General features: G+C 47.2%; 1 protein-coding gene across 2 annotated transcripts; it reads left to right on the top strand.

The window, feature by feature from the left end:
- Positions 1–402: 402 nt before the first annotated feature.
- On the top strand, positions 403–100,185 carry LOC143809692 (uncharacterized). Of its 2 annotated transcripts, none has more exons than XM_077292732.1 (2): positions 403–610; positions 96,992–100,185. In XM_077292732.1, exon 2 carries the CDS (start codon positions 97,206–97,208, stop codon positions 99,114–99,116), a length of 1,911 nt encoding a protein of 636 aa, XP_077148847.1. In that variant the 5' UTR covers positions 403–610; positions 96,992–97,205; the 3' UTR covers positions 99,117–100,185. The 2 variants fall into 2 exon arrangements, with proteins under 2 accessions (XP_077148847.1, XP_077148846.1); XM_077292731.1 differs by lacking the exon at positions 403–610 and adding an exon at positions 49,757–49,790.
- Positions 100,186–121,896: the final 21,711 nt, after the last annotated feature.

The following is a 121,896-nucleotide window of genomic DNA, read 5'->3' as shown; positions in this document are numbered from 1 at the left end:
GTGTTAGTGCGAGGGTCTGTGCACAGTGCACACAGAGGTTTTTGAGCAGCAACTTTCCAAAACCACTGAAACCAGAGGCGTAGCTAGGGTTTTGGTTCAGGGGGGCGAGTGGGCCCCTAACCAGGAAACCTTGATTACAGCTCGGTGACGCACCCTAATAGTCGAGGAGAACCTCAGCAGATGACCGCGCTATTACTGAAGATAATCTCTATATAAAGACCAATATGGATATTACCGCCATATGGTTAGTGGTAGATACCAGTCCTACAGAACATATGAGATCAGTGCACAGTTACAGATAATGTCTTACCGCTGACGTCCTTTCTGATGGAGTCGTTCACTTTCCCGTTTTTTTCCATCTGGCCCAGACCGACATGACAACTTCTTCCAGCCAGGACTTGTCTGCAGAGAATACAACAAAGACACATTTCACTTCTCATCAGGTACGGACTGGGGCTGAAATTCAGTCCTGGCATTTGAAATCACACAGGCCCATGTTGTCCCTGTCCCCATGAACCAGATGGGACATATTACTAATATTACCCTGGATGGAGGAAAGCAAGATTTACCACAAGACCAATATTTCTGATGACACCCGTGGCCTGCTGGGGTAAGTGACAGAGTCAGCGACTTTGTGCTCCGTCACACCTCTTAACAGTATGGGTGTCCTGTGAACACAGATTCTGCTAACACTGTAGCAGACAAGGCAGCCCATGACCAGACAGGCCCTTCTGGCATTTGCCAGATGGCCAGTCCAGCCCTGCTTCTCATATGTTCAGCACGTCACCATCTACTCCCAACCTGCACAAACTCCTCATCTTGCTTATACCCCAATACTGAGCCTCTGCTGCCGTATGTGTCCCTATTACTGCACCTGATACCCCAATACTGAGCCGCTGCTGCCGTATGTGTCTCTATTACTGCACCTGATACCCCAATACTGAGCCGCTGCTGCCATATGTGTCCCTATTACTGCCCCTGATACCCCAATACTGAGCTGCTGCTGCCGTATGTGTCTCTATTACTGCACCTGATACCCCAATACTGAGCCGCTGCTGCCTTATGTGTCTCTATTACTCCACCTGATACCCCAATACTGAGCCGCTGCTGCCTTATGTGTCCCTATTACTGCACCTGATACCCCAATACTGAGCCGCTGCTGCCGTATGTGTCCCTATTACAGCACCTGATACCCCAATACTGAGCCGCTGCTGCCTTATGTGTCCCTATTACTGCACCTGATACCCCAATACTGAGCCGCTGCTGCCGTATGTGTCCCTATTACAGCACCTGATACCCCAGTACTGAGCCTCTGCTGCCATGTGTCCCTATTACTGCCCCTGATACCCCAATACTGAGCCGCTGCTGCCGTATGTGTCTCTATTACTGCACCTGATACCCCAATACTGAGCCGCTGCTGCCTTATGTGTCCCTATTACTCCACCTGATACCCCAATACTGAGCCGCTGCTGCCGTATGTGTCCCTAAATACTGCCCTGATACCCCAATACTGAGCCGCTGCTGCCGTATGTGTCCCTATTACTGCCCCTGATACCCCAATACTGAGCAGCTGCTGCCGTATGTGTCCCTATTACTGCACCTGATACCCCAATACTGAGCCGCTGCTGCCGTATGTGTCCCTATTACTGCCCCTGATACCCTAATACTGAGCCGCTGCTGCCGTATGTGTCCCTATTACTGCACCTGATACCCCAATACTGAGCCGCTGCTGCCCTATGTGTCCCTATTTCTGCACCTGATACCCCAATACTGAGCCACTGCTGCCGTATGTGTCCCTATTACTGCACCTGATATCCCAATACTGAGCCGCAGCTGCTGCCGTATGTGTCCCTATTACTGCACCTGATACCCCAATACTGAGCCGCTGCTGCCGTATGTGACCCTAAATACTTCCCTGATACCCCAATACTGAGCCGCTGCTGCCCTATGTGTCCCTATTACTGCACCTGATATCCCAATACTGAGCCGCTGCTGCCGAATGTGACCCTAAATACTTCCCTGATACCCCAATACTGAGCCGCTGCTGCCGTATGTGTCCCTATTACTGCACCTGATATCCCAATACTGAGCCGCTGCTGCCGTATGTGTCCCTAAATACTGCCCTGATACCCCAATACTGAGCCGCTGCTGCCGTATGTGTCCCTATTACTGCCCCTGATACCCCAATACTGAGCAGCTGCTGCCCTATGTGTCCCTATTACTGCCCCTGATACCCCAATACTGAGCCGCTGCTGCCCTATGTGTCCCTATTACTGCACCTGATATCCCAATACTGAGCCGCTGCTGCCGAATGTGACCCTAAATACTTCCCTGATACCCCAATACTGAGCCGCTGCTGCCGTATGTGTCCCTATTACTGCCCCTGATACCCCAATACTGAGCCGCTGCTGCCGTATGTGTCCCTATTACTGCCCCTGATACCCCAATACTGAGCAGCTGCTGCCCTATGTGTCCCTATTACTGCCCCTGATACCCCAATACTGAGCCGCTGCTGCCGTATGTGTCCCTATTACTGCACCTGATACCCCAATACTGAGCCGCTGCTGCCGTATGTGTCCCTATTACTGCCCCTGATACCCTAATACTGAGCCGCTGCTGCCGTATGTGTCCCTATTACTGCACCTGATACCCCAATACTGAGCCGCTGCTGCCCTATGTGTCCCTATTTCTGCACCTGATACCCCAATACTGAGCCACTGCTGCCGTATGTGTCCCTATTACTGCACCTGATATCCCAATACTGAGCCGCAGCTGCTGCCGTATGTGTCCCTATTACTGCACCTGATACCCCAATACTGAGCCGCTGCTGCCGTATGTGACCCTAAATACTTCCCTGATACCCCAATACTGAGCCGCTGCTGCCCTATGTGTCCCTATTACTGCACCTGATATCCCAATACTGAGCCGCTGCTGCCGAATGTGACCCTAAATACTTCCCTGATACCCCAATACTGAGCCGCTGCTGCCGTATGTGTCCCTATTACTGCACCTGATATCCCAATACTGAGCCGCAGCTGCTGCCGTATGTGTCCCTATTACTGCACCTGATATCCCAATACTGAGCCGCAGCTGCTGCCGTATGTGTCCCTATTACTGCACCTGATACCCCAATACTGAACCGCAGCTGCTGCCGTATATGTCCCTATTACTGCACCTGATACCCCAATACTGAGCAGCTGCTGCCTTATATGTCCCTATTACTGCACCGGATACCCCAATACTGAGCCGCTGCTGCCGTATGTGTCCCTATTACTGCACCTGATACCCCAATACTGAGCCGCTGCTGCCGTATGTGTCCCTATTACTGCACCTGATACCCCAATACTGAGCCGCTGCTGCCGTATGTGTCCCTATTACTGCACCTGATACCCCAATACTGAGCCACTGCTGCCATATGTGTCCCTATTACTGCACCTGATACCCCAATACTGAGCCGCTGCTGCCGTATGTATCCTTATTACTGCACCTGATACCCCAATACTGAGCCGCTGCTGCCGTATGTATCCTTATTACTGCACCTGATATCCCAGTACTGAGCCACAGCTGCTGCCGTATGTGTCCCTATTACTGCACCTGATACCCCAATACTGAGCAGCTGCTGCCTTATATGTCCCTATTACTGCACCTGATACCCCAATACTGAGCCGCTGCTTCCATATGTGACTATTGCTGCACCTGATACCCCAATACTGAGCCGCTGCTTCCATATGTGACTGCTGTGTGGTTCTCTGTGCCTTCTAAATTCTAAAGCAACCCTCTAGAATACAGTAATGCTGTGGGCACAAGTGCCCTAGAAAACAGTGCCCGCATTTTGCCACCTAGAAAGTAATAATGTCCTGTGTGTGCCCCTTTGATAGTCACAGTAACTCAGGTTCCCCTATAACAATAAGTGCCCACTTTATAGCTCCCCTATACACAGTATGATGTTCTCTTATACTTAACCTGACGCCTCCTCACTGTAATGTACCCCTAGACAGTATACAGACCCCTTAGAAGCCCCCAACACTGTGATGGTCCCTTCACTGTAATCCCCACACTGTATTATGGCCCCTTAGATAGCCTCCATATAGTATAATGTGCCAGATAGTCCTCAATATAGTACAAGTATAATACATTCCCCATAGGCCTCCATATAGTATAACGTACTCCCCATAGGCCTTCATATAGTATAATGCACTCCCCAGAGGTCTCCATATAGTATAATGCACTCCCCATAGGCAGCCTGAATAGTATAATGCACCCCCGTAGGCAGTCAGTAGAGCATAATGCACTCCCCATAGGCAGCCTGTATAGTATAATGCACCCCCGTAGGCAGTCAGTATAGTATAATGCACCCCCATAGGCAGCCAGTATAGTATAATGCACCCCCATAGGCAGCCTGTATAGTATAATATATATACTCAAAGCCAAAACAAATAAATTGATGGCACAAGGAGTGTGCAGTTTAGTATAAATTAGCCAATGATCTAAACAGTACAAACATCTAATAAGATATCGTAAAGACAAAAATTGCCACTATTTCAATCTTCGCAACAACAACTATAGTGCATAGAATGCTCATCATAACCATCTGCTAAGCCATAAGAAATAGGGAAACCATGAAAAAAGTGCATATAGTTAGTGTAATACATGTAGGGTGCCCTTTTTTCATGGTTTCCCTAGTGCTTATGGCTTAGCAGATGGTCATGATGAGCATTCTATGCACTATAGTTGTTGTTGCTATTTTCTTACACTCCTTGTGCCAGCAATTTATTGGTTTTGGCTTTGAGTATATACAGTTCTATACGGGGTGAGCCCTATGTTGTTTAGGTTATAAGGACTAATATGTATGCATCTGTATAGTAAAATGCACCCCCATAGGCAGTCTGTATAGTATAATGCACCCCCATTAGGCAGCCAGTACTGTATAGTGCATCCCCATAGGCAGCCAGTACAGTATAGTGCACCCCCATAGGCAGCCAGTACAGTATAGTGCACCCCCATAGGCAGCCAGTATAGTATAATGCACCCCAATAGGCAGTCTTCATAGTATATTGCACCCCCATTAGGCAGCCAGTACAGTATAGTGCACCCCCATAGGCAGCCAGTACAGTACAACACACCCCCATAGGTAGCCAGTATAGTATAATGCACCCCCATTAGGCAGCAAGTACAGCATATTGACCCCATAGGCAACCAGTACAGTATACTGCAGCCCCATAGGCAGCCAGTATAGTATACTGCACCCCAATAGGCAGTCTGCATAGTATATTGCACCCCCATTAGGCAGCCAGTACAGTATAGTGCACCCCCATAGGCAGCCAGTACAGTACAACACACCCCCATAGGCAGCCAATATAATATAATGCACCCCCATAGACAGTCTGTATAGTATAATGCACCCCCATTAGGCAGCCAGTACAGTATAGGGCACCCCCATAGGCAGCCAGTACAGTATAGTGCACCCCCATAGGCAGCCAGTATAGAATAATGCACCCCCATTAGGCAGCCAGTACAGTATACTGCACCCCCATTAGGCAGCCAGTACAGTATACTGCACCCCCGACAGCCAGTACAGTATAATGCACCTCCATATGTAGCCTGCATAGTATAATGCACCCCATAGGCAGCCAGTACAGTATAATGCACCCACATAGGCAGCCAGTATAGTATAAGGCACTCCCCATAGGCAGCCAGTACAGTATAATGCTCCCCCATAGTCAGACTGCATAACATAATGCACCCCCATTAGGCAGCCAGTATAGTATATTGCACCCCCTTAAGCAGCCAGTATAGTATAATGCACCCCCATAGGCAGACAGCACAGTACAATGTACCCCCATAGGCAGCCAGTATAGTATAATGCATCCCCATAGGCAGTCTCTATAGTATAATGCACCCCCATTAGGCAGCCAGTACAGCATAGTGCACCCCCATAGGCAGCCAGTACAGTATAGTGCACCCCCATGGGTAGCCAGTATAGTATAATGCACCCCCATAGGCAGTCTGTACAGTATAATGCACCCCATTAGGCAGCAAGTATAGTATAATGCACCCCCATAGGCAGCCAGTACAGTATAATGCACCCCCATAGGCAGCCAGTACAGTATAATGCACCCCCGGCAGCCAGTACAGTATAATGTGAGTTGCCCGCCAGGGCCGTGGGGTACTCGGTACCGGGTCCTGCGTTCACAGGGGGATGTCATGGTGGCGACCAGGTCCGTGGCCCTGAGCACCCATGTAAAAGGGAAAGGTCTTTAAAGGGAATAAAGTTTATGTACGTGATTCCACCTGTGGTATTCGCTCTGTGGGGATCGACGCTGCTTAAAGGGGTCCTCTGGGGTGATGTTATGGCAGCTAGATGGTATAACTTCCCACAGGTGAAGTATATCCCCAGGACTCCCGGTGTGTAGATGGAAGATGGTGAATGGCACAGTAAAGAACGAGGACACAGGTTTGCAGTCTCTTTACCTGGTTTACTGAAAACTTCAGGCAGCCACAGTCCAGGGTACCAGATCACAGGGCACGCAGGATCCGTCCGGCTTGGAGGCAAGTTAGGAGTCCCCTTATCCAGGTGGAAATCAAAGTCTTCCTCTAGCACTGTGGTGTTGTAGTTCCTTACTGCCTATGGCTTCATGTAAGGTCCTCACAGATGTTCTCTCTGTCCCCCATAAAGGATAGGACATAACCCATATGACTGGTGACTTGAGCCTTTTTACAGGGACTTTAGTACGCCCTGGGCTCTACAGGTGTCACGGTGCCTCCTGGGTATTAAGGCGGACAGGTAACTTGCAGTTCAGCTGTCCTGCCGGTCTCTGATGTAAGTCGTGGAGTCTCTTACATTCCTCGGTGTTCCGGCTACCGGTGCCTGCGCCTCAGAAGGAAGCAGCCTGCTCATGGCTGGTCTCCCACTGGTATTCCTCTCCTGTGCTTCGCTCTCCGACATGTTCACTGCAATATATTCGGCTTTCATATAATCTCTTCCCAGGAGCTGCAGCACTGTGGCTACACAGCTCCGTACACCTTCTTCTGCCTCAGACTGCTCCAGTCTGTTTCCTGGCACAAACTGTCTAACTTTTCTACAAACTACCATACAGTATATATGGGAAGTCACCTAGTAAATAAGAGCAAAAGCTCCCCTGTTGGCCTGGAGTTTGAACATGTTGCATGCTTGTGTTTACCTGGTGACAGTTATGCTTCCTTGCCTTCAAGCGTAACATCACCTCCCCGGTGAGGGAAGCAAGGCTACTGTGACGACCAGGACCCTGAGGCACCACAAATGCACCTCCATAGGCAGCTTGCATAGTATAATGCACCCCCATAGGCAGCCAGTACAGTATAATGCACCCCCATAGGCAGCCAGTATAGTATAATGCACTCCCCATAGGCAGCCAGTACAGTATAATGCACCCCCATAGGCAGCCAGCAGGGCCGGACTGGCCATCGGGCAGTTCTGGCAAATGCCAGAAGGGCCGGTGGTAGTAGTGGGCCGCTTGAGTGTGCCGCTGTCGGCACACTCCCCCCCGCTGTAGGCACACTCCCCCCGCTTTCGGCACACTCCTCCCGTTGTCGGCACACTCCCCGCTCCGCATTCAACTATACCGGCATCATAGACGCCGGTACAGTTGAATGCAATGATGGAGGACAGAGCGTCTGCTGTCGCTCCTTCTCCCATCATTCCCCGCTCTGCCTCTGACACTGCGGATGCGCGATGACATCATATCATCACGCACCTGCTGTGTGACGGGCGGGCAGACTGCAGCTGCTGAGACCAGAGCCAGGAGCAGCGTGGGGCAAGAGGAGAGGTGAGTAGAGTGTTTTTTTTCATTATATATATTTCAATGAGTGATAACTGGATTGTGGGGCTATTTGGGGGGGCTGCATTACATTCTATGGGTGCTATGCTGCATTACATTCTATGGGGGCTGTGCTGCATTACATTCTATGGGGGGCTGGCTGTATTACATTCTATGGGGGCTGTGCTGTATTACATTCTATGGGGGCTGTGCTGTATTACATTCTATGGGGTTGTGCTGTATTACATTCTATGGGGGCTGGCTGTATTACATTCTATGGGGGCTGTGCTGTATTATATTCTATGGGGGCTGTGCTGTATTACATTCTATGGGGACTGAGCTGTAATGCTGGATACAGCTGTGATTATATGTTATATAGTCGTGTTACACTCCCCTCACTTCTTGTAACCTACAAGTGTACAAAGATATTATACAGTCACCATGTGACATGTGGGCCTGTGTAACTTCAAATGCCAGGGCTGAATTTTAGTCCCAGTCTGGCCCTGGCAGCCAGTACAGTATAATGCACCCACATAGGCAGCCTGCATGGTATAATGCACCCCCATTAGGCAGCCAGTACAGAAAACATAAATCCAATACTCACCTCTCCTCCTTGTTCTTACGGTTCTCTGAGCACCCGCTCATCTCCGGACTGCAGGTGCCGAGTACTGACGTCATCACGACCCCCTGTCAGTGTCGATGTCAGTGTCGTCAGACGCTGACGGGGATGATGGGAGAGGGAGCGTAGCGTTCCTTCTCTCATCAATGTGGTCAGCAGTTGACCCTGCGATGACGAGCGGGGGGGCCCACTGCTGGCACTGGACCCCCCACCACCTTCTCAGGGGTCCCATAGTGGCCGGGCGGCACTGCAGGGAGATCGATTCTCCCTGCTCTGCCGCAGAATGTAACTGTATTGGTGCAATGTGCTCACCGATACAGTTACGTAGTGTAGCTCTGGGTGGGACCCCTCAAAGTGCGGGGCCCGGGGCCACTGCCCCCGGTAGCTACGCTACTGACTCAAACACTTGGCATATGTGCACACTATCAGGATTTGACACAGGTGAAATCTGCACCTGAGGTCACTAGCAGATCACCTGCATTTTTTATGCGTTTTCTACATGCATTTTTTATGCTGTTTTTCCACATGCGTTATTTTGTCACTTGAAATAAAGCTTAGGCTACGTTCACATTTGCGTTGTGCGCCGCAGCGTCGGCGCCGCAACGCACAACGCAAACAAAAATGCAGCAAAACGCATGCACAACGCTGCGTTTTGCGCCGCATGCGTCCTTTTTTTAATTGATTTTGGACGCAGCAAAAATGCAACTTGCTGCGTCCTCTGCGCCCGGACGCGGGTGCCGCAGGGACGCATGTGGCGCTAAATGCAAGTGCGACGCATGTCCATGCGCCCCCATGTTAAATATAGGGGCGCATGACGCATGCGGCGACGCTGGGGCGCATGACGCATGCGGCGACGCTGCGGCGCCCGACGCTGCGGCACAGACCGCAAATGTGAACGTAGCCTAATTGAAAGTTAGCTTCTGGGAAAAAAAGAATGATTTCCTGTTTGCAGATATATTGGGGTATGTTCCCACGGTCAGTAAGGCTACGTTCACATTTGCGGCCAGCGCCGCAGCGTCGGGCGCCGCAGCGGCGCCGCATGCGTCATGCGCCCCTATATTTAACATGGGGGCGCATGGACATGCGGCGCACTTGCGTTTTGCGCCGCATGCGTCGCTGCGGCGCCCGCGTCGGTGCGCAGAGGACGCAGCAAGTTGCATTTTTGCTGCGTCCAAATTCAATGAAAAAAACGACGCATGCGGCGCAAAACGCAGCGTTGTGCATGCGTTTTGCTGCGTTTTTATTTGCGTTGTGCGTTGCGGCGCCGACGCTGCGGCGCACAACGCAAATGTGAACGTAGCCTAAACGATGTGGGTTGGATGCTACGTACCACCGCAGCGTCCATATGTTACAGCATAGTGGATAGGAACAACAACAAAGTGTGGGCAGGCACAACCGCCAGGGATCACCTCTAGCATACTACAAAGCAGCACAATAAAATAAACAAAAGAAAAGAGTAGCATGCAAACAAAAGGGATCACCAAAAGCATTTACCAAAATATAACAATTTTATTAGACCACACTCATAGAACACTACACACAACAGTTAAAAGCACTTAAAATTTGCAAAAGCATACCAAACAAGTAGTGAAGACCAGACCTGTAATAATACAAAAATACACTAACCCCGATCGCTATAATCCCAGAAATCCAGCCCGCAATAGTACAAAAAGCCTCCCCACCATGAAAATGTAAACAGACGGCGTCTGTTTACATTTTCATGGTGGGGAGGCTTTTTGTACTATTGCGGGCTGGATTTCTGGGATTATAGCGATCGGGGTTAGTGTATTTTTGTTAGATTACACACCGTCATTGTTAATGTACACTGTGTCCCAAATTATTATGCACAAAGAGTTTAGGAGTGATAAGGTTAGAATTTTTTTGTTTGTCATTTAAACGCATTGATGGCGATGTGTGTCAGGGCTCTTAAAATCACTGAAAGCAATTGCAGATACCTGTGCAAATTAGTTTGGCAGGTGTGTCCAAATAAAGGCAAGACTACTTAAGAAGGCTGTTCCACATTATTAAGCAGCCTACATTTTTGGCCAAAGTGGGAAAGAAAAAGGATGTGTCGGCTGCTGAGAAGCAACAAATTGTGGAGTATTTAGGTCAAGGCATGACTACAATCAACATTGCCAAGACACTTCATCATGATCATCACACAATCAAGAAGTATGTAGCTGATTCCCAGCACACACGTGTGCGTGCTGATAAGGAAAAAGTGAGGACCCTTTCCAACAGGCAATTGCGTCAGGTTAAAAGAGCAGCTGCAAAAATGCCTGGTCATAGCAGCAGACAAGTTTTTGAAGCTGCTGGTGCCTCCAACGTCCCCAGAACAACAAGATGCAGGGTCCTTCAGAGGTGCGTAAGCCATTCTGTCGACCACCTCTATCCACTGCACACAAGCAGAAACAGCTCCAGTGGGCCAAATGATACATGAAGACTGACTTCCAAACTGTTTTGTTCACCGATGAGTGCCGTGCAATGCTCGATGGTCCAGATGGATGGAGTGGAGGATGGCTGGTTGATGGACACCCCATGAAAACACGGCTAAGGTGCCAACAAGGAGGAGGTGGAGTAATGTTTTGGGCTGGAATCATGGGGAGAGAGATTGTTGGCCCCTTTATGATCCCTGAAGGGGTAAAGATGAACTCCATAATCTATGTGGAGTTTCTAAAAACACTTCCTGCCATGGTTCAAGAGGAAGAACCGTGCTTTCCGCAGCAAGATCATTTTCATGCATGATAATGCACCGTCTCATGCTGCAAAAAACACATCTGCATCTCTGGCTGCTATGGGCATAAAAGAGGACAAACTTATGGTGTGGCCACCATCTTCCCCTGGCCTCAACCCCATTGAGAACCTCTGGAGCATCATCAAAAGGAGTGTCTATGATGGCGGGAGGCAGTTCACATCTAAGCAACAGCTCTGGGAGGGTAATGTACCAGGCCTCGAAGGTAGCATCCCCATGTGATGGATCAGGGCAATGAAAGATGGTAAAATGAGAAGGTGGCACCGGGCACAGGTGCCCAACGCGTATCGCCAGTGAACTGGCTTCCTCAGGGGCAATGTCAGTAGTGTCCATATCTAATGGTTAAATACCTTTCAAGTAATTGACAAAGTGGAGTCAGCTGGAGACAAGAGGTGTCCGGATTTAGACTGGATAATGAGCGTACATCCGAAGGCCGGAAGTGGCCCACAACGCCCGCGGCTGCGCAATGGAGGAAAAGAGTCCGAGGTTCACACTTCGGACCGCCCGCCACGATGCAAGTGCGCACGCGCCAAAACGGCGCATGCGCAATGCATACAACGCGGACACGTCATGATGGGAAGCACCCGGGCCAGTGCCGACATGCCAGCGCTTGCACAGTAGAGCACATGAGGTAACGGTCCCCTGTCCCAAGATGTCCGTCCCGGGCCCAGCGCGCACGCGCAGTGGGCCGAGGACGGGTGCCAAAGAGACAGAAAACCGGAAAAAATATCAAAGTCAACCATCACGGCTAAAGAGCCGGTATGTAATACATTTAAGGAACAAACAAATTGAAAGATGCCCGAATCAGGTCCAAAAACACAGACTCTTGCGCATTATACCCAGGTCCCCCGTCCCAAGATGGCCGCCCCGGGCCCAGAGCGCATGCGAAAACAGCGCACGCAAAATGGGCCGAGGACGGACACCGAGAAGACAGAGGAACCAATAATAGGAGATATCCATCACAATGGGCCAGATACAAATACAATAAAATGGAGGAACAAATGGAGAGGGACATCTCCTGGACAACGAAAAAAAAAATATATATATATATATGCAGATGAATATACAAATAGACAAAACTCAGATCCCTACATGAGTGATAACATCCCAAAGTACCCTAAATGCATTCAAAAACGAAATAATGCATACAAATACATATACATAGTGCCATAGATGGAATCATACTTGGGCTGCAAAAGCAGAAATAGCTACCCAAACCTGGCATAGTAAAAATGATAGTATAGCACAAAAAAAATGAAACCCATATTGGAAAATAATTAAAGAAAACCATGGTTTTCAACGGATAGAAACTAGTTCATCCGTAAAAAAAAAAAAAAATTATATACATATAGGTACTATAATACTCAGGACCTGAAGGAGGGAAAAGTTAAATAGGCATCATACACATCCATATTTAATCATTGTTTTCCCAACACTACATATTTTATAGTTGTTTATAATAACCAATAAAAAGCAATTCCTCATTTAGTCCATGTGGAGCAAGAGTATTCAGATTATGGATCCATTTTGATTCGCATCTTAGCAGTTTCCGGACGTCATCACCACCTCGAATGTTTCGTGGGATGGCCTCAAGTCCCATGACCTTAAGTCCCCTGATCCGTCCATTATGAGAGTCCAAGAAGTGTGCAGCAACAGATGAAATACCCCTGCCCCTTTCACGGTCTCTGAATGCCGTGGAGATGTTAGACAGGTGTTGCTGTGTTCTTCTTCGCAATTCCTGCGTGGTCTGTCCCACGTAGACTTTCGGGCAGTCGCAAATCAAGGCATAAACAAGCAAACGTGTCTTGCAGTTAAAGAAGGCTTTCTTTGGTATAATCTGAAAGGGAAAGATAGTGAGCGAAAGACCATCCTGCGCCACCATGTACTGGCAAACATTGCAGCCACCACATGGAAAAGTTCCAAAAGTCCTAAACCCCCTATTTAATCTAGATGTAGGGCGTGTAAAATAACTATGGCAAAGCATATCCTTCAAATTCTTTGCCCGTCGAGCTATCAACTTAGGGGTAGGTGAGATATGCGGTGTCAGCCTGGGTTCACTCAATAGAGTGCCCCAACTACGATCAAGGATCTTATAGATGTCCTGCCACTGGTTGTTAAAGGTAGTCACAATACGGAGTGGTGTGTCCAACTCACGTGTTTGTCTCTGAAGTAGGTCTGAGCGTGAGCTATTCCGAGCTCTCTGATATGCAGAAGAGACGATCTTCTTAGGGTATCCCCGGTGTCTGAAGTGATCTGTAAGTGACCTTGCTTCATGTTGGAAATCCAAAGTCAAACTGCAGTTTCTCTTCAAGCGCAGGAACTGGCCAGTTGGAATACCATTCTTGAGGTGCCTAGGGTGAAAGCTTGAGTAGTGTAACAAACTATTCGTTGCTGTTGGCTTGCGATAAAGAGTAGTGACAACATTTGAATCCACCAAGCTTACTTTAAGATCCAAGAATTCCACCAAGGTAGATGAAATATGTGATGTAAGCCTGATGTTGAAGGGATTTTCATTCAGATCAGCAATGAACCGGTTGCAATCATCTTCAGTGCCTATCCAAAACATCAAAATGTCGTCAATATAATGAAGCCATTTAGGACACCATTCCCTAAATGCTTCGTGTTTGTACACTACTAGCTCCTCCCACCATCCTAAGAATAAATTCGCATAGGAAGGTGCACACCGTGCCCCCATAGCGGTCCCCTTTACTTGCCTGTAGAAGCTTCTATCAAAAACAAAATAGTTTTTGTCGAGGATGAAGAACAAAAGATCAAGTAGAAATTGATCGTGCTCCCTGTCTCCCGTGGTGTTCAAATCTAGGAAAAACGAGGCCGCTTTTAAACCAACATCATGATTAATGTTGGTTTATAGGGACTCAACATCTATAGTATTCAAAATCGTACCTGGTGGTAAACAAAGATTTTGAAGAAGTTGGATGAGATGTGTCGAGTCCCTAAGAAATGATGTAAGTTTCATGGCCAGTGGTTGTAAAAAGAAGTCTACATATGTACATGGCTTCTCAAATAGGCCATTAATGCCGGACACTATTGGCCTACCTGGGGGGTTTACCAATGATTTGTGCACCTTCGGCAGAAGGTAGAAGGTCGGCACGACAGGGAAATCAGTTGTAAGGAAGTCCACCTCTTTTTTACTCAAGATGCCACGACCTGCTGCTTGTCCAATGAGTTGATCCAACTTTCCTTTGAAAAAACCCGAAGGGTCCGCTGGGAGACGTGAATAACAAGTAGAGTCCCCAAGTTGTCGTCCAACCTCCTGTAAGTAGGGGGAATAAGTCCACAGAACAATATTGCCCCCCCTTGTCTGCCTCACGAACAAGGAACTCTCTATTGCTCTGCAAATCCCTAAGTGCCCTACGTTCAGACAAATTTAAATTATTATTCCTGTTACCATCAATGTGTAGGGCCTGGATCTCTCTACACGTTTGGTTGAAAAAAATCTGGACCGCCGGGAAGAGGAAGAAGGAAGGAGTAGCCTGCGAAGGTAGTCTTCCACCAAAACGTTTCCTCGTGGGTGCCATTTCGTTTTCATGAAGTAGGTCCATGAGGTCTCTGAGAACCTGCCGCTCGTCGTTCAGGAGCTGATCTAATGAGGAAGGATGATGGTACAAAAGGTTAAATGTTAATTGGCGGCAGAATAAATAGACATCCTTAACCAGGGTAAACTTATCCAGGACATTCATTGGAGCAAATGAGAGACCCTTCTCCAAGACATGTTTTTCAACTGGAGTCAGTACATGTGTGGACAAGTTGATGATTTGTACATTACCTGAATCATCATGTAGATTTAATTGCTCCAGAGTGGGCCGAGGAGTTGGGTCTACCGTTTCCTGTAGTTGTATCTCGTTTCCCGTTTGTATGCCGGGGACGAGTTCTTGAACCCCCTGGTATGTTTTTTTGTTGTTCCTTCTGGCCTTACGTCTGCCCCGCCTGCAGCCCCTTCTAGATCGCTTGGATCCGACGATAAAAAATCGCTAGAAGAAACTTCCAATCTAGTATGAGTGCTAGTATGGATATTTGTCTCAGAAGGTGTAACTCTTCTATTGCCCCGATGGCCCCATTTGTAGGCCCGACCACACGTATAGTCAGTCTTATCCCTATAGAATTTACGTCGTTTGCCCTCAATAATTTCTTTTTCAAACTTATCAATGCTGTTTTTTAAGTTGTTGTTTAAACGTAGTGACTAAAGATGCTTCAAAAGTTGCAAGTAGAGCCTCCCTATCCTTAATATCCTCCTTAAGTTTGATCAAGAGGGCCTGATCATGAGCTATTAACATACCCATTAATATGGATGAGCACTACATTAAACCAGCCTCCCAGGAATTCTGAAATGATGAATCCACCTCCCATGCAGGGAAGATCTGCACCCTAAAGCCCCCGTCTCACTAAGCGAGATCGCTAGCGAGATCGCTGCTGAGTCACAAGTTTTGTGATGCAACAGCGACCTCAGTAGCGATCTCGCTATGTGTGACACGTAGCAGCGACCAGGCCCCTGCTGTGAGATCGCTGGTCATGACGGAATGGCCTGGACCTTTTTTTGATCGTTGAGGTCCCGCTGGGTAGCACACATCGCTGTGTTTGACACCTTACCAACGACCTCGTTGACGACTCAGACACTGAATCGTCATAATAGCTCCCATGTGACATCGTTGTACAGGTCGCTACAGGTCGCTGGTGAGATGTCAAACAGTGAGATCGCAGCAGCGATCGTTGGGAAGATCTCACTGTTTGACATCTCACCAGCGACCACATAGCGACGCAGCAACGATCCCTGACAGGTCGTATCGTTGTCGGGATCGCTTTAGCGTCGTTAAGTGAGACGGGGCCTTAAGACCACGGGGGACAAAGCCTGTAACCTTATACTCTTCTAGGCTTCTTATATTCCACCACACCTTTGTTAGGGTACTGTCACACAGTGCAATTTTGATCGCTACGACGGCACGATTCGTGACGTCGCAGCGTCGTATGATTATCGCTCCAGCGTCGTAGACTGCGGTCACACGTTGCAATCACGGCGCTGGAGCGATGCCGAAGTCCCCGGGTAACCAGGGTAAACATCGGGTTACTAAGCGCAGGGCCGCGCTTAGTAACCCGATGTTTACCGTGGTTACCAGCGTAAAAGTAAAAAAAAACAAACCGTACATGCTCACCATCTGATGTCCGTCAGGTCCCTTGCCGTCCGCTTCCTGCTCTGACTGAGATCCGGCCGTACAGTGAGAGCAGAGCGCAGCGGTGACGTCACCGCTGTGATCTGCTCTCACTTTCCGGCCGGCAGACAGTCAGAGCGGGAAGCGGACGGCAAGGGACCTGACGGACATCAGATGGTGAGCATGTACGGTTTGGGTTTTTTTATGTTTACGATGGTAACCAGGGTAAACATTGGGTTACTAAGCGCGGCCCTGCGCTTAGTTACCCAATGTTTACCCTGGTTACCAGCGAACGCATCGCTGGATCGCTGTCACACACAACGATCCAGCGATGACAGCTGGAGATCCAGCGACGAAAGAAAGTTTCAAACGATCTGCTACGACGTACGATTCTCAGCAGGGTCCCTGATCGCAGTAGCGTGTCAGACACTGCGAGATCGTAACGATATCGCTAGAACGTCACGAATCGTGCCGTCGTAGCGATCAAAATTGCACTGTGTGACAGTACCCTAAGAGTTTTATGCAAATTGGTCAATTCATTTGAGACTTTAGAAAAGCCACCATCAATGTTTGCTGATTCAATGACACAGTTGCCACCGGTGTCAAAGAGCCCTTGAGTCCTCTGGCTCCAAGCAGACTCCCTAGTCTGTAGATCCATGTAGATATACGGATCCAACAAAATAGCAATACACACCAAGAAACGAGGGACCCCAAGGCCCTCAAAGCAAACCTATATAAACAACAACAAAGTGTGGGCAGGCACAACCGCCAGGGATCACCTCTAGCATACTACAAAGCAGCACAATAAAATAAACAAAAGAAAAGAGTAGCATGCAAACAAAAGGGATCACCAAAAGCATTTACCAAAATATAACAATTTTATTAGACCACACTCATAGAACACCACACACAACAGTTAAAAGCACTTAAAATTTGCAAAAGCATAGCAAAACACGTAGTGAAGACCAGACCTGTAATAAGGTCAAACTGCAGTGCCACCCTAAAGGCTACCTAAGGGATCATAATGAGAATTCCCCCGTGGCTTAAGAATAGCCAAACCATAGGGCGTCCTATACTACCTGACAAAATGTACCAGGCCTCGAAGGTAGCATCCCCATGTGATGGATCAGGGCAATGAAAGATGGTAAAATAAGAAGGTGGCACCGGGCACAGGTGCCCAACGCGTATCGCCAGTGAACTGGCTTCCTCAGGGGCAATGTCAGTAGTGTCCATATCTAGTGGTTAAATACCTTTCAAGTAATTGACAAAGTGGAGTCAGCTGGAGACAAGAGGTGTCCGGATTTAGACTGGATAATGAGCGTACATCCGAAGGCCGGAAGTGGCCCACAACGCCCGTGGCTCCGCAATGGAGGAAAAGAGTCCGGGGTTCACACTTCGGACTGCCCGCCACGATGCAAGTGCGCACGCGCCAAAACGGCGCACGCGCAATGCATACAACGCGGGCACGTCACGATGGGAAGCACCCGGGCCAGTGCTGGCATGCCAGCGCTTGCGCAGTATGGCACATGAGGTAACGGTCCCCTGTCCCAAGATGTCCATCCCGGGCCCAGCGCGCACGCACAGACAGGCGCACGCGCAGTGGGCCGAGGACGGGCGCCGAAGAGACAGAAAACCGGAAAAAATATCAAAGTCAACCATCACGGCTAAAGAGCCGGTATGTAATACATTTAAGGAACAAACAAATGGAAACATGCCCGAATCAGGTCCAAATACACAGACTCTTGCGCATTATACCCAGGTCTCCCGTCCCAAGATGGCCGCCCGGACCCAGAGCGCATGCGAAAACAGCGCACGCGAAATGGGCCGAGGACGGACACCGAGAAGACAGAGGAACCGATAATAGGAGATATCCATCACAATGGGCCAGATACAAATACAATAAAATGGAGGAACAAATGGAGAGGGACATCTCCTGGACAATGAAAAAATATATATATATGCAGATGAATATACGAATAGACAAACTCAGATCCCTACATGAGTGATAACATCCCAAAGTACCCTAAATGCATTCAAAAATGAAATAATGCATACAAATACATATACATAGTGCCATAGATGGAATCATACTAGGGCTGCAAAAGCAGAAATAGCTACCCAAACCTGGCATAGTAAAAATGATAGTATAGCACAAAAAAAATGAAACCCATATTGGAAAATAATTAAAGAAAACCATGGTTTTCAACGGATAGAAACTAGTTCATCCGTAAAAAAAAATTTAAAAAAATTATATACATATAGGTACTTGTTATGACCCCAATGGCAGAGGGTCTCAGGAATAAATACCAAGTCTGCAAACACAAAAAAACAGCTCATAGGGCAGTGGTAACTGGGCTGACCATATATCTAATCCTAGCACCACAAATAGAAGTAGCCGGGGAACGTGCCTACGTTGGTTCTAGACGTCTCGCGCCAGCCGGAGAACTAACTAACCCTAGAAGGGAAAAGAAAGACCTTTCTTGCCTCCAGAGAAAAGACCCCAAAAGTTGGATACAAGCCCCCAACAAATAATAACAGTGAGGTAAGAGGAAAAGACAAACATAAGAATGAGCTAGGTATTTAGCAAAGAGAGGCCCACTAGCTAATAGCAGAATATAGTAAGATGACTTATATGGTCAGCAAAAACCCTATTAAAATATCCACGCTGGATATTCAAGAACCCCCGAACCGTCTAACGGCCGGGGGGAGAGCACCAGCCCCCCAGAGCTTCCAGCAAGGTCAGAAATCACATTTAGTACAAGCTGGACAAAAATAGTAGCAAAGCAAGTAACTCAAAAAACAAAGAAGCAAGACTTAGCTTAATTTTGCAAGAGCCAGGACCAGCAGACAGGAGCAACAGAAGGATCTGATTACAACGATGCCAGGCACTGGACTAAGGATCCAGGAAGTTAATATAGCGACACCCCTGGACTAACGACCCAGGTGAGTGCCAAACAGAAAAAAGACAATCCCAGAGTCATACCACTAGTGACCACAAGAGGGAGCCAAAAAGTCTAATTCACAACAGTACCCCCCCCTTAAGGAGGGGTCACCGAACCCTCACCAAGACCACCAGGGCGATCAGGATGAGCAGCGTGAAAGGCACAAACTAAATCGGCCGCATGCACATCAGAGGCAACCACCCAGGAATTATCCTCCTGACCATAGCCCTTCCACTTGACCAGATACTGAAGCCTCCGCCTGGAGAGACGAGAATCCAAGATCTTCTCCACCACGTACTCCAACTCGCCCTCAACCAACACCGGAGCAGGGGGCTCAACAGAAGGAACCACAGGTACAACGTACCGCCGCAACAAAGACCTATGGAACACGTTGTGAATGGCAAACGACACAGGAAGATCCAAGCGAAAGGACACAGGATTAAGGATTTCCAATATCTTGTAAGGACCGATGAAGCGAGGCCTAAATTTAGGAGAGGAGACCTTCATAGGAACAAATCGAGAAGACAGCCATACCAAATCCCCAACACGAAGTCGGGGACCCACACCGCGGCGGCGGTTGGCAAAACGCTGAGCCTTCTCTTGTGACAACTGTTGTGAAATTGGATTTTGGGCTCCCCCGGTGGCCACTGGTGGAATTGAACTGGTGTGCATCATCCCCTCTGTTCACCTGTTTCCATCAGGATGTGGGAGTCGCTATTTAGCCTTGCTCCTCTGTCACTTCCATGCCGGTCAACATTGTAATCAGAAGCCTTTCTGTGCATGTTCCTGCTGCTAGACAACTTCCAGCTAAGTTGGACTTTTGTCCTCGTTTGTTTTTGCATTTTGTTCCAGTTCACAGCTGTAGTTTCGTTTCTGTGTCTGGAAAGCTCTTGCGATCTGAAATTGCCACTCTGATGTTATGAGTTAATACTAGAGTCTTAAAGTAATTTCAGGATGGTGTTTTGATAGGGTTTTCAGCTGACCATGAAAGTGCCCTTTCTGTCTTTCTGCTATCTAGTAAGCGGACCTCAATTTTGCTAAACCTATTTTCATACTACGTTTGTCATTTCATCTAAAATCACCGCCATTATATGTGGGGGCCTCTGTCTGCCTTTCGGGGAAATTTCTCTAGAGGTGAGCCAGGACTATATTTTCCTCTGCCAGGATTAGTTAGTCCTCCGGCCGGCGCTGGGCGTCTAGGGATAAAACGCAGGCAACGCTACCTGGCTACTGTTAGTTGTGCGGCAGGTTTAGTTCATGGTCAGTTTAGTTTCCATCCTTCCAAGAGCTAGTTCCTATGTTTGCTGGGCTATGTTCTCTTGCCATTGAGAACCATAACAGACAACTTTAAGTTGTCCACCACATGATTCCAGATCTGCTGCAACCTATCCACCACAGAATCTACCCCAGGACAGTCAGAAGGCTCCACATGTCCCGAGGAAAAACGAGGATGGAAACCAGAGTTGCAGAAAAATGGCGAAACCAATGTAGCGGAACTAGCCCGATTATTAAGGGCAAACTCAGCCAACGGCAAGAAGGTCACCCAATCATCCTGATCCGCAGAAACAAAACACCTCAAATAAGCCTCCAGAGTCTGATTAGTTCGCTCCGTTTGTCCATTAGTCTGAGGATGAAAGGCAGACGAAAACGACAACTCAATGCCCATCCTAGCACAAAAGGATCGCCAGAACCTGGAAACAAACTGGGATCCTCTGTCAGACACAATATTCTCAGGAATGCCGTGTAAACGAACCACATTCTGAAAGAACACAGGAACCAGATCGGAAGAGGAAGGCAGCTTAGGCAAAGGTACCAAATGGACCATCTTAGAAAAGCGATCACATACCACCCAGATGACAGACATGCCCTGAGACACCGGGAGATCTGAAATGAAATCCATGGAAATGTGTGTCCAAGGCCTCTTCGGGACAGGCAAGGGCAAGAGCAACCCGCTGGCACGCGAACAGCAAGGCTTAGCTCGAGCACAAGTCCCACAGGACTGCACAAACGACCGCACATCCCGTGACAAGGAAGGCCACCAAAAGGACCTAGCCACCAGATCTCTGGTGCCAAAAATTCCCGGATGCCCTGCCAACACCGAGGAATGAACCTCGGAAATGACTCTGCTGGTCCATTTATCAGGAACAAACAGTCTGTCAGGTGGACAAGAGTCAGGTCTACCAGCCTGAAATCTCTGCAACACACGTCGCAAATCCGGAGAAATGGCTGACAAGATAACTCCCCCTTTAAGAATACCAACTGGTTCTGCGACTCCCGGAGAGTCAGGCACAAAGCTCCTTGAAAGAGCATCAGCCTTCACATTCTTTGAACCTGGTAAATATGAGACCACAAAGTCAAAACGGGAGAAAAACAATGACCAGCGGGCCTGTCTAGGATTCAGGCGTTTAGCAGACTCGAGATACATCAAATTTTTGTGATCAGTCAAGACCACCACACGATGCTTAGCACCCTCGAGCCAATGACGCCACTCCTCAAATGCCCACTTCATGGCCAACAACTCCCGATTGCCAACATCATAATTCCGCTCAGCAGGCGAAAACTTCCTCGAGAAAAAGGCACAAGGTCTCATCACAGAGCAACCAGGGCCTCTCTGCGACAAAACGGCCCCTGCCCCAATCTCAGAAGCATCCACTTCAACCTGAAAGGGAAGTGAGACATCAGGCTGGCACAAAACAGGCGCCGAAGTAAACCGGCGCTTCAACTCCTGGAAAGCCTCCACGGCTGCAGGAGCCCAGTTAGCAACATCAGAACCTTTCTTGGTCATATCCGTCAAAGGTTTAGCAATGCTAGAAAAATTAGCAATAAAACGACGGTAGAAGTTAGCAAAACCCAAGAACTTCTGAATACTCTTAACTAATGTGGGTTGAGTCCAATCATGAATAGCACGGACCTTGACTGGGTCCATCTCCACCGCAGAAGGGGAAAAAATAAACCCCAAAAAGGGAACCTTCTGTACTCCAAAGAGACACTTTGAGCCCTTAACAAATAAAGCATTCTCACGCAAAACCTGAAACACCATCCTGACCTGCTCTACATGCGAGTCCCAGTCATCAGAAAAAAACAGAATATCATCCAGATAAACGATCATAAATTTATCCAGATACTTCCGGAAAATATCATGTATAAAGGACTGAAACACTGAAGGAGCATTAGAGAGCCCAAAAGGCATCACCAAGTACTCAAAATGACCTTCGGGCGTATTAAACGCGGTTTTCCATTCATCTCCTCGCTTAATGCGCACAAGGTTGTACGCACCACGAAGATCTATCTTGGTGAACCACTTGGCACCTTTAATTCGGGCAAACAAGTCTGACAACAGAGGCAAAGGATACTGAAATTTAACAGTGATTTTATTCAAAAGCCGATAGTCAATACAAGGTCTCAAAGATCCGTCCTTCTTGGCCACAAAAAAGAATCCCGCACCAAGAGGGGAAGAGGAAGGACGGATATGCCCCTTCTCCAGAGATTCCTTGATATACGAACGCATTGCTGTATGCTCAGGTACAGACAGATTAAATAGTCTTCCCTTAGGAAATTTGCTACCTGGAATCAAATCTATGGCACAGTCACAGTCCCTATGAGGAGGCAGAACACTGGACCTGGACTCGCTGAACATATCCTGATAATCAGACAAATACTCAGGAACTTCCGAAGGAGTAGAGGAAGCAATAGACACCGGCGGGGAATCACCATGAATACCCTGACAGCCCCAACTTGACACAGACATTGCCTTCCAATCCAAGACTGGATTATGAGTCTGTAACCATGGCAACCCCAAAACGACCAAATCATGCATTTTATGCAGAACAAGAAAACGAATCACCTCCCGATGTTCAGGAGTCATGCACATGGTTACCTGTGTCCAAAACTGCGGTTTATTTTCCGCCAATGGCGTAGCATCAATACCCCTCAGAGGGATAGGATTAACCAACGGCTCAAGAACAAAACCACAGCGCTTGGCAAATGACAGATCCATAAGACTCAGGGCAGCACCTGAATCCACAAACGCCATAACAGGGTAGGAGGACAATGAGCAAATTAAAGTCACAGACAAAATAAATTTAGGTTGCAAATTACCAATGGCGACAGGACTAACATCCCTTGTTAGGCGTTTAGAGCATGCTGATATAACATGTGTAGAATCACCACAGTAAAAACACAACCCATTCTGACGTCTATGATTTTTCCGCTCATTTCTGGTCTGAATTCTATCACATTGCATCAAATCAGGTGTTTGTTTAGACAACACCACCAGAGGATTAGCGGTTTTGCGCTCCCGCACACGCCGGTCAATTTGAATAGCCAGCGCCATGGAATCATTCAGACTTGTAGGAATGGAGAAACCCACCATCACATTCTTAATGGCTTCAGAAAGGCCATTTCTGAAGTTTGCGGCCAGAGCACACTCATTCCACTGAGTAAGCACGGACCATTTCCGAAATTTTTGGCAATACACTTCAGCTTCATCCTGGCCCTGAGAAATAGCCAGCAAGGCTTTTTCTGCCTGAACCTCAAGATTGGGTTCCTCGTAAAGCAATCCGAGCGCCAGAAAAAACGCATCAATATTTGCCAATGCCGGATCTCCTGGCGCTAGCGAGAAGGCCCAATCCTGAGGGTCGCCCCGAAAAAAAGAGATAACAATTTTAACTTGCTGAACTGAGTCTCCAGATGAACGGGGTCTCAGGGATAGAAACAATTTACAATTATCCCTGAAATTCCTAAACTTAAATCGGTCTCCAGAAAACAGTTCAGGAATAGGTATTTTAGGTTCAGACATAGGACTACTGGTAACAAAATCTTGTATGCTTTGCACACGAGCAGCAAGCTGGTCCACACTTGTAATCAAGGTCTGGACATTCATGTCTGCAGCAAGCTCAAGCCACTCAGAGGTAAAGGGGAGGAAGAGAGGAAAAAAAAAAATCTGAATTTCCTTTCTTATATCCCACTTCTGCAATGCACCAAGTCTGCAAACACAAAAAAACAGCTCATAGGGCAGTGGTAACTGGGCTGACCATATATCTAATCCTAGCACCACAAATAGAAGTAGCCAGGGAACGTGCCTACGTTGGTTCTAGACGTCTCGCGCCAGCCGGAGAACTAACTAACCCTAGAAGGGAAAAGAAAGACCTTTCTTGCCTCCAGAGAAAAGACCCCAAAAGTTGGATACAAGCCCCCAACAAATAATAACAGTGAGGTAAGAGGAAAAGACAAACATAAGAATGAGCTAGGTATTTAGCAAAGAGAGGCCCACTAGCTAATAGCAGAATATAGTAAGATGACTTATATGGTCAGCAAAAACCCTATTAAAATATCCACGCTGGATATTCAAGAACCCCCGAACCGTCTAACGGCCGGGGGGAGAACACCAGCCCCCCAGAGCTTCCAGCAAGGTCAGAAATCACATTTAGTACAAGCTGGACAAAAATAGTAGCAAAGCAAGTAACTCAAAAAACAAAGAAGCAAGACTTAGCTTAATTTTGCAAGAGCCAGGACCAGCAGACAGGAGCAACAGAAGGATCTGATTACAACGATGTCAGGCACTGGACTAAGGATCCAGGAAGTTAATATAGCGACACCCCTGGACTAACGACCCAGGTGAGTGCCAAACAGAAAAAAGACAATCCCAGAGTCATACCACTAGTGACCACAAGAGGGAGCCAAAAAGTCTAATTCACAACAGGTACTATAATACTCAGGACCTGAAGGAGGGAAGAGTTAAATAGGCATCATACACATCCATATTTAATCATTGTTTTCCCAACACTACATGTTTTATAGTTGTTTATAATAACCAGTAAAAAGCAATTCCTCATTTAGTCCATGTGGAGCAAGAGTATTCAGATTATGGATCCATTTTGATTCGCATCTTAGCAGTTTCCGGACGTCATCACCACCTCGAATGTTTCGTGGGATGGCCTCAAGTCCCATGACCTTAAGTCCCCTGATCCGTCCATTATGAGAGTCCAAGAAGTGTGCAGCAACAGATGAAATACCCCTGCCCCTTTCACGGTCTCTGAATGCCGTGGAGATGTTAGACAGGTGTTGCTGTGTTCTTCTTCGCAATTCCTGCATGGTCTGTCCCACGTAGACTTTCGGGCAGTCGCAAATCAAGGCATAAACAAGCAAACGTGTCTTGCAGTTAAAGAAGGCTTTCTTTGGTATAATCTGAAAGGGAAAGATAGTGAGCGAAAGACCATCCTGCGCCACCATGTACTGGCAAACATTGCAGCCACCACATGGAAAAGTTCCAAAAGTCCTAAACCCCCTATTTAATCTAGATGTAGGACGTGTAAAATGACTATGGCAAAGGATAACCTTCAAATTCTTTGCCCGTCGAGCTATCAACTTAGGGGTAGGTGAGATATGCGGTGTCAGCCTGGGTTCACTCAATAGAGTGCCCCAACTACGATCAAGGATCTTATAGATGTCCTGCCACTGGTTGTTAAAGGTAGTCACAATACCGAGTGGTGTGTCCAACTCACGTGTTTGTCTCTGAAGTAGGTCTGAGCTTGAGCTATTCCGAGCTCTCTGATATGTGTTGTGAATTCCGCTCTTGGGCTCCCTCCGGTGGTTGTAAGTGGCACTTTTGTGAGTTCTGCTCTTGGGCTCCCTCCGGTGGTTTTGAGTGGAACTGCTGCTCCTTGGATTTAGCAGTCGCAGCTGCTTCCACTGATCATCTTTCTGGCTCGGCTATTTATCCTGGCTCTATCCTTCAGCCTGGGCCAGTTGTCAATGGTTCCTGGTTGGATTCACATCTCTGCTTGGATTTCCCTGATATTCTGACCAGTTCAGCAAAGATAAGTCCTTGCTTGTTCTTTTGCTGTCCACATATTGTGGACTTTGTCGTTCAGCTCTTTCTATGTTTTTTCTTGTCCAGCTTGTCAATATGGATTTATTCAGTTAAGCTGGAAGCTCTGGGAAGCAGATTTACCCTCCACACCTTTAGTCAGGTGTGGAGATTTTTGTAAACTCTGTGGTGGATTTTTCTAGTTTTTTTATACTGACCGCACAGTATTCTGTCCTGTTCTATCTATATAGCTCGACTGGCCTCCTTTGCTACATTCTGATTTCATTCTGCGTATGTCATTTCCCTCTCCACTCACAGTCAATATTTGTGGGGGGCTGCCTTTCCTTTGGGGATTTTCTCTGAGGCAAGATAGCTTTCCTGTTTCCATCTTTAGGGGTAGTTAGTCCTCCGGTTGTGACTAGGTGTCTAGGGAGTGACAGAAACATCCCACGGCTACTTTTAGTGTTGTGATAAGCTCAGGAACTGCGGTTAGTACAGGTACCACCTCCTCCAGAGCTCGTCCCATGTTGCTCCTAAACCACCAGTTCATAACAGATATGCAGAAGAGACGATCTTCTTAGGGTATCCCCGGTGTCTGAAGCGATCTGTGAGTGACCTTGCTTCATGTTGGAAATCCAAAGTCAAACTGCAGTTTCTCTTCAAGCGCAGGAACTGGCCGGTTAGAATACCATTCTTGAGGTGCCTAGGGTGAAAGCTTGAGTAGTGTAACAAACTATTCGTCGCTGTCGGCTTGCGATAAAGAGCAGTGACAACATTTGAATCCACCAAGCTTACTTTAAGATCCAAGAATTCCACCAAGGTAGATGAAATATGTGATGTAAGCCTGATGTTGACGGGATTTTCATTCAGATCAGCAATGAACCAGTTGCAATCATCTTCAGTGCCTATCCAAAACATCAAAATGTCGTCAATATAACGAAGCCATTTAGGACACCATTCCCTAAATGCTTCGTGTTTGTACACTACTAGCTCCTCCCACCATCCTAAGAATAAATTCGCATAGGAAGGTGCACACCGTGCCCCCATAGCGGTCCCCTTTACTTGCCTGTAGAAGCTCCTATCAAAAACAAAATAGTTTTTGTCGAGGATGAAGAACAAAAGATCAAGTAGAAATTGATCGTGCTCCCTGTCTCCCGTGGTGTTCAAATCTAGGAAAAACGAGGCCGCTTTTAAACCAACATCATGATTAATGTTGGTGTATAGGGAAATCCTATGCCCACTATGTGTGCACCAATGCCTGCAGCTCACCTGCAGAGACGGACATGCGACATGTGTTTCCAGACCGTAGCATTTATGCAGTAGAGACGCTCAGTCTCCGCTGCGTAAATTATCCATACACTTTCATTACATGTGGTAAAACCACATTGTCTTCCTAGTCACATGCATATTAAAGGGAATCTCACCTCATTTTTCACATATAAGCTGTGGCCACCGCCATTAGGGGCTTATCTACAGCATTCTGTAATGCTATAAATAAGCCCCCATTGTAACCTGAAAGATAAGAAAAACAAGTTAGATTATACTCACCCAGGGACGGTCCGGTGTGGTCCAGGTCCTATGGGCATCGCCGGTCCTGTCATGATTCCCCAATGGCATGGGAACATCAGAAACACAAAATAACAGACTAGCCCTCGGGTGATGGAAACTCAAGCTGACCGTGACCTAAATCTACCACACAACTAACAGTAGCCAGGAAGCATTCCTACGGCTGCCTAGATGCCATGCGCCAGCCAGAGAACTAACTACGCCTGGAAGAGGAAGGAACAGACCTGGCTTACCTCTAGTGAAATTCCCCAAAGATGATAGTAGCCCCCACATATATTAACGGTGAGTTCAGAGGAAAAGACATACACAGGATGAAGGTAGATTTAGCAAAGCGAGGTCCACTTACTAGATAGAGGAAGGATACAAAAGAGGACTTCACGGTCAGCTGAAAAACCCTTTCAAAAACCCATCCTGAAATTACTTTAAGACTCCTGTGTCAACTCATGACACAGGAGTGGCAATTTCAGTCCACAAGAGCTTCCAGTAACAGGAAATGACAAACTGTAAACTGGACAAAAAATACAAAACAAAAAGGACAAGAGTCCACTTAGCTGATCAGCAGACTGGTAGCAGGAACTTGCAACTGAAAGACTCAGGTTACAATGATGACCGGCAAGGAAGTGACTGGAGGGCAAGGCTAAATAGGAAACTCCCAAAACTGATGGAAGCAGGTGAGCTGAGGCAGAAAAGAACACACAAGTCTCCAGTACCACCAGCCACCACTAGGGGAGCCCAAAAAGCGGATCACAACAGTACCCCCCCCTTAAGGAGGGGGCACCGAACCCTCACAAGAACCGCCAGGGCGACCTGGATGAGCCCTATGAAAGGCACGAACCAAATCCGAGGCATGAACATCAGAGGCAGTTACCCAAGAATTATCTTCCTGACCATAGCCCTTCCATTTAACCAGATACTGGAGTCTCCGCCTGGAAATACGGGAGTCCAAGATCTTCTCTATAACGTACTCCAATTCACCCTCAACCAGCACAGGAGCAGGAGGCTCAGCAGAAGGAACCACCGGCACCTCGTATCTCCGCAACAACGACCGATGGAACACATTATGGATAGCGAAAGATGCCGGGAGGTCCAAACGAAAGGAAACAGGGTTAATAATCTCCAAAATCCTATAGGGACCGATGAACCGAGGCTTAAATTTAGGAGAAGAAACCCTCATTGGGACAAAACGGGAAGACAACCACACCAAGTCCCCAACACGAAGGCGAGGACCAACCCGACGCTGGCGGTTAGCAAACCGCTGAGTCCTCTCCTGGGACAAATTCAAATTGTCCACCACTTGTTCCCAAATCCGATACAACCGATCCACCACAGCATCTACTCCAGGACAATCCGAAGACTCCGCCTGACCAGAAGAAAAACGGGGATGAAACCCCGAATTGCAAAAGAAAGGGGAAACCAAAGTGGCCGAACTAGCCCGATTATTAAGAGCAAACTCCGCCAACGGCAAAAAGGCAACCCAATCATCCTGATCCGCAGACACAAAACACCTCAAATACGTCTCCAAAGTCTGATTAGTTCGCTCCGTCTGGCCATTAGTCTGAGGATGGAAGGCAGACGAAAAAGACAAATTAATGCCCAACCTGGCACAGAATGCCCGCCAAAATCTAGAAACGAACTGGGTACCCCTATCAGAAACGATATTTTCAGGAATACCATGCAAGCGAACCACATTTTGAAAAAACAAAGGAACCAACTCAGACGAGGAAGGCAACTTCGGCAATGGCACCAAATGAACCATCTTAGAAAAACGGTCACACAACCACCCAGATAACAGACATCCTCTGAGAGACAGGAAGATCAGAAATAAAGTCCATCGAGATGTGCGTCCAAGGCCTCTTCGGAATAGGCAAGGGCAACAACAACCCGCTAGCCCTAGAACAACAAGGCTTGGCCCGAGCACACACATCACAAGACTGCACAAAAACACGCACATCTCGAGACAGAGATGGCCACCAGAAGGATCTAGCCACCAAATCCCTGGTACCAAAAATTCCAGGATGACCCGCCAGCGTAGAAGAATGAACCTCCGAGATGACTCTACTGGTCCAATCATCAGGAACAAACAGTCTACCAGGTGGACAGCGATCAGGTCTATCCGCCTGAAACTCTTGCAAAGCACGTCGCAGATCTGGGGAAATAGCGGATAATATCACCCCATCCTTAAGGATACCTGTAGGTTCCGAATCACCAGGGGAATCAGGCTCAAAACTCCTAGAAAGGGCATCTGCCTTCACATTCTTAGAACCTGTTAGATATGAGACCACAAAATTAAACCGAGAGAAAAACAACGACCAGCGCGCCTGTCTAGGATTCAGGTGCCTGGCAGACTCAAGATAAATCAGATTCTTGTGATCAGTCAAAACCATCACCTGATGTCTAGCACCCTCAAGCCAATGACGCCACTCCTCAAATGCCCACTTCATGGCCAAAAGCTCCCGATTACCGACATCATAATTTCTTTCGGCGGCAGAAAATTTTCGAGAAAAGAACGCACAAGGTCTCATCACTGATCAATCGGAACTTTTCTGCGACAAAACCGCCCCCGCTCCGATCTCGGAAGCATCGACCTCAACCTGAAAGGGGAGAGAGACATCAGGCTGGCGCAACACAGGGGCAGACGAAAAGCGGCGCTTAAGTTCCCGAAAGGCCTCCACAGCGGCAGAGGACCAATTGGCAACATCAGCACCCTTCTTAGTCAAATCCGTAAGAGGCTTAGCAACACCAGAAAAACCAGTTATAAATCGACGATAAAAATTAGCAAAGCCCAAGAACTTCTGAAGACCCTTTAGAGAAGTAGGCTGCGTCCAGTCACAAATAGCCCGAACCTTGACAGGGTCCATCTCAACAGAAGAAGGGGAAAAAATGTACCCCAAAAAGGAAATCTTTTGAACCCCAAAAACACACTTAGAACCCTTTACACACAGAGAATTCTCCCGCAAGACCTGAAAAACCCTCCTGACCTGCTGAACATGAGACTCCCAGTCCTCAGAAAAAATCAAAATATCGTCCAAATACACAATCATAAATTTATCCAGATATTCACGGAAAATATCATGCATAAAGGACTGAAAAACTGAAGGTGCATTAGAAAGGCCGAAAGGCATTACCAAATACTCAAAGTGGCCCTCAGGCGTATTAAATGCGGTTTTCCACTCATCCCCTTGCTTAATTCGCACCAAATTATACGCCCCACGGAGATCAATCTTGGAGAACCACTTAGCCCCCCTTATGCGAGCAAACAAATCAGTAAGCAGCGGCAACGGATACTGATATTTGACAGTAATTTTATTCAGGAGTCGATAATCAATACAAGGCCTCAGCGAGCCATCCTTTGGTGACAAAGAAAAACCCAGCTCCTAAAGGTGATGAAGAAGGACGAATATGTCCCTTTTCCAGGGACTCCTTAACATACTCTCGCATGGCAGCATGCTCAGGTACAGATAGATTAAACAAACGACCCTTTGGAAATTTACTGCCTGGAATCAGATCTATGGCGCAATCACACTCTCTGTGGGGAGGGGGAGAACCAATTTTAGGCTCTTCAAAAATATCCCCAAAATCCAACAAAAATGCCGGAACCTCAGAGGGAATAGATGACGAGATAGAAACCAAAGGTATGTCCCCATGAGCCCCCCGACATCCCCAGCTTAACACAGACATAGTTTTCCAGTCCAGTACTGGGTTATGAGATTGCAACCATGGTAATCCAAGCACTAACACATCATGTAAATTATGCAACACGAGGAAGTGAATCATCTCCTGATGGTCTGGAGTCATACGCATAGTCACTTGCGTCCAGAACTGTGGTCTATTACAAGCCAGAGGTGTAGAATCAATACCCTTCAGAGGTATAGGAACTTCCAGAGGCTCCAAATCAAACCCACAGCGCCTGGCGAAGGACCAATCCATGAGACTCAGAGCAGCGCCAGAGTCCACATAGGCATCCACGGTAATAACTGATAATGAACAAATCAGAGTTACAGACAGAAGAAATTTAGACTGTAAAGTGCCAATAGAAACAGACTTGTCAACCTTCCTAGTACGTTTAGAGCATGCTGATATAACATGCGCGGAATCACCACAGTAGAAGCACAAGCCATTTTTGCGCCTATAATTCTGCCGCTCGCTTCTTGACAGAATTCTGTCACATTGCATTTTCTCTGGCGTCCCTTCAGAAGATACCGCCAAATGGTGCACGGGTTTGCGCTCCCGCAAACGCCGATCAATCTGAATCGCCATTGTGATGGACTCATTCAGACCTGTGGGCGTAAGAAACCCCACCATGACATCCTTAACGGCATCAGAAAGGCCTTCTCTGAAAATTGCCGCTAGGGCACACTCATTCCACTGAGTAAGCACAGACCATTTACGAAATTTTTGGCAGTATATCTCAGCTTCATCTTGCCCTTGAGACAGGGCTATTAGAGCTTTTTCAGCTTGAATCTCCAAATTAGGTTCCTCATACAGCAACCCTAAAGCCAGAAAAAACGCATCCACATTGAGCAACGCAGGATCCCCTGGTGTCAATGAAAATGCCCAATTTTGAGGGTCACCTCGCAGCAAAGAAATCACAATCTTAACCTGCTGAACAGGATCTCCAGAGGAGTGAGGTCTGAGAGAAAGGAATAATTTACAATTATATTTGAAATTCTGAAACCGAGATCTATCTCCGGAAAATACCTCTGGTGTAGGAATCTTAGGTTCAGAAATAGGAGTACGTATAACATAATCTTGTAAATTCTGAACCTTCGTAGCAAGATTATTTAAACCTGCAGCCAAACTCTTGAGAGTCCATCCTTAAACCGGAGAGATCAGAGCCATTCAAGGATTAGAAGGAGAGAAAGGCAAGGCTGTAAATAGAGCAGAAATACAACTGAGCCAACTAAGTAGCAAACGTGAGGAAAAAAAAAAAAAAAAATCTACAGACTTCTTTTACTCTCCTTTCTTCTGCCAATTACTTTAACAGTGGCCGGTCATACTGTCATGATTCCCCAATGGCATGGGAACATCAGAAACACAAAATAACAGACTAGCCCTCGGGTGATGGAAACTCAAGCTGACCATGACCTAAATCTACCACACAACTAACAGTAGCCAGGAAGCATTCCTACGGCTGCCTAGATGCCATGCGCCAGCCGGAGAACTAACTACGCCTGGAAGAGGAAGGAACAGACCTGGCTTACCTCTAGTGAAATTCCCCAAAGATGATAGTAGCCCCCACATATATTAACGGTGAGTTCAGAGGAAAAGACATACACAGGATGAAGGTAGATTTAGCAAAGCGAGGTCCACTTACTAGATAGAGGAAGGATACAAAAGAGGACTTCACGGTCAGCTGAAAAACCCTTTCAAAAACCCATCCTGAAATTACTTTAAGACTCCTGTGTCAACTCATGACACAGGAGTGGCAATTTCAGTCCACAAGAGCTTCCAGTAACAGGAAATGACAAACTGTAAACTGGACAAAAAATACAAAACAAAAAGGACAAGAGTCCACTTAGCTGATCAGCAGACTGGTAGCAGGAACATGCAACTGAAAGACTCAGGTTACAATGATGACCGGCAAGGAAGTGACTGGAGGGCAAGGCTAAATAGGAAACTCCCAAAACTGATGGAAGCAGGTGAGCTGAGGCAGAAAAGAACACACAAGTCTCCAGTACCACCAGCCACCACTAGGGGAGCCCAAAAAGCGGATCACAACACGGTCCATTTCCCGCGCCACCCATCTTCATGCGATGACGTCCTTTTCCTTGCTTCTGTTGTGGCTCATGTGCAGGCATAATTCTCTGCCCTATTGAGGGCAGATCGAATTACTCAGAGAGGCCCAGCGCCTGCGCACTGCAGTACTTTTCTCTGCCCTCAACAGGGCAAATCAGTACGCCTACACAGGAGCCGCAACACGAAGCAAGAACATCATATGAAGATGGGTGGCGCCTGACCCGGACCGCATCAGACCGCCCCTGGGTGAGCATAATCTATCTTGTTTTTCTTATCTTTCAGGTTACATCAGGGGCTTATCTGCAGCATTACAAAATGTTGTAGATAAGCCCCTTATGGCGGTGGCCTTAGCTTATAGGCGAAAAATGGGGTGACCGATTCCCTTTAAAGCAGCATTTTTGCTGCAGAAAAGTCAAGGACAGCAGGATGTGATCTCAGACATGCGAGACACCAAGCAGCAGTAGCAGACGCAGCTTATTACGCATGTGTACTAATGTAAATAATGGTGAATCTTGTGACACAGCCAGAAGTACACGACACAGGAAGTGGAGGAAAGCACAGAGAGAGGTCCCCTCCTTTTTAATAAATAAATAATCATTTAAAAAAGCATGAGTTCCCCCTATTTTTGTTAACCAGCCAGAGTAAAGCAGACTACTGAGACTGGTATTTCAGGCTGGTAAGGATCCAATATTCATGAACCTTACCACCTGATAATACTAGGCCGCAGCAGTCTGCTTACCTTGGATGTTAAACAAAAATAGTGGGATACCCTCCCAAAAAAATAATGTGGGGTCCCCCTATTTTTGTTAACCAGCCAAGGAAAAAGCAGACAGCTGCGGCCTGGTATTCTCAGGCTGGCGAGACCCATGGATTTTGGCCCTTACCAGCCTAAAAATAGCAGCCTGCAGCTGCCCCACAATTGGCACATCCAAAGATGCACCAATTGTGGCACTTTACCTGGCTCTTCCTACTTGCCCTGTAGCGGTGGCAAGTGGGGTTCATATTTGTGGGTATAACAGACTGAGCAGGAGAACAAGAGTGGACCCTCTGGACCGTGGAAAGACCTACCCCTGGGCGAGCGGACCTAGTGTAGAACCGACCCCTATACAGGGACCGTCAGGGGCAGGCCCAGAGATCACTTACCCACGGTGGAAGTACCAAGAGGGACGGCTCCAAGAAGGAAAGGAGAGACAGCAGGCTGAGGGAGTGAGTAGTAACGGAAGACCCGGGAAGACTGTGGACTGACTGGAGGGCTGGAAGCCGGAACGGAGTGAGGCTGTAGAAAACAAAAGGTGAAGTTAGCAACAAGAAAACGGAACAACCGAAACCTGGAGAGGGACAACAAGAGACAGAAGGAACAGAAAACAGACGAAGCCAAGCTCAGAACCAGACGGAACAGTGAACAAGGCACAAGCTCAGGAAGGAAGGGCCAGACGCAATAGCAAGGCTATGACAATCAGGCACCAGGATGCAGGAAAGACTGCCTCTTATAGCAGAGGCAGGAGCGGGATTGGCTGCTGGCATTACTAACCTTGGTGACCCCAGGAAGAAGAAATGGAGAAGATGCGCCTGCGCCCTCTGGAGAATCCGCCGGGAACGCGCCGCTACAGGAAAGGAAAGACCAGCGTGCCCCGGCCCAGGAACAGAGCAGATGGGGTGCGCAGCGACGGCAGCAGACATCACAGCAGGAGAGAAGGAGTGGACGCGCCCGGAGCCAGCAGCAGGGAAGCGGCGGCGGTAACATTGGGGTTGATGTCAACTGTGTATTGTCAGGTGACATCAAGCCCATGGTTTAGTAATGGAGAAGCATCCATAAGACACCCATCCTTTTCTAATCCTATAATTACATGGTAAATAAAGACAGCAAGAATAAAGTCTTTCAATTGAAATAATGACTCAGACACCTTTAATAGATCTTAATTAAACTTACTTACTGTATTGCCTAATTCCACCGAAGCCCTCCATCTCTTGTAAGAGAATTAAAATAAAAAAGCAACAATATCCTTACCTGTCTGCTGAGAAGATTTACAGTGCATTGCGAAAGTGTTGGAGTCTGCAAAAGACCTGAGACTGGGACGGAGATTTGTCTTCCAACAAGACAATGATCCCAAACATAAAGCAAAATCTACAATGGAATGGTTCACAAATAAACGTATCCAGGTGTTAGAATGGCCAAGTCAAAGTCCAGACCTCAATCCAATCGAGATTTGGGGAAAGAGCTGAAAACTGCTGTTCACAAACGATCTCCATCAAACCTCACTGAGCTCGAGCTGTTTGCCAAGGAAGAATGGGCAAGAATTTCAGTCTCTCGATGTACAAAACTGATAGAAACATACCCCAAGCGACTTGCAGCTGTAAAAGGTGGCGCAACAAAGTATTAAGTTAAAGGGGCCAAATAATATTGCACGCCCCACTTTTCAGTTTTTGAATTTCCACAAAAATTTAAAATAACCAATACATTTCGTTCAACTTCACAACTGTGTTCCACTTGTTGTTGATTCTTCACCAAAAATTTACATTTGGTATCTTTATGTTTGAAGCATGATATGTGGGAAAAGGTTGAAACGTTCAAGAGGGCCGAATACTTTCGCAAGGCACTGTACATACTGTCCCACAACGAGTCCAGCTCTGCTACATCTGGATGCCTTTGCTAAACGGTGGCATTATACCACCATTCAGCCTGACATCCAGAACATAGCGGAGCTTAAAGATGATCACCGGAGATAACTTGGTCCCCAGCTGTCACGCAAGAACTGCAGTGTAGATGAACTTCCGGCAGAAACAAGGTACACCTTAATTTAAATTAGCACACGTGTAGTAAGGCTAGGTTCACATTGCGTTAACAGCAGCCCGTTCAACACATGCGTTAACGGGCTGCTGTTAACGCAAGTGCCAATTTGTCATCTCGCTAGCGCAGATAGAGCATCTGCTAGCTCTATCTGCGCTAGCAGTGACGGACCCGAAAACGCTGCAGCCCGCGTCTCAGGTTCCGTCACTCAATGACGGCACATGGCACACTAGCGATGCGTCCGACATTGCATTCAATGGCGGCGTTTACGGACTACGTTACACCGCGTTATGCCGCGGCGTAACGTAGTCCGTCTAACGGACGCCAGGAACGCAATGTGAACCCAGCCTTAGCTGCGTTTCCGCACTTAATACGCATGTGACTAGAAAGATAATGTGGTTTTACCTCATCTAATGATAGTGAATGGGTAATTTACGCAGCTAAGACTGAGCGTCTCCGCTAAATAAATAGACATGCTGCGGTCAGGAAAGATGCACCCCATGTCTGCCTCCACAGGGAAGCCGGAGGCGTCCGTGCACACATAGTGGACATGAGATTTCTTGAAATCCCATCCACTATGCTGTAACATCTGAACGCTGCGGGTTGGATGCTGCAGATGTACACAGCGTCCAACCCGCAGCGTTTATTGACCGTAGGAACATACCCTTGGGGGTACTGCTCAGGGTCTGAGCCTTAAGGTACCGTTACACTAAACGACTTACCAACGATCACGACCAGCGATACGACCTGGCCGTGATCGTTGGTAAGTCGTTGTGTGGTCGCTGGGGAGCTGTCACACAGACAGCTCTCCAGCGACCAACGATCAGGCGAACGACTTCGGCATCGTTGAAACTGTCTTCAACGATGCCGAAGTCCCCCTGCAGCACCTGGGTAACCAGGGTAAACATCGGGTTACTAAGTGCAGGGCCGCGCTTAGTAACCCGATATTTACCCTGGTTACCATTGTAAAAGTAAAAAAAAAAACAAAAACAGTACATACTCACATTCTGATGTCTGTCACGTCCCCCGGCGTCCACAGGGTTACAAGCTGCTGCTCAGAGCTTCCTGCACTGAATGTGTCAGCGCCGGCAGTAAAGCAGAGCACAGCGGTGACGTCACCGCTGTGCTCTGCTTTACGGCCGGCGCTGACACAGTCAGTGCAGGAAGCTCTGAGCAGCAGCGCGTAACCCTGTGGACGCCGGGTGACGTGACAGACATCAGAATGTGAGTATGTACTGGGTTTTTTTTAACTTTTACAATGGTTACCAAGGTAAATATCGGGTTACTAAGCGCGGCCCTGCGCTTAGTAACCCGATATTTACCCTGGTTACAAGTGAACACATCGCTGGATCGGCGTCAAACACGCCGATCCAGCGATGACAGCGGGTGATCAGCGACGAAATAAAGTTCTGGACTTCTAGCTCCGACCAGCAATATCACAGCGGGATCCAGATCGCTGCTGCTTGTCAAACACAACGAGATCGCTATCCAGGACGCTGCAACGTCACGGATCGTCGTCGTTCTCGCTGCAAAGTCGCTTAGTGTGAAGGTACCTTTAGTCGAGGACGCCAGTGTGTGCCTAAAGCCACTTGCTGTTCAGTTTTTTTCTTCAGGTTTGAAAAAATGCCTGGTGGGAGAAACACAAGTGACTATTACTCCTCCCAAACTTTCCTTAGGCCATGATCAAACGTGCAGTATTTGGACAGTATTTTACCTCAGTGTTTGAGGTAAATTGAAATGTGATTTCATTTCTCAAATCTCATAGACTTTAGATAGAGATCTGCCCACTGTGGTTCTTTATTACTCGGTGTAAGCTGACCTGCTTTGCGGGTTTCATATCTGCAGCATGTGAATTTCTATTATGGGTACACTGTGCTGATTTTCCTGTAGACTTGCATGTCCCCATAAAACCCATTCCCAAATAAATACACACAAACACGATAGTAATGGAATAAAATGGCCGTGAGGTTTTATTTTGGGTTACATAAATAATTAATAAATAACCAATAAATAATGTTCCATTTATTAAAATTCCAATAAATTCCAAATTTCCAGTAAAACCAAATCCACCAATAACTGAGTGATTTTACCCACAAGGCCAAGACTAACAGAGTCAAGGCCCCCCCAAACCACACAGCCATTTTTCTATAATAAGTTCCAAGTCAAGATTAAAGATATCTAGACCGATATCTGACAGATGGACAGAGTCCCGCCTGAACATGCCCGGTAAAAAACCTTCCAGATCAGTGTGCCGAAAAGAAAACCCATCTACCAGAGGTAAAAATTTTGCCATGGAAAAATTGACCCTTTTCCGAATTCCATCCTAAAAACGGAATTGACTATGTTGCCACAATAACCTGGGAACAATTTCAGAAAAAAACGAAGCTAGTGAACGGAAACATCTGTTTCAAAAATAACATATCAGAGCGCATAGAAGCTAAGAGATTTAATGTATTCACTTTACCCAAATCATTTCCAGATATGTGTAAAATGATCAACTGCGGATAAGGGAATCTTTCCATGCCATTTTTTAGTTCATAAACCAAAGACGACCATCTCATTCCTCTAATACTGTGCCAAAAAACCTGGGCAACGCTAGGATTAAAAGATAAGTTCTCAGAATACGGCCGTTGACTGGCCCTCTTCTGGGCCCAGAATACAAATGAGTGCCCAACGATCCAAATAATTGTTGGACCTACAAGAAAATGAAGAATTAGTCATCATAGAGATCATGCCTGACATAAAGTTTGAACCGCTTAGACTCCCATCTGCCCAATTTTTTTATCTTGGAGTCAGATAACCCAGCCCTGGAAGCTTCTGTGGCCGCAACAATCCTAAAGGAGTGGGAGGAAATTTTAAGATGTCCTTTACCAAGAAAATTCAGACATTTCTTTAAAGGTACCTTCACACTGAGCGACTTAACAACGATAACGATAGCGATCCGTGACGTTGCAGCGTCCTGGATAGCAATATCGTTGTGTTTGACACGCAGCAGCGATCTGGATCCTGCTGTGATATCGTTGGTCGTTGCTGAAAGTCCAGAACTTTATTTGGTCGTCAGATCGGCGTGTATCGTCGTGTTTGACAGCAAAAACAACGATGCCAGCAATGTTTTACAATGGTAACCAGGGTAAATATCGGGTTACTAAGCGCAGGACCCTGGTTACCATTGTAAAAGTAAAAAAAAAACAGTACATACTCACCCTCTGATGTCTGTCACGTCCCCCGGCGTCCGCGCTGCTGCTCAGAGCTTCCTGCACTGAATGTGTCAGTGCCGGCCGTAAAGCAAAGCACAGCGGTGACGTAACCGCTGTGCTTTAGGGCCGGCGCTTACACAGTGCAGGGAAGCTGAAGGCGAGGGACGCGACAGACACGGCAATGTAAGTACGGTATGTAGTGTTTGTTTTTTTTACATTTACACTGGTAACCAGGGTAAACATCGGGTTACTAAGCGCGGCCCTGCGCTTAGTAACCCGATGTTTACCCTGGTTACCTGAGGACTTCGGCATCGTTGGTCGCTGGAGAGCTGTCTGTGTGACAGCTCTCCAGCGACCACACAGCGACGCTGCAGCGATCGGCATCGTTGTCGATATCGCTACAGCGTCGCTTAATGTGACGGTACCTTTAGATAAAACCAAACTGAAAAGAAGTAACTGGAGACCCGTCCCTATGTATAAATAAAGGGCCCTGAACAGCAGGCCTTATACCAATCCATTTAGATAAATTAAACACCGGGCAGATGCTTGAATCAGAAAACGAATTCAGGCAAAGCTCCGAACCTCTACCAAACTGGTCGGTTTTGGATTTCCTTATAAACAAAATAATAAACAAATCATACATTCTAACATCAGAAATACCCGAGCCCTGAGGGCTCGGATTTCTTCAAGGAAACCCTAAGAGCCCCGAAAAAGGAAAGACAAAATATCGATCTAAATAAAACGGCTTCATCCGAATTGAGGCAGACATGCACCAGGGCAGAAGAAATGCTCTTTATTAACGAAAGTGAGATAGGGCGTCTGGTATCCGGTAAAAACTTATTCCGTTTAAGCCCTTTAAGAAATTCCTTAACTGGAAAAAAATTCGGTTAAAGCAATTCCTCCATGCAATTTTAGAAAGAAAGAAACTCCTGCAAAGCATTTTGCTATCGCAGAGTAAGACAGGTTCTTTCCCACCAAGGAATCCGCAAATTTCAGAGCCGAAAAAGGATCAGGAACCATCGCATCGAACCCGTGAAGTACAGAAAAATCAGTCCATTTCTTCCATGCTGCTGAGTAGTCAGCCCATGATCTTTTAGACAGAGAATTCTGTATAAAATAGGGGATTAGTCTGGAATTAGATCCCAAACCGAAGGAGGGCAAGGGGTTGCATCCTTGTCGGCCAATGGCACCTGTTGATAAAAAGCGAGCCACTGACGATTCAAAATAAGGTCCGATAAAAATTGAAACTCACTGACACTTGATTTCGCTTTCAGCCATATGGTATGTTTCAAGCACTCCAAAACTAGCATTCTCAAAATCCTAGCTGCGTATCTGTTTTTTGAAGACAAAGTGTTGAGAGAAAAAAACACCCCAGGATTAACAGAGGAAAGCAAAATTCTAGAATTTCTGATTTTGTGACCCCACAAGTAAATGCCCCCAAAAATTGAAAAAAGATCACTGACTAGCGAGTTTGTATTAATATTCTCAGAAACCCACCTATCGTGCCACTGAATGGAAACCCAATGTGATGAAAATAAAATGCTAACCCCAGAGGAGAGATCCGTCGAAAAAACAAAAGGGAAGGAATCTGCTGATACAAAAGGAGATTGGATTATTGATCTGCCATTAAAATCTGACAGAAAGGAGAGCCAAACTTTGGCATCCTCCTTTAAGTCAGAGCGGATTCTAATATGAGAATTGGGAGAGGAAAAACCTTTAGTAGCTTCATACAAGCTCCTAGAAAAAACACGGCCGATAGGAATAACCCGCAGGGCAAAATTCAACAGACCCAGCAAGGCTTGCAGCTCTCTGAGTGTAGTTTTGGACTGGGACAGAAAATTGGAGAGTGAACTGCACAGCTTAGCGATTTTATCCTCAGGAAGGATAGACTCCATCTTTAACGAATCAATGGTAATACCCAAAAATTCGATTCGTTGAGATGGACCAACCGTCTTTTCATGCGCAATCGGGACACCAAAGTGAGCGCATAAGCGTAAAAAAGTAGATAAAGTGTCTTCACAGGCTGTCGAATGAGAGGGGCCGACAAACAGGAAGTCATCTTGATAATGGAGAATCCCGACGTCCCTGGAACTGGATTCCAAAACCCAATGTAAAAAACAGGAAAAAGTCTAAAAATAAAAACACGATAAAGAAAAGCCCATAGGCAAACATTTGTCAAAGAAAAAACACCCATCAAAATAAAAACCAAGTGAATTAAAACCCTCTGGATGGACAGGTAACAATCTAAAAGCAGACTTGATGTCAGACTTAGCCATCAAGGCTTTAGGGCCAAATTTCCGTAACATCTCTAAGGCACCATCAAAGGAAGAATAGGTGACAGAGCATAATGTCTTGTCCACCTCATCATTCAATGATTGGCCCTGAGGGTATGACAGGTGGTGAATCAGGCAAAACGAACCAGATTCCTTTTTGGGCACAATACTCAGGGGAGAAATGCGAAAATTGATAAACGGAGGAGAAGAAAATGGGCCAGCAACCCTGCCTAGCTCTATTTCGCTGAAGATTTTTTGTCTAGCAATTTCGGGAAAATCGGATAAGGAAGGTAGATTTTTAACAATAAGACAACCAATCCCCTTAAATTGAAGAACACGAAAACCAAAAGAAAAACCCTCAAATAGAAGCTTACTGCTCTCCATGTCTGGGTACCTGTTTAACCAGAATACCATGTTTTGCAGGCTCACTGGAGTCCGAGCTTTTTCCATTAGGATCTTTAATGGCAGATTGATAAGCTGCCTGCTTCTTGAAGCATTTGGCCATAGGGTGAGGGTTCCCACAGAAGAAACACTCATGCCTGAACCTACATCTGTCATTCCATTTGCAAAAGGACTAATTAAAGGCAAAACATACACCTTTTTTGGGAAGGGTATTAGTCTGCTGTCTAGAGGTGGAATGCCTCATAGGAAGCATGAGGTTGATCCAAAGACCAACGTCTTTGGAACCCCAGTGGACATCAGGGTGGACTGACAATTTATGTCTAAATGCCTCATCATAATTAATCCATGCAGACCCACCAAAGTTCCTATATGCCTCTAGAATAATATCCACGTGCTGGAAAAGGCTACTGCAGAGGTTAGGCAATTTTTCGCCCAACACAGCTGCATATATAGCGAAGGCCTGAAGCCAATTATTAAAGGATTTAATATTCCTTTTCATATCCTCTGATTCACACCTGTCATCTTTCTTATCTGATTTAAGCGTCTGGTCCCTACGTGGGAGTAATGAAAAGAGGTCGACATACTGGTGATTCCAAATGAGCTCCTTAACAGAGGAGCTCAAATGAAAGCCCAGGGGGGACAGCTCACAAGTCAGAGCTTCCTTAAATGGGTTAACAGGAGTCGAACTAAGTAAAGGACTCTCAGGCATAAGGGAGGCTACAGCTGGGGAGGGGTTAACAACTCCACCCAAGGCCTCAGCTACAATATGCTTAACTAAGTCTTTGAGATGCTCATGTGGGACAGACATTGGAACATGAAATCTCTCACCATGTCGCTCGTCGTGTGGTCCGGTTCCTGCAGCACCTGCGCTCAAGCCCTCAGGAGTGGGCGAACGCAAATGCGCAGCTGGTCTTGGCTGCAAGTCTTCATCTTCATCTGAGGATTGGTGGGGAAGCAGTGGGACCGATCTGGCGCTTCCAGCTGTTGCTGCCAAAGCCGCCTGGGAGCCAGAAGATGAGGGCACCGCGGTGCTTTTATGGCCGCGACCCTCACCGGCATTCCTGGCAGCTCTTGATGACGTCGCGGCCGCCTCTTGATGACGGCGGCCGAAGTCTCGCGCTGGACTGCGGGATTTAGCCGCTGAGTGGCATCGGGGGTTTGCGGCCGCGTCACCAGCGCCACGCCTGTACCCGGAAGGGGAAGCAGAGGGAGAGAAGCGTTTCTTCTGTCTTCTAAGCCTGGTCCCGGAGACGGCTTCCTGCGGAACCTGCGGCTCATCAGACGGAGGAGGGGTAAGGACTTCTGCTGCTTGTCGAGGAGGGACGGCTTCGGGAGCTGCTGTAATAGGTTTCATAGCTAAGCCGCTCCTCAGCCAGTCCACTCCATCCTCGCCGCCGGCCCTGGCCAATAGTTCTTGGAATAGTTTCTCCATCCCACGTAGGTTCTCTTCTTTCTTCTTGCGCCCGCAAACTGAGGTGACTGGGGCTTGACACGGGGTTATATCTCGGAAAAATACAGCCAAAACCGATATCAGCCAATCAAAATTTGTCAATAAAAGGGCGCACAACCATTGGTCAAAGCCGGTTAGTCTATTAATAGCTCACCGGTTACCATTACCTCAAGATTTTCTCCCCAGTAACATAGGAAAAATAAAATGGGGGTAAGGGTATATGTGGACATGAGACCCCTGCCATATTTCTGTGTGTTTCTGCAGGGGGCTCACATTAGATGCAGGTAGAAAACGCAAATGAGCCTCTAGTGCAGAGGTCCCCAACGTTTCTGACCTTGAGAGCTACATTTCGCTCTGAGAGAGGGTCATGAGCCACATCCAGCCTTGAGAGAGGGTCGTGAGCCACATTCAGCTTCCGCCCCCCCCCCCCCCCCCCACAATAGTGGCAACCAAAAGCCCCCATTACAGGCATTATGGTAAAGCTTTTCCACAAAAATCAGTCACCCCAAAGCAGTATACAAAGATCCCCCCATTCATTAGTCTCCTATAAAGCACTGACAAGACACTGTCACATCCGGCTTCAAACATCTCCTCTAACAGGTCCTGTCTCTAGTGTACCATACTTCAATTATATCAAAACCCCTAAGACCAGTAAATGTGCATCCAGATCTGCTCTTCTGTGCAGGGCTGCTCACAAAATTCACCATTTCCAGATGTGCTCTTCATACCTGTTTGTTAGACCTGGAGCTAATGCACCAAGCTGAGAGACAGCCGCGAGCCACAATTCATGGGACCACGAGCCACATGTGGCTCCCAAGCTACAGGTTGGGGACCCCTGCTCTAGTGTGTTTCTGTTGAGGAAACCTATTAAAAATCCATGTCATCTGCACAGGACTGTATCAATAAAGTTTTGTCAAAGCCAAGTACCAGGAAGTTTAAAAAACAAAGCAGCTTTATTAAAAACGTGACAAACCAACAAGAGACAAAAATTGCAGCAATAAAAATGCATGTAAAAAATGCACTAAAAATCTACAGTAAAAAAATTAACTGAAATGGGGCAGAAAAAATCTGCAGCTTCAAAAGCTCATTGTGGGAATGTAGCCTGAAGGTTTGTACACCAAAAGTCTTTTTTTTTTGCCCGTCTGCTCCATAACCAGCTCCAAAATAAGCGGAAACAATGACTGTGAGCAATTCCTTGTAAAATGACTTGCTTTGTACATGTTCAGTCTTTTGAGCCTCTTTTAGCCAGATGTGAAACAAACCGGTCCATTCTTGAGGAGACTTTCTTCCTGAAAAATGTGAGTTCATACATGTGTTCACATACCCTTAGGATTTGCCAACACTGAGTTTGTGAGAAGTTTTGGGAGAATTCTCCAAATCCTCAAAGACTTCGAACGTCACCTCAGTTTCCGCTCTAAAATGTCAGCTAACAGGCTCAGGGTATACATATCCTCAACCCCTTAGTGACCACAGATATACTTTATAACAGTGCTCATTAAGAAGCCTTATTCCTCGGCGCCGCTTTTTTATGGCACTAAGGAATAAGTGAATAGCCTACAGCAAAACTACTAACCTTCCTGGATTCAGCAGGACTGTCCCGCTTTGAGAACTCCATCCCGCATCCTTTCACGTGACATCTTTTTTCCCGACTTCTATACTCACCTCTCCAAGGTCTTTATCACTCTGTAGCTCGTCCTCCTCTGGGGTGGGGTGACATCTCTTTGTTCAGTGCATAAATTAAATTAGCTGTACCAATGAGCCACAGCTTATAATGATGTAGTTAGGAGAATTTGGTAATCTTGACCCCTATTGCATAACCTAGAAGCAGGTTATACATGTCCACAGAGATACATTGTAGATATAACAATGTATTTCTATGGTCCCTGTATACAGTTGTGAAGAAAAAGTTTTTCTTATTCCTATAAAAGTAGTAAAAAGAGTAAGCAATTACAAAATGTCATTTTTTTTCCAGTGAGTCTCCCAAGGTCTCAAACCCACAACCTTAACATTACAGGCAGATACTTAAGCTACTAAGCCACAATCTCTGATGTCATGGAGATACTTTTCTGTACTCTATCTGTATTGCAGGCTCTGACTCCATAGGCAGATTATACTGACAGAAATACACTGCTATGTACAATATATGAACAAAACAAAGAAAAAATGGAGTAGCCATTAACCACCAATGAAATTTAAAAAAAACATTTACCGGTATTTAAACACTCACTTAGAAATAGTTACTATTAATTACAAATATGTAAAATAAGGAGGAGTAATAATGGAGGGAAGCAAATAGATCCAGCATATCAAACAGCTCTCATTGTGCAAAACACCTACAGTTGTGCTCAAAAGTTTACATACCCCGGCAGAATTTTTGCTTTCTTGGCTTTTTTTCAGAGAGTATGAATAATAACACCAAAACTTTTTCTCCACTCATGGTTAGTGGTTGGGTCAATCCATTTATTGTCAAACTACTGTGTTTTCACTGTGACGTCATATACACGCATCCGCATTGCCCCATAGATGATCGGATGGACCTATAAGGCTGTGTGCACACGTTCAGGATTTTTCACATTTTTTTCACTGTTTTTCGCTATAAAAACACGATAAAACTGCGAAAAAACGCATACATTAAGCATCCTATTGTTAGAATGCAATCCGCAATTTTTGTGCACATGTTGCGTTTTTTTCCGCGGCAGAATCGCATTCCGGAAAAACGCAGCATGTTCATTCTTTGTGCGGAATCGCGGTGATTCCGCACACATAGGAATGCATTGGTCCGCTTACTTTCCGCATGGGGCTATGCCCTCCATGCAGAAAGTAAGCGGATCATGTGCAGTTGGTACCCAGGGTGGAGGAGAGGAGACTCTCCTCCAGGCCCTGGGAACCATATAATTGTTTAAAAAAAAGAATAAAAATAAAAAAATCATATTATTCTCACCTTCCGGCGTCCCCGACCGTCTTCCCGCACCTCGCGATGCTTCCGTTCCCAATCATGCATTGCGAAAATGCAAAGGCAGCATCAATAGTAAAAAGTTGGTCACACTTGTCAAACACTATGTTTGACAAGTGTGACCAACCTGTCAATCAGTTTTCCAAGCGATGCTACAGATCGCTTGGAAAATGATAGCATTCTGCAAGCTAAAAACGCTTGCAAAACGCTAGTGTTTAGTGGGAATATGCATGCGATATACCCGCGGCAGGAGTTGCGGAATTGCCACGGAAATTGCCGCAGAAATTCTGCAATGTGTGCACTTAGCCTTAGGTGACAGAGCACATTGATGACCATGTTTAAGAAATCCGCAGTGAGGCTGTGTGCACACGTTGCAGATTTTTCAAGTTTTTTTCAAGTTTTTTCACTAAAAAAAACCCCCTATAAAAACGCATAAAAGACGCATATATATGCATCCCATCATTTAGAATGCATTCCGCAATTTTTGTGCATATGTTGTGTTTTTTCTGCAAAAAAAACGCATTGCGGAAAAAAATGCAGCATGTTCATTAATTTTGCGGATTTTTTGCGGATTTACCACTATTATTATTGCATCCCAGAACCTCCGGAAAAATCCGCAAAAAATCCGCAAAAAAAAAGCGAGACAAACGCGAAAAATCCGCATGCGGATTTCTTGCAGAAAATGTCCGGTTTTGTTCAGGAAATTTCTGCAAGAAATCTTGACCTGTGCACATTGCCTAAGCAGCCATTTGTGCGGCCGTCAGCAGGCCTCAACAGGGAGAATCATATTAAGGAGCAGGAGTTAACATTGATAGAGCATTGTTAGGGGGAAAAAAGGGACAAGAAATCTGGAACATGCCAGAGAAATTCAATCCCTAATAGGTGTAAGTGAAACAGTAAAGAGAAAGTAACAAATGCAGATGTATACTTCATGGAGACAATAGCATGAAGGAGAAAAGAATAAAGAAGGAAAAACATAATAATATATTAAGTCTGACTGTTTATTGGAAACCATCCATAGCAGAAGAAATAATCAATACACATTGAGAGTTGCATAAATCTAAAAGTTATATTTAACAACCTTAGAATGTGCAAAGAACACACATTGTGGGAGCAATGGAAGTAGTGCAATACACCCATAATGTCACACAGCATATTATAGAAAAATATCAAATACGAGGGGAGTTCGTTAAAGATTTCCCCTGACACACTTCTATTTTTCACAGGACCCTGAAACTGCACGTGCAATTATATAAATCTCTAAAAGTTACGTGCCAATTTCTACTCAGAACTGATTTTACAGGTGTTGAAGTGGTGTGAGGTTTGATAATTGACCCAGTGGAATACAGAGCAGTCATCAAGTTCCTTTACTTGAAAGGCCGCACACCAAAGGACTCGTTCGATGAGATGAAAGAGGTTTATGGTGATGATTCCCCATCATATGATGTAGTCAAGAACTGGCATCGTCAATTCAAATGTGGTCAGACTTCGGTGCCAACAGCTCCAATTCCAGGGCGACCCCACTCTGTTACTGATGAACACACCATCGAGCAAGTGGAGGTCACCATTTTTGAAAATCTCAGCGAAACCATTTGCCACCTAGCCCAAAATGTCAAGATTAGTGTGGGGTCCATGGAAACAATCATCCAAGACAATCTTCACAAGCATAAGGTATACACTCCCTGGATTCCCCGTCTGCGCATACCTTTCCAGAAGCAGGAACAAGTTGAATGCTCTCAGACTCTATTGATGATGTGCCATGGAAACCAGGAGGACTTTTTCAACAGACTGATAAGAGAGGATGAAAGCTGGGTCCATCACTATGATCCCGAGATTAAAGTCCAGTCGTGCAATGGAAGCATCATGACTCACCACCTCCAAAGAAGGCACATGCCCAACCCTCGTCAGGCAAGGTCATGCTCACAGTATTTTGGGACCAGCACGGAGTAGTATTGATGGATTTAATAGCAAAGGGTACCATGATCCCTGGGGCATACTATGCTTCACTGCTGCGGAAACTGCGGAAGGCCATCAAAACCAAGAGACGAGGCATGCTCAGCAAAGGTGTCCGCCTTCTGCAAGACAATGCACCAGCTCACAACTCACATGTTGCCCAAATGGAAGCATAGTCCTGTGGCTTTGAAATTCTTCTGCATTCCCATTATTCACCCGACATTGCATCATCAGACTTCCACCTCTTTCCAACAATGAAGTTATTTTTGAAGGGCAAGCTTTTTCCAGATGATGAGACTCCTGTCGACTTCTACAAGCGAGGCGTTTACAGTTGCTTAAAGAGATGGGAGAAGTGTGTGTCCCTAGTGGCAACTAACTAGAGCAGGACTAATAACTGTGTTGAGTTTCATTGCTCTCAGTCCACAGGAAGTGGTTCAGGGGAAATCTTTAATGAACACCCCTTGTAAAGATACACTCCATCCCCCTTTTATCTCCCGGCGCACAAACACCCACACAAGATCTTGTCACAAAATTAGAATATCATCAAAAAGTTAATTTATTTCAGTTCTTCAATACAAAAAGTGAAACTCATATATAGAGTCATTACACACAGAGTGATCTATTTCAAGTGTTTATTGATGATTATGGCTTTCAGCCAATGAAAATCCAAAAGTCATTTTCTCAGTAAATTAGAATACTTTATAACACAAGCTTGAAAAATGATTTTAAAATCTGAAATGTTGGCCTACTGAAATGTATGTTCAGTAATAGCACTCAATACTTGGTTGGGGCTCCTTTTACATCAATTACTGCATCAATGCAGTGTGGCATGGAAGCGTTCAACCTGTGGCACTGATGATCTGTTATGGAAGCCCAGGTTGCTTTGATAGCAGCCTTCAGCTCGTCTGCCTTGTTGGGTCTGATGTCTCTCATCTTCCTCTTGACAATACCCCATAGATTCTCTATGGGGTTAAGGTCAGGTGTGTTTGCTGGCCAATCAAGCACGTTGATACTGTTAAACCAGGTATTGGTACTTTGGGCAGTGTGGACAGGTGCCAAATCCTGCTGGAGAATGACATTTCCATCTCCAAAAAGCTTGTCGGCAGAGGGAAGCATCAAGTGCTCTAAAATTTACTGGTAGACGGCTGCGCTGGCTTTGGTCTTGATGAAACACAGTGGACCTACACCAGTAGATGACATGGCTCCCCAAACCATCACTGATTGTGGAAACTTCACACTAGACCTCAAGCAGCTTGGATTGTGTGCCTCTCCACTCTTCCTGCAGACTCTGGGACCTTGATTTTCAAATGAAATGCAGAATTTACTTTCATCTGAAACCAACACCTTGGACCACTGAGCAACAGTCCAGTTCTTTTTCTCCTTGGCCCAGGTAAGACACTTCTGGCGTTGTGTATTGGTCATGAGTGGCTTGACACAAGGAATGCAACACTTGTAGCCCATGTCCTGGATAGGTCTGTGTGTGGTGGCTCTTGAATAAATGACTCCAGCAACAGACTGCTCCTTGTAAATCTCCCCCAAATTTTTGAATTACCTTTTCTTAACCCCTTAAGCCTCGAGGGTGGTTTGCACGTTAATGACCGGGCCAATTTTTACAATTCTGACCACTGTCCCTTTATGAGGTTATAACTCTGGAACGCTTCAACGGATCTTGGTGATTCTGACTTTGTTTTCTCGAGACATATTGTACTTCATGTTAGTGGTAAAATTTATTTGATATAACTTGCGTTTATTTGTGAAAAAAACGGAAATTTGGCGAAAATTTAGAACATTTCGCAATTTTCCAAATTTGAATTTTTATGCCCTTAAATCACAGAGATATGTCATGCAAAATACTTAATAAGTAACATTTCCCACATGTCTACTTTACATCAGCACAATTTCGGAACCAAAATCTTTTTTTGTTAGGGAGTTATAAGGGTTAAAAGTTGACCAGCAATTTCTCATTTTTACAACACCATTTTTTTTTAGGGACCACATCTCATTTAAAGTCATTTTGAGGGGTCTATATGATAGAAAATAACCAAGTGTGACACCATTCTAAAAACTGCACCCCTCAAGGTGCTCAAAACCACATTCAAGAAGTTTATTAACCCTTCAGGTGTTTCACAGGAATTTTTGGAATGTTTAAATAAAAATGAACATTTAACTTTTTTTCACCAAAAATTTATTTCAGCTCCAATTTGTTTTATTTTACCAAGGATAACAGGAGAAAATGGACCCCAAAAGTTGTTGTACAATCTGTCCTGAGTATGCTTATACCCCATATGTGGGGGTAAACCACTGTTTGGGCGCATGGCAGAGCTCGGAAGGAAAGGAGCGCCATTTTACTTTTCAATTCAAAATTGACTGGAATTGAGATGGGACGCCATGTTGCGTTTGGAGAGCCCCTGATGTGCCTAAACATGGAAACCCCCCACAAGTGACACCATTTTGGAAAGTAGACCCCCTAAGGAACTTATCTAGATGTGTGGTGAGCACTTTGACCCACCAAGTGCTTCACAGCAGTTTATAATGCAGAGCCGTAAAAATAAAAAATCATATTTTTTCACAAAAATGATATTTTCTCCCCCAATTTTTTATTTTCCCAAGGATAAGAGAAGAAATTGGACCACAAAAATTGTTGTACAATTTGTCCTGAGTGCGCTGATACCTGATATGTGGGTGTAAACCATTGTTTGGGCGCATGGCAGAGCTCGGAAGGGAAGGAGCGCCATTTGACTTTTCAATGCAAAATTGACTGGAATTGAGATGGGACGCTATGTTGCGTTTGGAGAGCCTCTCATATGCCTAAACATTGAAACCCCCCACAAGTGACACCATTTTGGAAAGTAGACCCCTTAAGAAACTTATCTAGATGTGTGGTGAGCACTTTGACCCAACAAGTGCTTCACAGAAGTTTATAATGCAGAGCCGTAAAAATAAAAAATCATATTTTTTCACAAAAATGATATTTTCTCCCCCAATTTTTTATTTTGCCAAGGGTAAGAGAAGAAATTGGACCCTAAAAGTTGTTGTGCAATTTGTTCTGAATACGCTGATACCTCATATGTGGGGGTAAAGCACTGTTTGGGCGCATGGGAGAGCTCGGAAGGGAAGGAGCGCCGTTTGACTTTTCAATGCAAAATTGACTGGAATTGAGATGGGACACCATGTCACGTTTGGAGAGCCCCTGATGTGCCTAAACATTAAAACCCCCCACAAGTGACACCATTTTGGAAAGTAGACCCCCTAAGGAACTTATCTAGATGTGTTTTGAAAGCTTTGAACCCCCAAGTGTTTCACTACAGTTTATAACGCAGAGCCGTGAAAATAAAAATTATTTTTTTTTTTCAGAAAAATGATTTTTTAGCCCCCAGTTTTGTATTTTCACAAGGGTAACAGGATAATTTTGACCCTAAAAGTTGTTGTCCAATTTGTCCTGAGTATGCTGATACCCCATATGTGGGAGGAACCACTGTTTGGGCGCATGGCAGAGCTCGGAAGGGAAGGAGCGCCATTTGGAATGCAGACTTAGATGGATTGGTCTGCAGGCGTCACGTTGCATTTGCAGAGCCCCTGATGTACCCAAACAGTACAACCCCCCCACAAGTGACCCCATATTGGAAACTAGACCTCCCAAGGAACTTATCTAGATGTGTTGTGAGAACTTTGAACCCCCAAGTGTTTCACTACAGTTTACAACGCAGAGCCGTGAAAATAAAAAATCCTTTTTTTTCCCACAAAAATGATTTTTAGCCCCCCAAATTTTTATTTTCCCAAGGATAACAAGGGAACTTCGACCCTAAAAGTTGTTGTCCAATTTGTCCCGAGTACGCTGATACCCCATATGTTGGGGTAAACCCCTGTTTGGGCGCACGGGAGAGCGCGGAAGGGAAGGAGAACTGTTTTACTTTTTCAACGCAGAATTGGCTGGAATTGAGATCGGACGCCATGTCGCATTTGGAGAGCCCCTGATGTGCCTAAACAGTGGAAACTCTCCAATTCTACCTGGAAACCCTAATCCAAACACACCCCTAACCCTAATCCCAACGGTAACCCTAACCACACCCCTAACCCTGACACACCCCTAACTCTAATCCCAACCTTAATCCCAACCGTAAATGTAATCCAAACCCTAACCCTAACTTTAGCCCCAACCCTAACCCTAACTTTAGCCCCAACCCTAACTTTAGCTCCAACCCTAGCCCCAACGCTAGCCCTAACCCTAGCTCTAACCCTAACCCTAGCCCTAACCCTAGCCCTAACCCTAACCCTAGCCCTAACCCTAGCCCTAACCCTAACCCTAATGGGAAAATGGAAATAAATACATTTTTTAATTTTTTTTATTTTTCGCTAACTAAGGGGTTGATGAAGGGGGGTTTGATTTACTTTTATAGCGGGTTTTTTAGCCTATTTTTATGATTGGCAGCCGTCACACACTGAATGAACCACATTTTGAGAGCTATAATTTTTTCATATTTTGGTCCACAGAGTCATGTGAGGTCTTGTTTTTTGCGGGACGAGTTGACGTTTTTATTGGTAACATTTTCGGACACGTGACAGTTTTTGATCACTTTTTATTCCGATTTTTGTGAGGCAGAATGACCAAAAACCAGCTATTCATGAATTTCTTTTGGGGGAGGCATTTATACCGTTCCATGTTTGGTAAAATTGATAAAGCAGTTTTATTCTTCGGGTCAGTATGATTACAGCGATACCTCATTTATATCATTTTTTTTATGTTTTGGCGCTTTTATACGATAAAAACTATTTTATAGAAAAAATAATTATTTTGGCATTGCTTTATTCTGAGGACTATAACTTTTTTTATTTTTTTGCTTATGATGCTGTATGGCGGCTCGTTTTTTGTGTGACAAGATGACATTTTCAGCGGTACCAAGGTTATTTATATCCGTCTTTTTGATCGCGTGTTATTCCACTTTTTGTTCGGCGGTATGATAATAAAGCGTTGTTTTTTTGTTTTTTTCTTACGGTGTTCACTGAAGGGGTTAACTAGTGGGACAGTTTTATAGGTTGGGTCATTACGGACGCGGCAATACTAAATATGTGTACGTTTATTGGGTTTTTTTTGTTTTTTTTAGATAAAGAAATGTATTTATGGGAATAATATATTTTTTTTCTTTATTTAGGAATTTTTTTTTAATCTTTTTTTTTACACATGTGGAAATTTTTTTTTTTACTTTTTTACTTTGTCCCGGGGGGGACATCACAGATCGCCGATCTGACAGTTTGCACAGCACTCTGTCAGATCGGCGATCGTACTTTCATCGGAGCAGACTGCTCTGCAGCCTGCTCCGGACCCGGAAGTACTCCCTGCAGGACCCGGATGCAGCCCCGCGGCCATTTTGGATCCGGGGACTGCAGGGAGGAGATGCTCTGTACAAGGTGAGTACATCGCCTTGTACCGATCGTCTCAGGGAAGCACGCAGGGAGCCCCCTCCCTGCGCGATGCTTCTCTGTACCGCCGGTACACCACGATCATGTTTGATCGCGGTGTGCTGGGGGTTAATGTGCCGGATGTCAGCTGCGATAGGCAGCTGACACCCGGCCGTGATCGGCCGCGCTCCCCCGTGAGCGCGGCCGATCGCATATGACGTACTATCCCGTCACTGGGAATTAAGTCCCAGGTCATCTTGACGGGATAGCACGTCATATGGGATTAAGGGGTTAACAATCATTTCAAGGCTGTGGTTATCCCAGTTGCTTGTGCACCTTTTTCTCGTATACTTTTTCCTTCCACTCAACTTTCCATTAATATTCTTGGATACAGCATTCTGTGAACAGCCAGCTTCTTTAGCAATGATCTTTTGTGGGTTACCCTCCTTGTGGAGTTTGTCAATGACTGCCTTCTGGACATCTATCAAGTCAGCATCTTCCCCATGATTTTGGAGCCTACTGAAACAGACTAAGGGACTTTCTTAACTGCTTAGGAAGCCTTTGCAGGTGTTTTTGGTTAATTATTCTAATTCACTGAGATAATGACTTTTGGGTTTTCTTTGGCTGTAAGCCATAATCATCAAGATTAATAGATCACTCAGTTTGTAATGGCTCTATATAATATATGAGTTTCGCTTTTTGTATTGAAGAACTGAAATAAATTAACTTTTTGATGGTATTCTAATTTTGTAAGAAGCACTAATATATGGCAATAGGTCCTCACACACCCTGATAAACCTGATTCTGAGGTCCTTTGTAGAAGGGGAGATACTGTCACGGCTTTACCACGGCAGAAAGGATCTAGAAGACTGCAGTGTCTAATTTCTCCTACTCCTGCACTGATTAGAAGCACTTCGCCTTCATGTTAAATGGTGCAGGTTTCTTTTAGCAGTGCAAGGGTTAATCTCAATTGAAAGCTCCTGGAAGCTTTCCTGCATTAAGGCTCAGCTGTTCACTGTTAACCTCTCTCATCTACTATATAATAAGGGTCCTGGCTAGCACTCAGAGGATAGCTTTTGCTGCATGGCAGGCGGTTATTGGTTGTTATTTGAGAAGGCCATTGGTGGATTTATCTGTCATTGTTGCTAGATTTTGTGTGTGATAGCTCCCCTTCTTCTCCTTCTTAGGTTTAACCCCATCCTCCATGCCCCAGTGCATTACTCTGTTGTTTGTGCGAGTATACTTGTAAGATTGGTATTTTTCGTTATCCCTGTTTGTACTACCTTGTTAGTCTAGTTGGTGTATTATGGTACACTACTACTCCGCTCTTCCCTGGGTGGGGAAAGGGTACAGACTGAGTGTGCATTCAGGAGCTAACGCAAGGTATTGTGGTCACAGTGTCTTCACCATCAGAAGTAATCTGGGGAACAGGGCGAGCTAGGGCGCCCCCTACTGTTAGGGACAAGGAAGGAGCTCCTGGCCCCGGGACACCCGACAAGAGAGTCATGACACACAGGTTGATGCAGCATAAAAGAGAATGTTTCGGTTTTTGTGGCCTTCATTTATAGATGATCACCATGGTCTTCTGGGGAATATTCCAAAAACAAGAGGAAGAAAGACATTACTCACTGTGACAAGCGTGAACCATCAAAGACTGTAATGGTAATGCTAAAAAGAGAAACAAGACACACAAGAAATAAAAATAAAAATTTGGAAATTACAAGGAGTAAAAAAGTTGTTAAGTCAACATATTGGTCTTATGGGACAGAGTCACATAAAGCAAGACTTATTCTATAGAAAGGGCAAAACTATCGTATTTAGTAGGGAAATCCAACGGCATTCTCGTTGGGCAAATATCTGCTTGGCATTTCCCCCTCTAGTGCCACAATTGACCCTATCAATGCCATCCATGGAATAGCTTAAAATGTTCAGGCAGGGTTTTTAACAGAGACAGGTCTGACCCCTTTCACAACCACAATGTACCTGCTTTCTAATTTGGATTTTTAACTCGAATGAGGTTAACCCCACATATATCTTGCAGGGGCAAGTGGCGTAATACACGACAAGTGCAGTGTTGGATGTAATGTGGTGTTTGATCTGATACTCCTGTACTCCATCCGATGGAAGGAAAGACATAGATCTTACCATATTAGTACATGCTAGGCAATTACCGCAAGGATAGAAACCCAATATTGGGCCCCTGGTGCCAAATGGAATGGTGGTTTTGGCCACATAGTGACTGTGTACTAGGCAGTCCTTCAGGTTTGCTACCCCTATTGGGTGTTATCCTTGGAGCTCATGTTAAATTCTTAGCCAACACGTTGTTCGTTTGGAGAATGAACCTGTGGCTTCTTAGAATTGTACGAATAGACTCATAATGGCAATTGGAGGTAGATATGAAATTAGTATCCATACTCTTTTTGTTATTTTTTTTGTAAATGTAAAAGTAATTCATCGCGTGGTATTACTTTGGCTCTCCTATACCCACATTTTATATTTATCCTACTGTAACCCCTAGATTCGAATCTCTTTTTTAAAATGGTAGATTGGTGTTCGAATCTAGCATTAGTCGAACAAATATGTCGAGCTCTTAGGAACTGACCAACTGGGTTGGCTTTAATGACTGGAGAAAAGTGTGCCAATGAGGCATGGAGCAAGACATTTACAGATGTTTACAATTCACTATCAATCGTAACCAGCATCATGTTTGGTTCCAGATACATACCATTTACCTTTGTAAGGACATCCGTAGTAGTGTCCCTGACATAGGGCAGCGTTTCGACTATAGATTTCAATTAATAATACATTTACACTAGTTGGCCCGTGCAAAATTTTCACACGTTGGTTGTCGGGGGCACAGGCAATTTCAGGAAAATCAAGCTGGTCAAATGTTAATGTATTTAATGAGATGAACACAGAGAGGTATTTATATGTGTAGATTGGTAATACAATAAATTGGTTTGATAAGTAGAGGCAAAAAAAATGTCTTGAGGTTGTGGTGCCACCTGCAGGTTATTGTTTTTTTTCTGCAGGTTTCTGAAAATGAATGTTTAAACTGTATTTATTGATCAAATAATGAATGTGTGATTTGTTTGTGTCTTTTCTTGCTGAAAGGGGCAAGTTTACCTTTTAAATGGTGTATTATTTGTGTGTGGGGAGCGAAGTAATCACTGAAAAAGCAGTGCATTTTTACAAATGTGTTTGCATATGTGACTCACCATTTGTGTGTGTGGGGTGAAGTAATCACTGAAAAAGCAGTGCATGTTTACAAATGTATTTGCATATGTGACTCACCTGCAGTGAAGTGTGCAATCCTCGAATTTGCCTGAAATAGGCTGGGCAAGCACTTTGGCAAGCTGGAAAGACCCCAAGGCAAATGCCACCTGCAGGTCATTTGACCTTTGAAATGGTGTATCATTTTTGTGTGTCGGCGGAGTATAAACGGAACAAGTGTGCAATTGAATAGGCAGTGCATGTTTACAAATGTGTTTATGTGACTCACCTGCAGTGAAGTGTGCAATCCTCCATTGTGCCTGAAATCGGCTGGGCAAGGAGTTCGGCAAGCTGGAAAGCCCCCAAGGCAAGTGTTAGGATTTGTTTGTGATGTCTGTAAGCAGCTTTGTGATAGTGTGCTTTGAGATAGTGTGATTGCACCTGCAGGTCATTTTTCCTTACTGCAGGTTTATGAAAATTAATGTTTAAACTGTATTTTGTGATCACATCATGGATGTGTGGTTTGTTTGGCTATTTTCTTGCTGAAGGGGGCAAGTTTACCTTTCAAATGGTGTATCATTTGTGTGTGTGGGAGCAGTATGAACGGAGATACAAAGTAATCACCGAAAAAGAGTGTTTAGAAATAATATATAAGGATGGCATGTGGCATGCCCAAGACAATCAGACGTTGAGGTGGATTCGAAAGGTTCTTATGGACCTTTGGAAGAAGATAAAAGGTGGGAAGCTTAGGAAATTTGGTAAGAAGACCATCAAGGATTTTTTGGGGATGACACTGGCATCCAAGGCATCATCTAGAATTTTTTCTAGTTTGGTAGAGAAGGATAAGATCGGACTGTGAAGAAGTACATGGTACGCATCACAGATTTTTAGTTGCTGAAAAGCTTCTTTCTCATATTTACAGCTCTGGCAAAAATTAAGAGACCACTGCAAAATGTTCAGTTTGTCTGATTTTTCTCTTCATAGGTATATTTTTGAGTAAAATGTAAATTGTTGTTTTATTCTGTAAACTACTGACAACATGTCTCCGAATTTACAGGCAATAAATTTTGTATTTTTCTTTTTACAAAGAAAAATGGTCAAAATAATAAAAAAAAAAAACCCAGTGCTTTCAGAGTTCAAATAGTGCAAAGGAAACAAGTTGATAATCATTTAGAAACAACAATACTAATCTTTTAACTCAGGAAGAGTTCAGAAATCAATATTTTGTGGAATAACCATGATTTTTAATCACAGCTTTCATGCGTCTTGGCATGCTTTCCCCCAGTCTTTCACACTGCTTCTGGCACAAAAATGTAAGCAGTTCTTCTTTGTTTGATGGCTTGTTACTATCCATCATCCTGTTGATTACATTCCAGAGATTTTCAATGGAGTTCAGGTCTGGAGATTGGGCTGCCCATGACAGGGTTTCGATGTGGTGGTCTCTTAATTTTTGCCAGAGCTGCATCTACTGGCCTGATCTCGATGTTGCCACCTTTGTCCTCTTCCTTGTTGACAATGTCATTGTGGGATTGTAGTTTTTAAGGCCATCCTTTGTGTTGAGGTAAGGTTATCACTATGTATTATGCCACTTGCCACTCTGCCTCATTATTGTAAGTAGCCTAAAGTGGAGTTATTGTACACATGTATGGCATTGCTGTAGTGTAGAGAGATTTTTTTTTTATGGGATTCATTTCTCCCGAAGCAGAAGTTGGGCACAATGTATTGGCACTAAGCTGGCATATTTGCAATTTTCCATAAAAAAATATATACATGCACATATTTTTCACATTTTTGTTCCTTCATTCATTCATTCATTCATTCATTCATTCAATTATTTATTTTTTATTTCCCTTGTACTTAGAGATGGCATGTTAGCCCCAGTTACAGGGCAATTAAACCTACTGACTATACTCTATCTGCTAAGACCCAGCAGCTCCTGATTCCTTCCGGTACTGAAGAAAGAGACAGTAGCACAAATTATTATTACAGCTTCCTGACCTGTACTCAGAGGTCATTCAGCGCTGTGTATACAGTGATCAAACAGCATTATGAAAGAGCCCGGCAACCGGTCATACAGGTGTATGACACCGTTCATACAAGTGTGCCTACAGTAACGACAAAAAAAAGGAGAAGCCAGCACTGCTTAAGGTCAGGACACAATACATAAGGTGCACATGCACATACTGAATTCTATCTGTATTTCAAATATGAGACATTTAGCAAACAATTGATCAATTCTTTGAGCTACCCCGCCACTTCACGGCATTCTCATAGTGGGGCAGTCCTATTCTACGTGTTTTATTTACATTGTGCCATTACGGCCTCCTAAATGTATTAAGAGTGAGAAAAAAAAAAAAAAAGGAAAGACAACATTAAATAACATTACCATAACATGCAAACTGTACCTGGAGCATTTCAGAATCACTCCCTTGGTGCCACGAAAGGCAAGCGCAGGTAAAAGCCGATCAGGTCCTGTGCGGACATTTCAGATCTGGCTTCCACACTTCCAAACCAGCACCAAAGTTAAAGAGTGAAACAGGCTGAGACACAGGTGCACAATTAACTAGAGCCTGAGGCAGGGCAGGGCTGCTGTGTGTGTGAACAGCAGCCTATCTTTCTTTTTATACTCTTTATACATTTTAGGAGGCCGTAATGGCACAATGTTAATAAAATACGTAGAGTAGGACTGCCCCATTATGAGATTGCCGTGAAGTGGCGGGGTGGCTCAAAGAATTGATCAATTGTTTGCTAAATGTCTCATATTTGAACTACAGTTAGAATTCAGTAGGTGCATATGCACCATTTGTATTGCGTTCTGACCATAAGCAGTGCTGGCTAGGGTTGAGCGACTTTTCATTTTTTGAGATCGAGTCAGGTTTCACGAAACCCGACTTTCTCAAAAGTCGGGTCGAGTGAAATCGGCCGATCTTATTGAAAAGTCGGGGTCGGGGATCGGCCAAAACACGAAACCCAATGCATTTCAATGGGGAAGCATACTTTTTTAATATTTGCTTCAGCGCGATAATGTTGAAAAGCGAGTAATTCAATTGCCGGCTTTTCATTTCTCCTGCCTAAACCCGACATGATATGAGACATGGTTTACATGCAGTAAACCATCTCATATCCCCCTTTTTTTTGCATATTCCACACTACTAATGTTAGTAGTGTGTATGTGCAAAATTTCGGCGCTGTAGCTATTAAATTTAAGGGTTAAATCGCGGAAAAAATTGGCGTGGGCTCCCACGCAATTTTCTCCGCCAGAGCGGTAAAGCCAGTGACTGACGACAGATATTAATAGCCAGGAGAGGGTCCATGGTTATTGGCCCCCCCGTGGCTAAAAACATCTGCCCCCAGCCACCCCAGAAAAGGCACATCTGGAAGATGCGCCTATTCTGGCACTTGGCCACTCTCTTCCCACTCCCGTGTAGCGGTGGGATATGGGTTAATGAAGGGTTAATGCCACCTTGCTATTGTAAGGTGACATTAAGCCAGATTAATAATGGAGAGGCGTCAATTATGACACCTATCCATTATTAATCCAATTGTTTGAAAGGGTTAAAAAACACACACACATGATTAAAAAGTATTTTAATGAAATAAACACAGCGGTTGTTTTAATATTTTATTGCTCTCTCAATCCATTTGAAGACCCTTGCTTGGCAAAATAATAAACCCACAATATACACACCCTCTGATGAACTGTCACGTCCCACGAGGTAAATCCATCTGAAGGGGTTAAAATATTTTACAGGCAGGAGCCCTGCTAATGCAGCTGTGCTTGTGCCTGTAAGCCCCGGCGAATGAAGGAAATGTAGGTCAATGACCTGTAGTTACCTTCAGTCGCGGTGATGCGCCCCCTGGTGGATGTCCTCATATGACCTGGAGCGTGGGAAAAAGTTCCCAGGCTGCAGTTCATGAGGACATGAGGCCACCCCAGATGTGCCTTCTCTGGGGTGGCTGGGGGCAGATGTTTTTAGCCACGGGGGGGCCAATAACCATGGACCCTCTCCTGGCTATTAATATCTGCCGTCAGTCACTGGCTTTACCGCTCTGGCGGAGAAAATTGCGCGGGAGCCCACGCCAATTTTTTCCGCGATTTAACCCTTAAATTTAATAGCTACAGCGCCGAAATTTTGCACATACACACTACTAACATTAGTAGTGTGGAATATGCAAAAAAAGGGGGATATGAGATGGTTTACTGTATGTAAACCATGTCTCATATCATGTCGGGTTTAGGCAGGAGAAATGAAAAGCCGGCAATTGAATTACCGGCTTTTCAACATTATCGCGCTGAAGTAAATATAAATATATATATATATATATGTGTGTCTCTCTATGACATATATATATATATATATATATATATATATATATATATATATATATATATATATATATATATATATATATATATATATATATGAAAACGAAACCCGACTTTGGATTACAGATCGTGTACCGCCGACCCGATCCCAGAGTGGGATCGGGTCGGGTTTCACGAAACCCGACTTTGCTAAAAGTCGGCGACTTTTGAAAAGTGCCGATCTGTTTCGCTCAACCCTAGTGCTGGCTTCTCCTTTTTTTTTTGCCTACAGTAACCACTCATAGCTATGAACGATGGCTGTCAGTCAAAGTGCCAGGGAATGCTTACAGTTGCCGCTCACTTTATACCGAGTGGTGAAGAATACATTTAATTTTCTCCTGGGAGTCGTACGGTCAATAAGGCAGCCAGGCACCTTTATAACCCTGTTATCCTGCTGATTAACCCTATATCTGCAGGTTAATAGCATTATCCAATATGACAGGTTTCCTTCAAGTTCCTCCATACTCAGCAGGGTGAAGAACCTTTAGCCACATAACCATGATGTGAACAAATATTCTTCTACACTTGGAACTGCACTGATAATGCAGGACTAGCACTATCAGTGCAGTTTCTGGCAGGGCCGGACTGGGACTAAAATTCAGCCCTGGCATTTGAAGTCACACAGGCCCATTTGTCACATGGTGACTGTATAATATCTTTGTACACTTGTAGGTTACAAGAAGTGAGGGGAGTGTAACACGACTATATAACATATAATCACAGCTGTATACAGCATTACAGCTCAGTCCCCATAGAATGTAATACAGCGCAGCCCCCATAGAATGTAATGCAGCACAACCCCCATAGACTATAATACAGCACAGCCCCCATAGATCCAACTGTCATGTGAGGAGTAAGCTACAAGCCATGTATCTTGCAGCACAGCCCCCATAGAATGTAATGCTGCACAGCCCCCATAGAATGTAATGCTGCACAGGCCCCATAGAATGTAATACAGCACAGCCCCCATAGAATGTAATGCAGCCAGCACAGCCCCCATAGAATGTAATGCAGCCAGCACAGCCCCCATAGAATGTAATGCAGCCAGCACAGCCCCCATAGAATGTCATGCAGCCAGCACAGCCCCCATAGAATGTAATGCAACCAGCACAGCCCCCATAGAATGTAATGCAGCCAGCACAGCCCCCATAGAATGTAATGCAGCCAGCACAGCCCCCATAGAATGTAATGCAGCCAGCACAGCCCCCATAGAATGTAATGCAGCCAGCACAGCCCCCATAGAATGTAATGCAGCCAGCACAGCCCCCATAGAATGTAATGCAGCCAGCACAGCCCCCATAAAATGTAATGCAGCCAGCACAGCCCCCATAGAATGTAATGCAGCCAACACAGCCCCCATAGAATGTAATGAGGCCAGCACAGCCCCCATAGAATGTAATGAGGCCAGCACAGCCCCCATAAAATGGAATGCAGCCAGCACAGCCCCCATAGAATGGAATGCAGCCAGCACAGCCCCCATAGAATGTAATGAGGCCAGCACAGCCCCCATAAAATGGAATGCAGCCAGCACAGCCCCCATAGAATGTAATGAGGCCAGCACAGCCCCCATAGAATGGAATGCAGCCAGCACAGCCCCCATAGAATGTAATGAGGCCAGCACAGCCCCCATAAAATGGAATGCAGCCAGCACAGCCCCCATAGAATGGAATACAGCCAGCACAGCCCCCATAACATGGAATACAGCCAGCACTTCCCCCATAGAATGGAATGCAGCCAGCACAGCCCCCATAGAATGGAATGCAGCCAGCACAGCCCCCATAGAATGGAATGCAGCCAGCACAGCCCCCATAGAATGTAATGAGGCCAGCACAGCCCCCATAGAATGGAATGCAGCCAGCACAGCCCCCATAGAATGGAATACAGCCAGCACAGCCCCCATAAAATGGAATACAGCCAGCACAGCCCCCATAGAATGGAATACAGCCAGCACAGCCCCCATAGAATGGAATGCAGCCAGCACAGCCCCCATAGAATGGAATACAGCCAGCACAGCCCCCATAGCCCCACAGCCCCCCAATCCAGTCATCACTCATTGATAAAAAAAAAAACAAACACTCTACTCACCTCTCTCCTCGTGCCCCGCGCTGCTCCTGGCTCCGGTCTCAGCAGCCGCAGTCTGCCCGCCCGGTCACACAGCAGGTGCGCGATGATATGACGTCATCGCGCACCCGCAGTGTCAGCGGCAGGCAGAGCGGGGAATGATGGGAGAGGGGGCGTCAGCGGACGCACTCTCCTCCATCATTGCATTCAACTGTACTGGCGTCTATGACGCCGGTATAGTTGAATGCGGGGCCGGGAGTGTGCCGCGAGAGCGGGGGGAGTGTGCCGCGAGAGCGGGGGGAGTGTGCCGCGAGAGCGGGGGGAGTGTGCCGCGACAGCGGGGGGAGTGTGCCGACAGCGGCACACTCGAGCGGCCCACTACTGCCATCGGCCCTTCTGGCATTTGCCAGAACTGCCCGATGGCCAGTCCGGCCCTGGTTTCTGGCCTGTAAAGGCTAGTGGCCCTGGAAAATTGCCTACTTTGCCCTCCTAGGTATCATTCTGGAATTTTCCAAACCCAGTCTCATCCATCAGACTGCCAGATAAAGAAACATCAATTCACTGAACACATTTCCACTGTTCCAGAGTCCAGCAGCGGCGTGCATTACACCATTACATCTGCCCTCGTCATTGTGCTTGGTGGTGTATAACTTGCAAGTAATGAAGCTCCCGATGCACACTCTCTGTGCTGATGGTAATTAAAGATGAGCGAATTTGATCGGAAAACGATTGCCAAACATACATTCGGCACGAATATGGCATGTTCGGATACGTGACCTGAAACCCGAGCAAAATTTTATAAAATTGGTAACATTCGGTAAAAGTGCGGGAAAATATTTGCATTGCCACAAAAATATTTTCTTCACTTTAGCAACAGTAATGGTGGTGTATCATGTGTGTTTGGCACGGGTTTGATGAGAGGAGGGGCTTTGAAGAGATCAGACGCGTGGCGTTCTTGGAAGCACAGCACAGCACAGCAGTCTTTTTATTTCCTAACTTTATGTGTGCACATTGCGGCTAGCCAATCAGGGCGCAGGAAACCACCCACAATGTCCTGACACCACGGCTTGTGTCACTGGCTGCTGAAATCACATGTCCCTCTCCATATAAATAGCGGACATGTTGTTTTAGCGCCATTTTGACACTGATACAGCGCAGAGAGGCTGCTCCTGATGCTGCTACTGTTTGCATCAAGATTTCAGCTATTTAGTTAGGCGGTTGTATATCAGTCAGATAGTGTAGCTAGATAGTGACCAGTGTGGCTGTAATATTTACCTTCCGGATTTTTTTTTGGGGGGGGTTCTCAGACAAAGCCGGCAGGGCACATGTCCTACAAGTGTGCTGTGCACAGCTTCTATAGTGCTCCATGCACGAGTATAGCATTCTAAATTATATTATTTCACTAGCTGAATGTGAAAAAGTCTGCTGTATCTCACATTGTGGCTAGATAGATAGGTGGTTGCAGTGGCGTAACTACAAAGTTATGGGCCACGGTGCGAACATTCAAATGGGGCCCCCCCACCATGCCAAAATATTTTCCAGAAAGAAGGAATATAAGCCAGCTCACCCATGATGCATAAACCAATCTTCGGGAGCACGGACCCGCTGTGTCCAAGCGTATAAAGTCCAAAAAAGAAGAGAATGTCCAGCTACACCGAATCCGTGTTAGGAAATTTTTTATATCTGTTCTTCTTACGCCCACTTTTTAAATTAGTTAGATTAATTATTCACCCCACCGGTGTGTTTTCCGGTTTAGGGCTATTTAAGTGGGATACATGGGTCTTTTGGAATGTCATGATTAAGGGAGCTTAGTCTCCAGAAACGCGTTGAGATTCTCACCAATCTGGTTTGTGCTGAAGTCTGTATCCTCCATGTTTAAAGTTTGTGAATAAAGAAAACTCTTTTTTTTTTACGGATTCGGTGAAGCTGGACATTCTCTTCTTTTTCAAAATATTTTCCACCCAAATTCACATATTCCCTATTCATTTCATTTTGCACACTATAGCTTTATTGCAAGGTTGTATAGTGTGACCTCAGTGGCGTAACTATCCGGTGCCCCATCCTAGTATATATTTGTCATTGCTATTGCTATAGTATAATATACTCCCCATAGTCCTCCATATATTAAAATACACTCCTCACTTCGGAACGACCAAGAGACATCATCTGCAAGATTATAGACTTCCGAGTTAAAGAAAAAATCATCAGGAATGCCAGATCTCAAGAAACACTGACATACAAAACTTCAAAAATCCAAATTTTTCAGGACCTCGCACCTTCAACCCTTACCAAAAGGTACCTTCTGAGACCCTTTACAGATGTCCTCAAGGAACGGCGCTTTCTTTTTCGCTGGCTATTTCCATTTGGTTTACTAATAACTGCTAATGGTAAGAGGTTTACAGTTAGAACATCCTCGGACATTAGCCGAGTATGTGAGGAACTGGACATTCACTTGGACCACCTTCCTGATCTGAGATCAATCCATAATGATCTTCAACTCCCGAGGCTTCCAGACCACGAGCCCTGGAACACTACAGAGAATTCAAAGAGACAAAGACCTAAAAAGCGGCAAACGAAATCTCAGAGATGAACCTTCATAACGACTGGAGAATTCCCGTCCTTCCAATTCCTAAGAACAAGGACCTTGATCAAAGATACTTCCCTGTAGTTGCTGAGATTTCGAAAGTGGACCGGTGATTAAGTTTGTTTAACCACGTACCCATCTGAATGTTTATTTACATATATATTTTAAAAAAAAAACAAAAAAAAAAAAGTCTCTGGTCCACTTTACATATGTGTTGGACGCATCTGTAGATTGCTCCTTTAGGATGGTTAAAATAACCATTACTCTTAGATTTTTTGAACATAGATAGATTATCTGAATGTTATGTTCGTTGCTTATTATTACTTGTTAAGCTTAATTTCCAGCTGGTATAACCTAAAAAGCCTAATGGTTCTAATATATGGTACTGGGCATCAAGCCCCTGTTATTGTTTTAATGTTAATGTTTCTTCACCTCTCTTTTTCAATTTCTCACCTCCCCACCCTCCCATCCCACCCCGACCGGCGAACAAACCTATATAAACATTGGAGACTCATCCATATCCAGATCTGGAATGACTGACCACACTCAAGAAACAACCATCGCTTCATATAATGTAAGATGCCTAAACGCGCCGATCAAGAGAGCCCAGGTATTAGCACACACTAAGAGACTTGGTGTAGATATTCTTTTATTACAAGAAACTCACTTTATCCAAGACAAATTCCCCAATTTTGAAAAACATTTTTATAATACTTGGTTCCATTCTTTCTCAACATCAAGGAAATCTAGGGGGGTAGCAATCGCTATATCGAAATATACCCCTTTCCAACTTCTAGACATTCTTAGAGATAAGGAGGGCAGGTTCATCTTTATTAAGGGCATAGTTGCGCATAAGCTAATCACGATTGGTAATGTCTACACACCCAACATAAAACAGGATATCTGGCTATCTAAAACAATGAAAGAAGTAGACAGCTTTATTGAAGGCCCATTAATATTAGGAGGAGATTTTAATACTCCACTAGAACCAGTAATGGACTCTTCGACTGGGAAATCTAATATCCCCAAAAAAGCTTTCAGGCGTGTCCACTCGATTCTAAAGTTTCATCAATTAATAGATGCCTGGAGGTACTTTCATCCTACCTCCAAGGATTATACGCATTTTTCTCAAACACAATTATCTTACAGTCGTATTGACTATCTCTTTATCCCACTGCAAATGTTTTCATTTCTAAAAGACATACAAATAACTCCAAGTGTCCATTCGGATCACTCGATACTCATCAGCAAACTTCAGATTGGCCATAGGCCTAAAAATAACGTATGGAGATTGAATGAGACTCTATTGACTGATAAATCATCCAGAGAGAAAATATTAAAAAAACTAAAGGAATTCTTTGAAACTAACGATCACGATACTATTCCCTTTGCAACAGTGTGGGAAGCCCATAAGGCGGTTTTAAGAGGAGAGATGATCTCCCTGACCTCATATAAAAATAAAACAAGACAAACTGAAGTTAAAACCCTTTATACAGAGATTCAGACATTGGAAAAAAAACACAAATTATCGCTAAACCCCCAAGTACTAACATCACTCTTAAGAAAAAGAGAAGCTCTGAAAGATCTTTTAAACCAAAACTCGCTTAAAATATACAATAAATGGAAAAATAAAATGTTTGCACACGGAGATAAAATGTCTAGGTTTATGGTAATAATGATCAAAAAACGGAAGGCAAGAGCGGTAATATATTCAATAAAAACCCCGAGTGGAACTTCAACTAAAAATCCAGATGAAATTGCCTCTGCCTTTAGAGATTATTATGCCGACTTATATAATACTAGATGGCAGCCCGATTCTAAAGAATCGGGAGTCTAGAATCCATATATACTTTATTTATTCAAATGTAAGAATAATACAATTAATAAATAATAGTAAGAAAGAACAAAAAATGGCTGCACTCACCAGCTCTTGACAATTCTTGTTATTTAAGGTACAGTTACACAGGATCCATGAACATGCTTATGAGGGGAGGGATGAAAGACATATGCTGCCTGGGGCCCCTGTGCTCTGCCTGGGGCCACTGTGCTCTGCCTGGGGCCCCATGTTCTGCCTGGGGCCACTGTGCTCTGCCTGGGGCCCCTGTGCTCTGCCTGGGGCTCCATATGCTGCCTGGGGCCCCTGTGCTCTGCCTGGGGCCACTGTGCTCTGCCTGGGGCCCCATATGCTGCCTGGGGCCCCTGTGCTCTGCCTGGGGCCCCATATGCTGCCTGGGGCCACTGTGCTCTGCCTGGGACCCCTGTGCTCTGCCTGGGGCCACTGTGCTCTAACTGGGGCCCCATATGCTGCCTGGGGCCCCTGTGCTCTGCCTGGGGCCACTGTGCTCTGCCTGGGGCCCCATATGCTGCCTGGGACCCCACATGTTCTGCCTGGGGCCCCATGTTCTGCCTGGGGCCACTGTGCTCTGCCTGGGGCCCCTGTGCTCTGCCTGGGGCCACTGTGCTCTAACTGGGGCCCCATATGCTGCCTGGGGCCCCTGTGCTCTGCCTGGGGCCACTGTGCTCTGCCTGGGGCCCCATATGCTGCCTGGGGGCCCTGTGCTCTGCCTGGGGCCACTGTGCTCTGCCTGGGGCCCCATGTTCTGCCTGGGGCCACTGTGCTCTGCCTGGGGCCCCTGTGCTCTGCCTGGGGCCCCATGTTCTGCCTGAGGCCACTGTGCACTGCCTGGGGCCCCATATGCTGCCTGGGGCCCCTGTGCTCTGCCTGGGACCACTGTGCTCTGCCTGGGGCCCCATATGCTGCCTGGGGCCCCTGTGCTCTGCCTGGGGCCACTGTGCTCTGCCTGGGGCCCCATATGCTGCCTGGGGCCCCTGTGCTCTGCCTGGGGCCCCATATGCTGCCTAGGGCCCCTGTGCTCTGCCTGGGGCCCCATGTTCTGCCTGGGGCCACTGTGCTCTGCCTGGGGCCCCATATGCTACCTGGGGCCCCATATGCTGCCTGGGGCCCCTGTGCTCTGCCTTGGGCCCCATATGCTGCCTGGGGCCACTGTGCTCTGCCTGGGACCCAACATGTTCTGCCTGGGGCCCCATGTTCTGCCTGGGGCCACTGTGCTCTGCCTGGGGCCCCTGTGCTCTGCCTGGGGCCACTGTGCTCTAACTGGGGCCCCTGTGCTCTGCCTGGGGCCCCTGTGCTCTGCCTGGGGCCACTGTGCTCTGCCTGGGGCCCCATATGCTGCCTGGGGCCCCTGTGCTCTGCCTGGGGCCACTGTGCTCTGCCTGGGGCCCCATGTTCTGCCTGGGGCCACTGTGCTCTGCCTGGGGCCCCTGTGCTCTGCCTGGGGCCCCATGTTCTGCCTGGGGCCACTGTGCTCTGCCTGGGGCCCCATATGCTGCCTGGGGCCCCTGTGCTCTGCCTGGGACCACTGTGCTCTGCCTGGGGCCCCATATGCTGCCTGGGGCCCCTGTGCTCTGCCTGGGGCCACTGTGCTCTGCCTGGGGCCCCATATGCTGCCTGGGGCCCCTGTGCTCTGCCTGGGGCCCCATATGCTGCCTGTGGCCCCTGTGCTCTGCCTGGGGCAACTGTGCTCTGCCTGGGGCCCCATATGCTGCCTGGGGCCCCTGTGCTCTGCCTTGGGCCCCATATGCTGCCTGGGGCCACTGTGCTCTGCCTGGGGCCCCTGTGCTCTGCCTGGGGCCACTGTGCTCTAACTGGGGCCCCATATGCTGCCTGGGGCCACTGTGCTCTGCCTGGGGCCCCATATGCTGCCTGGGGCCCCTGTGCTCTGCCTGGGGCCACTGTGCTCTGCCTGGGGCCCCATGTTCTGCCTGGGGCCACTGTGCTCTGCCTTGGGCCCCTGTGCTCTGCCTGGGGCCCCATATGCTGCCTGGGGCCCCTGTGCTCTGCCTGGGGCCACTGTGCTCTGCCTGGGGCCCCATATGCTGCTTGGGGCCCCTGTGTTCTGCCTGGGGCCCCATATGCTGCCTGGGGCCACTGTGCTCTGCCTGGGACCCCACATGTTCTGCCTGGGGCCACTGTGCTCTGCCTGGGGCCCATGTGCTCTGCCTGGGGCCACTGTGCTCTCACTGGGGCCCCATATGCTGCCTGGGGCCCCTGTGCTCTGCCTGGGGCCCCATATGCTGCCTGGGGCCCCTGTGCTCTGCCTGGGGCCACTGTACTCTGCCTGGGGCCCCATGTTCTGCCTGGGGCCACTGTGCCCTGCCTGGGGCCCCTGTGCTCTGCCTGGGGCCCCATGTTCTGCCTGGGGCCACTGTGCTCTGCCTGGGGCCCCATATGCTGCCTGGGGCCCCTGTGCTCTGCCTGGGACCACTGTGCTCTGCCTGGGGCCCCATATGCTGCCTGGGGCCCCTGTGCTCTGCCTGGGGCCACTGTGCTCTGCCTGGGGCCCCATATGCTGCCTGGGGCCCCTGTGCTCTGCCTGGGGCCCCATATGCTGCCTGGGGCCCCTGTGCTCTGCCTTGGGCCCCATATGCTGCCTGGGGCCACTGTGCTCTGCCTGGGACCCCACATGCTCTGCCTGGGGCCCCATATGCTGCCTGGGGCCCCTGTGCTCTGCCTGCGGCCACTGTGCTCTAACTGGGGCCCCATATGCTGCCTGGGGCCCCTGTGCTCTGCCTGGGGCCACTGTGCTCTGCCTGGGGCCCCATATGCTACCTGGGGCCCCTGTGCTCTGCCTGGGGCCACTGTGCTCTGCCTGGGGCCCCATGTTCTGCCTGGGGCCACTGTGCTCTGCCTGGGGCCCCTGTGCTCTGCCTGGGGCCCCATGTTCTGCCTGGGGCCACTGTGCTCTGCCTGGGGCCCCATATGCTGCCTGGGGCCCCTGTGCTCTGCCTGGGACCACTGTGCTCTGCCTGGGGCCCCATATGCTGCCTGGGGCCCCTGTGCTCTGCCTGGGGCCACTGTGCTCTGCCTGGGGCCCCATATGCTGCCTGGGGCCCCTGTGCTCTGCCTGGGGCCCCATATGCTGCCTGGGGCCCCTGTGCTCTGCCTGGGACCCCACATGTTCTGCCTGGGGCCCCATGTTCTGCCTGGGGCCACATGTTCTGCCTGGGGCCACTGTGCTCTGCCTGGGGCCCCTGTGCTCTGCCTGGGGCCACTGTGCTCTGCCTGGGACCCCACATGTTCTGCCTGGGGCCCCATATGCTGCCTGGGGCCCCTGTGCTCTGCCTGGGACCACTGTGCTCTGCCTGGGGCCCCATATGCAGCCTGGGGCCCCTGTGCTCTGCCTGGGGCCACTGTGCTCTGCCTGGGGCCCCATATGCTGCCTGGGGCCCCTGTGCTCTGCCTGGGGCCCCATATGCTGCCTGAGGCCACTGTGCTCTGCCTGGGACCCCACATGTTCTGGCTGGGGCCCCATGTTCTGCCTGGGGCCACTGTGCTCTGCCTGGGGCCACTGTGCTCTGCCTGGGGCCACTGTGCTCTAACTGGGGCCCCATATGCTGCCTGGGGCCACTGTGCTCTGCCTGGGGCCCCATATGCTGCCTGGGGCCCCTGTGCTCTGCCTGGGGCCACTGTGCTCTGCCTGGGGCCCCATATGCTGCCTTGGGCCCCTGTGCTCTGCCTGGGTCCACTGTCCTCTGCCTTGGGCCCCATATGCTGCCTGGGGCCACTGTGCTCTGCCTGGGTGTAGGACACTGGTGACTTCACTTATCTCCGGACATTATCTCCGGACATTATCTCCGGACATTAGCTCCGGACAAAGCCACGGAAGTTGGCACAAATTGCAGGAAGTAGTATTCTAGGCAATTATATATTAGATACGCCCAGGTGAAACTGATGATCAATTAACTAAACGTAAAGTTGAGATCAGCTCATTCCTAGAATCGCTGAGACTCCCGTCCCTCAGTGAGACTCAGCGAACCGAGTTGGCGGCCCCCTTTGGGCTGAGCGAGCTCCGTTCCGCCCTGTTGGGCAGCCCAATGGGTAAAAGTCCAGGGCCTGATGGCCTCCCAAACTCCTATTATAAAACCTTCCAAGAAATCCTCAGCCCCCTACTTCTGAAATTGTTTAATAAAACGCTAGAGGGGTCACCCTTCTCCAAACAAACATTGGAGGCCCATATTTCTCTTATACACAAGGAGGGTAAAGACCCCGAAATGTTCAGCAACTACAGGCCGATCTCACTTCTAAACAATGATCTCAAATTGTTTGCAAAGATGATCGCTAATCGAATCAACCTGGTACTGGACTCATTGGTTTTGCCAGAGCAAACAGGTTTTGTGAAGGGCAGAGAGGGCAGAGACAATTCTTTGAAAATACTTTATTTAATGCAACGATCTATCACCCACAATAAGCCATTGGTTCTGCTTGGAACAGATGCTGAGAAGGCGTTCGACAGGGTGGACTGGGCTTTCATGCAGGGGGCGTTGGGACGCTTTGGTTTTCCACTGATTTTAATAAAAGCTATCTTTCAAATGTATAACTCACCCACTGCAAAAGTAAGGGTAAACAAAGACCTTTCTGCCCCCTTTGAAATTAGGAATGGTACGCGACAGGGCTGTCCCTTGTCTCCTACACTATTTGTCCTGTCGATTGAAACTTTAATCCAGAATATTAGACAGCACCCAGACATTGGGGGAGTTCAATTAGAGGGATCAACCCACACGGTGGCGGCTTTTGCCGATGACTTATTACTAACTTTGACCAACCCTGATAAAGAGATACCAGCAGTTTTGGGTGTGTTCGAGAAGTTTGGGACCCTCTCAAATTTTAAAATAAACTTGGACAAATCGGAAGCAATGAGCATAAATGTAGATCAAAAAACCATCCGAGGCATCACAACTAAACTACCAATAAAATGGAACTCGAAATTCATCAAATATTTAGGAATAAAATTGAGCCCGCACTGGCATTTATTACTCTCACTTAATTACACCCCACTACTTAATAACACCATTGAACTGATGAAGTCGTGGAGAGCCCCTTATGTCTCATGGATAGGAAGGAAGAATCTTTTGAAAGGTTTTATACTCCCTAAATTCAGCTATATTTCCAGAATGTTACCAATAGCCGTTCCCAACACATTCTTTTCAAGGGTACGTTCGATGTTCGGGAGGTATATTTGGAGAGACTCTAGGCCCAGAATCAACTATGCGACGCTATCACTTCCCAGATCTAGGGGGGGAATGGGAGCCCCAGACCCTCAAAAGTACCACGATGCGGCGACATTATCTTTAATAATTGATTGGTGGAGAGGAGATGCCCATAAGCTCTGGACACAAATAGCGAACACTACAATACCAGTACCTATACATGCTGTACTCCATGCTTCTAAAGAATTTATTCTCAAAATTAAAATCTCAAACGCAATATCCAAGAACATTATTCGAACTTGGTCAAGATACTCACAGTAGCTGATGCCTCTGCCCTCCCCGCTGGTTAGAGTAGCAGATTTACCAGAGCTCTACCAGAAAGATTATATGTCACCTATTTCAGACCCCCTATACAAGATCAGAGACAATTTAGGAGGTATAATGATTGACGGCACTTTGCTTCCATTAATGGAATTACAAACAAAATTCCCCCAACTTCAACTAAGCTTCCTTCATTATAATAGGCTCAAAAATGCCATAAAACACTACTTCAAAATCGGCAACCTTTATAGGGAACTTACGGGTTTTGAGGAACTATTAGTCCACAGGAATCCACCAAAGAAGGTTCTGACCAAAATATATCAAGCAATTATAGTCAACACAACCCCACTCAAACGAGCTTATATCCGTGGTTGGGAGAAAGATTTGGGTATTGAATTACAGGATTGGGAGGTGGACCAAATATATAAAAATTCGCATGGCCCATCAAGTTGCATTAGGGTGCAAGAAAATTCATATAAAGTCATCACTAGATGGTATACAACCCCATCGTTATCTCACCTATGGTACCCTAAATCCACATCAACCTGCTGGAGATGCTCTAAAGATACTGGAACTTTCCTGCATATGTGGTGGTCTTGTGAGACAATACAAATCTTTTGGAAGGAAGTGTTGAAATATACAACTAATATCTGCAAATTACTACAGCCTCTGTCTCTGACACTCATTTTCCTGAATTGGAAGGGAGACAATTCGAAATTTAAAAATAAATCTCTACCGGCATTTCTTCTTTCGGCAGCTAAACTTCTAATCCCAGCTCACTGGTTGACTAAAAACTGCCCAAGCCTCTCAGATTGGGTCAATAAAGTGGATCAGTTATATTATATAGAGGAAATATCTGCATACACATATTTCTCACAAGACAGATTCTATTTAACATGGGCTCCCTGGAAATATTTTAGATCTAGTAATGAATATCTGACCATCATCAACACTTAATGATCCTCTGGATTCTTAGACTCCACTACAAATCAAAAATATTCACTCTGATTTACTATATCACCTCTCTCGTTTTTACTTTTTCATATGTCAGCTACTATCCCCACCTTAGGGGTAAATCCTAAATCTTGCTTCCCTCTTCTTTCTTTCCCCCTCTTTCTATTCTGTTCTGTTATCTGCTATGTTAAAGTTATATTGGTGACCTACTAATTCTAACTTCAGAGTAGTCACGAGTTAACTTCACTTTGCTGTGAACCGTTTTTATCACGTTTTACTATGTTTCAGCTGTTTGTATAACCAACTATTTTACCAATGATATTGTTCTTCTAAGAAGAACTGACTACTTCAATTACTGTGAATCTTATCACATGGATATCTCATCACCGCTACTTTTTGATTGTTTTATATGTTAAACTCAATAAAAAGATGTTTAAAACAAATAAAATACACTCCTCATAGTGCTCTATATAGCATAATACACTTCTCATAGTGCTCCATATAGTATAATACACTGCTCAGTCCTCCATGTAGTATACACTCCCCAGTCCTCCATATAGTATAATACACTGCTCATTGTGCTCCATATAGTATAATGCACCCCTCATAGTCCTCCATATAGTATAATACATTCCTCTTCCTCAGTCTCCATATAGTATAATACATTCCTCAGTCCTCCATATAGTATAATGCACTCCTTAGTCCTCCATGTAGTATAATACATTCCTTAGTCCTCCATATAGTATAATACACTGCTCAGTCCTCCATATAGTATAATACACTCCTCAGTCCTCCATATAGTATAATACATTGCTCATAGTGCTCCATATAGTGTAATGCACCCCTCATAGTTCTCCATATAGTATAATACACTCCTCAGTCCTCCATATAGTATTATACACTCCTCATAGTCCATAGTGATTCTAATTAAAGGAAAACTACTTAAAAGTAATGTTCCATATTATTAGCAGGCCACAGTTTTCAAGTAACATGGGAAAGAAAAAGTATCTCTCTGCTGCTGAAAAGCATCAAATAATCAAGCATCAAGGGATGAAAACATTAGATATTTCCCAAAAACTTAAGCATGATCATCGTACTGTTAAGAGGTTTGTGGCTGAATCTGAGCACAGACGTGTTTGTGCTGATAAAGGCATAATGAGGAAGGTTTCTGCCAGGCAAGTTCATCGGATTAAGAGAGCAGCTGCTAAAAAGCCATTACAAACCAGCAAACAGATATTTGAAGCTGCTGGTGCCACTGGAGTCCCTCGAACCTCAAGGTGTAGGATCCATCAAAGGCTTCCTTTGGTTCATAAACCTACTATTTGGCCACCCCTAAACAGTGTTCACAAGCAGAAACGGTTGCAGTGGGCCCAGACATACATGAAGACTAATTTTCAAACAGTCTTGTTTACTGATGAGTGTCAAGCAACCCTGGATGGTCCAGAATGAATGGAGTAGTGGATGGTTGGTGGATGGCCACCATGTCCCAACAAGGCTGTGACATCAGCAAGGAGGTGGAGGAGTCATGTTTTGGTCCGGAATCATGGGGAAACAGCTGGTAGGGCCCTTTAAGGTTCCTGAAGGTGTGCAAATGACCTCTGCAAAGTATATAGAGTTTCTGACTGACAACTTTCTTCCATGGTATAAAAAGAAGAAACGTGCCTTCAGGAGCTAAATCATCTTCATGCATGACAATGCAGCATCTCATCAAAGAATACCTCTGAGTCCTTGGTTGCTATGGGCATAAAAGGAGATAAACTCATGGTGTGGCCACCATCTTCCCCTGACCTCAACCCTATAGAGAACCTTTGGAGTATTATCAAGCAAAAGATCTATGAGGGTGGGAGGCAGTTCACATCAAAACAGCAGCTCTGGGAGGCTATTCTGACTTTATGCAAAGACATACAAGTAGAAACTCTCCAAAAACTCACAAGTTCAATGGATGCAAGAATTGTGAAGGTGATATCAAAGAAAGGGTCCTATGTTAACATGTAACTTGGCCTGTTAGGATGTTTTGGAGTTAAATAGCTTTTTTGTTCAGTGAATGTGACCTCCTAATGCTGCAAATTCCACAAATGAGCATTTTCAGTTCTTTAAAATATATCAAATGTTTAGAAATTCTACTGTGCCTAATAATTTGGAATAGTGCATTTTTGAGGTTTTATTCATTTTGGAGATTATACTGTTATCATTGGGAGGTTTCTTCAATAAAATTTGATGTATACTCTAACGGGTGATGACTTTTATTATACTGACTATCATTTGCACCGACCATTTAGGAAAATCCGAGAAAATATCATTTGCATAATAATTTGGAACATGGTGTATAGCACTGCCCGCGTAGTATATAGCACTGCCCGCATAGTATATAGCACAGCCCGCACAGTATATAGCACTGCCCGTGTAGTATATGGCACAGCCTGCACAGTATATAGCACTGCCCGAGTTGTATATAGCACAGCCTGCATAGTATATAGCACAGCCCACATAGTATATAGCACTGCCCGTGTAGTATATAGCACAGCCTGCACAGTATATAGCACTGCCTGCACAGTATATAACTCAGCCCGCACAGTATATAGTACAGCCCGCACAGTATATAGCACAGCCCGCACTGTACATAACACAGCCTGCACAGTATATAAATACAGGCTTCACAGTATATAGCACTGCTTGCATAGTATATAGCACTGCCTGCATGGTATATAGCCCTGCCCGCGTAGTATATAACACAGCCTGCATCCCCCCCGAGAATGGCCCACAGTCGAGTATTCACTGTTACAGTCAAACAAAAAACACACACACACTCCTCACAGACGCCAGTATAGTTCAGGGGGCAGGTGGGCCTCCCTGCCTCACAGGGGCCCTACGGCAGCTGCGCGATGTGCCGCTAGCTGGGGGAGCGGGGGCCCTAGGCAGCTGCCTGCCCCTAACGCCAGCCCTGTTGCTTTGAGCTGTACTGGCATCATAGATGCTAGTATAGTTCAATGCAGCAGGGCGAGTCGGGTGCCCTTGACCTGCCGGGCACCTGACCTGCCAGGCCCAGTCGCAGCGGCGACCGCTGTGACCGTGGTTGTTATGCCCCTGGGTGGTTGTATATCAGTCAGATACTGTAGCTAGATAGTGTCCAGTGTGGATATAAAATTTACCTTCCAGCACTTTTCTTCTTTTTTTGGCTATACTGAGGTGCACAAACAAATCCAGCAGGGCAAGTGTTGTGCACTGCTTCTATTGTTATCCTTGCTCGAGTATAGCATTCTAATTCACATGTAGCTAGTGAAAAAGTATTAAACAGCCTGCTGTATCCCACCTTGTAATTTAGTGCTGTGGTGAAATAAAACTGTCTGCCGACCTAAGGCACTTACAAAAGTTATAATTTTTTTTCTGTTGCTAAATGTGAAACAGCCTGCTGTATCCCTTGTAGTCATTTTGTGGCAGTGAAATGAACCTGTCTGCAGACCTGGCGATGAGAGTTCATTCTTGTTCTCAGTTTTTGCCCTGTCTCCCCCACATACAGACCCCCAGTTGGACATTTAGTACAAATAATTAAGTACACCACATTAGATGTGATGCAGCTAAAAGTACCTGGTATCTTGTATCATTTTTTTCTGGTTGCATGAAAGGTACCTTCAGCTGTTGGAGAAGACAGGGAGCTTCTGACAATGATGCTTCTTAGATTTGGGGGCTGCTTAAAACACAGTAGTGGGGGGTCTGAAAAAATGGATTGTAAGCGGGCATCTTTTTGTAGTAAAGGTTGTAATTTCTGTGCAGCTCCCCTTAGCACCTCCAGATTTGGATTGTAGGTAACTACTAGAGGTACCAGGTTATTTTCTTCCTTAGCTTTGTAATGTAGCAGGTGATCTTGATATTCTGGTGGCTCTTGTAATCTGGTTTTCAAATGTTCTTGGATGGTAGCCCTGATTCAAAAAGGCCTTTCTGAGGCGACCAAGGTGTTCATCCCTATCCATTGGGTTGGAAATATACGATTGTATCTGATGGCTTGGCTGTAGACAATAGAGTTTTTATGTGTTTTGGATGGAAACTGTCAATTGGCTTCTGATACAGGGATGTCTCTATTTTATTGTTCTGCAGCTTAATGATGGTGTCCAAAAAGTTAATTTCAGTACAGGAGTAGTTGAATGTCAATTTGATGGTGGGATGAAATTGATTAAACTGTTCATGGAACGTCTTTAGCTGTGGCTCAGATTCCATCCAGATGATTAAAATGTCATCAATGTAGCGGTAGTAGTCCAGAGGCCTGATGGGACATGAGGACAAAAAGTCACTTTCAAGCTTGGCCATGAAAAGATTTGCATACTGTGGAGCCATTTTACTTCCTATTGCTGTGCCAGTCTCCTGTAGATAGATCTTTTTGTCAAATTTAAAGTAATTGTGGTTGAGGATGAATTTTATAAGTTTCACCACAGAATCCGCATCAGTCCCTGTGTTTTCCAAGAAGAATTTGCAGGCATTTAATCCATCCTGGTGTGGGATATTGGAGTACAAAGATTCCACATCCATGGTGGCCAGGATGGTTCCTTCTGGTAGAGGACCTATTGCTGATAGTTTATTCAATAGGTCAGTTGTGTCCTGAATGAAGCTGGGTGTATCCTTTACCAGGGGTTTAAGAATACTCTCTACCCATCCAGATGCCTTCTCAATAAGGGTGCCCACACATGAAATAATTGGTCTTCCTGGATTTCCAGATTTGTGGATTTTGGGAAGCATGTAGAATATCCCTGTTCTTGGACTTTCTGGTATCAGGTCATCGACTCTTGTGGATTTGTCAGGCAGGCAACATACCAACTTGTTTAGTTCCTTGTAATAGACCTGTGTAGGATCCGACTCCAATTTTTTGTAGTAGTGTGTGTCCATAAGTTGTCTGTTTGCTTCCTTCATTTAGTCTGATGTGTTCATCATGACTATTGCACCTCCTTTTGTCAGCAGGTTTGATGATGATTTCTTTCAGAGACTGTATGGCCTTTCTCTCCTGGGCACTAATGTTGCATGCTTGTCTCCTGTTAGTATCTATGATGGTGGATTTTATCAAATGTCTGAGGAGTAGTGTTGAGCATTCCCATATCGCAAGTATCGGGTATCGGCCGATACTTGCGGTATCGGAATTCCGATACCGAGATACTTTTGTGGTATCGGGAATCGGTATCGAAACAACATTAATGTGTAAAATAAAGAATTAAAATAAAAAATATTGATATACTCACCTGTCCGGAGGCCCCTGGACATCACCGCTGGTAACCGGCAGCCTTCTTTGCTTAAAATGAGCGCGTTTATGGCCTTCCATGACGTCACGGTTTCTGATTGGTCGCGTGCCGCTCATGTGACCGCCACGCGACCAATCACAAGCCGTGACGTAATTCTCAGGTCCTAAATTCCTAATTAGGAATAGGAATTTAATTCTTTATTTTACACATTAATATGGATCCCAGGGCCTGAAGGAGAGTTTCTCTCCTTCAGACCCTGGGAACCATCAGGGATACCTTCCAATACTTGAGTCCCATTCACTTGTATTGGTATCGGGTATCGGTATCGGATCAGATCCGATACTTTGCCGGTATCGGCCGATACTTTCCGATACCGATACTTTCAAGTATCGGACGGTATCGCTCTCAACACTACTGAGGAGTCTATATCTTTATCCAAATGAGGGTTGCGTCCAGGTGGAGATGTCCAGTCTGACCTCTTCTTTGTTGTTAGGATCCCTTTTCCTTCAGTCCAGGTGGGTTCTGAATCTTCTGTATCATTGAAATATTCCCCCAGGCGCAGTCTCCTGAAAAAATGTTCCATATCACTGCAGAGTTCAGTTTTATCCAGGGCCTTAGTAGGACAAAATGAGAGTCCTCTGGAAAGCACGGTCAGCTGCACTTTGTTGGGTTTATAATCTGAGAGATTAATGACACAGTTAGATGCTTTTGTGTCTGGAATGGAGTGGTTGTCCAAGTTGTCAGGTTTTGGCTTTGTTTTGTATCTGTTTGTAGAGTCCCGAATTGAGGCGCAATCTGTGTAGTTTCTTTTCCTTGTTATGAATCAGAAGGGTCCGTAGTTTGTTGTACTATTGTTGTAATTTTTGCTCGGTGTCTTCTGTAAAGGTACCTTCACACGAAACGACTTTGTAACGATATCGCTAGCGATCCGTGACGTTGCAGCGTCCTCGCTAGCGATATCGTTTAGTTTGACACGCAGCAGCGATCAGGATCCTGCTGTGATGTCGCTGGTCGCTGAATAAAGTCCAGAACTTTATTTGGTCGTCCGATCGCCGTGTATCGTTGTGTTTGAAAGCAAAAGCAACGATACCAGCGATGTTTTACACTGGTAACCAGGGTAAACATCGGGTTACCAAGCGCAGGGCCGCGCTTAGTAACCCGATGTTTACCCTGGTTACCAGCGTAAAAGTAAAAAAAACAAACAGTACATGCTCACCTGCACGTCCCCCAGCGTCTGCTTCCTGACACTTACTGAGCGCCGGCCCTAAAGTGAAAGTGAAAGCACAGCGGTGATGTCACCGCTGTGCTGTTAGGGCCGGAGCTCAGTCAGTGTCAGGAAGCAGACGCTGGGGGACGCGCAGGTGAGTATGTACTGTTTGTTTTTTTTACTTTTACGCTGGTAACCAGGGTAAACATCGGGTTACTAAGCGCGGCCCTGCGCTTATCAACCCGATGTTTACCCTGGTTACCCGGGGACCTCGGCATCGTTGGTCGCTGGAGAACGGTCTGTGTGACAGCTCCCCAGCGATCAAACAGCGACGCTGCAGCGATCGGCATCGTTGTCGCTATCGCTGCAGCGTCGCTTCGTGTGAAGGTACCTTAAGTGTTTTCCTCAGAGTTTCAAATTGACCTTTGACTTTACTCTTTATGCTGTAGCAGACATGCAAAAGGTGATTCCTTAATCTCTCAGAAGTCCTGTGACAAAGGTTTTGTGAATAATGGGTATTGTAGGTATGAAGAATTTGGTTTGTAATCCAGAGTCCTTTGGGAATTAGATTCTCTTTTTTGCATTTAGATAGGAAAAAAATGTCGCTATCCATTTGTGCACGTTTTTTCAGAAGTGGTTTTAGTTCCATAAAGATGCGGTACATTCTGGTATCCTCCATTTTGATACAAGAAGGATATATATCTTGGTACCGTGTTAGCCAGTAGATAGAAAAATATTTAGAATTGAGAGTCCTCAGTGGTTGATACCTTTTAATGGCTAACTGAGAAGATGGTAACAAATTGCAGGCTTTCGATACTACTCAGGTCTCTTCATCAGGCATAAACTAAAAGAAATTCTGGAGAATCACATATTTATGCACAACACATCACAGAAAAAAAAAAAAAACATGGATAAGACAGGTGACATGAAGCAGAATTACCATGAGTGATAAACAGTTATGTCCATAAATATTGTACCAGTTCTTAGATAAGGAATATTATATTGTCCTCTGATTGGGGTCTGGTTCTGTTGTGATGACCCCACATGGTCTCAGGGGAAAATTGCTTAGTTCCTTAGTTGATGTAAAAAGACATAAATCCATGCGACACATTCATTCCTGCACTAAGACTGTCAAAGGTCATCATCAGTTTATATACCCATATTCTTCTGTCTCTTTGAGATTTGAGAAATGTATTGCCACAGGTAGATCCATTCTTTTTTCTCTTATTGTATGGCGATGAGAGTTCATTCTTGTTCTCAGTTTTTGCCCTGTCTCCCCCACATACCGACCCCCAGTTGGACATTTAGTACAAATAATTAGGTACACCACATTAAAAGTGACGCAGCTGAAAGTACCTGGTAGCTGGTATCTAAGCACCTTATCTAAGAACTGGTCCAATATTTATGGATATAACTGTTTATCACTCATGGTAATTCTGCTTCTTGTCACCTGTCTTATCCATGTTTTTTTTTTCCTGTGATGTGTTGTGCATAAATATGTGATTCTCCAGAATTTCTTTTAGTCTCTGCCTGATGAAGAGATCTGAGTAGTCTCGAAAGCTTGCAATTTGTTACCATCTTTTCAGTTAGCCTTTAAAAGGCATCAACCACTGAGGGCTCTCAATTCTAAATATTTTTCTAACGTTATATAGTAAGGGACCAGAGTTTAAAAATAATTTTTAGCATCTAGTGTTTTATAGAGGCCTGATCCTTGGTCCAAAGAAAAAATCTTTTTTCTGTGACTAACATGATACAGCACGCCATATTTCAACTTTGAATTTACTGTCCCTGAAATTCAGAAGTTTGCAGAGGGGGTGCAGAGTTTAAAATCTAATTTTTGGTTGTTAATACTGTGCTCCTACCACACTATCTGAGCAACATGACTGGGAGAAAGAGAGACCGTGGTGGAAGGGGAATTGGGCTTAGTGTTCAAGGTGTACGTGGGGTAGGTGGTAATGATGGTGAAAGTAGTGAAGCAATGTCACGTCCTATGCAAAGACAACTGACAACTTATGTTACTGGACAGGCTACACCACTACCTTTCTTTGGCAGCCGCACAGCGGTATGCCGTGTTGATAATGCCCAGAAAGAGCATGTACTCGAGTAGATGGCAAGTGCAGCTTCAAGCGGCCTCTCTTTGTCTTCCTCCACCTCAACATCACACCCAGTACAGTCCACAGATATGGCACCCAAATTTCCCTTGCTTACCCCCGCGTCCCAGCTATCCAAACGTTCAACTGACTGCACAGAAACACAGATGGGTGATTCTGAAGAGCTGTTCACACATTCTATGCCATGTTCTATGGGCTAAGCAACAGCTCATGTGAAAAAGACAGGTATACTAATAGATCATAAACTGAACATGAGTCAACAGTGTGATCCTGCAGCAAAAAGGGCAAATGCAATTGTGGGATGTATTAACAGAAGCATACAGTCTAGATAACATGAAGTCATTATTGCCCTCTACTCCTCTTTGGTCAGACCTCATCTGGAACACTATGTCCACATTTTAAAAAAGACATTAACAAACTCGAGCAAGTTCAGAGAAGAGTGACCAGATTGGTGACCGGTCTGCAAACCATGTCCTGTGAGGAACCGTTACAGGATTTGGGAATGTTTAGCTTGCAAAAAAGAAGACTAAGAGGAGACTTAATAGCTGTCTACAAATATCTCAAGGGTTGTCACATTGTAGAAGGATCATCTTTATTCTCATTTACACAAGGAAAGACTAGAAGCAATGGGAGGAGACACAGATTAGATATTAGAAAAAACTTTTTGAAAGGGTGATCAATGAGTGGAACAAGCTGCCACAAGAGGTGGTGAGTTCTCCTTCCATGGAAGTCTTCAAACAGAGGTTGGGTAGACATCTGTCTGGGATGATTTAGTGAATCCTGCTTTGAGCAGGGGGTTGGACCAGATGACCCAGGAGGTCCCTTCCAACTCTACCATTCTATGATTTTTCATCAGAAGTATGCTTAAAAGTGTTGCAGAGTCAAGATGAGGAAATCTGCACAGATGCCCACATTTTTTTTAGCTTGGATCTGGGGCAGGAAGAAGCATGGGCGGACATACCACCAGTTCAATCGGTGTGGCTGCTCCACGGGGCCCCTGCAGGGCGGCTATTAATGAGGGCAATCTGGCCAGTTTATCCAGCCCAAGGCTCCGGAGGGCCCCTGGCAAGATTGCCCTCATGTGCGGCGGGCAGGGAACAATCCCTGCAGCTCCACTGCCTGCAAGAGAAAATGGCAGTGGAGCAGAGCTGCAGGGAATGGATCTATCCTGCATCCTGCCCAGCGCTTCCTGTCTCACACAGCAGTGGCTGAATGACATCATTCAGCGCTGCGGCTGTGCGAGACAGGAAGCTGCTGGCGATGGTGCGGCTTCAGGATACTGTGCGAAGAGGTGAGGCGTGTGTATGCAGAGGTGAATGGTGCTGTGTGTGTATGCAGAGAGGTGAATGGTGCTGTGTGTGTGCAGAGAGGTGAATGGTGCTCTGTGTGTGTTTGTGTGTGTGTATGTATGTATGCAGAGAAGTGAATGGTGCTGTGTGTTTCTGTGTGTGTATGTATGCAGAGAGGTGAATGGTGCTGTGTGTGTATGTGTATGCAGAGAGGTGAATGGTACTGTGTGTGTCTGTGTGTGTATATTCAGATAGGTGAATGGTGCTGTGTGTGTGTGTGTAGGTGGAGGAGAAGGCAATGATGGGGTGATGGGGCAGAAGGCAATGATTGGGTTGACAGAGCGCAGTGATGGAGGAGAAATCAATGATGGGGTGGTGGAAAGGGCAATAATGGAGGTGGTGGGGGAGGAGGAAATGATGAAGGTGGTGCATGGGCAATAATGGGGTGGTGGGGAGGAGGAAATGATGGAGGCGGTGTAATGGGCAATGATGGGGGTGGTGAGGCAGAAGGCGATGATTGGGTTGACAGAGAGGGCAATGATGGTGAGAAAGCAATGATGGGGGTGGTGGAAAGGGCAATAATGGGGGTGGTGGGGAGAAGGAAATGATGGAGGTGGTGAATTGGCAATAATGGGGGTGGTGGGGAGGACGAAATGATGGAGGCGGTGTAATGGGAAATAATGGGGTGATGGGGCAGAAGTCAGTGATTGGGTTGACAGGGTAATGGTGGGGTGATGGGTCAGAAGGCAATGATTGGGTTGATAGAGAGGGCAAAGATGGGGGTGATGGGGGAGAAAGCAATGATGGGGTGGTGGAAAGGGCAATAATGGGGGTGGTGGGGGAGGAGGAAATGATGTAGGTGGTGAATGGGCAATGATGGGGTGGTGAGGCAGAAGGCAATGATTGGGTTGACAGAAAAGGCAATGATGGGGGTGATGGGGCAGAAGGCAATGATTGGGTTCACAGGGCAATGATGGGTTGATGGGGAGAAAGCAATTATGAGGTGGTGGAAAGGGCAATAATGGGGGTGGTGGGGGAGGAGGAAATGATGGCGGTGGTGAATGGGCAATAATAGGGGTGGTGGGGAGGAGGAAATGATGGAGGCGGTGTAATAGGCAGTGATGGGGTGGTGGAGGAATATCGTAGTTACCCACCGGTAACGGTATTTCTCTGATCCCATGATGGCACCACGGAGAGAGGGATCCGCCCTCAGGGACAGGAAACCCACAGATTAAAAAGGCGGGACCTCTCTTCCACCTCAGTTCGGTTTACAGAGCCTTGACAGGACTTTAGCTGTAACTTAAATGGTTATTAAACAACAAAATAATTAAATCTTTCCTTTTTTTTTTTTTGCGACACCTCGTGACTAAACATTAGTAGTGTGCACACCCACACGTGAAAGGGAGAGAATATACGGGTGCCGTCATGGGATCAGAGAAATACCGTTATCGGTGAGTAACTACGATATTCTCTTACCCCCATGACGGCACCACGGAGAGAATTTCATAGAATGTATATTAGAGTGGGATTACTGCCTCCAGAACCCTCCTACCAAAGGTTAGGTCTGAAGAGCAGGATAGGTCCAGTTGGTAGTGTTTGAAAAATGTAGAGGGAGAAGACCAAGTGGCTGCTCTACATATCTGGTCGATCGATGCTCCTGCCCGCTCTGCCCAAGAGGTTGATATCGATCTGGTTGAATGAGCTTTGATCCCTTCTGGAGCGGCTTCATTGGACGAGGCGTATGCTAGAGTGATGGCCTCCCTTACCCATCTCGCCAATGTTGCTTTTGACGCTTTGTGCCCTTTATTTGGACCCTGAAAACAGACAAACAGAGACCTGCCTTTCCTACACTCCCTTGTGGCTGTTATATATTGGGTCAAGCATCTCAAGATCTAGTGTGTGTAGGGACTTCTCTTTTTCGTTTTTGGGATTTGGGCAAAACGATGGTAAGGATATTTGCTGAGATCTATGAAAACGTGATGCTACCTTGGGCAGGTAAGACGGGTCAGTCCTAAGGACTACTCTATCCTCTAGTATCTGGGTTAGAGGCGGGTAAGGTGAGAGAGCCTGCAAGTCACTAATTCTGCGTCCTGAGGTTAATGCTACCAGGAGAGAGGTTTTCAGGGAGATTATCTTTAAGGAAGCTTGAGACAAGGGTTCAAAAGGCGCTTTCGTGAGTGCAGAAAGTACCAGGTTTAGGTCCCAGGGAGGCGAAGTGTGGTGTATGACTGGTTTAGACCTAATTGAGGCTTTTACAAACCTTTTTATCCAGTGATTCCCTGCTAGGTCACAGTTGTATAAGGCACCCAATGCTGCAATTTGAACTTTAAGGGTATTTGTTGCTAACCCTTTTTCTAATCCTTTCTGAAGGAATTCTAGCACTTCCTTAATTGGGATTTTCCCCGACAAACTGACATTTGGATTAGAGAGGAACTTCTTCCAGACCCTGCCATATGCTCTGGTAGTTACTGGTTTCCTACTGGACAAGAGTGTTGAAATTAAATTTGAGGAAAACCCCTTTTTGCTAAAAGTTCCCTCTCAAATTCCATGCTGTCATGTGTAGGTTTTTTACTCGTGGATGGTTTATTGACCCTTGGCGTAGAAGATTTGGGATGTCCGGGAGAACCCATGGCTCTGTTACCGACATCAAGCGTAACCATGGAAACCACGCTCTCTTTGGCCAGAACGGGGCTATCATAATCACTCTTGCCCTGTCCTCCCGGATTTTCTTCAGAACTAATGGAATTAATGCTATCGGAGGAAAGGCATAAGCCAGTTGGAAGTTCCAGGGAATCAGAAAAGCATCTAGGGTCACTGGGTTCCCCCATGGGTCGATTGAGCAAAATGCCTGTATTTTCCAGTTTAGATAGTTTGCGAACAAATCTATTTCTGGTACTCCCCAGCAAGCTACAATGCGGTTGAATATCTCTTGGTTCAACTCCCATTCCCCCTGTCTTAACAGTGTTCTGCTTAAAAAATCTGCCGCCTGGTTCTCTGTCCCTTTGATGTGAAGGGCTGACAGAGAAGACAGATTTGTTTCTGCCAATGTCAAGATAGATTTTGTCACGTCCATCAACGAGCGGGACCTTGTTCCCCCCTGGTTATTGAGGTATGCCACCACCACCCTGTTGTCTGATAGTACTCTTACATGATGGGAAAGGAGGAAAACTAGGAAGTGTTCGAGTGCGTATTTTACCGCCAAGAGTTCTTTCATGTTTGATGAACATAGTTTTTCTGTTTCTGACCAAGGGCTTTGGGCAATTTGATCTTTCAAATGAGCCCCCCAACCCCATGGGCTCGCATCCGTGGTTAGGGTTACCGAAACTGGCCATACCCATGGAACCCCCCTGGTTAAGTTGGTCGGGGCTAGCCACCAACCTAGGGAACATATTGTTCATGAGGAGATTTTTAAGCGCTTTTCTAAATCCCCTTTTAATCGGAGTTGTGCTTCTAGTATCTCTGTTGTGAATTCTGCTTTTGGGCTCCCTCCGGTGGTTGTAGGTGGTAATGCAGTTGTCCCCGAGTTGCAGTCCTGGTCAGGTGTATCTGCTGATTGCAGTTCTGACTGGGGTATTTAGGCGTGCAGGATTCATTAGTCCTTGCCAGTTGTCCATGGTTGTTGGGAGGTTTTGGTCCTGGTTTGGTTCCATCTGCCTTCTGCCAAATCAGCAAAGATAAGTGTCTGGTTTTGTTTCTGTGGCACACATGCTGTGTGCTTAATAATTCTGTGCTATTCAGTGTTTTTTTGTCCAACTTAGATTGTCAGTATTTTCTCAGTCTTGTTGGATTCTCTGGAGTGGCAGATATACATTCCATGTCTTTAGTTAGATTGTGGAACTTTTTGTATTATCTGCTGTGGATATTTTTGGAAGGGTTTTAATATTGACCGCTTAGTATTCTGTCCTATCTTTCCCTATTTAGCTAGAGTGGCCTCTTTTGCTGAATCCTGTTTTCTGCCTGCGTGTGTCTTTCCTCTCCTACTCACAGTCAATATTCGTGGGGGGCTGCCTATCCTTTGGGGTTCTGCTCTGAGGCAAGGTAGTATTCCTATTTCCATCTATAGGGGTATTTAGTCCTCCGGCTGTGTCGAGGTGTCTAGTGTTGTGAATTAGACTTTTTTGGCTCCCTCTTGTGGTCACTAGTGATATGACTCTGGGATTGTCTTTCCTCAGTTTGGCACCCACCTGGGTCGTTAGTCCAGGGGTGTTGCTATATAAACTTCCTGGTTTCTCAGTCCAGTGCCTGGCATCGTTGTAATCAGTTCCTTTCTGTTTGCTCCTGTCTGCTGGTCTTGGATCTTGCAAAATTAAGCTAAGTCCTGCTTCCTTGTTTTTTGGTTATTTGCTTTGCTCTTATTTTTTGTCCAGCTTGTACTAAATGTGATTCCTGATTTTGCTGGAAGCTCTAGGGGGCTGGTGTTCTCCCCCCGGGCCGTTAGATGGTTCGGGGGTTCTTGAATATCCAGCACGGAAATTTTGATAGGGTTTTTGCTGACCATATAAGTCATCTTACTATATTCTGCTATTAGTCAGTGGGCCTCTCTTTGCTAAATATCTAGTTCATTCTTACGTTTGTCTTTTCTCCTTACCTCACCGTTATTATTTGTTGGGGGCTTGTATCCAACTTTTGGGGTCTTTTCTCTGGAGGCAAGAAAGGTCTATCTTTTCCCTTCTAGGGTTAGTTAGTTCTCCGGCTGGCGCGAGACGTCTAGAACCAACGTAGGCACGTTCCCCGGCTGCTGCTATTTGTGGTGCTAGGATTAGATATATGGTCAGCCCAGTTACCACTGCCCTATGAGCTGGTTTTTTGTGTTTGCAGACTTGGTATTGTGATAGAAATATATATATCATGTAGATCTCACTTGCATGTATATCCCTTTAAATCATGTCTTAGCTTAAAAGCAAATATATCCAGCTAGTTTATGATCAATTGCTCAACTTAATCACATGAGTTAGGCAAGACGGACCTCGGGACTTTCTGGTATGTCCAGATCGCCAGAGAACAGGGAAGTTAAAGCAGATGGTTCGAAACTAATGTCCCAGAATGTTGCTGACTAGCAGGATAAAGGTGGCAGATGTTTCCGAAAGTACAAAATCAGCTTGTTGCTAGGTAGACCATAGTTCGAAGATGCCATGTACTCAGTTAAATGCATTATGTACTCAGTCAACCAATGAAATAATAGCTAAATTGAATGTTAATTTACTAACCACTCCCATTTTATACGCTTTTATAAGATCATGTATCAATCAATAAACCAGAGATCTGGATGGAATCTTATACTGTCACTTTGTGTCAGAGTTCATTCTTTCTTGAGCGCTCAATAGATCTGATCTGATAATAATTGGGAACGGACACAGCATACACACGGGGTTAAATTCACCCCGAGCCAAATTTCTATAACAGGTGGCGCCCAACGTGGGGCAGGAGGACGAAGATATCGCACAGGGGACATCCCTGACCGGAAGGAAAGAGGGTACAGGCCGAGGCCTCGGCGCAAGGGATGGAGACTGCAGCTCCATCAGAGTAAGGTAAGAAAATTCTGTCATCTTACCTGAATGTCCCCTGTGCTCAGTCCGAGTCTGTATCCTTAGCCGGTCAGGTGTGCTCACCGCAGTCCCAGGTGACGTAAAAAGTCCATACCTCCCAAAATCCCTGGGATTTAAGTGTCTGCTGTGTGCCGCATCTGTTTTGTGTTTGTATAAGATCCAGGAGAGGAAGAGGAAAGTGACTGCTTACGCTTGTGGTTGCTGGGAAACAGACCGCAGGAGGTCAAATCGCTCGATAAGTTATTGCAGGATTCCTGTGCATAGGAGGAACATGTAGAGTTCCGGAGCAGGTGGCTCCAGGTTCCAGGCACGGGTAGTGATAACTTACAGGGCTACTGCAGATTCCCGTAGTGCCGGCGATCCAGTTAGGACGTCCGGACCGGGGTGGTAGATTTCCCGCTTGTTGTGCTTCTCAGGCACTCAGGCAGCCCGGGCGCAGGTGCGTCCAGTGCGATTGGCAGTAGTCTGTTCCCAGCGCAACTTGCACGTGTCACAGAATAATAAAGAGGGCTTATCGATATTTCTCCTGGACGTCATTGTGTGTGTTTGTAAATGTCACGTTAATGTTGCTTGAGTGCATACAACTATAAAGTTGAAAAAGAGAGTTTTTTTTTCTTTTTCTCTTCCCTAAACACTTCCTCTTTTTCTAGACGGAGAAATATGCATGGTAAATCACACTGTCACAACTGTTTTCTTTTCTTTTTTGAAATCTAGCTAGAGAATAGCTTTTATCCGAAGAAAAGGTGAAATTAAATAGTACCTATTATTTTTGATGTGACATACGTGTATCAGATACGAGATTTTAGTGATATTGCATATTATAATATTACAGTATTAGAAAGGGGAAGTGTGTCTCTGACTGCGTTGAGTGCAGAGGGGAGAATATATATATATATATATATATATATATATATATATATATATATATATATATATATATATATATATATATATATAGCCGTCTTTTAGTCATTTTGAAGATTTTTGTTCTAAGTTTTTTATTAAAGTTTTTTTTTGTATAATTTAGGTTTTCTTTTTCTTTTCTTAAATTTTTTTTTTTTTGACAGTATAAAAAAGGTGAAGAGACAGGAAAGGAAAAACTTTTTGGGAAAGAAAAAAAAAAAAAATTTTTTTTTTTTTCTTTCCCAAAAAGTTTTTCCTTTCCTGTCTCTTCACCTTTTTCTTTGTTTAAAAGGGGATAGTTTTTTATATCTTCCTTTTTTTTTGTATAAAAATTTTGAGTTTTTCTGATGGTTTTCCTTAATTCTGGTCCCAACTTTTTACATCAATTTTTTGAAGGTGTGTTTTTCCTTTTGTTTTTCGTGTTTTTATATACACACCTCCTAGAGGTCTTTTTTCTTGTGTTTTTTATTTGTCTTTTTGCAATGGGGAATAGAGTGGCCAAGCGACAGGAGAGCCTTTTGCTCCCTGATGAGAAAACGGCCCCCCAGATCGTGGCAGAGCACGAAGGTGTAAAATATGTGAAGAATTACAAGCAGCTCATGAAAGTATGTGAAATCCATCAGGGAGGCAGGCTTCAAGCTGCAGAGTGGCATGATGTTTTGAAAAGGAAGAAAGGGAAGCTAGTTGACACTGATTTGCTGTCTGCTGCAGCAGCATGGTATAAAGTGGCTACAGATTTGCATCGATTAGGAAGCATTGAACGTTATGTGAAAGAGTCAGGAAGTGATTTTTATGTGTACAAAGTGGGGAAAGGTGTCAAACCATCAGCACCTCCCCCATATGGGGATGAAAAATATTGGGTATGTACAGTCTGCTCCCAACAGAATCCATTGTTCAGGGAGACTTGCTCCGTGTGTGGTGCGCCCCGCCCAACCGCTGTGCAGGGAGATGGCACTGTTACTCTGGCGATGCCGTCTCGGCCTGCATTAAAGAGGAAGGAATTCTCTCCTTGTCTTTCTCCGCCATCTTTCTCCTCCTCCTCTCTCTCTCTCCCTCCTCTCTCCCCTCCTCTCTCTTCTCCTCTTTCCTCTCCTCTTTCCCCTCCTCCCTCCTCTCCTCTTTCTCCTCCTCTTTCTCCTCCTCTTTCCCCTCCTCTTTCTCCTCCTCTTTCCCCTCCTCTCTCTCCTCCACATTACTCCACACCCCATCCTTCTACTCCCTCATCTCCTCCTCCTTCTACACCACACCCACCCTCTTCTTCACACTCTTCATGCTCTCCCCCTTCTCTTCCACCGCACCCTTTGCTTCCTTCTCTCTCTCTCTCTCACTCCTCACCCCCACCTTCTGCGCACCTTACATCTCTATTTCCCTCCATTCCTCTGCACCATGCATCTCCTCCTGTTTCACACTCTCCTTCTCCTGCCTTGTTGCCTGCTGGGCGGATGCCAGATTCGGGCAGTGTGGTCTCTCTGTATCCGGTGCTCACCGCACAGGGAACATTCTATGTGCCAAATACAGTTCAGCCTCTACCAGTCATGTTATCAGGGGAGGAAGGTGGAAATCCCCCGGCAGAAAGCACCCCTCAGCCAGCAGCAGGCAGCTCAGGTCCGGGGACAGGGGGGAGGCCACAGGCACCACCATCTGATGATGATCGGTATCCCCGGTCAGAGCAGCCAACATTCACACCACAATGGAACTATAATCCTCCGCAGTTTCAGCAGGGTGGAGAGACATCTTCTCGCAAAAAGGCAATTCCCAGAACCACCCATCAGCCACTGCATGACCCCAGTACACGATATCACAGCAATTCATCTGATGAAGATGAAGAAGGGACTTCATACATGCTGCCCAGCACCAGAAAGAAGAACCCACAGGCACTCAGAAGACAGGGGCAAATAGAAGCACCACCTTTACACTATGTGCACTTCACCCCAAGTCAGGTGACCAGCATCCTCAACAATCTTCCAGACCCAGAGATGCACCCCATGCCATTCTACAGAAGAATGCAGCAGAACCAGCGCACATATGCAGCCACCTGGAATGATCTGTGGGCTGTGATGGAGATAAAGGCAGGTGATGCCTTCTGGCCAATCATGAAGGAACATTTCAAGCTTGCAGCAGACCTAGATGTACATGCCTGGGAGTCAGGGCCGAAGCTGATTGAACAACTCAGAGAGTGGGCCAAAGGCAGGCTGGCCGGACAGGCCCTCAGTTTACACGACATGAGTCAGGAAAAGACAGAGTCTGTGGAGAAGTTTCATGGCAGAGTAATGCAGGTCTTCCAGGACCTCGGCTTCACCATTCATGACCAGATACACAGGCAAATGTTGGCACAGGCCTTTGTGCATGGACTCAGAGAGCCAATCAGGAAGCCGCTGATAGTGGCTAGGCCCGAGTACAGGTCAATAGCAATGGACACCCTGCTCACAGTAGCCAAAGGGATCGAGTCCCAACCAGGAGTGCGGAAGACAACGCCCCTCATGGTGGCCATAGACTCTGAAGAGCCACCGCAACACCGAGACAGAAGGAATGTCAGATGTTTCAACTGCGGTAAATTGGGTCATTACCAGAGCCGGTGCAGGGCTCCACCACAACCCAAGACCCTGCCCAGAGGAGCAGGCCAAGGAACAGACAAGGTAAACAGTGAAGAGCCCCGTCCATAGGACAGGGGCAAGCCAGGTCCGCAAGACACCACGCTCCAGACATGCAAAACCCCATCAGCAGGACCAACCCCTCAAATTACCCTGGAAGTGGATGGCGTTGTCAGATCTTTTCTTGTGGACACTGGTGCAGCCAGAAGTGTGATGAGACATGTGGAACTCCCTGACCCTACCTGCCTATCAGAATCCTCTGTATCTTGCGTAGGCATTGATGGTCAAGTCAGACATTCTCGGCTTACAAGGCCTCTGAGCGTGTGCACTCAGCCAGGACACTCTATCCTATCCCAGTTTGTGGTGTCAAGAACCTGCCCACTCAACCTGCTGGGGGTGGACCTACTACAAAAACTGAAAGCAACCATAGTGTTCCAGGAAGATGGGACCGTAACCCTTTCTTCACCTTTGACCCAGGAAGAGTCAGTGATGCTGGCGGCCCTACAGGAACCTCAGGCAACTGATGAAGGCCTACCCAAGGAGGTACTGGACGTAGTACCAGAAAGTCTATGGTCCAAGGGACCCCAAGATGTGGGAAAACTTCAAGTTGCCCCGGTGCGGGTATCACTCAAGCCAGGCACTCCATATCCTCGTAAGGCCCAGTATCCCTTGTCCATCGCTCAGAGTCAAGCTGTCTCAGACCAATTGAAGGTGTTTCTGGAAATAGGGGTCATTGACCCTTGCACCTCTCCTTGCAACACCCCGCTTTTCCCCGTCAAGAAGAAGACTGTAAAAGGGGAGCCAGCCAAGTTCAGAATGGTACATGACCTAAGAGCTGTGAATGACGCTACAGTGTTTGAAACTCCAATTGTGCCGAATCCGCACACTCTGCTCTCAAATGTGCCTTCCACAGCAACAGTGTTCACGGTGATCGACCTGGCTAATGCTTTCTTCAGTGTTCCCCTCCATCCGGACGATCAGTTCCTGTTTGCCTTCACGCATCAGGGGGCACAGTACACATGGGCGGTGATGCCCCAGGGGGCCCAGAACAGCCCCTCACAATTCACCAAAGCAATGTCCACAGTTCTCGCCAACTGGATCACAGAACATGCAGAAGTGACCCTGCTACAATACGTGGACGATCTACTCCTCTGTGCAGTTGACTTTGACACGTGTAAAACACATTCCGTGTCTCTCCTACTCTACCTGGCGGAACAGCGCTGCGAGGTCTCAAAGAACAAAATCCAGTGGTGTCTGAAGCGAGTTACATTCCTTGGGCACTGCATTGCTCACCAGACGAAACACCTGACAGATGATCGGAAGACCACAGTGGAGAAGATGGCCCCTCCAACAACTCCAAAGGGGCTACAAGCTTTCCTTGGTCTGGTTTCGTATTGCAGAGCCTGGATCCCTGATGCCTCAGTCCTAATGCAACCTCTGTATGACTGCGTCAATGCAACCCCGTTCCTGCTAACAGATATGGCCTTCAGTTCGTTCAAAAAGCTAAAAGACTCCGTAGTCTCAGCGCCAGCACTAGGCCTACCTGACTACAAGAAGCTATTCCGTCTCTACCTGATGGAGAAAGAAGGCCATGCTACTGGAGTCCTGACACAGACTCACGGGGGAAGACAGAGACCCCTAGGCTACTTCTCAGCTCGCCTGGATCCAGTTGCAAGGGGAGCCCCCTCCTGCATGAGAGCAGTATTTGCAGCACACGCCCTCCTGGACAAGACTGCTGACATCATTCTTGGACATCCACTGGAAATCCTGGCTCCACATGACATTTCAGCAATTCTCAACCAAACCCAGCCAAAACATCTCTCCACCGCAAGACATCTTCGCCTGCAGTGCTCCCTACTACTGCCTGACAATGTCACTATCTCCAGATGTACAGTCCTCAATCCGGCCACTCTACTCCCACTCCCAAGGGGGGATATGAATACGGACCCCTCAGATCAAAATCTGCACGATACCTTTCACAAGGATCTGGATTTGCTCCGGACAGATGACCATGACTGCTTCAGCATCATAATAGATTATGGCCGCACACATCTGTGCTAAAGTAAGGAAGTTTGAAATATATGGAATAGGAATAGCATAACGGCTTATGAACTTTATGAACAAACATGAGATTTTAGCACAAGATTTGGCCAAACTTTGTGAGCCCATTCACCAACGACAAGGTAATCTCAGATTGAATGGGTAACTACACTGACTGCCTGGTGTGAACACTTACCTATGGTCTCCATAAATGCACCAGCATTTATAATTATTATATATATTGTTCAGTCAGTTTACTTATTTTTGCTTCAGCATCATGCAACAGGAAACAGCAGGACTACCCAATGTGGCAGAAGAGCCGCTGACCAACCCAGAGTTGATCCTCTACGTAGATGGCTCCAGATTTGCAGATGATGAAGGAAGATTCCACACGGGATGTGCAGTGACCAGCAATCAAGAAATCCTGTGGTCTAGAAGTCTGCCGCCTAGCCTGTCAGCCCAGGAAGCAGAACTAATAGCACTGACGAAGGCCTGCCGGATGGCAGAGGGCAAGACTGCAAACATATACACCGATTCAAGGTACTCGCATGGCATAGCACACGACTTTGGACCCATCTGGGCTGCAAGAGACTTCATCACAGCAAGCGGAACAACCGTGAAGCATCATGGAGCCATTAAGGACCTGCTGAACGCACTTCAACTTCCAAAAATGGTGGCCGTACTGAAAGTCAAAGCGCATGGAAAACTGAACACAGTAGAGGCACGGGGCAACAACATGGCCGATATGGCAGCCAAAGAAGCCGCCAAAGGAAGACAATGCGGAGAAGTGGGAGAGGTCGTAGAGCCGGACGGCTACTACGTGGCAACTGAGGACAAGACACCAGATGAGATGACATCTTGGAATCTATTCAAGAAGTTGCAAGAGCAAGCTCCAAAGGAAGAAAAAGAGAGTTGGATGCGGAAGGGTGCAACACATCAAGAAGGAAGGGTATACTCAATGGACTATAAACCCTGTTTACCCCGAAGCATGTACCCTATGGTGGTCCAGTGGGCACATGGGCCCACCCACAGATCAAAGACACAGATGAATGATCTGATTGGTGCTTACTGGTTCGCTCCAGGGATCTCCACCCTAACAGCCAAGTTCGCAAGCAGCTGTCTGACCTGTGGCAAATGCAACCCTGGAAGAATGGAGAAAGTTCCCACCCATCATCTGGCCAGACCACTATACCCCTTCCAGAGGATCCAGATAGACCACATCCAGATGCCGCCAAGTGGAGGTTTTGAATATGCCCTTGTGGTCGTGGACGTGTTTTCAGGATGGCCAGAAGCTTTCCCAGTGAGGAATCAGTCAGCAAAGACTACTGCGAAGAAGCTGCTTTCAGAGATCGTGTGCAGATACGGGGTCCCAGAAGTGATAGAGAGTGATCAGGGTCCCGCATTTACAGCAAACCTCACAAGGGAGATCTGGTCAGCAGTAGGGTCAGACTTAGGCCTACACACTCCCTATCACCCTCAGAGTAGCGGGAAAGTAGAAAGACTAAATGGGACACTTAAGAACAGGATGTTGAAAGTTGCCCAAGAGGCACGCAAACCATGGCACGAAACCCTTCCCATTGCACTGTTTAGTGTAAGGCACACTCCCCGGGGCCCAGAAAAGCTGTCACCACATGAGATTCTGTTTGGGTCCAGCCCTAGGTTAGGGGTATTCTTCCCTCAGCAGTTGGCAATGCAATATGATACTTTGTCTGCTTATGTAATTCAACTGTCCAAAAAACTAGCTGATGTCCATTCTCGAGTTTTCTCTTCATTACCAGATCCAGGAGCGGTACCCGGTACGCACTCCCTGAAACCAGGAGACTGGGTGTTGGTAAAGAAGTTCGTGAGGAGAACACTCGACCCCAGATTTGACGGTCCCTTCCAAGTGCTGCTGACAACACCAACCTCTGTGAAACTAGAGGGAAAACCCACTTGGATCCACGCATCGCATTGCAAGAAGGCTCCCGTACCAGAAGATACGCCAAAGCCAGAATGATCCTGTATATCCTCTGTGTGATACATATCCTGGGGGCAGAAGCTCCTCGCACCCCACCTCTGGGAGGGGAGATCACCAAGGATGGGGACTACACCATTTTCTGGTTCGATACATCAGCACACATAATTACATACCTGTTTGATTACTGCGATGTGGTACACTGCCCACCCACACAGCTGGACAGTTTGGGGCATGGGACTCAGTATATTTGTGTTGCAGATAAATATTGGGGAGACAAATGTGAATACTGGGCAGCGGCAGCATGGAACACTGGTGACAGTTGGGGATACAAACCCCCATCAGCCCTAAACAGAAAAGATAAAGATGGCAAGTCCTTAATTGACCGTATGCGCCTAACAAAGCAGGCCTTCAGGAAAGGGTGCAGCACCAGGGGGGAATGCAACCGACTCATACGTAGCATTGAAAACCCCTCCCCAGGTGATGCCGGTACTTACATAATGAGCAGTACACCTCCAAGTGGTGAACGCAAACCCCCTGTGCAGTACTCAGGAAAATTCAAGCTGGCAAATGCAGCTGACAAGCCCAATGTGACTCAGGAGACCCCTAGTAACGTAAAGGTACTGACAGACCCGACCTATGAGGAGACTTTAGCAGTAGAGACTGGGTTCTCTGAAACCAATTACTGGCTAGAGTGGGTAAGATACACAGCCCAACAGGATAATGGGAGTGGCTGTTATGCATGTGCCGGAGCCAGACCCCATCTGGGCACAGTGCCACTTAACATCCCAGAATCCCAGCAGGCCTGTTTTCTCAGCATATACACTAACTCATCTCATTCTGCATCCTGTGAACACTGGAAGTCTAAGTACCCACTCATGACTAAAGACACCCCCCCAGGGACTGGAATAACAATATACCCTGGTAATTACACCTGTTACACACGCACAGGGGCTGGCAGGGATGTAAAAAACTTCACTAAAGGGTTCTGCTCAGAGTACAGTACCACCACTGACAACCTAATTAATCATGTGGTCTCCCTAGGTGACATATACTGGATCTGTGGTGATATGAAGATACGTAGCAGACTGGAAGGTGTTTGGGTAGGCCAATGTGCACTGGCAAAAATTCTGATGCCCTTCCACCTGTTTCCCTACACCCATGAGTCCTCACCCAGTACTGCAGTTAGCAGACCAAAGCGGGCAAGTGCCCCAAAAGGCAGTTTTGATCCACATGTTTATATAGACAACGTAGGTGTGCCTAGGGGGGTACCTGATGAATTTAAAGCCAGGGACCAGGTCAAGGCAGGATTTGAGTCATTGTTGCCAATAATAACTGTGAACAAAAATGTTGATTGGATAAATTATGTGTATTACAACCAGCAGAGATTTGTTAACTACACCCGAGATGCTCTAAAAGGTCTGGCAGACCAGTTGGGCCCCACTTCCATCATGGCATTCCAAAACAGGATGGCCCTAGACATGATTCTAGCTGAAAAAGGAGGTGTTTGTAAAATGATCAAAGACACCTGTTGCACCTACATCCCAGACAATACTGGTCCCAATGGTAAAGTCACGGTGGCGATACAGAAACTCACCGAGCTATCAGAGGAATTGAAACAAAACTCAGGAGTGAAAGATCCTTGGGACCAGTACTTTGGATGGATGAATGGGTGGCAAAGGTTGCTAGCACAGATTGGGGCAGCCATACTTGTTATTTTTGTTCTTGTGATAATTTCTGGTTGCTGCGTAATCCCTTGTATCCGCAGGATGATGGAAAAGACAGTCAAGGAAACCACAAACCTGATGCCACATCTCCTCCTGGACGAACCTATTCGAATCCAGATTCACCCACCTGACGACGCACCCCACCCCGATGAGGATGAATATGTGGAACTGATTGGAGAACTTCGCCAATATGAGACTATGCATGCTTCCACCCCCCTTTAGGGACAGATCTCCTGACCGCCCATTTGCAAAAAGTCTGTACGGTGTAGGGCATGTGCATTAGGTATATGTCAGTTCGCCGACAGCACAAAAGAGTTGCAGCGCTTTGGGACAGGAGGCTAGGATTAGGGCAAGTGATATCTAAGGGGGGCTTGTGATAGAAATATATATATCATGTAGATCTCACTTGCATGTATATCCCTTTAAATCATGTCTTAGCTTAAAAGCAAATATATTCAGCTAGTTTATGATCAATTGCTCAACTTAATCACATGAGTTAGGCAAGACGGACCTCGGGACTTTCTGGTATGTCCAGATCGCCAGAGAACAGGGAAGTTAAAGCAGATGGTTCGAAACTAATGTCCCAGAATGTTGCTGACTAGCAGGATAAAGGTGGCAGATGTTTCCGAAAGTACAAAATCAGCTTGTTGCTAGGTAGACCATAGTTCGAAGATGCCATGTACTCAGTTAAATGCATTATGTACTCAGTCAACCAATGAAATAATAGCTAAATTGAATGTTAATTTACTAACCACTCCCATTTTATACGCTTTTATAAGATCATGTATCAATCAATAAACCAGAGATCTGGATGGAATGTTATACTGTCACTTTGTGTCAGAGTTCATTCTTTCTTGAGCGCTCAATAGATCTGATCTGATAATAATTGGGAATGGACACAGCATACACACGGGGTTAAATTCACCCCGAGCCAAATTTCTATAACAGTATGTACTTTTGAGACCCTCTGCCATTGGGGTCATAACAGTATGCCAGGCCAAGGTTGAATGTTTAATGCATTGCAGAAGTGGGATTACAAGAAAGGAAAGTCTGAGTTTTTTGTTTTTTTTCTTTCCTCTCTTTTTTCCTCCCCTTTACCTCTGAGTGGCTTGTGCTTGCTGCAGACATGGATGTCCAGACTTTGATTACAAGTGTGGATCAGCTTGCTACTCGTGTGCAGGGCATACAAGATTTTGTTACCAGTAGTCCAATGTCTGAACCTAAAATACCTATTCCTGAACTGTTCTCTGGAGACCGATTTAAGTTTAGGAATTTCAGGAATAATTGTAAATTGTTTCTATCTCTGAGACCCCGTTCATCTGGAGACTCAGCTCAGCAAGTTAAAATTGTTATCTCTTTCTTACGGAGCGACCCTCAGGATTGGGCCTTCTCGCTAGCGCCAGGAGATCCGGCATTGGCAAATATTGATGCGTTTTTTCTGGCGCTCGGATTGCTTTACGAGGAACCCAATCTTGAAATTCAGGCAGAAAAAGCCTTGCTGGCTATTTCTCAGGGTCAGGATGAAGCTGAAGTGTATTGCCAAAAATTTCGGAAATGGTCCGTGCTTACTCAGTGGAATGAGTGTGCTCTGGCCGCAAATTTCAGAAATGGCCTTTCTGAAGCCATTAAGAATGTGATGGTGGGTTTCTCCATTCCTACAGGTCTGAATGATTCCATGGCGCTGGCTATTCAAATTGACCGGCGTTTGCGGGAGCGCAAAGCCGCGAATCCTCTGGTGGTGTTGTCTGAACAAACACCTGATTTAATGCAATGTGGTAGAATTCAGACTAGAAATGAACGGAAAAATCATAGACGTCAGAATGGGTTGTGTTTTTACTGTGGTGATTCTACACATGTTATATCAGCATGCTCTAAATGCCTAACTAGGGTTGTTAGTCCTGTCGCCATTGGTAATTTGCAACCTAAATTTATTTTGTCTGTGACTTTAATTTGCTCATTGTCCTCCTACCCTGTTATGGCGTTTGTGGATTCAGGTGCTGCCCTGAGTCTTATGGATCTGTCGTTTGCCAAGCGCTGTGGTTTTGTTCTTGAGTCGTTGGTAAATCCTATCCCTCTTAGAGGTATTGATGCTACGCCATTGGCGGAAAATAAACCGCAGTTTTGGACACAGGTAACCATGTGCATGACTCCTGAACATCGGGAGGTGATTCGTTTTCTTGTTCTGCATAAAATGCATGATTTGGTCGTTTTGGGTCTGCCATGGTTACAGACCCATAATCCAGTCTTGGATTGGAAGGCAATGTCTGTGTCAAGTTGGGGCTGTCAGGGAATTCACGGTGATTCCCCGCCGGTGTCTATTGCTTCCTCTACTCCTTCGGAAGTTCCTGAGTATTTGTCTGATTACCAGGATGTATTCAGCGAGTCCAGGTCCAGTGCTCTTCCTCCTCATAGGGACTGTGACTGCGCTATAGATTTGATTCCAGGTAGTAAATTTCCTAAGTAGTGTTGAGCATTCCGATACCGCAAGTATAGGGTATCGGCCGATACTTGCGGTATCGGAATTCCGATACCGGGATTCCGATACTTGCCGCGTATCGGATACCGGAATCGGAAGTTCCAAGATTCAAAATGCAGAAATTCAGCCAATGAGAATGATTCCAAGTGTGGGCACATCCTGTTTAGCATGGAGGGCATGAAACTACTGGCAAGGCTGTGATTGGCTGCTGAAATGATGTCATGATGCAGTTTAAAAGTCGCTGGCGCCATTTTGCGATCACTCTGCTGTGAATTCAGTTAGTGACAGGACGCTGTTTGCTGACTGAGGGACAGTTTAGAGATAGCGATTTGCTTCTTTGTGCTTTCCAAAGGCTAATTTAGCAACCGCTGTGTTCACCTACTATTCACCTTGCTTTTGCCTTGTAGCGCTGTTTTCACAGCGATCTGCAAGGTCTGTGTGTGTGTGTGTGTGAGCGCAGCCCACTCTCTAGTCTGAGTGCAGCCACATAGGCCATCCATAGCTGGTTGTATTCAGTTCAGGGAGGGTGGTTCATTGCCTCATACTGTTCTTTTTTTTTTTTTTTTTTCAAGTAGTGTAGTCTGCTGCTAATTTATTCAAAAAAATCCTATTAGTGTCTTTCCACCCGTCTCCAGCTAATTTGTGGAAAAACACTACATAGGATAACGTAGAGGAGGGTTTTTGGGCCTTGCAGCGCCGTTTACGGCTGTCTGCACGGTCTCCGTGTGACTGCAGCTCGCCCTGTAGTCTGTGAGCAGCGGTAGCCTGGTTGTCTCCAGCTCAGGGTTGTTCACTGCGTCATACCGCCAAATCAATTTTCATTTTGTTTTAAGTAGTGCAGGCTGCTGCACATTTTTTCAAAAAATTCCTATTAGTGTCTTTCCACCCGTCTCCAGCTAATTTGTGGAAAAACACTACATAGGATAACGTAGAGGAGGGTTTTTGGGCCTTGCAGCGCCGTTTACGGCTGTCTGCACGGTCTCCGTGTGACTGCAGCTCGCCCTGTAGTCTGTGAGCAGCCATAGCCTGGTTGTCTCCAGCTCAGGGTTCTTCACTGCGTCATACCGCCAAATCAATTTTCATTTTGTTTTAAGTAGTGCAGGCTGCTGCACATTTTTTCAAAAAAATCCTATTAGTGTCTTTCCACCCGTCTCCAGCTAACTTGTGGAAAAACACTACATAGGATAACGTAGAGGAGGGTTTTGGGGCCTTGTAGCGCCGTTTACGTCTGTCTGCACGGTCTCCGTGTGACTGCAGCTCTATCTGTTGTCAGTTCAGCCCCCAAAAAATAAATAAATAATAAAGTTCACCAAACACACCAGTGACACCACTTTACATTTGTGTAGGCCACATTAGCTCATATTAAAGTCTAGTCCACACTTTAGAAAATTAGTGTTTCTTATACCTGTTAGGAGGAGTTGTTCAGGAATAAGCACACAAAGCCGTTAGTACTTTTCTGCTTATCTTTATCAGTCAACCAAGATGAAGAAGGCAGTGAGTAAGGCACGTGGGCGTGGGCGTGGGCGCGGAGCAGGGAGGGGACATGGGGATTCTGTGCCTGCTGCGGGCACCGGTGACTCATCAGCACCCACTTTCACCAGGCAACAGTCATTCATGCGCAGCTTTGTGTCAGAGCGCCGTACACCGCTGCTGCGTGAAGAACAAATTGAAGCCGTTGTTGGATGGATGGCAGCTAATGCATCAACTTCAATTAGTGCCACATCCTCTCAGACACAGAGCACTGGAGAGCAGCCATCTGTCTCTTCACCACCTGCCAAATTGCCCAGGCAGACAGAGAGCCCAGGACAGGAGCCGTCTCTACTTCTGTTCTCTGAATCTCTTGGCTTGGAAACAGGGGGCCAGCCAAGCAGCATTGGAGAAATGGAAGAAGAGGCAGGGTGCAGTGATGCCCAACAGCTTTTTCTCTCTTCCTCTGGAGAGGCGGGTGGGCCAGTGGCTCCGGTCACCACATCGCAGGCCGCATCAGCTGATGATGACACTCAGGTGCCACTTACTGGTGCGTGCTCTGCTGCTGAGACTACCCAGGAGGAGCAGTTGGGGGCAGAGGGTAGTGTAGATGATGAGGTCCTTGACCCATCTTGGCGTGAGGGACAGGAAGGTGGTGGGAGCAGCTCTGAGGAAGAGATTCCCCGTACGGCCCAAAGAGGGAGAGGGAGGGGGAAGACTGCGGATCCTGCAGCCTCCGCTTTGGCACCCGTTAGGAGCATGTCTCTTCCAAAAGCCAAAAAGGGCGCTCCCAAGACTTGCAGTGCCTGGTCCTTTTTTGACACAGTTGCAGATGACATTTGCTATGTCAGATGCAAGGTGTGTCATCAAAAAGTCAAAAGAGGTCGAAATGTCAGCAACCTCAATACCTCCAACATGTGGAAACATGTGCGCAACAGGCACCCGGCGGAGTTAGAAAAACACACTGAAGAGCTAGGCCAACCAACAGCGGCAGCTACCACCTCTTCAGCTCATGTTGCCTCTTCCTCTAGCTCACACGCAGCTGGTTCGGCTTCCTCCCAGGATCGCCGTGGAAGAACCTCTGGCCCTGTTGTCCAGAGACCTGCTGTAATTCCACCCGCAGCACCACTTTCCCAGTCATCCACACACTCCCAGCCCAGTCTACAGCCATCGGTAGTACAGGCATGGGAGAAAAGGCGGCCTTTCTCGTCAAACCACCCACGAGCACAGGCTCTGACTGCAGGCATTGCCAAACTTCTGTCACTGGAAATGCTGTCATTCAGGCTGGTGGAGACTGACAGCTTCCGTGACTTGATGTCATTGGCAGTCCCACAGTACAATGTGCCCAGCCGCTTTTACTTCAGCAGGCAAGCCGTCCCTGCCCTGCACAAGCATGTGGAGGGACACATAAAACACGCGCTACTGAACGCCGTCAGTAGCAAGGTCCACCTCACCACCGATGCGTGGACCAGTCAACATGGACAGGGGCGATACCTTTCCCTCACTGCCCATTGGGTTAATGTCGTTGAGCCGGGTACAGACCGTGCGAGTGGCGCAGGACGTGTCCTGCCCACTCCAAGGATTGCAGGAATCCATTCTGTACGCATTGACTCCTCCTCTTACACCAGTTCCTCAGAATCATCGCTGCAGGAGCCGTCACAGTCCACCTCCACATGGACCCGTGATGAACGTGTACCTGTTACGACCGACATGAGCACAGCCGTGGCCAAACGTCAACAGGCCGTCTTGAAATTAATTTTTTGGGGGAATCGTAGCCACACAGCGCAGGAGCTCTGGAATGCCATCAAGCAGGAGAGCGATGTGTGGTTTGTGCCAGCGAATCTCCAGCCAGGCATGGTAGTGTGTGATAATGGCCGAAATCTGGTGGCAGCTCTGGGCCTCGGCAACCTCACTCACATCCCATGTCTGGCACATGTGCTCAATTTGGTCGTGCAGAGCTTTTTGAGGGACTATCCGGATCTTGATGCACTGCTGCACAAGGTCCGCCTAGAGTGTGCTCACTTGCGGCGTTCCAGCACGGCAAAAGCGCGCATTGCGGCTCTGCAGCGCCGGAACATCGCATCATATGTGACCTACCTACCAGGTGGAATTCCACGTTACATATGTTGGAGCGGTTGTGTGAGCAGCAGCAAGCTGTAATGGAGTACCAGCTGCTTCAGGCGCAAAGAAGTCGCAGTCAGCGCCGTACAGACTTCACAACCACAGAGTGGGCCACTATGAATGACGTCTGCCAGGTTTTGCGTCCCTTTGATTATTCCACGCGGATGGCGAGTGCAGATGATGCACTAGTCAGCATGACTGTCCCCCTTATCTGCCTGCTTGAAAAATCACTGCAAGTGCTAAGGGATGATGTTGTGGAAGAGGTGGAGGATGAGGATTCACCATTTCCATCATCTTCTGGACAGTCAGCGCCACGTGGTTCCTCACAAACGCGTAGGCAGGGGACAGTTTGTGAGGAGGATGAGGAGGAGTCAATGGAGGAGGAAGACATCCGTCCAGAGGAGGGAGTTACCGAATTGTCCAGTACTCAGTGTGTACAGCAAGGGTGGGGTGATGACGAGCGGGCAGAGATCACGCCTCCAGCAGGGGACAGCGTTTCTTGGGCAGTTGGCAGTCTGCAGCACATGGTGGATTACATGCTGCAGTGCCTGAGAAACGACCGCCGCATCGCCCACATTCTCAACATGTCTGATTATTGGGTGTTCACCCTCCTCGATCCTCGCTACCGGGACAACGTAGAAAGCCTCATCACACCGTTGAACCGGGAGCGAAAAATGTGGGAGTACCAAGACACACTGGTCAATTCCATCATCTTCTCCATTCCAACTGAGAGAAGTGCTGCTAGTGCATTCCAAAGCAGCTCAGTGCGTCCAGGCAGTGGTGGAGGCTCTGCACAAAGAGGGAGCAGAAGCAGTGCCTCTGCCCAAGGCAAGACCAGTATGGCCCAACTGTGGCACAGTTTTCTGTGCCCCCCACAAAAGGCTACACCATCACAGATGGCTCCAGTCAGCAGGAGGCAACGGTTCCGTCAGATGGTGACAGACTACATGTCTTGCCCTCTTGCTGTACTCCCAGACGGCTCTTCCCCTTTCAAGTTTTGGGTCTCAAAGCTGGATACATGGCCAGAGCTAAGCCAGTATGCATTGGAGGTGCTGTCTTGCCCTGCGGCCAGTGTATTATCGGAACGTGTCTTTAGTGCTGCAGGTGGTGTACTAACTGACCGTCGCATGCGACTATCCTCCGATAACGTTGACCGGCTTACTTTCCTGAAAATGAACAAGGCCTGGATCTCGCAGGAATTTGCCACTCCTCCTCCTGATTAAATAATTAGGTCACTGTATACGTTATCCAGGTCTCCTGTTGTGTTCATCTTTCTACCACCTGAACTTAAATTCCTGGGCTCCAACACCGCCAGTTGAGGCTCAGAAGTGCCGTCTGCACAGTCAAAACATACGACCCAGTGTTATTGGGTTTCAGTAACGTCAGCTGATCCCCAGCTGTGTAGCCGGCAATGTGTCATGCGACCGCCACGCTGACACAACAACTGAAATGTAAGGGAATCTGTCCCCCCCCCCAAGGCGTTTGTTACTGAAAGAGCCACCTTGTGCAGCAGTAATGCTGCACAAGGAAAAGGTAGCTATTTTGGTTTAGCTCCTTGCAGACGCAGAACTTAACACTTATAAAATGTGTCCACTGATACCGTAAAACCGTCCCGGAGGTGGGACTTTCCTTCGTAATATGACGCAGTACAGCCGTCATTCCTCCCCCCCCCCTGGCGCCGCGCCCCGGCTCCTCAGCGTTGTTTGATTCCGTCCCGGAGCCTGCGCTGTTATGTTATCCCGTGGCCAGGCACACTTAGCGCTGCCCGTCTTCTGGCATCATTTGGTGTCAGGATGGCTGCGCCTGTGCGGCCGCGCTGGCCGAGAGCCCGCCTCGCAGTGTCTTCTGATTTAATCCCACTGGGGGCCTGGGATCCATGGACATGCGCAGTGCATATCTGAACCTCCACCTCTCACTCATCTCCCTATGGCTTCTTCAGACTGTTCGGTGTCAGCTGGTCCCTAATAGCATGCCACGGCCGTGACACCGCACAGTCTTAAGAAGCCGTAGGGAGGGGAGTGAGAGGCGAGGATATGCACTGCGCATGGCCATGGATCCCAGGCCCCCAGTGGGATAAAATCAGAAGACACTGCGAGGCGGGCTCTCGGCCAGCGCGGCCGCACAGGCGCAGCCAGCCTGACACCAAATGATGTCACAAGATGGGCAGCGCTAAGTGTGCCTGGCCAAGGGATAACATAACAGCGCAGGCTCCGGGACAGAATCAAACTACGCTGAGGAGCCGGGGCGCGGCGCCGGGGGGGTAGGAATGACGGCTGTGCTGCGGCATATTACGAAGGAAAGTCCCACCTCCGGGACGGTTTCACGGTTTCAGGGGACACATTTTATAAGTGTTTAGTTCTGTGTTTGCAAAGAGCATGATGAAAAGAGCCACCTTTTCCTTTTGCATCTTTTGTGCTGCACAAGCTGGCTCTTTCAGCTACAAACGCCTTGGGGGGGGGTTAAAGGTTCCCTTTCGACTTTCTCAGGCTTCGGCCTACATTGTGTTCCTCTGCTTTTCCACCTGTCCCTGGGCTCCAACACCGCCAGTTGCCGTCCAGAAGTGCTGTACGCACAGTCAACAGTCCCTCCTCTGTTATTGGGGTTCAGTAACTTCAGCTGTTCCCCTGCTGTGTGTGTGGCAATCCCTCCTACCTCCTCCTACCTCCTCCTCCTCCACCTGTCCCTGGGCTCCAACACCGCCAGTTGCCGTCCAGAAGTGCTGTACGCACAGTCAACAGTCCCTCCTCTGTTATTGGGGTTCAGTAACGTCAGCTGTTCCCCTGCTGTGTGTGTGGCAATCCCTCCTACCTCCTCCTACCTCCTCCTCCTCCACCTGTCCCTGGGCTCCAACACCGCCAGTTGCCGTCCAGAAGTGCTGTACGCACAGTCAACAGTCCCTCCTCTGTTATTGGGGTTCAGTAACGTCAGCTGTTCCCCTGCTGTGTGTGTGGCAATCCCTCCTACCTCCTCCTACCTCCTCCTACCTCCTCCTCCTCCACCTGTCCCTGGGCTCCAACACTGCCAGTTGCCGTCCAGAAGTGCTGTACGCACAGTCAACAGTCCCTCCTCTGTTATTGGGGTTCAGTAACGTCAGCTGTTCCCCAGCTGTGTGTGTGGCAATCCCTCCTACCTCCTCCTACCTCCTCCTCCTCCACCTGTCCCTGGGCTCCAACACCGCCAGTTGCCGTCCAGAAGTGCTGTACGCACAGTCAACAGTCCCTCCTCTGTTATTGGGGTTCAGTAACGTCAGCTGTTCCCCTGCTGTGTGTGTGGCAATCCCTCCTACCTCCTCCTACCTCCTCCTCCTCCACCTGTCCCTGGGCTCCAACACCACCAGTTGCCGTCCAGAAGTGCTGTACGCACAGTCAACAGTCCCTCCTCTGTTATTGCGGTTCAGTAACGTCAGCTGTTCCCCTGCTGTGTGTGTGGCAATCCCTCCTACCTCCTCCTACCTCCTCCTCCTTCACCTGTCCCTGGGCTCCAACACCGCCAGTTGCCGTCCAGAAGTGCTGTACGCACAGTCAACAGTCCCTCCTCTGTTATTGGGGTTCAGTAATGTCAGCTGTTCCCCTGCTGTGTGTGTGGCAATCCCTCCTACCTCCTCCTACCTCCTCCTCCTCCACCTGTCCCTGGGCTCCAACACTGCCAGTTGCCATCCAGAAGTGCTGTACGCACAGTCAACAGTCCCTCCTCTGTTATTGGGGTTCAGTAACGTCAGCTGTTCCCCTGCTGTGTGTGTGGCAATCCCTCCTACCTCCTCCTACCTCCTCCTCCTCCACCTGTCCCTGGGCTCCAACACCGCCAGTTGCCGTCCAGAAGTGCTGTACGCACAGTCAACAGTCCCTCCTCTGTTATTGGGGTTCAGTAACGTCAGCTGTTCCCCTGCTGTGTGTGTGGCAATCCCTCCTACCTCCTCCTACCTCCTCCTCCTCCACCTGTCCCTGGGCTCCAACACTGCCAGTTGCCGTCCAGAAGTGCTGTACGCACAATCAACAGTCCCTCCTCTGTTATTGGGGTTCAGTAACGTCAGCTGTTCCCCTGCTGTGTGTGTGGCAATCCCTCCTACCTCCTCCTACCTCCTCCTCCTCCACCTGTCCCTGGGCTCCAACACCGCCAGTTGCCGTCCAGAAGTGCTGTACGCACAGTCAACAGTCCCTCCTCTGTTATTGGGGTTCAGTAATGTCAGCTGTTCCCCAGCTGTGTGTGTGGCAATCCCTCCTACCTCCTCCTACCTCCTCCTCCTCCACCTGTCCCTGGGCTCCAACACCGCCAGTTGCCGTCCAGAAGTGCTGTACGCACAGTCAACAGTCCCTCCTCTGTTATTGGGGTTCAGTAACGTCAGCTGTTCCCCTGCTTTGTGTGTGGCAATCCCTCCTACCTCCTCCTACCTCCTCCTCCTCCACCTGTCCCTGGGCTCCAACACCGCCAGTTGCCGTCCAGAAGTGCTGTACGCACAGTCAACAGTCCCTCCTCTGTTATTGGGGTTCAGTAACGTCAGCTGTTCCCCTGCTGTGTGTGTGGCAATCCCTCCTACCTCCTCCTACCTCCTCCTCCTCCACCTGTCCCTGGGCTCCAACACCGCCAGTTGCCGTCCAGAAGTGCTGTACGCACAGTCAACAGTCCCTCCTCTGTTATTGGGGTTCAGTAACGTCAGCTGTTCCCCTGCTGTGTGTGTGGCAATCCCTCCTACCTCCTCCTACCTCCTCCTCCTCCACCTGTCCCTGGGCTCCAACACCGCCAGTTGCCGTCCAGAAGTGCTGTACGCACAGTCAACAGTCCCTCCTCTGTTATTGGGGTTCAGTAACGTCAGCTGTTCCCCAGCTGTGTGTGTGGCAATCCCTCCTACCTCCTCCTACCTCCTTTTCCTCCACCTGTCCCTGGGCTCCAACACCGCCAGTTGCCATCCAGAAGTGCTGTACGCACAGTCAACAGTCCCTCCTCTGTTATTGGGGTTCAGTAACGTCAGCTGTTCCCCAGCTGTGTGTGTGGCAATCCCTCCTACCTCCTCCACCTCCTCCTCCTCCACCTGTCCCTGGGCTCCAACACCGCTAGTTGCCGTCCAGAAGTGCTGTCCGCACAGAGCCAAACACCTCGCCAATGTGTTAGTGGGGTTCAGCACCGCCAGCTGTTCTCCTGCTGTGCAGCCGGCAACGTGTACTGCGACCGCCACGCAGGCACAACAAGTTAAAATTAAGGGAACCTGTCCCCCCCCCCCAGGCGTTTGTTACTGAAGGAGCCACCTTGTGCAGCAGTAATGATGCAAAGGGAAAAAGTGCCTCTTTTCGTGGTGCTCCTTGCACATGCTGATCCTAACACTTATGAAAAGTGTCCCCTCCTACCGTGATACCGTCCGGTTGGTGGAACTTTCCTTTGTGATGTGACGCAGCACAGCCGTCATTCTTACCCCCTTAGTGCCGTGCGCCGCCTCCTCAGCGTTGTTTGAATCAGTCCCGGAGCCTGCGCTCTTAGGTTAGCCCTTGGCCATGCACACATTTTGCGCTGCCCGTCTTCTGACATAATTTGGTGTCAGGCTGGCTGCGCCTGTGCGGCCGCGCTGGCCGAGAGCCCGCCTCGTACTGTCTTCTGATTTAATCCCACTGGGGGCCTGAGATCCATGGACATGCGCAGTGCATATCTGAACCTCCACCTCTCACTCATCTCCCTACGGCTTCTTCTGACTGTGCGGTGTCACGGCCGTGGCATGCTATTAGGGACCAGCTGACACCGCACAGTTTGAAGAAGCCGTAGGGAGATGAGTGAGAGGTGGAGGTTCAGATATGCACTGCGCATGTCCATGGATCTCAGGCCCCCAGTGGGATTAAATCAGAAGACAGTACGAGGTGGGCTCTCGGCCAGCGCGGCCGCACAGGCGCAGCCAGCCTGACACCAAATGATGTCAGAAGACGGGCAGCGCAAAATGTGTGCATGGCCAAGGGCTAACCTAAGAGCGCAGGCTCCGGGACTGATTCAAACAACGCTGAGGAGGCGGCGCACGGCGCCAAGGGGGTAAGAATGACGGCTGTGCTGCGTCACATCACAAAGGAAAGTTCCACCTACCGGACGGTATCACGGTAGGAGGGGACACTTTTTATAAGTGTTAGGTTCAGCATGTGCAAGGACCATAATTAAAAGAGCTAAGTTTACCTTTTCCAGCATTAGTGCTGTACACGATGGCTCTTTCAGCTACAAACGCCTGGGGGGGGGGGTTAAAGTTTCCCTTTCAACTTGCTCCAGTGCAGGCTTCGGCCTACACTCTGCTCCCTCTCCTCCTCCTGCTGACCCTGGGCTCTAACACCGCCAGTTGGGGCCCAGATGTGCTAGCTGCACAGAGCCAAACACCAGCCAATGTGTCAGTGGGGTTCAGCACCGCCAGCTGTTCCCCTGCTGTGTAGCCGGCAACGTGTCCTGCAACAGCCACGCAGACACAAGAACTGAAATTGAAGGAAACCTGTCCCCCCTCCCCCAGGCGTTTTTACGTTTTACAGCCACCTTGTACGACAGTAATGCTGCATGTGTGCAAGGTGGCTCAGAAACTTAATCTCCTTGCCCATGTTGAAGTGAACACGTCTAAAAATGAGTCCTCTGCGACCATTAAAACGTCCCTCAGGTGTGATTTTCCTTTGTATTGACACGCAACAAGCTCCTTGGTAGCGCTGCCCATCTTCTGATATCATTGTTTGGCTGCCTGCGCCTCTGCGGCCGCCTTGCCCCACACAACGCCCCTCGGTGTCTTATTTATTTGGACTGCGAGGGTGTGATTGATGGGCATGAACAGTGCATCACTTCGCCTGTCCCTCATCTCCTTCCGCCTTCCTCAGACTGTGCGGCTTCATGGCCGCGGCATGTGATAAGGGATCAGCTGACGCCGCACAGTCTGAAGCGGGTGTAAGGACCCGAGTGTGAGAGGCGAACATATGTACTGCGCCAGGCCATGAATCCCAGCCCCGCAGTGTTTTAACTATGTCAAGACACTGCGGGGCTGGGATTCATGGGCATCGCGAACCGCACCGGCCGACATCAAATGATGTCAGAGGACGGGCAGCACTAACAGCGCAAGGCCAAGGGATAACACGACAGCGCAGACTCCTGTGCAACAAATAACGATGCTCAGGAGGCCGCGCAAAGCACCAAGGTGGCATTTTTGCCAGCTGTACTGCGTCTCTTTACGAAGGGAACTCACGCCTCCAACACAGTTTGACTGTATAAAGGGCTAAATGTTATACGTGTTTCATTCAGCGTGTGCAAGGAGCAAAATTAAAAGAGCAACCTTTGACTTGTGCAGCACTACTGCTGCATAAGCTGTGGCTCTTCTACTTTGTAACCCCTGAGGGGGGGTTAAAGGTTACCTTTGAAATTGGTTCAAGTAGGCTTCGGCCTACACTCTGCTCCCCCTGCAGAGCCCGGGCTCCAACACCGCCAGTTGGGGCCCGGTACTGCTAGCTGCACAGAGCCAAACACCAGCCAATGTGTCAGTGGGGTTCAGCACCGCCAGCTGTTCCCCTGCTGTGCAGCCGGCAACGTGTCCTGCAACTGCCACGCAGGCACAACAGACCCAAAGCTGCCGCCAGTGCAGGCTTCGGCCTACACTCTGCTCCATCTCCTCCTCCTGCTGACCCCGGGCTCTAACACCGCCAGTTGGGGCCCGGTACTGCTAGCTGCACAGAGAAAAACACCAGCCAATGTGTCAGTGGGGTTCAGCACCGCCAGCTGTTCCCCTGCTGTGCAGCCGGCATCGTGTCCTGCAAAAGCCACGCAGACACAAGAACTGAAATTGAAGGGAACCTGTCCCCCCTCCCCCAGGCGTTTGTACGTTTTTAAGGCCACCTTGTACAGCGGTAATGCTGCATGTGTGCAAGGTGGCTCATAAACGTATTCTCCTCGCACATGTGGAACTGAAAACACGTCTGAAATGTGTCCTCTGTGTGACCATTTAACCGTCCCGGGGGTGTGACTTTCCTTTGTAATGACACGCTGCAACCCCCTTGGTAGCGCTGCCCGTCTTCTGGCATCATTGTTTGGCTGCCTGCGCCTCTGCGGCCGCCCTGACCCACACAACGCCCCTCGGTGTCTTATTTCTTGGGACTGCGAGGGTGTGATTGATGGGCATGAGCAGTGCATCACTTCGCCTGTCCCTCATCTCCTTCCGCCTTCTTCAGACTGTGCGGCTTCATGGCCGTGGCATGCGATAAGGGATCAGCTGACGCCGCACAGTCTGCAGCGGGTGTAAGGACCCGAGTGCGAGAGGCGAACATATGTGCTGCGCCAGGCCATGAATCACAGCCCCGCAGTGTTTTAACAATGTTAAGACACCGCGGGGCTGGGATTCATGGTCATCGCGAACCGCAGCGGCCGACATTAAATGAGGTCAGAAGATGGGCAGCGCTAACAGCGCTAGGCCAGGGGATAACACGACAGCGCAGACTCCTGTACAGCAAATAACAACGCTCAGGAGGCTGCACCCAGCACCAAGGTGGGATTCTTGACATCTGTGCTGCGTCTCATTACAAAGGGAACTCGCGCCTCCAACACAGTTTGACTGTATAAAGGGCTAAATGTTATACGTGTTTCATTCAGCGTGTGCAAGGAGCAAAATTAAAAGAGCAACCTTTGACTTGTGCAGCACTACTGCTGCATAAGCTGTGGCTCTTCTACTTTGTAACCCCTGAGGGGGGGTTAAAGGTTACCTTTGAAATTGGTTCAAGTAGGCTTCGGCCTACACTCTGCTCCCCCTGCAGAGCCCGGGCTCCAACACTGCCAGTTGGGGCCCGGTACTGCTAGCTGCACAGAGCCAAACACCAGCCAATGTGTCAGTGGGGTTCAGCACCGCCAGCTGTTCCCCTGCTGTGCAGCCGGCAACGTGTCCTGCAACTGCCACGCAGGCACAACAGACCCAAAGCTGCCGCCAGTGCAGGCTTCGGCCTACACTCTGCTCCATCTCCTCCTCCTGCTGACCCCGGGCTCTAACACCGCCAGTTGGGGCCCGGTACTGCTAGCTGCACAGAGAAAAACACCAGCCAATGTGTCAGTGGGGTTCAGCACCGCCAGCTGTTCCCCTGCTGTGCAGCCGGCATCGTGTCCTGCAAAAGCCACGCAGACACAAGAACTGAAATTGAAGGGAACCTGTCCCCCCTCCCCCAGGCGTTTGTACGTTTTTAAGGCCACCTTGTACAGCGGTAATGCTGCATGTGTGCAAGGTGGCTCATAAACGTATTCTCCTCGCACATGTGGAACTGAAAACACGTCTGAAATGTGTCCTCTGTGTGACCATTTAACCGTCCCGGGGGTGTGACTTTCCTTTGTAATGACACGCTGCAACCCCCTTGGTAGCGCTGCCCGTCTTCTGGCATCATTGTTTGGCTGCCTGCGCCTCTGCGGCCGCCCTGACCCACACAACGCCCCTCGGTGTCTTATTTCTTGGGACTGCGAGGGTGTGATTGATGGGCATGAGCAGTGCATCACTTCGCCTGTCCCTCATCTCCTTCCGCCTTCTTCAGACTGTGCGGCTTCATGGCCGTGGCATGCGATAAGGGATCAGCTGACGCCGCACAGTCTGCAACGGGTGTAAGGACCCGAGTGCGAGAGGCGAACATATGTGCTGCGCCTGGCCATGAATCACAGCCCCGCAGTGTTTTAACAATGTTAAGACACCGCGGGGCTGGGATTCATGGTCATCGCGAACCGCAGCGGCCGACATTAAATGAGGTCAGAAGATGGGCAGCGCTAACAGCGCTAGGCCAGGGGATAACACGACAGCGCAGACTCCTGTACAGCAAATAACAACGCTCAGGAGGCTGCACCCAGCACCAAGGTGGGATTCTTGACATCTGTGCTGCGTCTCATTACAAAGGGAACTCGCGCCTCCAACACAGTTTGACTGTATAAAGGGCTAAATGTTATACGTGTTTCATTCAGCGTGTGCAAGGAGCAAAATTAAAAGAGCAACCTTTGACTTGTGCAGCACTACTGCTGCATAAGCTGTGGCTCTTCTACTTTGTAACCCCTGAGGGGGGGTTAAAGGTTACCTTTGAAATTGGTTCAAGTAGGCTTCGGCCTACACTCTGCTCCCCCTGCAGAGCCCGGGCTCCAACACCGCCAGTTGGGGCCCGGTACTGCTAGCTGCACAGAGCCAAACACCAGCCAATGTGTCAGTGGGGTTCAGCACCGCCAGCTGTTCCCCTGCTGTGCAGCCGGCAACGTGTCCTGCAACTGCCACACAGGCACAACAGACCCAAAGCTGCCGCCAGTGCAGGCTTCGGCCTACACTCTGCTCCATCTCCTCCTCCTGCTGACCCCGGGCTCTAACACCGCCAGTTGGGGCCCGGTACTGCTAGCTGCACAGAGAAAAACACCAGCCAATGTGTCAGTGGGGTTCAGCACCGCCAGCTGTTCCCCTGCTGTGCAGCCGGCATCGTGTCCTGCAAAAGCCACGCAGACACAAGAACTGAAATTGAAGGGAACCTGTCCCCCCTCCCCCAGGCGTTTGTACGTTTTTAAGGCCACCTTGTACAGCGGTAATGCTGCATGTGTGCAAGGTGGCTCATAAACGTATTCTCCTCGCACATGTGGAACTGAAAACACGTCTGAAATGTGTCCTCTGTGTGACCATTTAACCGTCCCGGGGGTGTGACTTTCCTTTGTAATGACACGCTGCAACCCCCTTGGTAGCGCTGCCCGTCTTCTGGCATCATTGTTTGGCTGCCTGCGCCTCTGCGGCCGCCCTGACCCACACAACGCCCCTCGGTGTCTTATTTCTTAGGACTGCGAGGGTGTGATTGATGGGCATGAGCAGTGCATCACTTCGCCTGTCCCTCATCTCCTTCCGCCTTCTTCAGACTGTGCGGCTTCATGGCCGTGGCATGCGATAAGGGATCAGCTGACGCCGCACAGTCTGCAGCGGGTGTAAGGACCCGAGTGCGAGAGGCGAACATATGTGCTGCGCCAGGCCATGAATCACAGCCCCGCAGTGTTTTAACAATGTTAAGACACCGCGGGGCTGGGATTCATGGTCATCGCGAACCGCAGCGGCCGACATTAAATGAGGTCAGAAGATGGGCAGCGCTAACAGCGCTAGGCCAGGGGATAACACGACAGCGCAGACTCCTGTACAGCAAATAACAACGCTCAGGAGGCTGCACCCAGCACCAACGTGGGATTCTTGACATCTGTGCTGCGTCTCATTACAAAGGGAACTCGCGCCTCCAACACAGTTTGACTGTATAAAGGGCTAAATGTTATACGTGTTTCATTCAGCGTGTGCAAGGAGCAAAATTAAAAGAGCAACCTTTGACTTGTGCAGCACTACTGCTGCATAAGCTGTGGCTCTTCTACTTTGTAACCCCTGAGGGGGGGTTAAAGGTTACCTTTGAAATTGGTTCAAGTAGGCTTCGGCCTACACTCTGCTCCCCCTGCAGAGCCCGGGCTCCAACACCGCCAGTTGGGGCCCGGTACTGCTAGCTGCACAGAGCCAAACACCAGCCAATGTGTCAGTGGGGTTCAGCACCGCCAGCTGTTCCCCTGCTGTGCAGCCGGCAACGTGTCCTGCAACTGCCACGCAGGCACAACAGACCCAAAGCTGCCGCCAGTGCAGGCTTCGGCCTACACTCTGCTCCATCTCCTCCTCCTGCTGACCCCGGGCTCTAACACCGCCAGTTGGGGCCCGGTACTGCTAGCTGCACAGAGAAAAACACCAGCCAATGTGTCAGTGGGGTTCAGCACCGCCAGCTGTTCCCCTGCTGTGCAGCCGGCATCGTGTCCTGCAAAAGCCACGCAGACACAAGAACTGAAATTGAAGGGAACCTGTCCCCCCTCCCCCAGGCGTTTGTACGTTTTTAAGGCCACCTTGTACAGCGGTAATGCTGCATGTGTGCAAGGTGGCTCATAAACGTATTCTCCTCGCACATGTGGAACTGAAAACACGTCTGAAATGTGTCCTCTGTGTGACCATTTAACCGTCCCGGGGGTGTGACTTTCCTTTGTAATGACACGCTGCAACCCCCTTGGTAGCGCTGCCCGTCTTCTGGCATCATTGTTTGGCTGCCTGCGCCTCTGCGGCCGCCCTGACCCACACAACGCCCCTCGGTGTCTTATTTCTTGGGACTGCGAGGGTGTGATTGATGGGCATGAGCAGTGCATCACTTCGCCTGTCCCTCATCTCCTTCCGCCTTCTTCAGACTGTGCGGCTTCATGGCCGTGGCATGCGATAAGCGATCAGCTGACGCCGTACAGTCTGCAGCGGGTGTAAGGACCCGAGTGCGAGAGGCGAACATATGTGCTGCGCCAGGCCATGAATCACAGCCCCGCAGTGTTTTAACAATGTTAAGACACCGCGGGGCTGGGATTCATGGTCATCGCGAACCGCAGCGGCCGACATTAAATGAGGTCAGAAGATGGGCAGCGCTAACAGCGCTAGGCCAGGGGATAACACGACAGCGCAGACTCCTGTACAGCAAATAACAACGCTCAGGAGGCTGCACCCAGCACCAAGGTGGGATTCTTGACATCTGTGCTGCGTCTCATTACAAAGGGAACTCGCGCCTCCAACACAGTTTGACTGTATAAAGGGCTAAATGTTATACGTGTTTCATTCAGCGTGTGCAAGGAGCAAAATTAAAAGAGCAACCTTTGACTTGTGCAGCACTACTGCTGCATAAGCTGTGGCTCTTCTACTTTGTAACCCCTGAGGGGGGGTTAAAGGTTACCTTTGAAATTGGTTCAAGTAGGCTTCGGCCTACACTCTGCTCCCAATGCAGAGCCCGGGCTCCAACACCGCCAGTTGGGGCCCGGTACTGCTAGCTGCACAGAGCCAAACACCAGCCAATGTGTCAGTGGGGTTCAGCACCGCCAGCTGTTCCCCTGCTGTGCAGCCGGCAACGTGTCCTGCAACTGCCACGCAGGCACAACAGACCCAAAGCTGCCGCCAGTGCAGGCTTCGGCCTACACTCTGCTCCATCTCCTCCTCCTGCTGACCCCGGGCTCTAACACCGCCAGTTGGGGCCCGGTACTGCTAGCTGCACAGAGAAAAACACCAGCCAATGTGTCAGTGGGGTTCAGCACCGCCAGCTGTTCCCCTGCTGTGCAGCCGGCATCGTGTCCTGCAAAAGCCACGCAGACACTTGCTCTTGTACCTTCTGCTCCCCATCCTGGTTCCATCCTGGGATTTAAAGTACGTGGTATTGATATGGTAGTGACTGGTGAACGTGGTGGACCAGTGACTATACCACTGGCCAAAATGGAGACGAAGTGGATATGGGCCCTAGATACAGTCTCACCAAAGGGACTAAATGAAAATATAAGCTTTGCCCCCTTCTTGTAATGAAAGGTTTTTCCATCCAATGTAGAAATTGCTGTAACCTCCTTATAATTTTATAGTTTTAAGCTTTTATGGTGATGATTTTTTTTAAACCTCCGTTTATATCATGTATACTGTTTTATTCTTTTAAATTTATGGATTTGGTATATTTGTGGTTGTTTTTAACGTGGTTTACCTAATAAAATTATTCCTATTATATTACATTATTTTAGTTCCATACATACCTGATATTTCCGGACAGACGGAGATGGTGTGGTGTGGTGATGCAGCTGGAGACGATGCGGACACTAGAATGAATAAAAGAAATAATGAAGAATTTATGTAGTAATATTTCTGTTACTTATGCACATATATATATATTAAGAAAGTATATAATTTTTTCCTGGTATAACTTTTCCTGGTGAATATTATGTATATATAATTAATTCAAAGTGATTTCTGACTGTATCTGTTTTTATATTGATTATATTGTAATTATTTGCTTATAATATGTCTATGTCAGTGTGATCAATTAGTGATCAAACTATGTATAATATGGCAGGAAATTGAAATATAAACATAAGTATGTATATACCCAGTTATTATTTTAGTATAGGATTGCATAGGTAGCGGTAATAGTATTCCGCATTCTTATTCACCGATACATACATTAGTCTGTCCTTGCGGCATCCATGTATGGGGCCTCCTATACTTCCTCCTGGTGGAGCGCATGCGCGGTTAGTGATCAGGGGCCTGGGATTCTGAGCCGGGTGACCTAGGCAACGTCGGGACGCAGTCCTGTACGTCCGGTCACGTGGGGCGGGATCCCGGACTTCCGGGTCCTCCTGACTGCGCATGCGCCGGCGTAGCCAGGGGGTAAGGGATAGGGGGTGTGCTGCACATATATAAGGATTTGGTAAGACTACTGCTGGACCCCCTGACGAAGGAAGGAATCCGAAACGCGCGTTGGGGTGCGTGGATTCAGGACACGGCCATTTACCAGGTATTAACCTATAAATTTGATAGTCCTCCCAGGCTCGCTTTGCACATTATGCGATAGCGTTCTTTGCTTATTTTGCACATTTGGCTGTTCTATATTGGCTCGCTTTGCACATTATGCGATAGCGTTTTTTGCTTATTTTGCACATTTGGCTGCTTTATATTGGCAGATTTTTGGCCACAACACTTTTGCACTTTTTGTATGCCACTTTTTAGCACAGAATTGTGAGTACTGTTACACTGTTACACCTTTTTGCCATTTGCAACTCCATTCTAAAATTTATTATAGGGTATTCCTTTGGGGTTTTTATATATGAATTTTTAGCACATTTTTGCACTTTAGTTTATTCCTATATACAAGCAGTGAGAATTAGGGAGTATCAGTTTAATTGGCCGGCATAATATATGCTATCATTTTTTGTCCTGTATTGAAATATTGGTTTTAAGTATTTTAATCTGTTATTGTCAGAATATATTGAATAAAACATTATTTTTAAACATAGTCCCTTGCTCTGGTGCTCTCTGGTTATCCGTAATTAGGTGTCTGGGTTTTTGTCTCTGGTTCCAGTACCGTCAGCTGGTTCCGGGCAGAGCCTTTGGCTTAGGTGCCTCCCTCTGGGTTTCCGAGTTCCACCAACGTCAGGTGGTCCTTGGTAGTGCTTTCAGGCACGGGTACCTCCTGCTTAGTAACCGGGTTCCAGTAACGTCAGCTGGTCTTCGGTAGTTTCATTGGCTCTTGGACCTTCGGCTACCCATCCGGGTTCCAGCACCGTCAGCTGGTTCTCGGCAGTGTCTTTTGCTCTTGTACCTTCTGCTCCCCATCCTGGTTCCAGTACCGTCAGCTGGTTCCGGGCAGAGCCTTTGGCTTAGGTGCCTCCCTCTGGGTATCCGAGTTCCACCAACGTCAGGTGGTCCTTGGTAGTGCTTTCAGGCACGGGTACCTCCTGCTTAGTAACCGGGTTCCAGTAACGTCAGCTGGTCCTCGGTAGTTCCATTGGCTCTTGGACCTTCGGGTAGCCATCCGAGTTCCAGTTCCATCAGCTGGTTTTCGGCATTTTCTCAGCCTTCTTGTACCTTCTGCTACATTTCCAAGTTCAAGAGACTAAACACGATGACCCGGAAGACCACCCCTAAGATGACGACGACACCAGAGACGACAACCACCGTGATGACGACGACCCTGGAGACGATGACCCTGAAGACCACCCCGATGACGACGACCCCGGAGACGACGACCCTGAAGACCACCCCGATGACGACGACCCCGGAGACGACGACCCTGGAGACGACGACGACCTGGAAGACCGAGAAGCAGAAGAACAAGAGGCTGCAGAACAAAGAGCAGAAGAACATTAAGCATAACACTAAATATCAGAGCAAAAAATATTATCTAAATTATAAGCAGAAGAAGACTAAGCAGTGTATGGGGGTGAGTCCGTTCCTCCTCGTGGTGCCCCTGGATAAAGCCTGATGCTGCAGGCCAAACTGAACGCGGACAAATGTAACTCTTTTGTGACAGGCAGAACGGAAGGTGTAATCTTCAAACTTTTATAGATAACAACTACGGGAATGCCTGTCACAAATAAGAATATGATGAAGAAGTAGAATATGATGAAGATAATAGTAAAATAAAAAGAATATGAACAATGTAACCAAAAAAATAATAGGTAGAAGATGAAGAAGAAGATGAATAAGGTGAAGAAGTTGATGTCAAAGAAGCTGATGATGAGGATAATGAAGAAGAAAGTGTGGGAGAAGTAAAAAAGAAGGTGAAGGGCGTGGAAGTAGTGAAACATCAATATCTGACAAAATAAAAAAAAATTAACATAGTCAAAATCTTTCTACCGCCGAACGTCATAAAAAAAACAAAATCCTGCTATTCTATTACATTGGGCTAAACCTCTGTGCCTTTAATGTCTCCGCCACGTCCCCCAATACATCCTACATTATTCTTAGTTGTTTTCCTTCATGTAGAATGAACCTACAAGTTTATAAAGGGTTTATTTTAATTCCGATATTTTCGTCCCATTGACTTGCATTGGGATCGGGTATCGGTATCGGATTAGATCCGATATTTTGACGGTATCGGCCGATACTTTCCGATACCGATACTTTCCGATATCGGAAAGTATCGCTCAACACTATTCCTAAGGGAAGATTATTTAATCTGTCTGTACCTGAGCATACCGCAATGCGTTCGTATATCAAGGAATCTCTGGAAAAGGGGCATATCCGTCCATCCTCTTCCCCTCTTGGTGCGGGATTCTTTTTTGTGGCCAAGAAGGACGGATCTTTGAGACCTTGTATTGACTATCGGCTTCTGAATAAAATCACTGTTAAATTTCAGTATCCTTTGCCTCTGTTGTCGGACTTGTTTGCCCGGATTAAAGGTGCCAAGTGGTTCACCAAGATAGATCTTCGTGGTGCGTACAACCTTGTGCGCATTAAGCAAGGAGATGAATGGAAAACTGCATTTAATACGCCCGAAGGTCATTTTGAGTACTTGGTGATGCCTTTCGGGCTCTCTAATGCTCCTTCAGTGTTTCAGTCCTTTATGCATGATATTTTCCGGAAGTATCTGGATAAATTTATGATTGTTTATCTGGATGATATTCTGTTTTTTTCTGATGATTGGGACTCGCATGTAGAGC

Source organism: Ranitomeya variabilis, chromosome 2, assembly GCF_051348905.1.
Source record: "Ranitomeya variabilis isolate aRanVar5 chromosome 2, aRanVar5.hap1, whole genome shotgun sequence".
Taxonomy (NCBI): Eukaryota; Metazoa; Chordata; class Amphibia; order Anura; family Dendrobatidae; genus Ranitomeya; species Ranitomeya variabilis.
The sequence above is the reverse complement of the archived record's forward strand: the minus strand, read 5'-3'. Positions and strand labels throughout refer to the sequence as shown.

What these genes read in the sequence shown, in the direction of transcription:
- LOC143809692 (XM_077292732.1), top strand. Translation starts at nt 97,206, where the DNA reads ATGATCCTGTATATCCTCTGTGTGATACATATCCTGGGGGCAGAAGCT.